General features: G+C 41.4%; 2 protein-coding genes across 6 annotated transcripts; one reads left to right on the plus strand and one right to left on the minus strand.

Moving 5' to 3' along the window:
* Positions 1 to 16720: 16720 nt before the first annotated feature.
* On the plus strand, positions 16721 to 103124 carry TNPO3 (transportin 3). 5 transcript variants are annotated; one of them, XM_087821025.1, is made up of 25 exons: positions 17047 to 17131; positions 33905 to 34065; positions 34746 to 34927; positions 51201 to 51401; positions 52613 to 52686; positions 53826 to 53982; positions 58519 to 58662; positions 61188 to 61363; positions 61871 to 62009; positions 63463 to 63609; positions 65748 to 65855; positions 67687 to 67778; positions 69596 to 69735; positions 70770 to 70961; positions 73335 to 73426; positions 74264 to 74340; positions 77080 to 77140; positions 78055 to 78231; positions 80537 to 80653; positions 81480 to 81574; positions 82907 to 83063; positions 84480 to 84647; positions 89028 to 89140; positions 100545 to 100636; positions 102738 to 103124. In XM_087821025.1, exons 4-24 carry the CDS (start codon positions 51279 to 51281, stop codon positions 100603 to 100605), a joined length of 2610 nt encoding a protein of 869 aa, XP_087677151.1. In that variant the 5' UTR covers positions 17047 to 17131; positions 33905 to 34065; positions 34746 to 34927; positions 51201 to 51278; the 3' UTR covers positions 100606 to 100636; positions 102738 to 103124. The 5 variants fall into 5 exon arrangements, with proteins under 5 accessions (XP_087677149.1, XP_016068846.1, XP_016068847.1 ...); XM_016213362.2 differs by lacking the exon at positions 34746 to 34927; XM_016213360.2 differs by lacking the exons at positions 33905 to 34065; positions 34746 to 34927 and having other exon boundaries at positions 16722 to 17131.
* A 5643-nt stretch (positions 103125 to 108767) lies between these two features.
* On the minus strand, positions 108768 to 115157 carry IRF5 (interferon regulatory factor 5). Its single transcript, XM_016213317.2, has 8 exons — positions 114957 to 115157; positions 112161 to 112350; positions 111684 to 111748; positions 111153 to 111186; positions 110704 to 110970; positions 110071 to 110463; positions 109863 to 109981; positions 108768 to 109580 (listed from the first exon to the last, which is right to left on the minus strand). Exons 1-8 carry the CDS (start codon positions 115149 to 115151, stop codon positions 109350 to 109352), a joined length of 1494 nt encoding a protein of 497 aa, XP_016068803.1. The 5' UTR covers positions 115152 to 115157; the 3' UTR covers positions 108768 to 109349.
* Between the last annotated feature and the right edge of the window lie 20906 nt (positions 115158 to 136063).

Genomic DNA, 136063 nt, shown 5'->3' on the forward strand with positions numbered 1-136063 from the left:
CAGGAGCAGCTGCTTCCCTGCTCCAGGACCATGGCCCCAGGCCTGCCTGATATTGGGTTTTGCACACAAGCCTTAGCGTGACCAGGAAAAATTGTCTGCGGCTGGGAAAGGGTCAAAAGAGAGTAGTGGTCATCCTTCTGGGTGATTGCAAGGTATAGTCTCTCAGACCCTTTGGAGATTATGATTCTATAGGAGTTTGCACTGTTGATGGATAGTCAGGGGAGGTTATCCTGGATTATCCAGGGGGGCGAATATAATCACAAGGACCCTTATAAGCGAAACAGGGAGGCAAGAGAGTGAGAGCCGGAGAAGGAGATGTGGCAGTGAAGTCAGAGAAACTGGGGTGATGTAGGGTGAAAAAGACTAAATGGACCCTTACTGGCTTTGAAGATAGAGGAAGGGGACCACGAGCCAAGGAAAGGGGGTGTGGTTGAGAAGGTGGAAAAAGCAAAGAAAAGATTCTCCCCACAGCCCCCAGAAGGAACGCAGCCCTATGACACTTTCATTTAGGCCAAGTGAGACCCATTTTGGACTTCTGACCTACATCTAACTGTAAGACACTCGAACTGAACTGGAAGATAATAAATGTGTGTTGTTCTAAGCTAGCATGTTTGTGGTAATTTGCTACAGTAGCGATAGGAAACTAATACCAGGTTGTTTGAAAACTTATAGTGATAAAAACCAAATTGCAGAAAATTGACAGCAATATCAACCCTTCTTGTCCATAGTACTGCAAATGGTTTCTGTTCACAGAACTGTGAAAATACATTGTCCAATGTTTGAATAAAATCTTTGACACATGCTAATTTTACATTTGCATAAGCTCATGTTATTAACTTTAAAAACTATGCTTTAGTAGAGTTCATAGTGTTCATGTTATGTTCATATTCTGCACCTTTGAATTTAAGCTTTATTAATACTTTTGCACCCACTGTGATATCACTTACTAATTGGATTTCTATTTTTCAGGCAGTCAATTATCACCAGTTTCAAAACGGCCCATGCTAGCCGGGCTTACGGTTGCGATCCCAAAGGGAAAGTGTCATGCAGGGTGAGGCAAAAGTAGGTTTACGGTTGTTTGTCTGGAAAATAATACAATTATTAGTAAATAATAATATAAGAATAAACTATGTTTTGCAAACTCAGAACTGTAAATCTACTTTTGCCCCACTCTGTATTTACCAAGATTTTGGCCATGATGTGGTAATTCATTCAAGCTTTGGAACGTGTCAAACAATGTATTTTTTTCAATAGCTAAGTCCTGAAGGAGTATTTCACTTATTTATTATTTTAAAAAATATATTTTTATTGATTCCAGAGAGAGGAAGGGAGAGGGAGAGAGAGAGAGAAACATCAATGATGAGAGTCATTGATCGGCTGCCTCCTGCCCACCCTCTGCTGGGGATCGAGCCAAAACTCAGGCATGTGCCCTGACTGGGAATTGAACCACGATCTCCTGGATCCTAGGTCAATGCTCAACCACTGAGACATGCAAGCCAGGCCTGGCGGAGTGTTTTATATGGAGGCAATAAATATATGTTTTGGTACTTCTTTTCTGACAGTTCATACTAATATCTTCCATGCCATCTACTGCTGAACATATTTATCAAGAAGGACTGGGAAGATCAAAAGCCCTTTGTGCAGGAGAAACTGGCCAACTTTGCAAAATGTTGCCAACAGGGGCAGGGAGGAGATACAGTCTGCCATCAGTGCAGGGAGACAGGTTAACTGCTGCTGCTGTGGGATGCGGAGGCCACCTTCATAACTGGAGACACTGAGGCTCAGAGATGGTAAGTGACTTGCTCAGGAACTCACAGAGCAAGTTTGGTTGAGTGCTGAACTCCAGTCTTCCCCCGTGCAAAGCCCAGCTTTATGGTCACATCCCATATTTCAGGCAGGGACTCTGCTGTACGAAGTACGTGGTGTTCTCAGTAGGAGCAATTCTGTCCCAAAGTTTGGGGTTGTCACAGTGATTGGGGGACATTATTGCCATTTAGAGGACATGGGCCAGGCTTGGTACACTGTCCTGCAATGAATGTGACAATCCTCCAAATGAAGAATTGTTCTGCATCCTGTCCAACTTTTTTTTTTTTTTTTAAATATATCTTTACTGATTTCAGAGAGAGAGGAAGGGAGAGGAAGAGTGAGACAGAAACATCAATGATGAGAGTCATTGATCGGCTGCCTCCTGCACAGCCCACACTGGGGATCGAGCTAGAAACCCGGGCATATGCCCTGACCAGGAATCAAACCTAGATCTCCTGGGTCCTAGGTCGATGCTTAACGGCTGAGTCACACTGGCAGGGCCTGTCCAGCTTTTCAATGTATTCTTGGATATTCATGTAGGTGAAGAACAGTCCATAATTATCTGAGCTTAAAATAAAACTCTTTTTTGTATACAAGCACAAAATATTTTTTACGTAGTTTAAAAATACAGTGGCTTTTTTAGGAATACAACTACTGTGTAAGTTAAGAGATGATTTGTTCAGAATTTTACTTAAAGTTGTTTCCAATTTGGAAAATCATGTCAGGAGCAGAAATATGTGGCATTAGAGTTGTCAGTTGACAAACCACTTGTATTTGTCTTTATTTGTGGCCATTTGAATTCATTGTGAGTCTATTTTTAGGGGCAAGCATCTATTATTTCATTACGTTTTTGTGTGTAATTGTACTTAAGTATTTATTATTTTATTTGTAATTATACTATTATTAGATTATGTAATTATTTATTATAAATCACTAGTCTTTTATTTCTCCTTTATGTTGTAGGCATAAAAGAGGGGTGATGCAAAATATTTATTACGTATAAAAGGTGGAGAGATTAAATGGGTTTGAGAACTACTGTAATGGAATGAGCACTTGACCAAGGAACAGCAAAACCTTGATTGAGATCTTGGTTCTGCCACTTATCTTGAGCATATCTAAGTCTCCACAAGACTGCCTGCTTCTCATAAAATGAACAGGTTTACATCTACTTTTCAGAGCACTTGTTGTACTAACCAAATGATATCATGTGAATAATGCACAAGTATAATAAATATTTCTCAGTGTAGAGCATGAATAGAACATGCTTATTTGGGATTAAATTTAATCCTGAACAAGGCTCTTATCATTCATGGTGGGTAAATGCAGGCTTTAAATTGTTTGCCTGAATGCCATGAATTGGCACTTGACAAAAGAAGATATCCAAACCAAATGGCTGATAAGCTTATGAAAAGGTGCTCAGCTTCATTAGTCATCAGGGAAGTGTAAATTGAAACTATAAGGTAATACATTACCCACCCATCAGGATAACTAAAATGAAAACCAATATATAACAAAGCTCTCACACATTGCTGATGGGAATGTAAATTAGTACATTTGAAAATCTGTTTGGCAGCATCAATTGAAGCAATCATATGACCCAGCAATTCCACTCTTAGTTATAAAACCAACCCAAATGTGTACATATATTTTCCAAAAGCTATGCACAAGAGTGTTCACAGAAGCATTCTTATAATAGCCCCAAACTGGAAAATATCCCAAATGCCTACCATTAGTCAAATGGATAAATTGTGGTATATTTCTACAATGGCATACTATAGCAATGAGAATGAACCAACAACAGGTTAATTTCACAGTGTTTGGGAAAAGTCGTATGAAGGAGTACGTATTGTTTAATTCCGTTTAAATGAAATTTTAAAATAGGCAAAATTAATCTATGATGTTAAAATTCAGAGTAGTGGTGACCTTAAGGGTGAGTTGTGACTGGAAGCGGGAATGGGGGGCATTGGGATACTGGTAATGTTTTGTTTCTTGATCTGGATGCTGGTTACACAGGTGTGCTCAATTCTAAAATGAATTTAACTGTACATTTATAATTTGTGCATTTTTCTATTCTTATTATATAATTTGATTAATTTTTGAAAAATTGATGAAACAAAAAACCAATTGTTTATCCAGGCCTGTGCTGCCTTGATCATATGCGTTACTCTATTCTCTCTTATTGACCAAGACCTGACAAGTTGAATGCTCTATTTATGACCTCAGAGCAGAATAAAGTTAATGAGCTCCTAGAGGAGTCAAGGTCATGACCTCAGTTCGAAGGTCCCACAACCCAGGAATAAGAGTGTGGTCAGATCTATCCTTATACAAAATACAAGAAAGGCATTTATATCGGTTGTCATTTTTCAGTTTTTCCTTTTGATTCCGGAAGGGGAAGGGAGGTGATGTGAAAAGGGAATGAGAACGGGTCACGTGAAATGATGTTTGGGAAACACCTTGTGAATGCAGGGTATTAGAAAAGTTATTAATAGAGGGCAGGGCTACATGGGAAGACGGGCTGGGGGAGGTGGAAAGGAACGGTGAAGCAGAAAGAGACGATGAAGAGCGTTCTCTGGCGGTATCTTTTTTCTTCCAGTCTCTTGCCCCTTCCTGGGTCTTTGGGGGCCCCTCCTGCCCGCCCCTGGAGCGTGGGCTCCTCCCCAGGTGGAGTCCCGTCCTCTGCCGCTAGAGGGCGGTATGGCCACGCCGAACTGGGGGCTCCCCGGCCGAACCCAGAGGACTCCGCCTGGAGTTCTGCGGGAGCGCCCCGGGTTTCATCTGAATTTGTGGACAGGACAAATCCCCCTTTGTCCCCTCCTGCTCCAAGCGACCCATGAGAAGCTGTGGGGCAGAAGGGCAGGGAGGCATGCCCGTCGCGTTTCTTCTCCGGCGCCTTCCAACCCGGGGCGGGGAGTGTTCTCGTTGCCTTTGCAAAGCGCTCGGGCACCCGCAGGAATCCGAGTCTCTCGGGACCAGCGTCACGGGGGCTGTCAAAATACAACAGGCTTTCAGAGACACTTTCCATCAACATTTTCCCCGTGGGGCAAACTTTCCCTCCACTTTTCTTCTCCCCGTGCTCCAGCCCTGTCACTTCACCCACCCCCGCTGGATCACAGAGGCCAGAGCCAGAAGAAACCTGAGACAGTTTATTCTTGCGTGTCTCAGGTTATGCACGTGAATCACCAGCATCGAAATCAGTTGTGGGTTTGTTTAAAATGCAGATTTCAGCCCGGCCGGGCGTGGCTCAGCGGTTGTGCATCGACCTAGGATCCAGGCTGGTGGAGGTTCGATTCCCGGTCAGGGCACAGGTCCGGGTTGCGGGCTCGATCCCCAGCAGGGGGCGTGCAGGGGGCAGCCGATCAATGACTCTCATCATTGATGTTTCTCTCTCTCTCTCCCTCTCCCTTCCTCTCTCTGAAGTCACTAAAGATATATTTTTAAAAAATAAAATAAAATGCAGATAAATAAAATAAAAGGGCACGACCTTGGACTTACTGCGTGAGAACCGCAGTGCGGGGCAGAAATGCATTTTTAAACAGGCACACACCACTGCCCCCGCCACTCCACGCTGCTGGGGGTGCAGCTTAATATGGAGAATTTCCCATGCAGTTCAGCTTCCTCAGTTTGCAGAGGAAGAAACAACTCGAAGGTCACGTGACTTGCCCAAGGCTACCCAGCTGGTTGGCAGCATCCCTAACACTTAAATCAAGACCCCGAGCCCTGACCTCACACCAATCAGTTTTTACTCCATGTTTCTGAGAGCCCCAGGCTTCTGAAGAGGTGCTTGAAGTGTTTTGCAAATATTGTACTGGAAGGTAACGGGCTTAAAAGAAAAATGTTAGCATTTGCAATTTCTTATGCTGGGAATTAAGATTTTAAAAAGTACTGTGTCTGAATACCCTCAACAGTGAAAATAAATTCAAAAGATAAATAAAAAATACTGTCTACAGTCCTCAGCCATTATCCTCATATAGTATTGTTGAGGTCACCACAAAGGTCCCACTGTTAGTACTGACTGACTTAAATAAAATAAAACGTTGAAAGCCACTTTTGTTTGTTTTATATACTGGGATTCTGTGTAAATTTTCATTTGACAACAAAACAGTTCTGCTGCTCTATATAAAACGTATTGAGCATCCATTCAACTCCAAGAACACGGTGTTAAGCACCATGGAAATAAACAAAGGTCATTCAAATGAGAAGAAACGAAGCGATTTATTTTGAGCTTTTCTATAGCCAGGGAGTCAGCCACCATCACTTGCATTTGGCAGAGATTTGAGGGCAGACAGGGGAGTGGAAAAGTTTCATAGTGAAAAAAAGGGAAGGCTTCAGGTATGCCCCAATGGGAGGTTGTTGGCATGGGAAAGCTGGAGGTGGGCTGACTAGAAAGGGGGCACCCTATGGGTTTGGGAGCATATTTGGCTTTCTCTGCTTGATCCTGAATTGAAAGTAGAGGCAAAAATTAAGGAAGTTGGCCCTTATTGACTCAGTCAAGTCCTGTCTGTCCTGGGCCAATTGCTTGCAGAAGTTGTGGTTTGGCTTTCTGGACTGTTTGCTTACAAAGGCTGTGGGTCAGAGTTCTATTGTCATATGTGGTCTGGCCATTGTCTGTATTTTCAGTCTCTTAGCATTGTATGTGATTTCATTTAAGCCCCATCACAACCCCGTGATATTGTTACTATTACCTCAGCTTTATGAATGAGAAATGGAGAGGCAGAGATGTTAGGTAACTTGTCCAAACAGCTATGAACAGGTAGAGCTGGGTCTCGAACCTAGGCCGACTGACCTCTGAGCCCTGGATTTTTCATTAATATGTTGTATTTCTGTCTCTTTCTTACAGGAAAAAAAATTGGTAGAAATTGACAAGCTGTCTAAAATTCACACAAAAAGGCAAAAGACCTAGAATAGCCAAAGCAACTTTGAAAGAAAATGCCAAAGTTGGAGGACTAACATTACTAAATTTCAAGGTTTCCTTATAAAACAATAGTAATCAAGATGGGTAGTGTGCTATTGACATCAGGATAGAAAATGGAACAGAATAGAGAGTCCAGGAATATATAGGTATAGATGTATAGATATAAAAAAAATTGATCTTTGAAAAAGATCCAAAAACAATTAAATGAAGTAAGAATTAGTTGCTTCAATAATGAGGCCGAAACAATTGAGTATCTGTATGCAAAAAATACACTTCAATTCATAGTTCATGCCATACACAAAAATTAAGTAAAAATGGATAGAACTAAATGTAAAATCTAAAGCTAAGAAAACATAGGAGAAAATCTTTATGAACTTTGATTAGACAACAACTTCACAGATATGACACCAAAAGCACAAGCAATAAAAAAATTGATAAATTGGGTAAATTAGGACTTCATCAAAATTTAAAACTTCTGTTCTTGACAAGATACTGTGATGGGAGGGGTGGCTGAGTGAAAAAAGGTGAAGGGAGTAAGAGGTACAAATTGGCAGATACAAAACAGTCACTGGGATGTAAAGTACAGCACAGGGAATATAGCCAATAATACTGTAATAACTATATATGGTGTCAGGCGGGTACTAGGTTTATCAGGGGGATTACTTTGTAAGTTATATAAATGTCTAACTGCTATGTTGTACACCTAAAACTAATCTTGAATGTCAACTGTAATTGAAAAAATTTTAATTAAAAATAAAGAAAATTAAAAAGAAAGATATTGTGAGAAGAATGAAAAGACAAGTTACAAACTGGGAGAAAATATTAGCAAAACACATATCTGATAAAGGATTTGTGTCAAAAAATCTCAATAATAAAACAGACTACTCAATTTTTTAAAGATCTGAACAGATATTTCACCAAAGAAGATATATGGATGGCAAATAAGCATTTGGAAAGATGTTAAACATCATTAATCATTAAGAAAGTGAAAATGAAAATCAGAATGAGATATTGCTACTTACCAATTAGAATGTCTGATTAAATAATTGATCATACTAAGAGTTGACAAGGGTGTGGAGAGACTAGAACTCTCATACACTGTTGGTGGAAATGTCAAATGGTATAAACACTTCAGAGAACAGTTTGACAGTTTCTTAAAAAATTAAACACACCTACCATATGATCCAATCATTCCACTCCTGTGTATTTGTCTAAGAGACAAGAAAGCATATGTTTCATACAAGGACTTACATATGAATGTTTATAACAGCTTTATTTTTAATAGCCCCAAACTGGAAAACAAACCAAATGTTCATCAACAGACGATTGGATAAACAAATTATAGTATATTCATATAATGGAATACTAACTACTCATCAACAAAAAGGAATAAACTATTTTTTGGTAATAGTTTTAGTGAGCTATAATTCCCATGCCATAATAGTCACCCACTTAAAGTGTACAAGTCAATGGTTTTGAGCATATTCACAGAGTTGTGCAAGTGTTACAACAATCAATTTGAGGACATTTCCATCACCCCACAAAGAAACCCTGCAGCAGTCACCTTCAGCTTCATTGCCTTTTCAATTTGCATTTCATTGCCTACTAGTGAAGCTAAATCTCATATATTTAGTCAGTTTGTTTTTCTTCAAGTCATTCCATGCCCCTTATAAGAGTTGCTTTTTTTTTTTTTTAAATTCTCACCCAAGGATATGTTTAGAGAAAAGAAGGGAAAGACAGAGAGAAACATGGATGTGAGAGAGAAACACCGATCTGTTGCTTTCCATACTCTCCAAACCCACAACCTAGGTATGTGCCCTGACCGGGAATCAGACCTGAAACCCTATGGCGCATGGGAGGATGCTCCAACCCACTGAGCCACCAGGCCAGGGCTAGAAGAGTTGCTTTTAGCTCTGGCCGGTGTAGCTCAGTGGGTTGGAGCGTTGTCCTGTACATTGAAAAGTTGCGGGTTCAATTCCCAGTCGGGCACATACCCAGGTTGCAGGTTTGATCCCCAGTCCAGGCTCACACGAGAGGCAACCGATCGATGTTTCTCACTCATGTCGCTGTATTGCTCTCTCTCCCTTCCTCTCTCTCTAAAATCGATAAACATATCCTGAGATGAGAATTTTTTTAAAAAGAGTTGCTTTAAAAAGTAAGATAAGACATGGGCAACTATCTTAAGCAAATTATTAAGTTGAAAGAGGCAGAGTCATAGGAAAAAAATAACATCAGATAGCATAAATGTGTTTTTTTTTATTTATTTATTTTTTATTATTTATTTTCGAATTCAGAAACTGTGGTGCAATAAACAGAACTGCCTGGAATTAGCCCTGGAAGCTCACTCAGGGTTACCTGGACTATGAGCCGGGTGAAACTGGGCCTTCTCCTAGTCGAAGAGCTGTACCAAGCTCAGCTCCCGCAGGGTGGGGAGGACCCCTTCTCCAGCAGATGACTATCGCAGGGCCAAGGTCCCTAAGTGCTGGGCTAACTCCTCTGAACACCTGGTACCCCATATCCAGGCCACCCAGCACCCAAGCAATCCATGTGTTCCCCACTCCAGGCTGCTCTCTTATATTTGCTCCATAACAAGGTAGAACACACATGGGGCAACATCCCCTCAGCAGAACAGAGATGAAATCTCCCTTTAATGAAGGAATGTACTCATAATCACAGTCAAGATCCTCTGAATTAATCCAGATTCAGGAATTTCTAAAGCTGCATTTTCTGTACACTGTGCATTTTCTCTGTTATGCATACTGGTAAAATTGAAGGATTTAACTTGGGGGGAAAAAAGATTTCCCTTTCTCCTGTAAAGCCTAATCCTTAACCTATGCAGAGTGATATATTGCAATGCACCCTAAATCCTGGAAGCCAATAGGCAGTGACCCAGGAAGGTCCACCTGACACGACTGAAACACACTGAACGTCATACAGTCTATCCCTTTGTCTCAGTTCCCGTTTATTGTTGGCTTGGGTATTAGGAAGGTTCTCTGAGCAGAGAAGTCCCTGGAGGATAATTAAATGTGACTATATAAACATTTCCATGAATTAACCCAAGGAGGTGTACTCAGCTCTGGCTGAATCTGGATACTAACTGCTTCCTTTGACCAAACCATAAGGCTGTGTGTCTAAAATATTTTTTAATTTCTTAATTATTTATTATTGTCATAAAATGCATGATATAAAGTTGCCCTCTTAACCATTTTTTACTGTAACTTATGTTTAATTTTAAAGAAACTACAAAAGTGGTTTCCTATTTTTTATTTCCATCACAACTGTATGAACATTTCAGTTGCTCCCATCATAAGCATTTTTAAGTGTACAGCTCTGTAGCATTAAGAACATTCACATTGATATGTAACCCGTCTCCAGAACTTTTTCATCTTACAAAACTGAAACTATGCCCGTTAAACAACCCCCAGTTCCTCTCGGCTCCTGGCAACCAACATTCTACTTTCTGTTTTCATGAATTTGACTATCCTAGATATCTCATATAAGCAGAGCCATGCAGTATTTGTTTTTTGTGTGACTTGGCTTATTGCATTTAGCGTAATGTCCTGAAGGTTCATCCATGTTGTAGTATGTTTCAGAATTTTATATCTTTTTTTTTTCCCCCAAAGAGAGTGGAAGGGAAAGAGAGAGAAAAACATTGATGTGAGAGACACACATCCATTGGTTGCCTGCTGCACGTGCCCCGACCTGGGCTGGGATCGAGCCAGCAACCGAGGTGCGTGCCCTTGACCGGAATCGATCCCAGGACCCTTCAGTCCACAGGTTGACACTCTAACAACTGAGCCAAACTGGCTAGGGCTATACCTTTTTAAAATCCTTACTAGAGGATATGTTTTTATTGATTTTCAGAGAAGGAGGAAGGGAGAGAGAGAAACAGAGGCAAAAACACTGATGTTAGAGAGAAAGGTTTCACTCTTGCACGAGGCCCAACTGGGGATCAAACCGGTAACATAGGTATGTGCCCTGACTGGTGTATGGGACGACACTCCAACTGAGTCACTCGGCCAGGGCTGGAGTTTTATTCCTTTTCAAGGCTGAATAATATTCAATTGTGTGTATACACCACATTTTGTTTATCCATTCATCTATTAATTGACATTTGGGCTGCTTTCAACTCTTGGATGTTATGAAAAATGTTGCCATGAGTAGGATGTACAAATACCTTTTCAAGTTCCTGCTTTCAATTATTTTAGATATATATCCAGAAATGGAATTACTGGATCATATGGTAAAAAGCCTCCCTTCTTATATTCAAAACCCATTATTTTAATATTAAAATGAACATGACTCTGTCTTGGAGTATAAAATAAAATTTGCATGGCCAGGCCGGTATGGCTCAGCGGTTAAGCATCGACCTATGAACCAGGATGTCCCTGTTCGATTCCCATTGAGGGCACATGCCCAGGCTGGGGGCTCAATCCCCAGCAAGGGGTGTGCAGGTGTCAAATATCATTGACATTTCTCTGTCTCTGTCTCTCTCTCCCTTCCTCTCTCTGAAATCAATAAAGACATATTTAAAATTTTTTTGCATGAATTTTTGCAATAAAACATAACACTTCAAAATTATTTCGTGTTATCATAGACTGCATAAAACTACTCAAATAGCCCCTTTTCTCTGTCTGTAGGGCAGCTTTGGTGGAAAGTTTGAAAAGCACTATTTCAAGACAAGTGGAGTAAAAGGAAGCTTTCCCCAATATCAGAAATGTAAATTTAGTACTTGCATTAATGCTAAGTTTCCCTAAAAAAACTGAATTAAATTGTAACACAAACTTTGAAAGAACCACATACTATTTATGCACCCAATCCCTAACTAAACTCTTTTGGTTTTTCCTAAACAATACATATATCCAGTGCTGGCCCTTTCCTTCTTTCATTCATATGGGAAATGGGCTCTCCTAGATCCTTACCATTCATTCATTTACATTTGCAGAGGCACCAGAAAAAGAAATAAAAGCATCCAGAGTGTAAATGAAGAGGTAAAACTATCTCTATTTGCAGATGACATGATCTTGTACACAGAAAATCCTGAAGAATACACTAAAAATACTATTAGAACCAGTAAATGAATTCAGCAAGGTTGCAGGACACAAGGCCAATATACAAAATCAATTGTTTTTCTGTACACGTGCAATGAACAATCCAAAAATAGAATTAAGAAAACAATTCCATTTACAATTACATCTAAGAGAATAAAATACTTAGGAATATACAAGTGCAAAACTCATATTCTGAAAGCTATGAAATGTTGTTGAAAGAAAATAGGATATAAATAACTGGAAGAGCCCTGGCCGTTTTGGCTCAGTGGTTAGATCGTCGGCCCTTGGACTGAAGGGTCACAGGTTCGGTTCTGACCAAGGGCAGTACCTCGGTTGCAGGCTCCATCCCTGGCCCTGGTCAGGGCACGTGTGGGAGGCAACCAGTCCATGTGTCTCTCTCACATCTTCCCCCACATCCCACAGTAGTCTTCATGGTAGAAAATGGCCACTAACAATTGCCAACTTTAAATCTCTTTTGGAGACCAGGATTGGGAAGGGCCAGATTCCAAAAAAGAGGTGGGAAAGGCAGAAAAACAATGGGAGGCAATGGAAGAAAATCTATAACCATCGCAGTTTGCCTGGGACTTTCCTAGTGTTAACACTGCAAGTGTCACATGCTGGAAAACACCTTGGGCCTGAGCAAACTAGAACTTGAGTCACCTGAGAACTGAAGGGTGGGTTGGGAAGGGAGAGGCTTTCCCTTTGGTGGGCGGTGCACAAAAGGAAGAGAAGGAGTTGGTGAGATTTTCAAGCAGGAGCATTTGGAGATGCTTGGTGCATTTTGGGTTGTCACCATGGCTGGGGTGTGAAAGTGACATTCCGCAATGTTTGGGTCAGGTCAAATAAGGAAAAGTTGTCCTGCCCCAAATGCCAGTGGCTCTGCTGCTGAGAAACTCTTCTGTAACAACATGAAGGCATGGCCAATATTCTAGTTGCACATTAGAATCAGCTGGAAGCTTTAAAGTACTTAGATTGAGCTCCAAATCAACCCTAGGGCTTTTGTTTAACTGATCTAGGGAGGTACCCAGGCATTGATATTTTATAAAGTTCCTCCCCAAGTGGTTTTGTTTTATTTTTTTTATTATTATTTTTAATCCTCACCTGAGGATATTTTTTCCATTGCTTTTCAGAGAGAGTGGAAGGAAGAGAGAGAGAGAGAAACATTGATGTGAGAGAGATACATCAATTGGTTGCCCCTTGCACGTGCCCCGACCAACACGTTTTCCTGGTTCTCCACCTTCCCCTCAGGCTACTTATTCCTGGCCTCTGCTTCCTCTGCCAGTCCTTTAAATAAATAATGTTTATCTGGAGGAAACTGCCTTGGTCTCTCTTCTCCCTGGCTCATCCCAACCACCCCCTTGTCTTCACCCACCACCTATATATACACTGATGACTCTCAAATCTGTATGTTCAACCCCATCCCTGGCTCCAGTCTCACACACGCCACTGGCCTTGGCTGCCCCGTGGGTGCCTCAGTACTGAACACGTCTAAGTTTAAACACATCCTCTTGGCCTCTGCGCCCCTACCCACTAACATAAAAGCTGTTTCTCCTGGGTTTTATACTCAGAAGCCTGTTTTCTCTTCCCTCTCCTTGTACCCACAGCTCAAACAATCACTGTATCAAAATTCTTCCTAAATTCACCTTAAATATTCTTATCTTTATCTGCACTACCTACGGCTCACTCTAGGCCACCATCACTCCTCACCAGGATTATTATAACAGTTTATTCCTATTCCTGCCACCTGCCCCCCTGCCTAAGCCATTTTGTGTTGCAGCTGGAATGATGTTTCTAAGACCAACGAACTAAGAGGCAGGTCACTTAAAACATGTACTATGCACCCACACACAGACAATGGCTTGAGGATATAAAGATGAGTGAGACACAATATCATTTAAAACTTTTTTATTTATTGATTTATTTTGGGGGGGGGGGAGAGAGATCAATTTGTTTGTTCCACTTATACCAGGGATCGAATCAGAAACCTTGGCATATTGGGATGATGCTCTAACCAACTGAGCTAACTGGCCAGGGCTTACTATGTGTGTGTGTTTTTATCATTGTGTTTTTTTGTTTTGTAATTATTGGTCAAATATCCATGTTGTATTTCAAAAATTCTTAATCACAGAACTTTTTAAAAACAATGGTTTTATTGAAATATAATCCACACACTATAAATCTTATCCTTCTAACCCTTTGCGGTCGTATTAAATTTGGACATGGGTGTCGTACTGGTCGGAATTAATTTCCATTGAAAGAGCAGTGATACATAACATGCAAGATTATGAAGGATAAACAAGATTTATGAACTGATACATGAATGGAGTTAAGATTCGTACGGTTCCTTGCTGTGGTGGCTGAGAGCAGACATACGACCGGAACGGTAAAAAAGCTTTGGTGGCTGAGAGTAGACAAACAACCGCAAAGGGCTAAAGCACACATTAAATGGTTTTTAGTATATTCACAAAGTTGTGCAATCATCACCACTATCTAATTCCAGAACATTTCATCTCTCCCCTCTTCCCCACTCCCCGGCAACCACTAATCTACTTTCTGTCTCTAGAGATTTGCCTATTCTGGACATTTTTGCCTGGCTGCTTTCACTTGCATAATGTTTTCAAGGTTTACTGCAGCGTGTATCAGTACTTCATTCTTTAATACTTAACATTCCATTGTATGGGCAGACCACATTTTGTTTTCCGTTCACCAGTTGATGGACTTGAGGTTGTTTTCACTTTTTAGATATTACAAACTGCTGCTATAGGCATTCATGTACAAGTGTATCTATGGACTTATGTTTTCACTTCTTGCAGGTATATACCTGGGAGTGGAATTGCTGGGTCATATGGTAAATGTTTAAACTTCTGAGGAATTTCCAGACTGTTTTCTAAAGCAGTTTTACCAATTTACAATTCTACTGGCAGTGTATGAGGGTTCCAATGTTTCCAGGTCCTTACCAACACTTGTCTTTCTTATTTTAGTCATTCTAGTGAGTGTGAAATGATATTTCATTATGGTTTGATTTGTATTTCCTTGATGACTAATGATGTTGAGCATATTTTCATATATATTTGTAAATGTTCTTTGGAGAAATATGTGTTCAAACCCTCTGTCTATTTAAAAAGTTGAATTTTTGTTTTTATTCTTGGATTTTAAGAGTTCTTTATATATACTGGATACCAATATTTTATCAGATATATGACTTGAAAATATTTTCTGTTGCTCGGCTTGGCATGGCTCAGTGGTTGAGCACTGACCTAGGATCCAGGAGATCGAGGTTCGATTCCCAGTCAGGGCACATGCCCAGGGTTGTGGGCTTAACCCCCAGTTGGGGGCGTGCAGGAGGCAGCCGATCAGCGACTCTCTCATTCATCGATGTTTCTATCTCTCTCTCTCCCTCTCCCTTCCTCTCTCTGAAATCAATAAAGATATATTTTTAAAATTTTTTTCTCTTGTTTTGTGGGTTGTCATTTCACTTTCTCAAGTGTTCTTAGACACACACAAGTTTTTAGTTTTGATGAAGTCCAACTTATCTATTTTTCCTTTTATTGTTGTGCTTTTGGTGCCATACCTAAGAAAAACATTGCCTAATCCCAGGTCATGAAGATACAGTCCTGTTTTCTTCCAAGAGTTTTAGCATTTACATTTAGGTTCTAGGATTTTTTTGTTTTGTTTTGTATATGGTACAAGGTAAGTCCAACATCATTCTTTTGCTTGTGGATATTCACAGAACTTTTACACTGTATTGAATTGCTTGTCTTTCCTTGCAGCTAGATTGCAGACTCTGCGAGGGCAGACAGCAAAGCGGTCCTACTAAATCTTTTTTTAATGAATAGGTGAATTAACCAAAATATCGTTTCTTTCCTTTCCTGGGATTGTGTCAACTCTGTTCAGTAACACTTTTCATTGTGCTGTTGGCAGTGAAACTCCCTTGAGAGTAACAATTCAGAAACAAACTAAATCACAGTGATAGGGGCTGATCTGGAGTTAAACGCTGCCTCTCATTGAAGAGCTCTGTAACCTTGGGCACTTTACCTCTGTCTTATTCATTAAAATGGGGATTTAACTGGTATAGTGTTAAAGGAATAATTATCTTGTAACTAACGTGCTTCACACATTTGTAAACGCTCATCAACTAGTAGCATTTATTATTGCAAAGGAGTAGAACAATATCGGGAAATCCTTTGACATACTACTGCCTTTTGTCCCAGATTTCTTCGTAGTACAGATTTCAAGATTTTTATTTTCTTTTGTGAATTGAGTATTGGTTTTTTTATTCCGAAAGGAAGTCATACGCATAAATACCATTCGATGTGTGAATGGCCTTAAGATACATGCAGATACTCTGGAGTTCGGAGCGTCCTGAGCAATAGAAATACCCTTTAGGGTGTAAGAACTTTGTGGAAAAGGGGTCTGAACAGGGAGTCTAGGCCTTTTGGATTTATTTCGATGCGGCACATACTTCAGGTTTGCACAGCAGTTAATTTGATTACGTGCCTGTCTCCTGCACTAGTTAGCATAGGAAACCTGTCTTAAGTCCTTGGATTTCCAGTGCAGTGGGCACGACTCTGGTGGCTGAATTGGCGTGTTTTGGCCACTTGGGTCAGAAATGATTCCCTGGAGAGGGGTTGAGAAGTTGGAAGGCAGAGGAAACACCTCGGACCCACCGCCAAGAAGCGGAGAGCGGCGCAGGCGCGGGACGCAAGGCAGCCCTCGGGCTCCAGCTGGTAGCAAGGAACCGAGGGAACCGCCTGCGAGCGCTTCTTTCCGGCTCCCGGCCCAGCAGGGCCACTTCCGGGAGAGGGCGGGGAGACAAGAAGAGGCGTGAGGGGAAGGAGGCCGTTTGCCCAGCACCAGGCGGAAGTGTGCCAAAGGTATCCGTGCCGCTTCCGGTCCGGGTTAACGTGGTTTAGATACACTGCGTGGTTTGTGCGGTGCTGGGACAGACTTCTGAGGGCCGGTCAGCGGGTGAAGAGGCGAGCACCGACTTCAGGACTCAGAAGTCTGGAGTCTGACAGGAGGATCGGAAAAAAGACCAGGAACCTGAATACGATCTCACTTCTGTTTCCGAGGGGGCAACTTCCACAGGGAACCCCTCTGCCCTGGTAACGGCCAAAGAAGAGATGGCGCCAGTTGGGGAGCGGCCGTGGCCGACACAGTAAGGAAGCGCGAAGGCGGAGCAACCGGAGGAGCTTCGGAGGAGAGAGCCAGAGCCGTCACTGCCGCTAACACCGCCAACACCATGGAAGGAGGAAAGCCGACATTGCAGCTCGTGTACCAGGCAGTGCAGGCGCTTTACCACGACCCAGATCCCAGCGGAAAGGAGCGTGCTTCGTTTTGGCTTGGGGAGCTGCAGCGTTCGGTGAGGGGCCCAGAGAGGCCGTTCTGCTCCGCGGGGCAAGGGCGGGATGGGAACTAGGCTCGAGCCGGAGCCCGAACCCGGCGGTTGGCCTCGTGAGGTCCTTCTCGGGGAGGAGCTGCTCCCGCGGGGTGGGGCTGCGAAGCTACTGCTAGCTACGCGGCTTTTTGGAAACTAGTCGCTGCTGGCCGGTCGCTAACTGGCCCTTTCCCCACTCCGTAGAATCTGATTAGTAGGTCCTACACTGGACTGTGGCATCGGTGTGGTCCTCTTTTAAGTTTTACTCTTGCAACTTGCTTCTTAGGCCCGCTTCTCCTTTTTGTCTTCCTTCAACCAAATCCAGCCCCAGTCTTTCTCCATCTTCCACTTCAGGATGTTTTTATCCGCCTCCCCTCGGTATCCAAGTGTTGCATCTGGCAGTTCCTTCCCAGTCGTAGCCCTACACCTCACTGTTCTTGCTGATGTTTCACTCCAGTTTGAGTTCATTATTCTCGAATCTTCTCAGGTTTCTAGATTCTTGTACACGTGAATTTTGCCTATATTTTAGAGTGCAAGGTAATGTAAAGATAAACATCAATTCTGATTTCAAAAAAACCTTTGCAGTTTTCATTTTGCTGTATATTGGTTCTCCAATCTTGTCTTTTTGGTTCTTTATAAGATATAGGTATTGAAGCTGCCTTGATTATTCCATGTAACTGTGTGACTCTCCAGTGAGGGGTTTAATTGCAATCTTTTATGCCTATTGTATTTCTGCATTCTGTGATTCAAGTGTCTTATGTTTCCTTATATAATTTTTGTACTCATCTTTGCTGTGCTTGTGTGTGTGTATATACTTGATCTTGCTGACTTTACCATTCTTATTTTTGCATTTTATAAAAAAAAATTTGCTCCCTCCTCTTTTATTTTAATTTTTTAAAACTAGTAACTGATACTTAAAGGTGCTTTGCTCTTTTAAATCAGTCCCTAGGCTGCAAGTGCATGTTATTTAAAAATTTATAACTTTTAGTATTACACTTAAAGCAACTGGGAACCCAGGTGCTGGATAACCTCATGGGAAGATAAAGAAATTGGACTCGCTGTAGGATACACAAGAAAATCATTCACATATGGTCTTATTTAGTGTTTAGTTTTTGTGATATGGGGACTAAGTCCCTGATCATCGTGTAGTTTTCAAAGTAAATAGGAGAAATGCTACACCATGCCAAAAGTCAGCTCTTTCCTACTAAGCCTGCTTATTGTTGTGTATATTTTAAATCAGTGTTTCAGTGCTCACCACGTACCAGCAACTGTGCAAGGCATTGGTATGTGGAGATGAAACAGACAAAAATCTCTGCTTGCCACATAGGATACTTGTGATAATTAAATGAGTTAATACCTATGAAGAGCTTAAAGTTATTGGAACCTAAGGCTTAAAATATATTAGTAATCATTATTTAAATTGTAGTCACTTTTATTACTTTACAATACTCTGTTACAACCTTACATTATCATCCTCATCCTCATGACTTCATCACACAGGGTCCCAACAGTAACAATTGGCACACTTGAAATAGGATAATTTGAGGAGGGTTTTTTTTTTTTATAAAGGTACTGTTTATGAAGATGTGGTACCTAAAGAGGTAGTTTCATAACCTGTAGCCAGAGTGTTAACATCCGTAGGCTGGAAGGGATAGGAGAGAGAGAAGAGTTTGGAGTTGGCTGCCTTGAGAGGAGTGGTAGTTTTAGATTTTTTGTGTGTTTTTTTAATGAGATATTCTTTTTTAAAAAAATATATTTTTATTGATTTCAGAGAGAGACAGGGAGAGGGAGAGATAGAAACATCAATGATGAGAGTCATTGTTTGACTGCCTCCTGCATGCCCCCTGCTGGGTATCAAGCCCGAAACCCAGGGATGTGCCCTGACCTGGAATCGAACCATGATTTCCTGGATCCTAGGTCAATGCTCAACCGCTAAGCCACGCTGACTGGGCAGAAGAGGTAGTTTTCAATTGAAGGTACACAGCCAGCATGAGGTAACTTTGTAGGGAGGAAGCTGGAGGAGTAAATGTCTTGATCTTATTCTCCTAACCTCCCCCTGGGATTCCCTAGTGGGCAAACCTAACCAGAAGCTAGGAGACATGGGAACCTGTTGATAGAGTCTGTACAGGTCTACATATTGGGGTAGAAAACATGATAGAAAGGGTGGAAAAATGGACCAGGAAAATACCTAGCACAGCTACACATCATCATTTTTAAGCAGCTTTAGCATCTGGATTGACAGTTCAGCTAACTTTGGCCTCTTAATTCCTTTACCTCGTTTTTTCAACCACTGGTCACACACTCACACCCTGGATCTTGTCATTATTAAAAAGTCAACAGGTCCTCAGATCACTAACTCAGACATCCTGCTATGATAGTAACGCATTCTTCCGTTTTGTTGGCTGAAGAATCTTAAGTAACCTCATATAATAGTTTTCATTTTTGAAGTCTTATATAATTTTAATTTTTATCACAATTAAAGTTTTATTCTTTTGTAACTTAAAAAATTCAAAACTAAACTGGAAAAACTTTTAAAAAAAGTTTTAAACGGGAAATTTTACAAGAAAACTGCCTAGGATGAAAAAGCAGTTATGTATAGACTTTCTCCTATGAAAGATGAGAATTTAGGCTCCCTCCAGTTCCTTTCATTCAATCTCTCTAACAATAATTATATCACATTTTTTGTTAAATCAATACTCAATGTGAATTGAATGGTGTAGCATATATACCATGGTGATATTTCCCATTTTGAGCAACTTTTTTTCCCCTCATGATAAGCATTACCCTTTTATTTTTTTTCACTTTTGCTTCCTTTTCTATATGTCTGTGATAATTCATCACAAACTTCAGTAAGTGTAAATATCTTCTCAGTATGTTTAAACTAGTGATGTTTCCTATTGATGGAAAGAAACTTCTCCTGAGAGCCTTCCATCTTCTTGTTCAAATCTGGCCTGGTTGTTCTCCATGTATGTTGCATAATTATTGTCCTGGGATTGCTATTTAACACTCTCCTAGGGTATTCCCTTCACTTCTTCCTTGTGTTGGATGCACTGAGTTCTGGATCCCATGGTCTTTTCTTGGATTACCCCCCTTATTTGATGAGCAGTTTAGAAGGGAACCTTTATGCCTTCTCTTTCACTTTCTTTTGGCCTCTTTTAGCCTAAGAGAAGTGCTCTGATCTGCCTGGGGATTATAAATGAGTTTGCTGGTGGGAGAATGAGCCAGGTGATGGATCTCACCACTCAGTATTTGGCTTTAATTTAATCTCCCATTTTCAGTATGATAGTCCTGTCTGTAAGTGAGTCTATTGTCCAAGAGTCCAGAGTCCCACTACTTCAGTCTCCCCAAAATAAACCTTGAGTCATCTGTGATGGTGGGAGAATAGTAGCCTGGCTGCTCAGAGTCAGGAGGAAAATCTGTGAATCTAACTACTTAAACAGATTTTTGAACCCATTCATTCCTTTGTTTTTATGGTACTTCTGATTTCCAAATAACAGCTTGTAGGTACCTCCAAAGGGTGATTTCTTTACGATTTCATTTAATTTTGCTGCTACTCTCTACCATATCCCTGGGTAATTGAAAATAAACAATATTATTCAGCCTCCTGTGTTGATGTTTTCAGACTTCCATACTTTTTTTTTCTCCCCATACTTCTTCGGTACATAGTACTTCTAATTTCTGAGGCTAATTTTGGATTTTGCTTATGATTCAGTTTTCCCCTTAGTGGCATTCTCATCCCATCCTCCCTCTCTGCCCCGAGACTTATTTCAGGGTTCTCAGACCTGCTAAGACAGTTAACACTCATCCATTATCTTTCTAGTTTCAACAGCAGTTTTGTTAATATCAGTCTTGTTTCCATTCTCTGTGTTCTTGTGGGTTTCCCCCACGCCCCCTTAACCTGCCTTTAAAAAACAAAAATCTCTTTACTCTGATTTTAGTGGATTTTTGAAAGGCACCTGAGGGCAAACCAATGTGTTCAGTCAGTTCAATCGTATTAAACAGAAGTCCCTGCGTTCTTGAATTTCATCAAAACCTTATTCCATTGACCAGGCCCCTACTTTCTTTATTCAGTCTTGTCTTTATCCAGTTTTCGATTCCAGGGTCTGTCATTCTAGTCACTTTCTTAAATATACCATTAACCCTTTACCTCTGATTTGGTAAAATTTCAGCGTGGGTATTTTTTTTTTTTTTTTAAGAAAGTGGAAAGACCTTTTTATATATATATATATATATATATATATATATCTTTTTATTGATTTCAGAGAGAGGAAAGGAAGGAGAGAGAGAGAGATAGAAACATCGATGATGAGAGAGTCATTGATCGGCTGCCTAGCCCGCAACCTGGGCATATGCCCTGACCAGGAATTGAACCCCAATTGCCTGGATCCTAGGTCAATGCTCAACCGCTGAGCCACGCCCGGCCGGGCCAGTGTGGGTATTTTCTTTTTTTTTTTAAATTTATCTTTATTGTTGAAAGTATTCCAGGTGTCCCATTCCCCCCCCCAATTGACCCTCTCCACCTTGCTCCTACCCCCTCCCCAGGCCTTTACCCTGTTATTGACTGTGTCCATGGGTTATGCATATATGCATATAATTTCTTTGGTTAATCTGTTCCCACCCTCTACCCCCCTTCCCTCTGAAATATGATCATCTGTTACATGTGTCAGTGTCTCTGGATCCATTTAGTTCCTCAGATTCTTTTGTTCTTTAGCTTCCTCTTAAAGAAGACCCTTCAACGTTTCCTATAGTGCTGGTCTGGTCGTGATGAACTCCTTTAGTTTTTTCTTATCTGTGAAGCTCTTTATCTGACCTCAGTTCTAAATAATAGCTTTGCTAGGTAGAGCAATCTTGGTTGTAGTTCCTTGTTTTTCATCACTTTGAATATTTCTTGCCACTTCCTTCTGGCCTGCAAACTTTCTGTTAAGAAATCAGCTGACAGTCTTATGGGTGCTCCCTTGTAGGTAACTAATTGCTTTTCTCTTGCAGCTTTTAAGATTCTCTCTTTGTCTTTAACCTTTGGCATTTTAATTATGATGTGTCTTGCTGTGAGCCTCTTTGGGTTCCTCTTGTTTGGAGCCCTCTGTGCTTCCTGGACTTGTAAGTCTATTTCTTTCCCCAGTAGGGGAAATGTTCTGTAATTATTTTTCAAATAGGTTTTCAATTTCTTGGTCTCTTTCTTCCACTTCTGGCACCCCAGTAATACGAATGTTGGGCCTCTTGAAGTTTTCCCATAGGCACCTCATACTATTTTCATATTTCTGGATTCTTTTTTTTTTCTTTCTCTTCTGGTTGGGTGTTTTTTGTTTCCTCATGTTCCAAATTGCTGATTTGATTCTCCTTCCTCTACTGTTGATTCCCTGTAAATTATTCTTCATTTCAGATCGTGTAGCCTTCATTTCAAATTGGTACTTTATTATGTCATTGATTTTCTCAATTATTTTCATCATACTCTTACTAATATCCTTGAGCATGCTTATAACCATTATTCTGAACTCTGTATCTGTTAGCTTGCTTGATTCTGTTTCATTTAGTTCTTCTTATAGAGATTTCTTCTGTTCTTTCCTTTGTGACATGTTTCTTTGCCTCCATATTTTGGCTGCTTCCAGGTGTTTGTTTCTATGTAGGTGGAGCTGCTATGTCTTCTGGAATTTGTAGAGTGGCTTTGTGTAGTAGGTGTCCTGTAGGGTCCAGTGGCTCAGCCTCCCCAGTTACCTGAACTGGGCCTTCTAGGTGCTCCCTTGTGTGGGCTGTGTGCTCTGGCCTGTTGTAGTTGAGCTGTGGTTGCTGTTGGCGTCACTGGGAGGAATTGACCCCCAGGCCAGTCGGCTGTGAGGAGCAGCTGCAACTACAGCCAAAGAGCTGCTGTGCTGGAGACACTCCTATGGAGCAGGATTTACTTCAGTGGGGCTTTGGTGTTCACCACGTGCACCCCTTGAGTGTGTCACTTATGCATGTGGTAGGGTTGTAATCCAGCGTGGTCGAGCCTGACCACCAGGTACACTGTCTCTGGGGCCACCCGGGAGGTGCACAGTCAGCCTTTGCCAGTGCCTTGCCCAGGGCCACCCAGCATGAGCTACATAGCAAACCATAATTGGCTGCTACTTGTGCTGGGCTTAGCGTTGTCCAAGAGAGGCCAAGCTATGAGCCAATGCAGGCTGCCACTAGTGCCAGGCCTGGGGCTATTTATCAAGACGTATGGGCCACACTGCTGCTTGTTTGAGAGATTTTAGGAAAGTCCTGAGCATAAGGCTCGAGAGGCCACTTGCATAGAAAAACCCCTGGAAATTGCCTGTATGAGCCTGCAGGTGGGGGGGCGGGGCCTCTAGGAATCCCAGGATGGGGCTAGAGGTGTGGGTCAGATGCTTGAGATTCAAATATGGCGCCCCACCAAAGGAGCAACGGCCTCCGCCAGCTCTTCAATCTGGGAGAATGCTACCCCTCCAGCTTTTGCCCCAATTTCAGGCAGGTTAGTTCCTCCCCAAGTGTCCCAGGTTCCTTTCAATCTGCTGCTTGGCGCTGGAGCTCAGAGGGAGCGTTTCTGAGTGATTCCCTGCGCGGGCCCTGCAAGGAGAAAGTCTGGGGCTCTTGCAGCCTCTGTGACAGTCCCGGTTGAGTTTTACAGCCCATAGTTGTGGGGATTTCTCTTCCCAGCCCTGAAGCACTGGGCTGGGGGCCTGCTGTGGGGCTGGGACCCCCTCACTCCATGAGACCTCCACTGCTGGAGATAGGCCTCCCGGGTTTAAACCTCTGCGTTGGGCGTGGGCCTGCGGCCTCCTCTCTGGGATTCAGCTCAGATCTGCCTGCGTCTCTGTCCTTCCTACCGGTCTCAATGCCTTTTCAGTTCCCTAGTTGTAGGGTTTCTGTTTAGCCAAATTTCAGGAGATTCTGAGTGACGGTGGTTCTGTATTTTACTTGTAATTTTGATGTGGTTGTAGGAGGCGGTGGGTACAGCTGTTACCTACACTGCCATCTTGTTTCCGCCCATGGGTATTTTCAACTGCTTCTCCCTTTTCCTCCTATGTAATATAGGTGCGCTGCATCTCATTTTCTGAATTCTCAGGAACCTTGATGTCTTAGTTATCCTATGTCTCACTTGCATTTCAGACTTTGTTTCTTTACAGGGTCCTTCCCACCAGCATTCAAATAGCTGTAGTATCTCCCATAGTAATAAAATGATTTTGGGGTGGGGGCAATGTGCCACCTTTGCCAATATTGTGATCTCTTTGATTCTTTTTTACTTACCTCTGTGCTTTTACTATTATTCTTTCCCAATGCTTTCTTCAAATGAAGAAACTAACTCATCTTTTCAAAGCCTAGCCAAATTCCACTTTCTCCTTGAAGTATTAACTGATTCTTTTCAACTAAAAGTCATTTCTGCCTACACTGAACATCTAGAGGACTTTATTTAATTGCTTTTTTTTTTTTTTTTTTTACTTTTTTGAAAATTTGTTTCTTTTGTCTCCCCTAATAGACTTTAGGATTATTTATTTATTTATTCTTAGAGAGAGAGAGAGAGAAAGGGGGAGAGGGAAAAACATTGATTTGCTTCACTTATTTATACATTTGTTGGTTGATTCTTGTATGTGTCCTGACCAGGGAGTGAACCCACAACCTGGCAGATCAGGACTGCACTCTAACCAACTGAGCTACCCAGCCAGGGCAACTAGGATCCTTTTATTTGTTTATATAATCTGATGTTCATAATTGAAGTCATAAACCATGGTTATTAAGAAAGAAACAATCAAGATGCCTGACCCACAGGTTCTCAAAAATATGGGGTGGGCAAATGTAAGTTTACAGTTCATATGGAAAAAGATATGCAGATTATAATTATAATACAGGAATAAACTCTGTTTTGCATACTTACAACTATAAACTTACTTTTGCCCACCCCATTTATTGAATGAATAGTAGCTTGCAGGCACCTCCAAAGGGTGATTTCTTTCTTTATGATTTCATTTAATTTTGCTGCTACTCTCTACCATATCCCTGGGTAATTGAAAATAAATAATATTATTCAGCCTCCTGTATTGATGTTTTCAGTCTTCCATCCTTTTTTTAAAAAAAAACAAACAAACAACCTTTATGTCGGGTAGGGAACCTTTTTTTTGCCAAGGGCCATTTGGATATTTTTAACATTCTCTCGCCATACAAAATTATCAGCTTAAAAATTAGCTATGAAAAACACTCCTAGATTTATTGAATTTCGAGCCCTGCCTGTGGTTGCTTTGGCAGGGCCAGACCAAATAATTTTGATGGCCATAAACGGCCCGAGGGCTGGACGTTCCCCACGCCTGCTTTATGAGATAAGTTTTATATTGCCTTCTTTTTATATTTTGAAAGAATTGGGTACAGAAAGGGAGAGGAACTTTTTGACTTAATAAGGCTTCCTTGAAGTAGTCATTAAGTGACATTTTTAACCAAAAGTCTGTTTTAGTGTAGTAACAAGAATAGTGTTTGAATTTTGAATTTGAAATTGGTATGGAACAGATTTTGCCTGGTTTGTTTAAAAACCATTTGAGCCCTAGCAGCTTTTGCTTAGCGGTTAGAGCGTCAGCCTACGGACTGAAGGGCCCAGGCTCGATTTAGGCCAAGGACATGTGCGGGAGACAACCAGTCATATCGATGTGTTTCTTTCACATTAACGTTTCTCTCTCTCTCTCTCCCCCTCTCCCTTCCGCTCTCTGAAAAGCAATGGAAAAAATATCCTTTGATGAGGATCTAAAAAAAAAAAAAAAAATTACCACTTTGAGTAATACACATTTTGAAAAACTATAATCCTTTGTTCCCTTTACCCTGCACTTTACTAACCTTAGCGTCAACTTAGTGTAGTTCTGATGACCTGGTGACAATAGATATGATATAAAGGTGTAATTTGGATATAGGCTAGCCCATGCTGTGAATTAGATTCTTTTCTCTTTCACTAATATTTATATAAAACAGCCATCTTCTAAAGAATCTGTATTCATTACTCTGGACTTTTTTTCCACCAAAATTCTTATAGACGTCCTACAGCCGTGGTTTTACGTGATAGGCAGATATCACCAGTATCTTCAAAGTATTTTAAAAGAAAGGAATTACTTTGAGACAGATCTTAAAGGAAGCCTATCTGATAGTAGACTGTTCTGAACACCTAATAGTTTCCTTTGTCCACCTTCAGTAGCCAAAATTAGTAGACAATGTAGGAAGCCATGGAAGGAAGGACCATCTTTTTTTTTTTTTGGTAAAGAATAGTTTATTGCTTTTTTTAGAGAGAAAGGAAGTGGAAGAGGGGAGAGAGAGAGAGGGAGGCAGAGAGAAACATTGATGTGAGAGTGCAACATCGATAGACTGCCTTCTTGCGTGCCCCTTACCCGGATTGAGCCTGAAATTGCAGCATGTGCCCTGACCAGGAGTGAAACGGCAACTTTTTGGTGCATGGGACCATGCCCAACCAACGGAGCCACACCAGCCAGGGCAGGACCACCTTTTTATAGGCTGATGATTATGCTACTCATTTTTTCTAAGTTTGTAATTTAGATTTATGGAGGAGACTATGAGACTACTTTTACAGAGATAAATCTCTGGGTTATAGGTAACCTCAAAAGTTTAATAGTTCAGTCTGGATACCAAAAAGGAATGATAAAAAGCATAAATCAAATGAAATCATATCATGCTTTGACAGACTAAGTATTGTCAAGTTTGGTTAATCATATCCTTGGAAATTTGCTTCTAAACATCAGGAAGGTCATGGGTCGTGGAGTATCAGCTTCAGACTTCTTTCCTAGTAATTTTCCTCTTTGGAATTTCATGATTCTTTAGCCTAGCTCTAAAACATAGGGTCTTTGATATTTTTCTAGCAGTTGCAGTCATTGATTTGATTTATTTGAAAATCTAGGATTTTTTTATGCTTATACTCCTCATCCTCCAGTCAAGTGACCCTTAAAACATAACATGTTTTTGGAAGCATAGACTTCTAGAAAATAGAAAATGTTCCAAAACAGCTTCTGTGGATCACTTAGTTTATTGAACATAGGAATACAGTTGACCCTTGAACAGAGCCAGGTGTTGGGGTGTAGTTAAATCTTCATATAACTTGATTCCCCCAAAAACTTAACTAGTAATAGCCTACTGAACAGCGATTAACATATTTTGTTTGTCATATGTCTCATATACTGTATTAAGTAAAGCAAGCTGGGGAAGAAAATGTATTAAAATCATAAAGAAGAGAAAATAAATTTACAATATTTATTGAAAAAAATTTGTGTATAAGTGAACCCGTGCAGTTAAAACCCATGTTGTTAAAGGGTCACCTGTACTGTATGCCTTGCACTGCTGGAAAGTAGGAATATATGAGTAAATGATAAAAACCAAAGACCTTTTTCCCAAAGAGTTTACCAGTCTGGCTGTGTCATCTAATATGATAGCCATTAACCAGATGAATATGGTGGCTATTTAAATTAATTAAAGTTAAGTTAAAATCAGGTTTGGATAGTGCAGATAAAAACATTTTATGTCTTTGTTGTATTGGAGCCTGTGAATGAGAATTTGTGGCGGTATTTCTGTTGGTATGGTAGTGTACTCTCTGGTGGCATCCATTTATATTTGGATTAGTTCATTTCTTGTCTTTCCAGGTCTTGGATAAGAGTTGATGGTTTGATCCTGGATATAAAATTATCAGAGCACTGCTACATTTAGCAGTTATAACACAGTTTTCTTACAAAGCCTTCTAGATATTTCTTAACATTTCTTCCTGTTAATTGTACTGATCTTTATTAGGGAAATGGAAAACAGATTTTATAGACTTTATTGTGGTAAAATATTTATAACAGAATTTACCATTTTAACCATTTTTAGGTATACAGTTTAGTGGCATTAAGTACATTCATATTGTTCTGCAACCATCACCCCCATCCATCTCTAGAATTTTTTTATATCCCTGAACTAAAACTCGACCTATTAAACAATAACTCTTCATTCCCTCCTCTCTTCAGCTTCTGGAAATCACCATTTTACTTTTTTGTCTCTATGAATTTGACTACTCCAGGTACCTTATATAAGTAGAATCAGTCATATAATTTTTGTCCTTTTGTATCTGGCTTATTTCACTTAGCATAATGTTTTCAAGATTCTTCCACATTGCAGCATGCGTGAGAATTCATTCTTTTTAAAAATTGTGGTAAAATATACATAACATAAACCTTATTATTTTAAACCATTTTAAGAGTATAGTTCAATGTTTTTGTTTTGTTTTTTAAATATATCTTTATTGATTTCAGAGAGAGGAAGGGAGAGGGAGAGAGAGAGAGAGAAACATCAATGATGAAAGAGTCATTGATCGGCTGCAGCCCGCAACCCGGGCATGTGCCCTGACCAGGAATCGAACCCTGATCTCCTGGATCCCAGGTCGATGCTTAACCGCTGAGCCATGCCCAGCTGGGCTGTATAGTTCAATGTCTTTAAGTACATTCACATTGTTGTGCAACTATCACCACCAACCATTTCCAGAACTTCTTTCATCTTGTAAAACTGAAACTCCGTACCCTTTATACACAGTTAACTCCCCATTTCTCCCTTTGCCTCCCCCCAGCACAGCAACTACCACCATTATGTTTTCTGTCTTTATGAATTTGACTAGGTACCTCATATAAGTGGAATCATATATTATTTGTTCTTTTGTGATTCCAGGGTTCATCCATGGTATATCATGTGTCAGAATTCTATTCCTTTTTAAGGCTGAATAGTAATGTACGTACCACATTTTGTATATTTGTTCATCTCTCAAGGAACACTTGGGTTGCTTCCACCTTTTGATTGTTTTGAATAATACTACTATGAACACAGGTTCACAAAAATATGTTGGAGTCCTTGCTTTCAATTCTTTTGAGGATATATCCAGAAGGGGAATTGATGGATCATATGGTAATTATTTGCTTGTTTTTGAGGAACTGCCATTCTGTTTTCAAGATTTTATAGATTTTTTTAAGCTCTGTTGAGCTTAAAAACATTTAGTTCATAGGAAGTTGAGATTGCTTAGATTACCTGTATTTCCCTAGCTTGTACCTTGGCACTGAAATATTACCAGGGAGTCTTTTAATGCTGTTTAAGTGAAGCCCAGAGAGTTTTATTTCTCAATTGAAAGTTTACAGTCCTGCTAAAGGGGATAATTTTGTAGTGTTTGGTATGCAGAACCTTTTTTTTGTTAATCCTCACCCAAGGATATTTTTTCCACTGGCTTTTAGAGAGAGTGGGAAGGAGTGGGGGGGAGAGAGAAACATCGATGTGAGAGACCCATATGGATTGGTTGCTTCCTGCACATGGCCCAACCAGGGCCAGGTATTGAACCTACAACTAAGGTATGTGCCCTTGACCAGGAATCAAACCCAAGACCTTTCCATGTGTGGGCCGGTGCTCTAACCACTGAGCAACACCAGCCAGGACCGCAGAACCTTTTAAATGTACTGATATAATTTTCTTCTGGTAGAGTTCCCAAAATAAAAATATTGTGAAACGTAATTTTTTTTCTCTTGATAAGAAATTTTCTAACAAAGTTTACATCGTGGTTTTTACTTATTTTATTTTCAAGCCCAAAGCACAGTTCTTTTCAATTTCTTTCTGTTTATTGTTTCCTTGTTTTCTATCTCAGCCATAATGTAATACCATTTAGACAGCCCCAAAGCAGAATATATCTACCTGAACTAGATTTGAAAATATACATGTTCGTACATAAGCATTCAGAGTTTTCTAACACTTCAGTGCATTTTTTACAATACATTAAGCTAGACATTTCACATTTTTATAAGATTGAAAAACTTGGATCTTCAGCGTAGTGTTAACATATGCTCAGTAGGCCTTAATAATATTCTCATTCCTCTGGTTTATATGAATTGTTATAAAACTTGTTCAGTTAGTCAGCAATAGAGACTAGCAATGAAAGGAAATACATTTTCTATATTTTTGGCTTTCAAGAAGCCCTCACATGGGCTGCTCATTTGCTTTAAATGAAATTATTTTAAGCTTGGCATTTTCTGCTTTTAAAGCAGGACTGCCTAGTATTATTTTAAGGCCCACAGTGAAACTATTACCAAAGAATGCGTGCTTCAGTCATCCCAGCCCAAGTTGATTTTATAGACCCAAATTTATTTCTTTTTTTCTAGGGGCATTCTTGAGGTTAATATTCACATACAAAGGCGACTAAGTTTGGATGCAAACTCTTTATGATTGTTATGAAAAAATTTTGGCAAGTTAGAGTTCTCAGTACCATATTATGTGTGACTGACAGGTGCAGATTTGAGCCAAAATTCATTTGACATTGTTTGAAAACTCTTGTCCCAGAAACACTGGGATTTCATCATTGTGCAGTGCTGTCATTTGGTCTTGATTCCTTTTTTTGAGCTTAAGATAGAACAGTGTATATGGACACTGGTTTTCTAAAGTTAACTTGAAAAGTGTTTGAGTACTTCTCCTGGAATTTCAATAGCTTATGGTGTTTTAAGAATTGTTTTTAGCCAGGAATCTCTTCCTTCTCATACGGGAAATAATATCTTCCTTTTAATTTTTCAGCTATTGAGATGGCTGTGAAAATGTAAGTTGTCTGAGCTTGTCTCTATAAATGAGCTTTTTTTTTGCTTCTAGAAAAGTTATTTATGTATACACAAGGATATTCTGAGAGTCTTGAAGCTTGCTAGTGGCTTGATGATAGTTTTTGTTTATACTCTGCTTTGGGAGGTGGGAGCTGTTTACTCATCACTGCGGTGGTGAAGGTATTAGCTAAGTTTCATTTCATCATGCTTTCTGAATTTCAGACCGTCTTGCAAAACAAGTTATTTTGAAAAATACAATTTTTAGGTAGTGATGGTTATCTTCTGAGCCCCATAACTTTCATTTTTCTTAACATTTCTTCAAACTATTTTCTCTCCCTGCTAAGAAAACCATGAGAGTAATTTGTGACAGATCTAGCAATTTGTAAAACTCTCATAAAAGATTAGATACAAAAACTTAAGATAGTTGACTGACTTAAAAAAATCACTTTCTCTATTTCAAGTAAATTAAACTTATTCTTTCTTTACCTGTCTCATGAAAATGATTTTTTTTCTTGATTTGAGAAATTTTGATTTTCTAGGTCTGTACCACATTGTTACAGGGCATATGTCTAAAATGTTTTACTGATAATTTTTTAAAAACTGTTTTTAAATTGTTTTTTATTTTTCAGTTGCAGTTGACATACAATATTATAGTTTCAGGTGAACACCCCAGTGATTAGACATTACATAACTTATTAAATGATCATCCTGATTATTTCTCGCACCCATATGATACCATACATAGTTATTAGAATATTATTAACCATATTCCCTATGTTGTACTTTACATCCCCGTGACTATTCTCTGACAACCAATTTGTATTCCATCTATCTCACCTCCCATCTGGCAACTGTTAAGATGTTCTCTGTATCTGTGAATCTGTTTCTGTTCTGTTTGTTTGTTTATTTTGATTTTCGATTCACTTGTTGATAGATACATATTTATTGCCATTTTATTCACATTTTTAATCTTTTTTCTCTCTCCTTCTTAAAGAAGATTCTTTAACATTTTATGTAATACTGGTTTGATGGTGATGAACTCCTTTAAGTTTTTCTTGTCTGGGAAGTTCTTTATATGTCTTTCAATTCTAAATGATAGCTTAACTGGGTATAGTAATCGTGGTAGTAGGTCCTTGCTTTTCATCACTTTGAATATTTCTTGCCACTCTGGCGTGCAAAAGTGTCTGTTGAGAAATCAACTGATTGTCTTATGGGAGCTCCCTTGTAGGTAACTAATTGCTTTTCTCTTGATGCTTTTAAGATTCTCTGTCTTTAATATTTTGCATTTTACTTATGTGTCTTGGTGGGGGCTTTGGATTCATCTTGTTTGGAACTCTGCACTTCCTGGGCTTGTATGTCTATGTCATTCATCAGATTGGGGGAAGTTTTCTGTCATTTTTTCAAATAGGTTTTCAATTTCTTGCTGTTTCTCTTTTCCTTTCAGCACCCCCATGATGAAAATGTTGGTAAGCTTGAAGTTGTCCCAGAGGCTCCTTACGCTGTATTCTTTTTTATTTTTTGGATTCTTTTTTCTTTTTGCTCTTCTGGTTGGGTGTTTTTTGCTTCCTTATATTCCAAATTGCTGATTTGATTCTCAGTGTCCTCTACTTTACTATTGCTTCCCTGTAAATTATTCTTCACTTCAATTAGTATATCCTTTATTTCCAACTGGTTATTTTTTATGGTTTTCTTTCTTCATGCTGTTGAAGTTCTCAGTTTCCTGAGCATCCTTATAACCATTGATTTGAATTCTGTATCTGGTAGTTTGGTTGCCTCCATTTCATTTAGTTCTTCTGGAGATTTCTCCTGTTTTTTCATTTGGGACCTGTTTCTTTGTGTCCTCATTTTGCCTGCTTTCCTGTGTATGTTTCTATGTATTAGGTAGAGCTGCTATGTCTCCTGGACTTGGTAGCGTGGCCTTGTATAGTAGGTGTCCTGTAGGGCCCAGTGGCACAGCCTCCCAGTCACCTGAGCTGGGTGCTCCAGGTCCACCCCTCTGTGGGCTGTGTGCATGTCCTGTTGTAGTTGAGCCTTGATTGCTGTTGGCATCACTGGAAGGGATTAAACCCCAGGCCAGTGGGCTGTGAGGACTGGCTGCAACTACAGTGGAAGAGCTGCTGTGTAGGAGTGGCCCCTTTGGAGTAGGACTTGCTTCAGTGGGGCTTTGGTGCTCACCGAGCCCACCCCTTGTGTTTGTTGCTTAAGGAGGTTTTAGGGTTGTAATCCAGCATGGTCTGAGGCTGTCTACTGGGTGCACTGGCTCTGAGGCCCTCTGGGAAGTGCAAGGTCAGCCACTGCCTGTGCCCTCCCTGGGGCCACTGGCACAAGCTACAGAGCGATCTGCAGGTGGCTGCTACTTGTGCTGGAGGTGCCCAGGAAAGGCCAAACTCTGAACCAAGGCCAGCTGCCTCCAGTGCCAGGCCTGGGCCACTTAGCAAGAGATATGGGATATGCAGGGGCCAGGTGCTGCTGCTTTGAGAGATTTTAGGAAAGTCCTAAGCATGAAGCAAGAGAGGCCAGTTGTATTTTTTAGGAATTCTTTTCATTCTGTGCTCTAACCTAGTTCCTTCTCCCCCCTATAATATTATAAATCTTTGAAAATCTTTATTTAATAAGTATATTATATACTAATTGAAATGCTTTAAAAAGTACAATAACCTGGCACTTTTATGTTACTTTTCAATTCTTATTGAAATATTTGTATTTTCAGAGCCTCATTTTCTGTTTGCCAGAGCTCTTCTGTCCTTAGTGAAGTATTTTAAGTAATTCTGCTTAATTTGAGGAGTTTTTGTGTAGGATTAACTAGCAGCCCTAATTTGCTTCTAATTCTTGGCAGCTATGAATCGTTAGGGGCTCCTATCTGGGTGTGTGCTTGCATTGTTGAGGGTCTGCTCAATGATTTCGTTTGATTCTGCAGTTTTAGAACTGTTGGTGTAGAAGTGAATCTTGGAGCAACAGTGCACCCACCATTAAACGAAAAAGGGCAACTACTTTTAGGATTTGCTGTGAAGTATAATAAAAGACTTAGAATAAGTTAGTGAAAGGATTACTGGGCTATAAGCCTGCTTAATATTCATAACATAGTCGTGGAAATATTTTTGAAAAAAAAATTGATATAACGGCCTGTTCTGCTACTGCTTTGTGAAATGGAAGATTGGAATTAGATACTTAAATGGAAAATGTTCTCTTGTTGCAGCCTCATTGAAATGTGCTGTTAGTGGGAGCTGCAGCTTCCTCCTGCTGACTCTGAGCCCCAGGCTTCGGTTGAGATGGTCCTTTCAGAAATGTGGAGCTTAGTCCAAGCCTGGATTTCAGTGGGTAGCACCTGGCATCTGTGGCTAGAAAGTCCTATGAAGTGTAAGTGCTTTATTCTCTCCTTGTAAAGAAACCCCTTTCCTTCCTGCCTTCTCTTCCTTCTTTCTGCAGCTTAGCAGAGGGGAAGAACAGTGAGCACTGTATATAGTGCCTGGGGTATCAGGATTTGGTTACATTTTCTTTATGATTCAGTGACCAAAACAAGATTACTTGTTGTGGGATGCCAACAATTCTTAAACCCTCCTAGAATTTAAAGTAATAAATTATGACCCCTTAATATGTAATACTGGCAGTATCATCCCATGTAATTTTTTATTGACAGTTTACTTAGTAGTTTGTGATATTCAAGTTTGCCGGGTTTCTTTAGAGGTCACTCTTATCTTTTGTTCTAATTCCAAAAGACAAATATTTGAAAAGAGAGGCACATTTGACCATTGGGTATGGTAGCATCAAGACAAATAGGGGTGCTTGAAATGAGAAGACAGCTCTTCTTTCACTTCGATTTTACTTGATACATATGCACAAGGAGCAATTGGGGATGTTTTTCTAAGACCAGTTCCTCATAGAATTGTCCTTGGAAATTCATATAGCTGCCATCTGTATTTTAATTTATTAAAAAATTAAAAAGCTAGATACTAATATAATTAACATTAGAAAATGCAAGTTTTATATTTGATTTAGTTGCCTAGAGCTAAGCGCTGTTTTCTTTTTTCCTTTTTCAGAAATACTGGTAATCTTTTAAAGTAAGCTCATTCCAGAAGAGACTCTTCCTTCACTGAACCTAAAATTTTTCTGAGATTTTTAAATCTTAAGATTTTAGCTAGGAAAATACTGGGCTGCTTCTCATTGCTAAAACAAGATGTATATTTAAAACAAAACAAAACCACGTCTTCACCTGGGCAAGGCAAGTGAAGTTCTACAAATGAGGATTCTGAATGAAAAATGTCTCATCCTCTCAAGGCCTTTTTTTTTTAATCTTAAAGAACTGATTTTCTTGTTCTCTGTTGCCTTTTCTCTCTAAACATTTTGGATTCTGTTCTTACAGCTAACTCCAACCATTGTATCTGAGCTACCTAGTAAAAGAATGGGCTTCACGTGTGGGAAAATAAAGATGTTACAGACTTAGGAGATGATATCTTGTCGCCTTGTTTCATATTTAATAATTTAATATATACTTTATTTTAAAAAATATATACTTTAAGTGCCTCTATGGCCAAAGAATTTGAGAGCTGCAGAGGTAATTAAGCTTTTTCTTTACTTTTGAAGAGCTTACAGTCTATTAGAAAAGATGAACAAAGGCCTAAGTAATTATAATACAAAATTCAAAATGTAAAAGGATTCCTGCCTCCAATATTTTCTCATCTCTAGCATTCAGAAGTTTGAGTATGCTATGTTAATATGTTTGTTTGTTTGTTTGTTTGTTAGTATGGGAGTATGGGGGACAGGAATGTTCTATGTCCTGTTCTCATTGGTGGGACTTTCTCAGTGATCCTGTTCTCTACTATGGCATTCATGCACTGCTCTGCATCTGGCAGGTCTTTGGCAGGATACATTTTTTTGTCCTTCCCTCTTGGTAGAAGACTTCTGTTGGCACTGGTATAGATAGCTAGCAATATCATGGGCTTAAGACTGTTTTATGGGGGAAGAGTTTTTTCTCTTTTTTTGGTTTTGATTTTAGAGAGAGAAGAAGGGAAGGGGGGAGAGAGAGAGAGAGAAACATAGATGTGAAAGAGACACATTGATTGGTTGCCTCCTGTACGTGCCCTGACTGGGGCCAGGGATTGAACCTGTAACCGAGGCACGTGTTCTTGGCTGGGATCAAACCCGGGACCCGTCAGTCTGCAGGCTGATGCTCTAAGCACTGAGGTAAACTGGCTAGGGCGCCTACTGATCTTTTTAAATTGCAGTCTACTTTTTTGTCCATTTAAGTAAAGTTATTTTGTAGTTTATTTGCTTTTGTTTATTGTTAACTTGAAAGCAGTGTTCTTTTCAACTTTCCACATCTTTGGTAGATGTAGAACTCCTCTCAGGTTTTTCGTTCATTTATATATATATATATATATTTTTTTTTTCAATCCTCACCCAAGGATATTTTTTCCATTGCTTTTCAGAGAGAGTGGAAGGGGGAAAGAGAGAGAGAGATAGAAACATCAATGTGAGAGAGACACATTGATTGGTTGCCTCCCGCATGCACCCCAGCTGGGGCCAGGGATTGAGCCTTCATCTGAGAATCAAGACTGGGACCCTCTCATCCACACGCTGATGCTATAACCACTGAGCCAAACTGTCTAGGGCTTGTTCATATATTTTAAACTCCATAATATCTTTTATTGTTTTATATAGTCAGTGTTCATAAGAGATTTACTTACATACTTAGCCTTTCCATTACTCTTTATTTATTCCTGATATCCACATTTCCATCCAGAATTATTTTCCTTCTTCATGAAGAATATCCTTTAGTATTTTTTTTCTTTGTGGGTCTATTGTTAATGAACTCTTTCCTTCTCTTTTATTTTTTTCTTTTTGGTCTTAAAACATCTTAATTTTATTGCATTTTCACAGGATTTTTTTGTTGGGTATAAAATAACTCATTGGCAGTTATTTTCTTTCAGCACTTCGAAGATGCTTGGTTCCTATTGTTTATGTCAGCAAGTCAGCTATCAGTTTAACTGTTGTTTCTTTAAAGATAATACATCTTTTTTCCTCTGGTCTTTAAGATTTCCCTTTTTGTCTTTGGGATTTTTAGTAGTTTATTATAATGTGCCTGGGTCTGTTTTTTCTGTCTTTAGGGTTTGTAGTGCTTCTTATCTGTGACTTGGTGTCTTTTCCCAGTTTGGAGATTTCTCAGCCATTATCTTTAAATAGTCCTTCTGCCCCATTTTTTCTTCTGGTATTTCAGTTATATGTATGTTAGACTTTTTCACTATGTTCTACATCATGTCACTTGTATTATTCCCATCTTTTTTTTTTTTTTTAAATCCTCACTTGAGGATATGCTTATTAATTTTTAGGGGGGGAGATAAACATCACTCTGAGAGAGAACATCGATTGTTTGCCTTCCTTCCATATATACCCGACCTGAGATTGAACCCACAACCTAAGTATGTGCCCTAACCAGAAATCGAACCCACAGCTTTTTAGAATATGGGATGACACTCCAACCACCTGAGCTACACCTGCCAGGGCCTAGATTCTTCCCATCTTTATCTTCTATCCGTTTTTGACTTTGTGCTTTGGTTTTGTTATTTTCTGTTGATCTTTTTTCTAGCCATTGTAGTAAAAATCTAGCAGTAATCTTTTTTCAGTTGTCTGATTTGCTGTTTAAACCTTCCATTTGGTTCTTAATTTAAGCTACTGTGTTTTCCAGTTGTAGATTTTCATTTGATTCTTTTTTATAGATTCCATTTCTTTATGGAAAGTACCCATTTGTCTTCTAATTCATTGACTATATCAATCAACTATTTATTTTTCCCCCAAATGTTCATTTTGAGAAATTTGTAACTTGAAAGAATAGTATAGTGAACACTGATATATCCTTCGCAATTTGACCTTGCCCCATTTGCTTTTTTTCTGTTTCTCTTTTTCTGTCCCTCTTTGTTCTCTGATTGTGTATTTTTTAACCTTTTGGAATAAATTTCAGGCCTAATAATGCTGTATGCTAAACTTTTTCTTTTGTTAATCCTCACCTGAGGATATTTTTTCCACTAAGTTTTAGAGAGAGTGGAAGGGAGGGAGGGGGAGAGAGAGAAAAAAAAGTAGATATGAGAGGCACATTGATTGGTTGCCTTCCGCACAAGCCTGGACCAGGGCTGGAGATCAAAACTGTAGCCCAGGTTCATGCCCTTGACTAGGAATCGAACTTGAGACCCTTCGGTGCACAGGCTGACACTCCAGCGATTGAGCCACACTGGCCAGGGCTGTGTGCCAAACATTTTGACATCTTGTAAGAACAAGGAAATTTTTCTAAACTAAAACTAAACTAAACTAAACTAAACTAAACCAAACCAAACCTAACCAAACCTAACCAAACCTAACCAAACCTAACCTAACCTAACCTAACCTAACCTAACCTAACCTAACCTAACCTAACCTAACCTATTGGCACTCAAGAACTTTAAAATTGATATAATGGTATTATCTAAAATACAGTCCATTTCCAATTTCCTAATTGTTCCAGTTATAGATTTCTAGTTTAAAAAATTTTTATTTTCCCTGATCTCAGATTCAGTCAAGAATAATACCTTGCTTGTAGTTGTTATGTCTCTTTAGTTCAGGGGTATTTTTTTCTTTTTATGATGGTGACATTAAAAAACAATTTCAGGCCCATTTTTTCTTTGTTTTTAATATGTCCCACTGCTTGGATTTGTCTGGTTGTTTTCTTCTGATTGCATTCAGTTTAAACATTGTTTGGAAGAATACTATAAGAATGATAACTTATCATTTTCAGTGAATCACATCAGGAGTCACGTAAAATGTGTCCCATTATTAGTGATGTTAAGACAGCACAGTTATTTTAGTCCTCATCTAATTATTCCATTATTTAGATAGATTATTTTCTATTGTCTGCTCCCCTCACCCCCACTCCTCCTTTTTTTGTTGTTATTGTTATCATTTAGTCTTGATTTTGTTTGATGGATACTGAGTATACTGTTTATGAAAAGTTAAAGAGAGTTTAAAAGATTTATCTTTTCCTGAGATATTATTTTGCTTCACTCAGGTATTTATGATAGGACCAGATTTAATCTAAGAAGGGATTTGAACAGATTCTAAACTATGTTTTTCTCTCTATCTCTCTCCCTTTTTTGGTGGTAAAATATACATAACATAAAATTTACCATTTTAAAGTGTACAATTCAGTGGCATTAAGTATATTCACATTGCTGTACCACCATCACTACAATTTTATCTCCAGAGCCTTTTCTGGAACTGTGTACCCATTAAACAGGTGAAACTGTATACCCATTAAACAGTAACTCCCATTATCCCCTCTCCTCAACCTTTGGCAACCAAAATTCTAACTGTCTCTATGAATTTGACTACTCTAGGTACCTCATATAGTTGGGATCATACAGTATTCGTTTCTGTGTGTGTCTGGCTTATTTTACTTAGCATTAATGTCCTCAAGGTTTATTGATGTTGCAGCATTTAATGGTACTTCCTTACTTTTTAAGGCTGAATAACTATCCATTGTATGTATATACCGCATTTTGTTTATCCATTCATCTCTTAATGTGTATTTGAGTTGTTTTCAACTTTTGGTTATTGTGAATAATGCTGCTATGAATAAGGTGTGCAAATATCTTTTCAAGGTCCTGTTTTCAATTATTTTGAGTATAGACCCAGAAGTGGAGTTGCTGCATCATATGGTAATTCTATTTATAATTTTTTGAGGAAACTTCATACTGTTTTTCATAGTGGCTGTACTGTTTTACATTTCCACCAACAGTGCAAAAGGGTTCCAATGTCTCCTCATCCTCACCAGTACTTATTTTCTGGTGGTTGTTTTTTTTTTAGTGGCCATCATAATAGGCGTGACTTGATACCTCACTGTGGTTTTTGACTTATATTTCCCTGATGACTAGTGATGTTGCGTGCCTTTAGTTGGCCATTTTTGTATTATCTTTAGAGAAATGTCTTTTCAAGTCCTTTGCCCATTTTAAAAATGAGTGACTTGATTTTTTTGTTGCTGAGTTGTAGGAGTTCTTTATATATTCCGGATATTCACCCCTTATCAGATAGATGATTTGCAAATATTTTCTCCCATTCTATAGGTTGCTTTCTACTCTATTGGTTGTTTCCTTTGTCGTGTACAAGTTGTAAAGTTTGATGTAGTCCCATTTGTCTATTACTGCTTTTGTTTCCTGTGCTTTTCGTGTCTGTCATATCTATGAAATCATTATCAAATCTAATGTCATGAATTCCCCCCCACTTATGTTTTCTTTTGGGAGTTATAGTTTCAGGTCTTAAATTTAGGTCTTTAATCCATTTTGAGTTAATTTTTGTATGTGGTCCAACTTCTTTCTTCTGCATAGGGCTATGCACTTTTCCCAACACTGTGTTGAAGAGACTCTCCCCATTGTGTAGTTTTGGCACCCTTGTTGAAGATCATTTGACTATATTTGTGAGGGTTTTCTTGGTTTTGTCCCAGTGGTCTACATAGCTGTCTGTATGCCAGTACCATACTATTTTGATTACTGTGGTTTTATAATACATTTTGAATTTGGGAATGTGAAGCCTCCAAATTTGTTCTTTTTCAAGATTGTTTTGGCTATTTGGGGTTCTTTGAGATTACACAAGGATTTTCTGATTCTGCAAAAAAATGTCATTGGGGTTTTGATAAGGGTTGCATTGAATCTATAGATCACTTTAGGTAGTATTGACAACAATAGTAAGTCTTCCTTCCAGCCCTTGAACACAGGATCTTTCCATTTATTGGTGTCTTTAATTTCTTTCACCAGTGTTTCATAGTTTTCAGTGTAGGACAGTCTTTTTGCCTCCTTGCTTTATTCCTGAGTATTTTGTTCTTTTTGATACTATTATAAATGCAATTGTTTTCTTAGTTTCCTTTTCAAGTTGTTCATTGTTAGTGTATAAAAACAACTGGCTTTGGGGTATTGCTTTTGTATTTTGCAACTTCACTGAATTCATTTATTAGTTCTAACAGGTTTTGGGGGTATCTTTAGGGTTTTCTTGACATAGTATCATGTCATATGTGAGCAGACATCACTTACCTCTTCCAGTCCAATTTGGATGCCTTATATTTTTTTTCTTACTTCATTGGTCTGGGTAGATCTTCCAATACTATGTTGAATAGAAGTGGCAAAATTGGGCATCCCTGCCTTGTTCCTGATCTAATAGTTTTGAAAGGCTGTCAGTCTTTGACCATTGAGTGTGATGGGTTTTTTTTCTTTTTTTGGTTTGTTTCTTTTTGATATATTTTTATTGATTTCAGAGAGAGAGAGAGAGAGAGAGAAACGTCAATGATGAGCGTCATTGATCGGCTGCCTCCTGCATGCCCCCTACCATGAATCGAACCAGGATCTCCTGGATCATAGGTCAGTGCTCAACTGCTGAGCCATGCCGGCAGGGCGAGTATGATGTTTATTGTGGTTTTCATATAAAGTCATGCGCCACTTAACAATGGTGATATGGTCTGAGAAATTCGTTGTTAGGTGATTTTGTTGCTGTGCAAACATCATAGAGTGCACTTACACAAACCTAGATGATATAGCCTACTACACCTAGGCTGTATGGGATAGCTTATTGCTCCTAGGCTACAAATCTGTACAGCCTGTTACTATACTGAATGCTGTGTAGGCAGTTGTAACACATGATAAGTATTTGTGTATCTAAACATATCTAAACATATAAAAGGTCACTGAATTGTACACCTGAAACTAATATAATATTGTATGCCAACTATACTTTAATAAAAAAGTAATAAAAACAGATCTGACTGGTTTGGCCCAGTTGGTTGGGCATTCTCCTGTGTACTGAAAACTTGCTGGTTTGATTCCTGGTCAGAGCACATGCCTGGGTTTTTTGCTCGATCCCCTAGTGGGGGGCATGCAGGAGGCAGCCAATCGATGTATCTGTCTCTCTGTCCCTCTCCCTCTCTCTCTCTCTCTTTCTAAAAATCAATTTAAAAAAAAATCTTAAAACAAGAGAAAAAAAACATAGAAAATGTCCAGCAAAAATATGGTATAAAAGATTTAAAAAATGGTGCACCTCTATAGGGCATTTACCGTGAATGGAGCTTGCAGGACTAAAAGATGCTCTGAGTGAGTCAGTGCGTGAGTAGTGAGTGAATACAAAGGCCTAGGACAGTACTGTACCCTATTGTGGACTTTATAAATGCTAGAATAGGCTATACTAAATTTTTAGTAGTAGGCTATACAAATTTTTTAAACAAAATATTTTTGTTAATCCTCACCTGAGGATATTTTTTCCATTGCTTTTTTAGAGAGAGAGTTGAAGGGGTGGGGGAGAAAGAAAGAAACATTGATGCGAGAGAGACACATTGATTGGTTGCCTTCCAAATGTGCCCTGACTGGGGGCGGGGAGTGAACCCCCAACCCAGGTATGTGCCCTTGACTGGGAATCAAACCCGAGACCCTTCAGTGCGCAGGCCAACGCTCTAACCACTGAGCAACACTGGCCAGGGCAGGCTACACTAAATGTATGAAGCAACATGGTATTAACACAAGCACAAGAGAAAATGGTACAATTAAGAGGCATAGTAAACACAAGATGTATGAGGCTGGTCCCTGTGTAACAGCATACTGTTTTACAGCAAGCATTTTATTTATAAGTTGAAATGATAGTATGGTAAATACATAAACCAGTATCATAGTAGTTTATTATCATTATCAAGTATTATGTACTGTAACTAATTGTGCTATACTTTTATACAACTGGCAGTGCAGTAGGTTTGTTTACACTAGCATCACTAGATATTGTACTGTGTTATGACAGCTACAGCATCACTAGGCAGTAAGAATTTTTGAGCTCCATTATAATTTTATGGGACCACCATTTATATGCTGTCTGTCGTTGAAGTGTCATTATGCAGTTGGTCCGTGACTGAATGGTCTTTATTATGTTGGAACAACTTTCTTCTTTTTTTAATTCATTGAGTGTCTTTATCATGAAAGAAATTTTGTCAAATGACTTTTCAGCATCAGTTGAAATGTTTATGCTTTTTTCATTCTGTTAATGTGGTGTATTACGTTGTTTGATTTTCATATGTTGAACCACCCTTGCATTTCGTGAATAAATTCCACTTAGGGAGAGATTCCAAGATGGCGGCAGATTGAGTGGAAGCTACACTGACATTCTCCCAGGACCAAACTGGAGTTACAACTAAAATATAGAAAAACCATCCTCAATAATCAACGGCAACTGAAGACTAGCTGGAGAGCACCCTCATAACCAAGGACGTAAAGTGGAGACTACATTGAGACTGGTAGGAAGTGCGGAGGCATGAGAGGGCTGGCTGGGATGCCACAGGCAGTAGCTGAAGTTCCAGAGGGTATCTCAGCTGTGAGAGGCTCCCACTGAGAATTCTGGGGCCGGAACCCCAAGCAGCGCTCCCCAGCCCAGAACACCAGAACTGAGAAAGGTGCCCACATAACATCTGGCTGTGAAAAAGAGTTGGGTTTCTGTCTGCCAGGGACAGATGGTTGGAAATGCAGGCACCTTCTTAAAGGGCCAACACACAAAGTTTCATGTGTAGCCACTCACCTTGGGCTCTGGGGGAGGGAGGGCAGAGTGGACTAGAGCTGTGTGAAGAGAATCTAGAGATGCTGGATTAGGGGATAGAGCTCAGAGGGCAGCCATCTGGATTCCTGTGCTGCCATTCCCCCATACGGCAGAGGACATCTTTCTCAGGCAGACATTTACCTTCCAAACAGCTATTACCTGGGGCAGGGGATGGAGTTGCCCCACCCTGTGGAGTTGCTACAGCCTGAGCCTCATTTAGAGACTGAATAACAATCAGCGTCTGGGTGCTTTGAGTCTTTGCCTGATTTGCTTCCAGGGCTTGGAAAAGCAGGCCTTGGTGCACATCTTGGTCCTGTCCAAATACACCCAGCCCCAGCAGAGGGAACCACAAGCTATGGAGTGCGGAAAGCTTCAAACAGGGTACTTAATGCCAGTCACAAACAGCACCTGATGTTGGCCTGCACCAGAGGCTATCCAAAAAGACAGAGTCCTAACAGATCTATCTAATACATAGAAATAAATCCAAACAGGCAGCCAAAAGGGGGAGACAAAACAAGCCCCAAATGAAAGAACTAGAATTCTCCAGAACTGCTACGTGAAATGGAGATAAGCAGTCTATCAGATATAGAGTTCAGAATAGTGATCATAAGGATGCTCAACAGCATGAGAAAAGAAATGGAAACTATAAAGGAAATTAAGAATTACATCGTGGAAATTTTAAAAAAAAACCAAAAACATTGGAAGGGAAAAACAATAGCAGATTAGGGGAAGCTGAGGACTGGATCAGTGAATTAGAAGACAGGTAGAAAAAAAAAATCAACAGAGAACGAAAAAGAGAAAACAAAAAGGACAGTATAAGGGAGCTGTGGGACAACTTGAAATGTAACAATAGTCACATTATAGAGTGCCAGGAGGTGTTGAAAGTAAGCAAGGGTTAGAGAACCTATTTGAAGAAATAATGGCAGAAAACTTCCCTAACCTGCTCAAGGAAAAAGTCACACAAGTTCAGGAGGCACAGAGTCCCAAGCAAGAAGAACCCAAAGAAGCCCACATCCAGACACATCATAATTAAAATGTCAAGAATTCAAGACAAAGAGAATCTCAAAGGCAGCAAGAGAAAAGCAATCTGTTACCTACAAAGGAGCTCACATAAGGCTGCCAGCTGATTTCTCCATAGAAACTACAAGCCAGAAGGGAATGGCATGAAGTATTCAAGGTAATGCAAAACAAGGATCTGAAACCAACAAGGCTATCATTCAAAATAGATGGTGAAGTAAAGAGCTTTCCAGACAAAAAAATGCTAAAGGAGTTTATCACCACCAAATCAGCATTGTAAGAAATGTTAAAGGGACTGCTGAAATAAGTTGAAATAGAATGAGAAACATAGGCATAAAGAAATACAATGGCAGTAGATCAATAATAACCTTAACTGGATTAAATACTCCAATCAAAATACATAGGGTAGCTGAATGAATGAGAAAACATGACCGAAATATATGCTGTCTACAGTAGACCCACCTTAGAACAAAAGGCTCACACAGGCTAAAAAACAAAACAAAAAAACTTCTGGAGAACTTTAAAGGAGGGATTGACAGCCATACAGTCATAGTAGGAGACAACACCCCCACTGACTTTTCTGGATAGATCTTCCAGACAGAAAATCAACAAGGAAACAGTGACTAAACAACACACTAGATCAGATAGATTTCACACAGAACATTTCACCCCAAAGCTGCAGAATATGCATTCTCCTCAAGTGCACATGGGACATTCTCAAAGATAAACCACACGTTAGGACACAGAAGTCTTTACAAGTTCAAGAAGATTGAAATCCTATCAAGCATCGTCTCGGACATTTATATCATAGAATTGCTATGCAGCTGTAAAAAAGAAGGATCCCTTACCCTATGAGACAGCATGGTGGGACCTGGAGAGTATTATGCTAAGCAAAGTAAGCCAGTCAGAGAAAGACACTCATATGTGGAATCTAATGAACAAAATAGATCCAGAGACATAGAAGCATGGAACAGACTGAGGGATCAGAGGGAAGGCGGGGGTAGATGGGTGGGTGGGGAGAGATTAACCTTAGAATTTACGTGCATAAATATGTAACTCATGGACACCGACAGTAGTGTGGTGAAGGCCTGAGGGGAAGGGTGCAGGGAGGATGGCTTCAATGGGGGGAAGAGGGTGACATTTGTAATATTTCCAGCAATAAAGATAAATTTTTTAAAATTCTGCTTTGTCGTGGTGCATAATACTGAATTCGGTTTGCTGGTATTAGGTTTTTTTGTTTGTTTTTTTTTTTGCATCTACAGTCATGAGGGATACTGGTCTGTAGCTCTTACGGTATCTTTGTGCTTTGGTATCACAGTAATGCTGGCCTCAAAATGAATTAGGAAGTGTTCCCACCCCTTCAGTTTTTTTGAAAGAGTGAGGATTGGTGTTAAGTCTTCTTTAAATGTTTGGTAAAATTCACCAGTAAATCCATCTGGTCCTGAGCTTTAATTTGTTGGGAAGTTTTTGATTACTGATTTAATCTCTTGACTAGTTATAGTAATATAGTCTATTCAAATTTTTATTTCTTCTTGATTCAGTCTTGGTATGTTTCTAAGAATTTGTACATTTCATCCAGGTTATCTAATTTCTTGGTGTGTATAGCTGTTCATAGTATTTCTTACAATCTTTTTTATTTCTATAAAATTGGTAGTAATATCCTCACTGTCGTTTCATTTGTCTTTTTTCTTAGTTAATCTAGCTAAAGGTTTGTCAAGTTTGTTGATCTTTTTGAATAATCAAATATTGGATTTTTTCTATCTTTGCTCTAATCTTTATTATTTCCTTCCTTACGCTAGCTTTGGGTTTGTGTGTTCTTTTTCTAGATCCTTAAGGTATAAAGTTAGGTGTTGGTTTGAGATGTGTTTTTTTTTTGTTTTTTTTAATGTAATTGTAAATAGCTATAAATTTCTCTCTTAGAACTGTTTCACTGCATCTGATAAGTTTTGGTATATTGTATTTTCATTTAAGATATTTTCTAATTTATTAGAAAGATATTAAGATATTTTCTAATTTATTTTTTAACCCATTGGTTGCTTTAGAATATATTTAATTTTTACATATTTTGCAGTTTTTCTTCAATTATTTTCATTGTGATTCAAAAAGATACTTTCTGTTATTTCAGACATTTTATATTTATTAAGACTTGTTTTATGGCCTGGCATCTGGTCTGTCCTGAGATGTTTCAGTCTTTTTGAGGTATAGTTCCTATTTCCTTCACTGAATCACAACTGAAAGTCTGGAGTATTACCAGGGTTCCTCTTCCTTGGTAAGTCCTGAATTCATTTTCATCTCCTCAGTCTTATGAGACTGTGCAAGGCTCTTTAACTTCTTAGCTTCTTGTCTTCCACTTTCAAATAGGCAAATGCCTTGCGAGGAAAAGTGGAGCTAAATATTGGGCAGAACTCGCTGCTCTTCTATTCGGTCTCTGGAATTTGGGGCGTCACGTTCTAGCTGTCTTGGTAGTTTTGATGTCTTCAAACAAGTTCTTTTTCATTCATCTTTTGTACTTGTTTTAGGCTGGAAATTGTTGTAATGCCAGCTAGTATATTATAACCAAAGTTGAAACAGCCAATAAATGCTATCAGAGTGATAGCTTCAGGTTGTTTAGGGAGCAGAACTAATTACTGTGTGTTAAAAAGCTTCACTACACTTTCTATACCCTGGCTGGGTAGTTTGGTTAGAGTGTAGTCTGGATATGCCAAGGTTGTGGGTTCGATCCCCGGTCAGGACACATACAAGCATAAATAAGTGAAACAACAAATTGATGTTTCTTTGTCTCTCTCTAAAAATAATTTTAAAAAAACTTTGCTACACTTTCTCAAAAAATTAGTGTAATTTAATTTTTACAAAAAGGATCTTACAAAATCTCTACCTGTGTCTGTTTTTTAATTGTATATCTTAGAGATCTTTCCATATTAGGAATACAAATCCATCTTTATTTTTAAAGACAATTCCAAAGGATATGTTTAAAAAAATATTCAAACATTTTAAAGGTGCTTGGAAAATAAATTATTGCATACCTACCCCCAAGTTTACCAGCTCTCCAGAAGGAAGTAGTGTTTTTGTTTTGTTTTGACTTGTTTCTTCCTTTTATTTTTGAGACCTCTCCTTTTAAGGAAATAGAAATGTTTAAGTCAGAAATGTATATAACCCAGGATGATACAGTTGATATATTTTGCTAGTTTCTGCCAGTCAGATTAAAGCACAAAATAGCACTGCACAATCTATAAACTTTTTCACAAGGGTCTTGATCTGGTGGGTTGACAGATTTCACTTGGGAGAAGGACTTCATACTTCATACTTCAATTTAATAGGCAATATTGGGAGTTTTTTGTTTGCTTTGTTCTTTTGTGTTTTTAAACAGGTATAGAAAACAAATGTATAACTTGGTGAATTATTGTATACAGTGTCCTTACAGCCGCCATCAAGTCAAGAAATAGAACTTCATTGGCTACTCCAGAAGTCTTCCTTGTGCCCTGTTTGAAATAACTGCTTCCTCTCCCTAAAAGTAACCACTATCCTTCCATAGTAATCCCTTCTTTGTTTATCTTTATGGTTTTATCACCCAAGTGGGTATTCTTCCACACTGTTTTCGGTCGGTCTTGCTGTTTGTTTTTAAAATGTCGTTTGAGTGTCTTTTAATCTGCAGGTTCTTTCTGTGTAGATTATTTATCTGTTGAGGAATCTGGGCCATTTGACATGTTGAGTTTCCCTATGTTTGGATTTTGCTGATTGCATAGTTATGATGCAGTTCTACTCCCTTCTGTAATTCCTGCAAATTGCCAGCTGGATCCAGAGGCTTGATGAGACACAGATTGATTTGAACCTATGTCATTGTATCCTGTTCTTTCATCAGGATGCACATACTATCTGATTGTCTTTGTTCTCATGATCTACTGCTGTGAAACAAATTACCTCAAAACATACTGACTCAAAACAAAAACCATTTCATTGTGTCTCATAACTTTGTAGGCCACGAATTCAAGCAGGGCTCTGAGGAAGATTATTCTGCTCCATGAGGCATCCATTTGGTGGAAGGGCTGGTCTGGAGGTTCTGAGATGGCTTTATTTACATGCTTGACATTCTGGTAGGAATGGCTGGAAGGCTGAACTTAGCTGGGCTCCTCTTGCTTTCCATGACTTTCCAGAGACTCCCTGGTCTTTTGACATTGTCTCTCCAGCAGAGTAGTCTGAGTTCTTACATGGTAAGTGTCAAAGAATTTGTGGATACAGAGTAAAACCACCACAGTAACAAATAAATATTTGGGGGAGATACTTTGATATATCATGTTTCTCTTTAAAGTTTTACCCACTAATTTTATCATTTATAGGTGAATCTTGCTAGTATCAGATTATTGCCAGTTATCACCTGTAGTGTTTAACTTTCTATTTTTCTCATTCCTTCTACATTTATTACCTAGCATAGGATATAAGCTGTCTTATATCCTATAAATAACTTCTCAACAGTTATTTATTCATTTGTTATTCACATCAATATATGATGTGAATTTGGACTCATGGATGTTTGTTTTATTTTTGAATTATAATCTAATACTGTCATAATTAATTTTGTTACTCTAGATTTTCTAGCTGTGGCCATTGGGAGCTCTTTCAGATTGACTCATGTCCTTTGGATTTCAGGCTAGTTTTAAAAATGTTTTTCTGGCCTACTTTTCTTGTAGGGATATTATTCTGTTCATTCTTTTCTCCTTCCCCTCACCCCCCATATATGGCATTTGACTTCATTTGCTTAATTTTTTATGAAATTAGTTTTTCTGAACTTTTAGAAGGCATGGTTAAGGATAGTATTTCCAAATTTAAAGAGCTTCCTTTTCTGTTGTTTTCAGGTAGTAGTTACAAATGTGGTGGCTTATTTCTAAGATTTCCTAGCTTTGTTTACCTTCTCCTTTTTCCCCTTTGTATCTATTATATTTGTCCTGTATAATTTTGATTCTCTTTATACCACTTTCTCTTCAGTTTGGAGTCCTGTCCTAGCTCTTCGGTTTCAAGAGTTTATAGAGGCTAGACTTCATCTCCATAGCTCTCATATAGGCCTCTTCCACTAACCTTTTCTACCCCCCAAAACCTCTTCCATTTTTAAATAACAGTCCTCGTATTGGCTCCCTGTGCTTTCTAGTGAATACCTATTGGGTCTTTTGTTGTTTGTGTGCACTTAGATCCATTAACTACCCTGTTGTTTCCTTCTACTTGTACTTTTATTGAAGCCGAAACTATACAAGTCTTATAGATGTCACTGGTTTGTCCCCAGCCACTCATAATTTGGGATTATTGGAGATAACTAAGCAACACCTAGTTTTGTTATTAATGTCCACAGTGCTTTGGATTCCCTGCATAATTGCTCTGTTTTTATGAGGGCATTTATGGAGATTCCAAGGCTTCATAGAATATTTTTGCTATTATTTTTTTAAATATCATTTTCAGCAAAATATATTTTGTTTGCATATTAAGAAACAGATGTGGTTGGGTTACTGGTTGGATAATGAATCACTAAAAACTATGTGGCCCAGCCGGCATGGCTCAGCAGTTGAGCATCACCCTATGATCCAGGAGATTGCAGTTCAATTCTGCAGCAGGGCACATACCCGGGTTGTAGGCTAGATCTCCAGTAGGGGACGTGCGGGAGGCAGACAATCAATGACTCTCATCATTGATGTTTCTCTCCCTCTCCCTTCTCTCTGAAATCAGTAAAGACATATTTTAAAATGAAATAATAAACTATGTGGCTGGAAGATTTTTTGCAGCAGGCTGGGGTACAAATTCCCAAAAAAGTAATAAAACATTTTTTCTAGGAGGAAGTTAATGTTTCATGCTTATAGTCCACCAGCTTACTGATTAAAAGCTAAGTTTTATTTCAGTAAACCTGTGGTGAATTTCTAGTTTATTTTGGAAACTTGTACAGGGCATTTATTCTACCTTTTTCTCTTCCTTGACTTCCTTTGGAAAGATCTTGAATAATCACTGTGTGTTACTCGTGAAGTGCTCTATCTTCATTAAAAAATGTCTTGGTAAATCTGTGTGATCTCTCTTCACAGTTGGCTCTGTTTCTGAATTGAGATTGAAATTTTTTTTCAGTTCATCATTGCCAGTCCATTTTAGCCTCCCATAAAGAGGCAGTTTGGTGTAGAGTTGCTTTAGAATTTATCAGTTATTAATTAGTTGCCTATTGTGTACTAACCAATTTTATTCTCAAAGTTATCTTTCAAAATAGGATTCCTTTTGTCACTATGACTGTTAGAGACCAAATTCTGTGTTTTTGTTCTATTTATTACTTCTATAGATACATTTATTTTCTCCTGTGAAAATTATTTTAATAGCATGTATAGCACTTTGCCGAATATAAATACATAGAAAATAATTGAATTATGTGAGATACTCACTTGGGGTGAGTTTTTCTGAGGTTTTATTCAGGAACTAAAGATTGAAATGTCTCCTGTTTATTGATATATTAAAATAGCTTCCAGACTCAATTCTCAGAGTGAACAAAGCTTTTATATTTTCAATGGAGAAGAGAAGAAAAATTAGGGTTGGAAAGTTACACAGTGACATTTTAGTTTTAGTAGAAACTTTTGGGACATTTTTCTTCATACTCTCCTCCCTACACAATTAATGATCTAACAGCAGGTTTAGATTTATTGATTCAGTTGATAACTCTCATGCCTTCCTAGAATAAGTCAGAAGATTTTAGGTAATATTTTTGTTGAATAGGGCCTATAAATATAAAATTTGAAGTACTGGCTGAATTAGTGAATAATTTAGCTTGTCAGGTTTTTCTTTCATTATACTTTGGTCTGAATGTTTATATGTATTGAGGTTGTATGATATTAAAGTTATTTAGAAAAGTAATCCTTAAGACATTTTGTTTGATCTGCTTTCAGGTTCATGCATGGGAGATTTCAGACCAATTGTTACAGATTCGGCAGGATGTAGAATCATGCTATTTTGCTGCACAGACCATGAAAATGAAGATTCAGACCTCATTTTATGAGCTCCCCACAGACTCTCATGCCTCTTTACGGGACTCATTACTAACTCATATCCAGAACTTGAAAGACTTGTCACCTGTCATTGTAACACAGGTAAATCCAATGCTTCTCATTAGGGAAATTCTTTCAGACCATTTGGATATCAAGTTAATTTTGATTGACATTGCTAGATCATGTGAAGTAATGGTAACAACTTTATTATACATCAATTGCTATATTCTTTTCTTTTGTTTTTTAATCTTCACCCAAGGATATTTTTTCTATTGCTTTTCAGAGGGAGTAGAAGGGAGAGAGAGAGAGAAACATCAATGTGAGAGACACATTGACTAGTTGCCTCCTAAACCTTCCCCGACCAGGGCCGGGGATCGAGCCTGGAACCGAGGTACATGCCGTTGGTTGGAACTGAACCCAGGACCCTTCAGTCCACATGCCGACACTGTAACCACTGAGCCAAACTGGTTAGGGTGCTATATTCTTATAAGTGGATAAAAAGTGAAATTTTAAATTTTTTGTATTAATCTTAGAATTCATTTGATTTTAAACTAATAAATACTGGAACTGGGGGAGATGAGTATAGCTTTTCATAGGCAGCCACATGTGCCACTTCCCCGCCCCCTGGTTAAAATTGCAGATGATAAAAACACTGCACCATTCTGGGCCAGAGGTCTACATAGTTGCCTTTAAAAAAAATCTTTTCTGGACTGATTGGCTAATAAAAGTGTCACGAATGAAATGATGAAGTAGAGCATTTGGCCTTTTCCCCTTAGACAGGGAAATAACCTTAGGAAGGAAAACTGGAAGCTTCAGTGAATACATACTCACATGTGTTCTCTGCCTGGCATAGAAGTGCCCTTGAAGAGGAAGGAGGCTTTTGCATAAGGCTTCAAGATGAGAAATGGAAAGAGAAGGGAAATGACAATCCATTACTTGAGGAGTGAGTCAATGGGCTGACTTTGTCAGTAGCTTTGGCCTATTGACAAAGTATAATTTATCTGTCCATGAAGTTCAATGGTATTGCCAAATAAAAGTAAGTATTGATATGTCCTGAGGAAAATCTGTAGTCTGTTCTTTCTTCTGTTTTTGTTGGTTTTTGTTTTGTTTTTTGTTTTTTACCTTTTAAATCCCAGTAATTTGTAGCTAGCCTAGAAGAGTTTATATAATATAGATAGTTGTGGAGATGGGAGGGAGGGGGTGTCAGTCTTGTCATTGTTTGGAAGAAATTTAGCTTTTCTTTTCAATTAATACAGATGGTAACCCTGTTTCTGTTCACCTGTTCTATTCATTTAATTTCTCTTCTTATTCAGCTGGCTTTAGCAATAGCAGACCTTGCCCTACAGATGCCTTCCTGGAAGGGATGTGTACAAACATTGGTGGAAAAGTAAGTAACTTGTATTGACTGCTAGCATTTAAGATTACTATTAACTTACACAGAGAAATTTATTAGCAATAGTTAGACATTTGTACTATTTCCCCAAACCTTTACCATAGAATTTTTTATTATTAACATTTGTTAGGTTAAAAGAAAATCATTTAAAATTTAAATACTACAAAAATATGTCATATGGAACATAAAAGACCCTCATAATTTACACGCACACACATCACTTGAATTAACTGTAGCAAAGTCTTTCATTGCCTCGTGGATCACTCCCACTGATATATCAGCAATTGTATAAAAATATTTCAGAATATTTAAGATGATATTAAATTATAAATTGTTATGAGTATATGTTCTTACTGATTGGAGTGGGTTTTATGTCTATATAAGGAACAGTATAATTTTTAGGCACAAGGAGCCTGCTACTTTGAATAAAGCGTTTCCTCATGGTCTTAGCAAGATAATCTTGATATTTGTTTGTATTTCGGCATTTGGTTAGGAGATTATTTTTGAACAAAGTGGATGTCCTTTTTACCTCCGACCATAGTGTGTCATTAAAGACTAAATGGATAGTTTACTTTTTGTTTTATTTCAAAGTAAACACTTTTTTCCCCTCCTTATTCCTATATTTCATAGTAACCATTTTTAATGATTGGCTATATAGCCCTCTACATTTTCCTTTAAGCATTTTATAATAAATAAGTGTATACATATTTTAGTATACATATGTCTATATATGTATTTGTTCACTCATATGTAATAAGTTTCATATACTTTTTTCACTTAATACATTGTGGAACATCTTTTCCTGTTGTGACATAGATAGGTATCTCATTATAATGGCTGTGTATGTTCCATTGTATAACTTGGAACCTTTTTTATCCTGTTTAATTATAAGTATTTTTCAATATTTTTGCTATTATAAAAAAGCACTGCAGTGCACATCTTTGTATGTACCTATGGGATTTTTCTGAGAAATACATTTCTGGAAATGGAATTGTTGGGTCAAAGATTATGCAAGTTGAGATAGTGAGAATGCTGCTCTTGTTTTCATAGGTTATTCTGATTGCTATTGTTACCTTATGTGATTGTGTATTTTCTGACTCTAAGTAACTTATGTCTCTCCTTTTCTTTTCTAGATACAGCAATGATGTAACTTCTCTGCCTTTTCTACTGGAGATCCTTACAGTGTTACCTGAAGAAGTACATAGTCGTTCCTTACGAATTGGAGCTAACCGGCGCACAGAAATTATAGAAGATTTGGCCTTCTACTCTAGTACAGTGGTATCTCTATTGGTGAGTAGGTTTGAAATACTAAGTTGCTGCCTAGGGGCAAAAAGCTATGGCGGTTATTTTGTACTTCAGTTTCATTACAGTAAAACCTTGATATAATGGACTAATTTGGGTGACGGGGTATCCGTTAAAGCCAAAAGTCCATTATATAATAAAGTAGGTTTCTGAATGCATATGTTAAAAAATTGACAAATTAGTTTACCTGGTTTTACTTATGTAGAGACATTTGTGTAATTAAAGTTAAGTATGTATGAAAAGTTTAATTTCACAGAAAAATGTTCTATATGTATTACTATAATTTTAAATTTGTACTGAATAAGTATTAAATTCGTGCACTCACCAGTCACCTTGAGTAAACAAATGCACATGGCTGGGGCATGGCTTACCGCATGTCAGAATGTTGGCATTAAAACTGCTGCAGAGCTTGGCTGGCATGGCTCAGTGCTTAAGCATCAGTCTATGAACTAGTATGTCACTGTTTGATTCATGGTCAGGACACATGCCCGGGTTGCGGGCTCTATCCCCAGCAGGGGGCATGCAGGAGGCAGCCGATCAGTGACTCTCTCTCATCATTGATGTTTCTATCTCTCTCTCCCTCTCCCTTTCTCTCTCTGAAATCAATAAAGATATATTTTTTTAAAAAAAGGAAACATCAAAACTGTAATTATTTTTGTGTTTTCTGGTAGACGTACTACTTCCTTGGGGACCAAGACCTCCAAATCAACAGAGCTCAGAGTTGCCCATTACTGTACTTTCTTTATTCTGATATGGGGTACTTGATTAGATGATGCCTTGATTCATGGGTATGGTATTCTGTGAGTCCATGAATGGTAGTACTTATAGAAGCATTGTAATCATGGAAGGCACATTCATATCCGGAATATGTGTCTCTTCCTGTAAACACAAATCTCTGCTTCCTGCTGATAGAAGTCCAGTGCATTCATCAACCTAGTTTTCATGGGGAATAGTGCCATAGTAGGGACTCAGTGTTGGTCCCTGCTGTTGTTAGATTTGACACACGTTAGTAGTATTAACTAGTTAAGTGTTGGTAACTGGATATCCATGTTAATCCCATGCATAGCCCTAATCCCTGATACTTTGGCTACTTTGTGAGCCCATTGAGCAAGCACTAGGTGACTGGGGAAAGGGGCTGACATCATAGTTTATCATTTTGTCCACCTGTCATTGAAAGAATCCTTTCTAGTGGATACTCTGGTGGGTGTTCACATAGAACAGAAATACCTCCACAGTCTGCGCATTCATATTCTATTCATATACCTTGGCCTCAGACTTCCTTGTCACTGAACTTTCAATACTGTTTCTTCCAAATCCCTGATTATTCATCCAAACCATTGAAAATTGTTCATGAATAAGTATAGATTCATAGATCTAGTCATCTCTCACTCCAGACATGGTGAACATCCAAATACACTGCTTAAAGTTCTGTCTGCTAGGAGGGTTTTCTTTGAACCACTGTCCTTCACTAAGGCCCCTGTGTGGGCCTGTAATGCAGCAGCTGTCCACCTTCAGGTGGTGTGAGCATTTTGTGCAGACCCGTCTATAATCCAGGTTTGAGTTTTCTTCTTCAGTTATCTGGTTGTAAGGAACACTTCAGGATGCCATAGGCATGGATTGAGGGTAATGAACCAATGCAAGAAGAGCTGGTGTCAAGGGAATCTGAGCCACTTGCTCATATAGCTTGTACCTTCCAGACCTTTCTGAACTTAGTCTCTTACATACCATTTCCATTTGATGACAGGCTGCTGCTACTCATGCCCAACCTTATGGCTAGGTAGTTCAGACAGTACTCCCAGGCTCCATGATCACCTGATGTCCCATCATTAGATACTCAGTCTCTACCAAGGCTCAGTAGCAAGCTAGAAATTGCTTCTCAAAAGGAAAATAGTTACTTGCAGAAGAGGGCATACATAGACTTGCTCCAAAATCTTAGATATTTATACTATGATTTTCCTATTGTTGTTTCTCAGAGGTTCCATATACTCATTAAATCTATAATCTCTAGGAAGTACACTCATATGAATGAGTTTGGTTTAGCCTGGTGTTATATTCCAGCCTCTCTTGGCCTAATACCCTTAGAGTTCACTCCCACATATGTTCTTCAGATTTCCTCAGATACATATTAGCAAAGTTTTAGAATTCTCTTGTTACGTAAGTTATTTCCTCCTGTGCGTCCCTGTACCCCTGGGACATGTTGAGATATGACTTTAGTTATGGGTGATACGGGATGGTTGTGGTAGGTCTTGAAGAGAATGGGCATCCCCTTTCAAGATATCCATTATTAGAGGGCTTTCAAGCTGAGGAAGGCTAGTCTTCTTGGAGATGGGAAGGCAGGCTTCTTCCACTGGTAAGGGAGAGTCAGTGACCTGGGGTTTCAAGATAATCAGTTTCCTTAGGGCCAACCAGATGTCTACATTCCACGCTTCAGAATCCCATTCTTTTTCAATTTCCTAACTTTCATATGAGAAACTTGGAGCGATTGTAAATTCAGCTGTTGTTTGTAATTCACCAAGCCACAAAATTAAATTTTGTGTATGAGTTTCAGCAATGTCAGCCCTATAACTACAACAAATAAGAGCTGTCAGAGAAATTCTCTGGTTCTCAGACTGTGACTTGAGCTGAGGGTTAATGGACCTATGCTTGTTATTTTCTTTTTCTAAGTGCTCAAGTGAAGTCAAAGAATCCAGTCGACACTGCTGTCCTTAGAGCCATCATTATTGCCACAAGTGGTCAAGTGAAGCAGCCACTTGGGCTCTCAAGGCATGTACTTTATTTAGTTAGCACTTCCTCATAATTGGCACAGGTGATAAATTGATTTGTTGTGATGGAATCTGAAAAATATATCCCTGTGGTACCTAATAAGTTCTATAATTCTGTTATGTAGCTTGTCATGTTACAGAACCCAGAGGATGAAATTAGTACAAAATTGCCAAGGAAAACAAATGTTTGGCGATAATACCAGGTACCAAAGGCCTCTTAAAAACTTTTCATTCAGTTTCCCCCAAATTGTCTTTAATGGTTCTATTCTAGCCTAGCCGGGCGTTGCTCAGCGGTTGAGCATTGACCTAGGATCCAGGCGATTGGGGTTCGATTCCCGGTCAGGGCACATGCCTGGGTTGCGGGCTAGGCAGCCGATCAATGACTCTCTCATCATTTATGTTTCTATCTCTCTCTCTCTCCCTCCTTTCCTCTCTCTGAAATCAATAAAGGTATGTTTTGGGGAAAAAAAGAGTGGTGTGTGTGTGTGTGTGTGTGGTTGCCATGAATTTATTTGAATCATTTCTTTTTTTCTTCCTTCATTTCATTTCAGTTCAGTGCAGTTCAGACTAACTAATAAATATGTAATCATTATTGCCTGATACTGCAAGCATAGGGGGAGCATGGCTACCTAGAAGTATAAGTGTCAGCACTTAGATCACTATGGGATTGTGTATCCCCCATGCCTCCCAAACTCCATGGCAGTAATGATGTATCTAACCCATTGCCTGTAAGAGTTATTTTTAAACACCCTTTTTTGGGGTTATTAGATTGTTTATTGTATTGCATTTACAAAGAAAACAGGCAGTACATCCAGTAGAAAGAGTAAAAATGTACTCAGGATTTTATTTTTAACTGATAGCATATAGAAATTCTTTAGTGAGATCATGACAATTTGACAGTGTTATAGTTAAGTTCAGTAATGGTACATGGTGAACTTGGAAGATCAGATTCTACAGCTGCCTCTTTCTACAGCTTCTAATTCATCTGGATCCTTAAATGATGGGGAAAGCCCTTATTTTATAAGAAACGGTTTCAAAATGAAGTTATAGGTTTTTCTACTAAAAGTTCATGTCAGTTGTTAAAATGGGGTCTTCTATTTTGTGTTTTGGTTATTTCACCTTAATATCATCACCAGAATTCCTGTAATTCCACTGTTATGATTTAAACGCTTTCCAGAAAAAGTTACATTATACTTCACTTTGGAAAATTATACATCACACACACAGTTTGCAAAGAGAAACAGTGATGAGTTTTAGTCTAATTTTTTAATCTCTTTTATAAACTATCACATTTATAGTGCTGTCACATGCTGTGTAATGGCATATTTGCTTGAGTATTCAAGTGCTGAAGCTGAAACATCAGCTTTTCATGTGGGAATATACAGAAGTAGTATGACTAGCTTATTTCTATTCTATAAAATCAGCCATAGATGAGTATTACTTTAAGGAGAGTTCTGTTAAGAATGCATTAATGCAGAAGTGGGATCTAAGAAACGGTTGTTTCTGAAACATATCTATCTTTGGGCAAGTGTATAACCTCTTTGTATCTCAGCTTCTCAAATGAGATAATAATAGTATATACCTATAGAGTTTTAGTGGAGATTAAATGAAGTAAAAGTGTTGAGAACAAAGTCTTCTACTTACAAAGCACTTCTGTTAGCTGTTACTATTTTCATCCTTTTCATTATTACATCTGTAAGGTGATTGTAATAATGGCGTAAATATAAAGATTCACATTAATTTTTTTTTTCCTTCTTTTCAGATGACCTGTGTAGAAAAAGCAGGAACAGATGAGAAAATGCTTATGAAGGTCTTTCGCTGTTTGGGAAGTTGGTTTAACCTAGGTGTTTTGGACAGTAACTTCATGGCTAACAATAAGTTGCTAGCACTCCTTTTTGAAGTTTTGGTAAGTAATGGCTTTGTTTATGAAAGTATTTCTGCCATATAGCCACAGTAACTAACCTTTTGGGACATAACAGTGTTTTCATATTTCTGAACAGTGATTGGAAGATGTATAGCAGGAAAACAGCAGTGTCCCTGTGTTGCCACGTACCAAATTTAGGTTAGTTTTAATATTCAGAACAGAATATAGTTAGGTTTAATAGGAAAGAAGTCTTATGTGTAGATCAGTCATTTACATATTAAAATTCAAGTAACAGAAAACCATTGGTCTCAGGATAAAGTTGTATGTTTCTAATAATGTTCACGGGGTCTTTGAGACACTAATAGAATATTATCTTTGTAGTTGAGATAGTTAAACATCAGAGTATGTATAGTAAAGCTTTTGAGTTTTTGAGATTAGTAGAATAAGAAGTAATGTATTTTTATGTGCTTGTGTGTTTCTTCCTTAAACTTTGAAAGCAATAGTGCCTAGTAATACATTCTTCTATCTTGGTAGATAGGAGTAAGTGAAGAGCAAGAAATATCGCAATATTTCAAGCACAAATATTGAACAGGTCTTTGCAGATGGGAGTGACTGTCTCCTTTTACTGATGGTTTCCTTCCATGAAGACATATTAGTATGGAAGCTCTGTGTTTTAATGGTTGTGAGCTGGCGCACTATCCTTTAGAAGATGGTAACATGATAATAGATTGATATCACCGAATTAAAGAAGAAAAGCACATTCTTTAAGGAGATATTTTTGGTGTTTCGTCGTTATTAGTGTATTTCTGTGGTCATGCTTGCATCAGAAGCTAAGACTCGGGATGCCAGTAATTGGTTTGCTAGTCATTGTCTTTGTTTCCATGTCTGTTGATGACCTACCTCAATAGTGGTAATTTTGATTTTCCTCTCACCAAATTGTGTGAAGAATAATTAGCATAAATAAGTATAAATCCCACGTTTGCTTAAAATTTTATAAACCTGGTAATACATGAATGGAGAACAGTCTAGAATATACTTTAAACTTAAAACGGTGACTTCTGGGAATTGAGATTGGGGTGAGGAACAAGCTATGTAGTGTGCCAGGATTATATTACCTTTTCTACTGATCCAGTGTGAGACCCCTCTGTTACTTACAAGAAGAGTTTTTCTAGAATCAGGGTCGAATATATTTTTGTTCTTACTATATTTTAGTTTGCTTTGTTTTTGGACCACAACTTTCTTACATAGCTTTTTCTCCTATAGGTCTTATTTTTAAAACTTTAAAAAAATATGCTTGATATATATATATAAAAGACTAAATCTGAACATTTATATTTAACTTTTAAAACATAGTAATACAATGAATATTTTTGAATCCACCACTCAATCTAAGAATAACCTAAGAATAATTTGCATCTGTGTGCTCTCCTACTTGGATAGTTCTCCCCATCCCCCTTGGGTATTCTAAATGTCTTTGTGTTTTATTATTTACAAAAGACTAATCTGCTTTTACTAAATTTATCCCACCTCTCAATTGTACTCTCCTAGTAGAAACCCAGAGGCCTCCCTCCTAGAACTTTCTAATCTGCTCTAATTTGTATCAATGCTCTTTAGATCGGCTCCCCAGCTGCCACCCTGGGCCTTCTCTTTACTATGCTTCTGGATTGGATTAACTGTTTGGGGGGCCTCCTCAAATGTCTTCTTCAGAAGGATATGTGGGAATTAAACATTTTCTTGCATGCCTGAGAATTTTTATTTTGCTTTCATTCTTAATTGATGGTTTAGCTGGGCATAGAGTTCAGTATTTTTTTCCTTCAAATTTTTCAAGGCCTCTTGTATACTGGCAGACATCATTGCTAATGAGAAGCTGGATAACTGTCTGATTTTTGCTCCTTTCTAAGTTACCTTCTCCTCTCCTCCCCAGAAGCTTTGAGAACTTCTTTAACCTTGAAATTCTGAAATGTCCCATTGATGTGTTGTGTATGGGTCCGTGATACTTGTTGGACCCTTTCATTTTAGATAGTACTTGAATGTCAGGAAAAGGTTGGAAAATTTTTTGAGGCTAAAATAGGGCAGAGGCCCGGCCTGGCATGGCTCGGCGGTTGAGCATCAACCTGGGATCCAGGCAATCGGGGTTCGATTCCCAGTCAGGGCACATGCCCGGGAATTGTGGGCTCGATCAGTGACTCTCTCATCATTGATGTTTCTATCTCTCTCTCTCTCCCTCTCCTTTCCTCTCTCTGAAATCAATAAAGATATATTTTAAAAAATAATAAAAATAAAATAGGGCAGAGAACACATGGTATTCCAGTCAGAGGTACTGATATGGAAAAACATGGATTTTAGAAGTCATGTGATCGTGATTGAGTTACAGAAAGGCTGATTTGGTTGGCATATAGGGAAATAGAAATAGCACTGGGAAGATTGATAAATATTGTCTCATTGAAGGCCATGGCTATTAGGCTTTAGGCGTGTAAATTACATGTTCAGAAACAGGCTATAATTGTTTACATATTACTTGGATTGCAGCTTAATGATAATGCTTCTCTATTCCTCCTATTTCCCAGCAACAGGATAAGACCTCATCCAACCTACATGAAGCTGCTTCAGACTGTGTGTGCTCAGCTCTCTATGCCATTGAGAATGTGGAGACTAACTTGCCATTAGCCATGCAACTGTTTCAAGGAGTCCTGACATTGGAGACTGCCTATCATATGGCTGTGGCCCGTGAAGATTTAGACAAGTGAGTATTTAAGGCAGTAGCACTGGGTTCAGACACAGTCTGGTGTTCTTTTAGTTACTTTTTATTATTTATCTATTCTTTGTGACTATAAATATACATACTGCATCCTAAAGATGCTCTGCTATTCTCATCTAAACCTGGTGTGGCAAATTGGATGCAGAAGGAAAGGTAATCATGGAAAATAGTAATTTTTTTACATTTAAAAGTGGTAAGGCTCTAAGGATTAGGGATGAACTTTGAAGTATCAAGTGTGATTTGATGGAATTTTATTCAGATGTTTAGTAATTGAGAATTTGAACTGACTTGGGAGTCATTTGCTTATATGTATAAAAGTATATGATGTAAGGAATGGTGGATGTCATAGAGATTGGAGTACAGCATAGGAAATAATCACTGCATGTCCCTTGGGCTGAGGATCTTTTTCTTTATTTGATTAACTGTTGGTGAATATGTATATAAAATACTGAGATTTCTGACTTGGTGCTCTCATTCCTCTTTCATCTACAGAGTTCTGAATTACTGCCGGATTTTCACTGAACTATGTGAAACTTTTCTTGAAAAAATTGTTTGTACTCCAGGCCAAGGCCTTGGGGACCTGCGAACTCTAGAACTGCTCCTTATCTGTGCAGGGCATCCTCAATATGAGGTACTATTTATACTTTGCTAAAGCCATTATTCTCCAAGTTTTATGTTGCATATTATTTATATTCATGGGAAATTATAGTCTTATTTTTTATTGATCTGATGTGGGGGTTGCCCCTGTATTGGATTTAAAAAAAAAAAAATTATACTTGGGCTTCTGCTTTGAATCCTTTTCTATTTTTTACCTGGTTAGCTGGGCTGACTGGTATATATACCTCAATGAGTCAGTTAAAAAGAAAGCCTACTACCTTTCTACTGAGCCCCCTATTTATCTCTAGTTATTCTTTAGAGCTTTACAGCTAAAAAGAGCCCCACACCAAATCTTAACAGCACCTCCACAAATCTTAACATCCAAAATATGTCTCCCAGTTATGGGTGGGAATGAGAAACGGATTAAAAGGACTTAAAGAGTCTCCTTCTCTCCAAAATTTGGTGTAAGATACCCTGCCTCTTTTAAGCTTGCTAGACTTTTTTTTTAAATTTCTTCATTTATTCAAGTAGCTTTATCTTCCCTTAATAGTATAAGAAGTGACAAAGAACTCCCAAGTTGAGTATTGTTTTAAATAGCTTTATTTTGGATCCTTGATGGGAAAGGATGATATAGGGCCCCTCTCAGGGAGGGCACAATAGTCCTGTGGTTCTCAACCCCTTTTCTATTATCATATAAAAGATAATGTTTATTTGCTTGATATAACCTCATGACGATATCTAGATTTGGATGAAACTCAAAACATGTTGACCTGGCCGGGTAGCTCAGTTGGTTGGAGTGTTGTCCCAATACACCAAGGTTGCCAGTTCAATCCCCAGTCAGGGCATGTACAGGAAACAACCAATGAATGCATACATATATAAGTGGAACAACAAGTCGATGTTTCTCTCTCCCTTCCCCTCCCTCTCTTTCTCTAAAAATCAGTTTTATAAAAACCACTTAAAACATTTTTGGAAGGAAGTATAGCACTACTTAATTATCACTCCTTTAAACAGTGCTGTAAGTAAGATAAGCTGTGGATAAAGTCTGTTTTCCTTTCTCTCCCATTCAAGAAGTCAAGTGAATAAAAGTGACATGAGGTTGGTATGTTCAGGAACTTAAAGATGGTTTGTCTGGTTAGAGGTGCTCTAATCTCAAAACGTAAAATGAAATGATTACAGAATTTGAGAAAAAATACTTGAAGAGACTTTTATTTTTCTGTCTGCTTCTCTAAATTCAGAATCTAATATACTGTTGGAGAAGTTATCTCAGGGTAAATAGGGAATGTAAAGCCAGTCATCCTAAATGGAGTTTTGGACCTAACATGGGAAGATAATTTGGGAGGAGGATAATAAACCTACTAGAAAAAAGGTGATTTCTTGATTGGTTCCACTCATATTACTTAAACATATATCTTGTTTTCTACACCGTCCTAATAGTAATAAAACTCATTCCGTTCCATTTTCCCTTTCTCTCTCTTATTTAACAGGTAGTAGAAATTTCCTTTAACTTTTGGTATCGACTAGGGGAGCATTTGTACAAAACTAACGATGAAGTTATTCATGGCATCTTCAAAGCTTACATTCAGAGGCTACTTCATGCCTTGGCTCGACACTGCCAGCTGGAACCAGACCATGTAAGTTCTCTTCTCTACTTCTTTAAATCTTAATTTCCTCCTCTTTTCAGTGCTGTTTTGAAGAAGAACTTTTGAGAATAAAGCTAATGGAAACTGCAGGTTTCCTGTCACTGTAGCTTAAACGGAGGAAGTCAATACCAGTGTAATGAAGAATATTAGGTCTGTGTACAAAGAAATTAAGTCTGCTGAACCAGTAATTCTCCTGGGAATTTACCTTAAATAATTTTGCAGAAGAAAAAAGTAGCTACTTTATATACAAAGTATTATCTATAAAAATTTTTTAAAATGGTAAACCCATGTACAACAGTGTAAGAAGAGTTATATCAGTTATGATGTAACACCTTGATGTACTGTTATGCAGCAGTTAAAAATAATGACTATTGAAATTGATGGTTGTATGCTAAATGAGAAATCAGAATGTGTGGTTGGATTAAAACTAACACAAAAGTTAAATATGTATGTGAGGATGTGGAGAATAACGTGATTTCCCTCCCACATAAATAGACGTTTTTCTTTATATTATTTATATGACTTTAAAAGAAAATACAGAAGTAATTTATTTGCTTAGAAGAAAATATACTAGGAATATTATGAAATTGGCTGTTCAAAAGTACTTCAACTTCCATTCTTTGCATAGTCTCTTCAAATTTTGCAGCATTTATTTCATCCGTTTGGTTGGTTGGTTTAATCCTTGTCCTTTAACTTAGGACCTAGAGTGAGGGTTTTTTTCTATTGCTTACAGTTAAATCTGACATGAAAACTGTCTGTTCTATTCATTTTAATTTTAACGTTGTTTGAGTCATGGTATTTTGTGTCTCTGCAGAACCTTAGTGATGATCTAGTCCAGTGGTTTTCAATGCTTTTTTAAACTGATGAATCCTATATTTAACTATGTCTTACTTAGAAGCCTGATGGTGTAAATAAAAGCAGTCCACTCTGGTTTAAATAGCTCTACTTGCTTTATTCCTTTCTTCCCTTTGCTGGTTCCTTGGCACCCTTTCCCTTGTGGGTAATTTCCTACACTTGCTGGTGTATAGTGCTTTATCATTCATTATCTCATCTGAGACAACCATTTCCTTTCTTCCTTACTCCTTCACTTTAATTTCTTCATCTTAAAGTAAGGAGGCTGAACTAAATCAGCAATTCTCAGTAGTACTAAGGGCTTTTTTCAGATTTCATGGTCCAAGATTCTTATACATGCCCTTAATCATCTCACAATTGGTAAGCCTGTGTTTACTCATAGGGGTGTGTTGGAATAATAAATATTTAAGAAGCATTGAAATGTAAATAATCTCTATTATTTAATGAAAAATTTCAAATATGCAGAAAAGGTAAAATGATTTTATTAGTGAATATCTGTATACTTACTACCCAAATTCTACCATTAATATTTTACTCTTATTTTACTCATTATGTCTGTTCACCTATATGCAATTCTTTTTAAATAATTTTATTGTGCATCTAGTTATTGTGATAATGGTTGATTTTAACTTTTTTTTTTTAACATATTTTTATTGATTTCAGAGAGAGGAAAGGAGAGGGGGAGAGAGAGATAGAAACATCAATGATGAGAGAGTCATTGATCGGCTGCCTCCTGCATATCCCCCACTGGGGATCGAGCCCAAAACTTGGGCATGTGCCCTGACCCGGAATTGAACCCCGATTGCCTGGATCCTAGGTCAATGTTCAACCGCTGAGCCACACCCGCCTGGCCGGGCGATTAATGGTTGATTTTAGTAGATCTTGAACCATAAAGCTTCAGAGGTTTAAGTACTAAAAAGCTAGATTTTATCTAAATGAACTTATAAACTCTTAAATGACCACCTCTTCCAGGTCACTTCCCAACTCCACCACTTCAAAATTTTCTAACAATAGAGCAAGATGTAGCTTGGAAACAAAAAAATAAAGCAGTAGAAGAAGAAGTTTCTCACAGTAAATGTGGTAGAGGATAGGTTTTATTGACTTGAAATACCTAAAATTTGGGAGACACTCCATAGTAAAACATCCTTGTGACTGAGGTGATTTATCTTTTGTCCAATGAGAATGGACTACTTAAGGGCCTTTTTTTTCTTGATTTTGTAGTGGTCATGAAAGCCTTAGTGAGTTTTAAAAAAATGTTACCTGATTTGATATTTCAGGAGGGGGTTCCTGAGGAGACTGATGATTTTGGGGAGTTTCGAATGAGGGTATCAGACCTGGTGAAAGACTTGATTTTCCTGATTGGGTCTATGGAATGTTTTGCTCAGGTAAGCTCATTCAGAGATTCTTGCCAGTTTTAATGATCACTTTAATTGTATTCACTTCTGTGTCTTCTATAAATGTTCCAGTTTTTTCTTCAATCTCAATGGCTGAGTAGGACAATAGATAAACAGGTGCCTAGCACACTGCCTGGCATATAGTAGCTATGGTTATTTACTATCTTACATGCCAATTACAGTCTGTGGATGGTTCAGTTATAGTTTGCTCTATGACTTGCTAATGAGAGCTGTTCCACTTGTCTAGCTAGAGTGAAAGATTAGATAAACCATAAAGCCCCCAAGATGCTTATGGGGAATTTGGACCTACCAAGGAAAAATAGCAAGTTTGTTTGCTTTAATAATTATGTACCAACTCCTGGCAACTCTTAGTTATTTGGCATTGTCTTTGTCCACACGTATGGTTAGATTCCTGTGCAGTTTCATCCCAGAGGTGACTATACTAGAGTAGAAGAATCATAGTCCTGTGGTTTTCCTGACAATCAGTAACACTTTACCTTATAAGGCTGCTTTCATCACCATTCCATATCACTTAACATTAGCATAATTTCAGGTGGTTTTCATGTTGCTCAATCATACTCTAAGCTCTGAAATACTGGTTTTGATGCTTTGTCAACAATACTGAAACTAACCTAATATTTTTGTAGCCCAGACATTTTGTGTATTTACCTGCATAATCTGATCTAGGAAGTGTTAATAAAACTATTTTTCTTTATATTAAGCAAAGTGTGTTTATTGACCTAACTACAAAGGGTTGAGAGTTCTTAGGAAAGAGTGAGATCCCCATTATCAACAGGCAGATGACCTGTGTTCAGATTTCAGTTCTCTCACTGGTTCCATGGCTTTGAGCAAGTTACTTATTCTTTTTTTTAATTCTCACTTGAGGACATGTTCATTGATTTGGGAGAAGGGAGGGGGGCAGAGAGAGAGAACATTGATTGGTTGCCTCCCATACACGCCCTGACCAGAGATTGAACCTGAAACCAAGCTAAAACCTTTTGTTGTACAGGTCCATGCTCCAACTGAGCCACTTGGCTGGGACAGCCAGTTACTTACTCTTCTCTAGACCTCAGTTCACAGATTTACATAAATCATCAGTGTGGTTCAAGATATGTTCTGTGGAACACCAGTCCCATAAGATAAATGATATTAAAGGCCCTGTGAAGTCCTGTAACAGAATTATTTAATTTTCTCTTACCTAGCAGTGTCTATTATTGGACTACAGAAATCTTATTTAGACTAACACCTAGTCACATTCTACAGATGGATATTCCCTGGGAAATTTCAGGACACCTCTGAATTCTTCTTGGTCTCCCCCACCACCCCTGTGTTTGGCTATGGTATTGTGATAGGTGCTTTTAAACAGCCACTTTTTAGGAATTTAATCTGTACTACTAATTTGATGCAGACACTAGAAATGTAAAGCCAATGCATATATAGAGAATTTACATTGTATCTCAATTTTAAGTGTGTTTGTGTATTTGTCAGTTGTTACCAGGACCAGGAAAAGACCACTCATGTAATATGTTGGGTTTTTTTTCCATAATACTCATTTTGTAGGGGCAGACAGTAATCTTGGTAATACCCTTGGGGACCTAAATGGGGTTTATTTCAAATATTAAATTAGTAGTTACTTATAGATTAATAATTTGTGAGGTTGTGAAAAATGAAAATAATATTCTCCCCTGGCTCTGAGAGACAATTAATTAGATTTAGAAACAAGGGGCTGGATTTCTTTTAACAGGATTTTTTCTTTTGTTTGTTTTGGAATTCTATTCTGTTTTCCTTTTAATGGATCCATAACTCACCTCTTCTTCTCTAGTTATATTCTACTCTGAAAGAAGGCAACCCACCCTGGGAGGTGACAGAAGCGGTTCTCTTTATCATGGCTGCTATAGCAAAGAGTGTTGATCCGTGAGTGTCTAATAAGTCTTTTGCTGCGAACTCTAAATATCAAAGGAAGGAAAATTACACCATTTTTGTTATATGTTTGAAACTCTTTTATAATTGCTGTCTAGTCTCCTGACTTCTTGTGTATTGTCCAGAAGAGAATGCCTTGCTGATTTCTGTGTTTTAACTATATTTCCTTGAGTTAAAATGATTTTGTTCTTGATGCTAAAATGCTGATTTATTTTTTTAACCGAGGTTCCTTTGTGAAAGTTGGTATAATAAAAAATATTGTTCTCCTTTTTTTGTGTCTTAGAGAGTCATTTGTGATTTTCAGAGAGGCAAGGCATAGTCACCATTTTACCTAAAAGAGTAGCAAAATCTAAAGTGCAATTATTTTTGTTACTACCATTGGAAATTTTTTAATTTATTAGAGTTTGATTTCTAATTGCTTAGCATAGAAATTCTATTTATGATTTTAACCTGAATTCCTAAGAACAGAGTTTGCTTCGTGCTGTGAGTTATAAATTGATGCTATTATCTGTCAGGTTTTCTTGTACTAAGATCAAATACCTCTACAGTCAAGTTCTCTATCCAGGGCTTTGATTGGAGAGATGGTTAAAGCATGTATTTGTAAAAAGTACAGTGCTTCTTTCTTATCTGCCTTACAGGGCCTAGTAAACTAAATTTTAGATTGTTTCTAATTCAGTAAATATTCAAGGACACAGAATAGGTTTGTTTTTCTCTCTTAAGAAGTTCTGGTCTTGAATTACATACTGTCTTATTTGCTCTTAAACCTGTTTTTGGTGTCTTTTGGATCCTTGAGTGACAGTCTGAAGATTAAAATCACTAATATTTTAACGTATCTGTTGTTGTGAAAAAAGATAGGTTGAGTATCAGTAATTAGCTTTAGTGTCCCTGGGAAACTAAAGGCATAAATGAGATGAGTTTATTTTGTATTTTTTTATCCACATCTCAAGCCATGTGCAGGAGTGTAATTTTTTAGTTTATATAAAGGACTTAGTAGACTTAGTTTATCAGCAGGGAGCGCTCTTGTTCTAATTCATTATATTATTTACATTTTAAACATCTTTTATTTTTGGATTATGTTCTACCACTTTGAGGGGCATCCTCACTCTGCTTGAATAACTTTAGCTAGCATTCTTGAGGGGTAGGAAAAAAAGAGAAGGAAAAGGAAAAAGTTAATTCATGGAGCTGTGGAAAGTATTTGGTTAACTTTAATTTTCCTTCATGTTCCAAGCCAGGATAATATTCCTGCAGCTTGTGTTCTTGTTCCTTTAGTTAGTGTACGGGCCCGCCCATACTTACCTGGTCTTAAAATGTCTAGTATTTAGCTATAAGAAATCTTTCGGAGAAGAACACCTCATAAAAAGTGGTCTATGAGAAATATTCATTCATTTACTTAGCCATTCAGCAATACTTATCGAGTGCCCACTATGTGCCAGGCACTGTTCTAGGTGCTGCAGATACAGGAATAAATAAAACGGATTCTTTAAAAGAAGACATTCATCCATATTAAATGCCTGTCTCTCCAGTTTGAAGAGCCTTATTTGGTAGCAGAATATGTTTAGACACTTCCCTGGCATTCAAAAGATTAAGGAGCAGTATGTTTCTCCTGAAACAATGATATCTTCCATTTCTTTCTTTTCCTCCTTTTTTAGGATTTAAAAAACTTTCATATCAAGTATTAAATACTTTTACCCATATGGTTATTTATTTAGAAAGAAGCCCTTTAGCAATGATTTGTGTCATTGCAGTTTGTTACTTGGCCAAAACCTAATCTCTGAAATCGGTAACTCTGAGTGCTTGCCTTCCATACTCAGGGAGAACAATCCAACGCTTGTGGAGGTCCTAGAAGGAGTTGTCCGTCTCCCAGAGACTGTACATACAGCCGTGCGGTACACCAGCATTGAGTTGGTTGGAGAGATGAGTGAAGTGGTTGATCGAAATCCCCATTTCCTTGGTATGTGTGAATTCTCCCCTCAGCCGCTGCTGCTTCTGATTTTTCTGATTTCTTCTTCCTTTCTCTTGCTTTTGCTCTTGTTTTCCTACTCTCTCTTTTATTGTTAGGTGGAATGTTTCTAGACACTAAAAGTAAATATATTATGAGTTATTGCTTAGTTGATTTGCTTTATAGAAATTCACCTTTATAATCAGTTTTCTTGGAAAACATATTTTGTAAAAAATAAAACATAATGAATTCTAGAAGTGCTAAAGATCCATCTGCATGTTTTAAAGCCCTTTATAACTATAAAGAAGCAAGTATAAAAGTGTCAGTTTTAAATATGTCATTGTTCTGATTAATGTGGGCTGTCTTTACAGTGATTCACCTGTGAGTGTAATGGTAGCTCTCTGAGCTTTACATTCTTTCTTATATTTCCCTATTCTTAATACTTGGATGGCTTTATCCACCAGTGGTTTTTCAAACTGTGCTTTGTGAAGCCCTAACAACAAGCAGCAGTTGACTGCCCATGAGGAGAGATGGGAAGATGAATAAGACGAGATCAGCTTTGTTTTTATGTTTTATATATTTATATATTTTTATGTTTTATATGTTTTATAAACATTTCTATGTTTTATATATAAATGCATTATACATATAACACATTTCATTTTTAAAAATGGTTCTTTTGCTTTAAAAGGAAAGAGAATGCCCTGGCCGGTTTGGCTCAATGGTTAGACTGTCGCCCTCGGACTGGAGGGTCCCGGGCTTGATTCTGGCCAAGGGCACATACTTCGGTTGCAGGCTCGATCCCTGGCCCCAAAGAGGCCACGTATGGGAGGCAGGCAATCCATGTGTCTTTCTTGTATTGATGTTTGTCTCTCTCTTTCTCTCTCCTTCCATTTTCTCTGAAAAGCAATGGAAAAAATATCCTTGGTGAGAATTTAAAAAAAAAAAAAAAAGGGAAAGGGAATGTAAGCATCTATTCTAATAAATGAGAAGTTTTCCTTGAGCTTCAAATATCTGATCTCTACTGTATGGCTTTTTCTCCTTAGACCCTGTATTGGGCTATTTGATGAAAGGCCTGTGTGAAAAGCCTCTGGCTTCTGCTGCAGCCAAAGCCATTCATAACATTTGTTCTGTCTGCCGAGACCACATGGCTCAGCATTTTAATGGACTCCTGGAGATTGCCCGTTCCCTTGATTCCTTCATGTTGTCTCCAGAAGCTGCTGTGGGCTTGCTGAAAGGTAATTACTTAAGATATTAAACAGAAATAGTCTCCTCTAAGCCACTTCTGGGAGTTCTCTTACATAGTCGTACCCCAGTTTTTCAGTAGCAATTTGCTTAGTGATGGGTAAGGTAGCTTTTCCATTTAGAGAGAAGGGTGTTGATTATGTGTACATACATTCTTAGAATATTTTAAAGCTATATGACTAATTTAAACTGCTTACAGTATGTATAGCACAGACCTAATTTTGAGTGGAGACAGCACATTCAGACTAAATAGTTCCTTTTTGAGTTGGGTGAAGAATACAAAGGGAGACCAAATAAATATTGAATAAAAAGAAAAAAGGGAGACCCACTCAGGCGGCGTGGCTCAGTTGTTGAGTGTCGACCTATGAACCAGTAGGTCATAGTTCTATTCTCTGTCAGGGCACAGGCCTGGGTTTCGGGCTTGATCCCCAGTAGGGGGACATGCAGGAGGCAGCCAATCAGTGACTCTCATCATTGATGTTTCTATCTCTCCCTCTCCCTTCCTCCGAAATTAGTAAAAACAATTAATTAATGTAAAATGAATTTTTTTAAAAAAGGGAGACCAAATAAGCATTGCCACATCAAAGAGGTGAGGTGAATGGAAATTTAGTGTGCCTGTGTCAGTCCTACAAGTAGAAGCCAAGGGTCCTGGTCTCCTAATGTTCTTTAACCATTTCTGATCAGCTTATACTGAGTGATTGCCTATCCAGAGGCAGGCAGACAGAGTGATGGTGAAGCTCAGAGTAATAGAACTAGAGACGTTTATGGCTAAGAAAAAAAGACTTAGAAGAGACTTTAAACATGATGGCTATTTTTAAATATTTGGAAGATTATGTTATAAAAGAGGGAATAGATTTATTCTCTGAGTGATCAACTGTTGACAATTTATTGGCTCTTAGAAAGAAAAATGCTTTCTAACTAAACTTTCTGAAAACAGATTGAGGTATCCTTTCAGCTGGTAGTTGAGAGGGGATGGGAGTATATCAAATAAAATATTGGGTAATATGACCTGTGCAGCATCTTTTAAGCCTGTGTGAGTGGCAAACAGTTAGCCTGGGCAAGGCTGGATGACTTTATGTGTGAACTAGCTCTGTCCTTTCTCACTTGTATGACCAGGTTGTTTACCAGCCAGTGTAACTACATTTTTTAAAGACAGATTTTCTTTTTGTAGCATGAGTTTTTGTTGTTTCCCTTTATAGGCATAGATAGTAAAGCACTAAATCAGAGTTAGATATTCTTCGTAACTACTACTGTGGTTATTGCTGCCATCTTGTCATTTTCTAGTGAAACTTAACCTTGATGCTGAAGTGATGTCTAACCTGTAATAGAATGTGGCATCCCAGTTTTCAGTGGTATCCTCTAGACAGAGAAAACTGTTTTTAGTTACAGTCTTCTCTGTAGGAATGAATTTAAAGAAACAATTATATTTAAGTTAGATTTTAACTTAAAAATCTAGTTTTAGACAAAAGTCTATACAACCATGGCTAATAGGCTGTCAGGAAAAATTACTCAGTTTTTTTACTCACATTTGAAGATTTATGGATTGATTACTGTTTTATTGAATGAAATTTTATGAGATGAGAGATAATAAAGGGATTTGGGGCCTAGAAGGGACTTTGTCTAATACATCATCCTTTGAGTTTGGGGGAAGATGCTTCAGCAGTTGATGGGGACTGTGAAAAGAGGGAGGCCAAGTCTCCAATTTAAACTAACTACCTCCTTTTTTTTTAAACCTATCTTATTAGAGTTCCAAGTTAAGATTTTATTTTGTGAAAAAGTAAGAAGGGACGCTTTTGCAACTTTAAATTTTAAAAAAAAGGGCAAACTTAACTATTACTTTTCTGTTCAGAGCACTCATTTTATAGATAAACTGATGCCCAGAGAGAATGCTTTAACCCAGTTCATAGATTCTGTTATGGTAGAACTAGAATTAAATCTCTAATTTCAGTCCATCCTTTAAAAAAAAAATTATGTTTGTATTTCTCCAGTATCTCTGATGATAAGAATTGCCTGTGGTACTTACCAAAAATAAAGGCTCTCCTTGACTCACTAAGTCAGAATCTCTGGGAAGTTTGAGAGCTATTGTACTATGCTCTATAAAAAAAGCTTTAGTATTGGCTTTGTGGAGGAGATTTTAAGTCTTTGAAGAACTGGAAGAGGAGATATATTTAAACATCTTTAAACCAGTAGGCTGCTATAAAGCAAAAACAACAATCAATAACAAAATATTGCAATTTAAAAAACAGTGCTGATCTTTTTGAAAGAATGGGACCAGTGAGCCTTTTCTGTTAACCACATGATGTAGACCAATGAATAACCTCAATTCAACTTTTATTTTCTCATCTGTATCTTCCATTGTCTTTCAGGGACAGCACTTGTTCTAGCCAGATTACCGCTGGATAAGATTACTGAATGTCTTAGTGAACTGTGTTCTGTTCAGGTTATGGCATTGAAAAAGGTGAGTTTGGTTAAGTGAGGGGGTATGAAACAAATTAAGATGTTTACATGTTAGAAAGAAAAAGACAAAAATTATTTACATACGATTTTTTATCTACCTAGAAAAGCCAAGAGAATGAACTGAAAATTTATTAAAATTAACAAGTCTATTAAAGTAGCATACACAGAAGTATTTAAAAATCAGTAAGTTTTCACTATATCAGTAATACCATTTAGAAGATATAATGGGAAAAATGTCATTCAAATTAGCAACCAAAACCATAACCTACCAAATTTCCTTGAAGAATATATAAAGATGACAGTTCTCAAATTACACCTGTAGTGCAATAACAGTGAACACACCAATAAGATTTTTAGGAGAACATGACAAAATGATTCTAAAGTTCATCTCTAATAATATACTGTTGGAAATTTTGGTCAAGAACAATAAGGGGCAACTTGCCTAATCTCTTAAAATATAAAGCTAAACTAGAATGTGAATATGTTATAGATTATATAATACATAGTAATGTATTATACATAGTAATGTATTATATAATCTATGTTTTAATAATATAATTTTGATAATGTCACAACCATAATAAAAGTAAATGGGAAAAAATTAAATTATGTTTTCCACTCCACAATGATTATATATTAAAATGTTAGTTAATATATAGTCCAGTCAGGATGCAGTAAGATGGAGGACAGGAATTTGACAATATGAATTAAAAGTTTACACCATATGAGTAACTTTCAAGAAATAGATTGAGACAGGTTGATGTGTAAGGGTGTATGTTGCAATGTTTGCTGTAGGTTTGTATGTGTAATGACTGGGTGTTAATGTCTGTCTCTTCAGCTGTTGTCTCAGGAGCCCAGCAATGGTATATCCTCAGATCCCACTGTGTTCTTAGATCGCCTTGCAGTAATATTTAGGTAAGAAGGGAGACTCCAGATGCCTGTCTTGGGTTAAAAGTGCAAATGAGACCCTTATGTATTAAAGTAAGCAAGTGGTTTTGTTCCTTAAACTTCCCACTATGTCCTATAATCTCCTCTGTCAGAAGACTTAAGGTCATTGCCTGAAGTCTTGGGCAAAGGCAAATTCTAAGAACTTGTTCTTGGTAGACCTTTATCAAAAGACTCTTTTTTTAATTTTTTTATTGTATGGATGGATGTGCTTTATTGAACCAGTCACCTACTGATGGACATTAAAGTTGTTTTCAACCTAATCTACAAACGACCTTTACACGGATCATTATATGTGTGCAAGAGTATTTATGAAGGATAAATTCATAAAAATCACAGTTAAAGGATATCTGCATTTATAATTTTGGTGAACTTATCCAAAATGCCCCCAATAGAACTTGTACCTGTCCTGCACTCTCACCCAAGATGTCAGGGCTAATTTTAGATCAGAGAGATAAGATGTGAAAGGTGGAGACACTATGTAAAACTAGGTTGCTATCCACTCGCCTGTGGTTTCATTATCCCTATGGAATCAAAGGTCCCATGGAGGAAAAGAACCTCATTCCCTTCTGAGCCACTAAGATAAATGTACCCAAATCAGTTAGAAGCAAAATTCCCAAACTGAACGCTCAACACCCAGGAGCTCATGACATCACCCACAGAGCAGAGGCGATGAGGACCAAGGCTTCCAACTTGCAGTGACCTTGTCTGATGGCAGGCCCCATTGTGATGCATGGATTGCTGAAGTCAGGGTTCCATGCAAGAGTCCCCCAGAAAGGCCACTGTGGACAATGGCCTGCGAGGAACTAGGAGCCTCCATGGATTTTCTCAATGGGAGAGGGTTCCTGAGTCCCTGGAAAGGAAGACAGGGTTCCCTGGTGTCCTCCATCTGCGGGGCCTCGTGTGGCTTGGGGAAACTCATAGTCCGCCCTTCCCACCTAACCTTCCCCGGTCTGCTCACTCTTGAGTCCATAGGTCATGTGACATGGGCCGGGGAAGGAAGGGTTGTCAAAAGACCCTTTAAAATGTATATTGCCTGGTGGGCGTGGCTCAGCGGTTGAGTGTTGACCTAGGATCCAGGTGATCAGGGTTCGATTCCTGATTGGGGTTCGATTCCCTATTGGGACACATGCCCGGGTTGTGGGCTCGATCCCCAGTCGGGGACATGCAGGAGGCGGCTGATCAGTGATGTTTCTATCTCTCTCTCTCCTTCTCCTTTCCTCTCTGAAATCAATAAAGATATATTTTTAAAAAATAAAAAATAAAAAAATAAAATGTATATTAATTCTTCTGGTCTCTGGATTAGTAATTTTCAAACTTGAACATGCATCAGAGTTACTTGTAGGGCCTACCAAACACAGATTGCAAGTTTTCAGGTGCTGCTGCTGCTGCTGCTTCTCTTCCTAGAACTACATACACTTTCAGATACATTTTGTGGTGTATGGGTACAAAACAATAATGTAGTCTCTTCAGTAACCAGGTGAAATGAATCCTTCTTTGAAGTCAAGAGGAGCCTAATGATTAAAAAAGCATTTGACAATGTTCCAAGAGTGATCCTTACTGAGTTACATAATTTATAATTTGTGAGGCCCATAGGTATAACTGGAATATCAGAGTAATAGTTGCATATAAGCCTATGTGGAATAAGTTAAAATAGGCATTTTTAGCTTATTAGTTTTTGTTAACAGCTATCTATCTGAGTTGGTGCAATGCTTTCTTTGTATAATAAGGTGAGAGTCCTGTTATATGCCATTCTGAGAGCCTGTTAACAATAACCCTTATTTCACAATAAATGAAAGAAAATCTGCAATAGGTGGAAATGCCCAGATTTAAAGAAAATTAGATTTTAATTAAATTGCTGTTGAACATTTTTATTTATTTATTTATTTTTTAAAAAATATATCTTTATTGATTTCAGAGAGAGGAAAGGAGAGGGAGAGAGAGAGAGAGAGAGAAACATCAATGATGAGAGAGTCATTGATCGAGCCCGCAACCCGGGCATGTGCCCTGACCAGGAATCGAACCCTGATCGCCTGGATCCTACCTAGGTCAATGCTCAACCGTTGAGCCACGCCCAGCCGGGCTGTTGAACATTTTTAAATAAAAGAATTTTTTTTTCCTTTGAAGAGGTTGATAGTTAATTGTATAGTTTTTCTTTTTCCTGCTTCAAATGGATGGATTTTAGAACTAGACAAATAATTGGATTTGGCATTGTGTGTGGGCCCGTGTGTTGTGTTACCACTGGGTTCATACTAGAATCATGAGAAACATCTTTGGTAGACTAGAGTTCCTAAAACTTTTGATTTTTAATGCTAAGAATGGAGCAGTACTTGATTTCTCATAGTGGATTCAGACAACCTGTATATATTTTTTATTAATTTGGAAGAGACTATATATTTAGGTTTATATAGGGCAGAAGGAAAAGGATAATTCATTGTCCCACATCCATAGCCCATGTACCCAGATTTAGATTGAATTGACATGTTTAGTGGAAGTGGCTTAAAGGTGCCAATAAGCGATAGGATGATTTAAAACTATTGTGTTTGTTTTAATGCAGTAGGAGGAAAAGGTGTTGTGTTTTAAAAATAACTTTAGTTTCTGATTTTTTTATTTGGTGAGATGGTACTAAGTAAACTAAGAGGGTCAGGGCTCTGGATCCTCAGTGAAATTGCTCTTCTTTCATTAATTTGGGCCGTTGTCTTTCCGCAGACACACCAATCCCATTGTGGAAAATGGACAGACTCATCCGTGCCAAAAAGTCATACAGGAAGTAAGTGTTAACAGATGGCTGTGGTACAAGACTATCTTCCTTTTTCCTTGCAATGCTGTGGGTAACTAGAGTGAGAAGGTACTTTCTTCTAGGTTCATAGGAAGAGTTAATTTGTTGAGTTAATATAGTTTAAATACCAATGAAAAGAGAAATGGAACTATCCAAATAATTTTGATTTTAGATTTTTTAAGAAAACAGGCTGTGGGAAAATTTATTGAAAGGCCAAAGAAGTAGGGAGAGATTAATTGTGTGAATCCTAGAGTTGCTGGGAGGCCTGATTAATACTAGCAACATTTTTTGACAAAGCCTATTAGCCTTTATGGCTTTAGTTTTCCTATTGATAGCATACTTCCCTTATGCTTTTTTCACTGAGGGTAATGCGAAGATCAGAAGACATGTTTTGAGAAGTGCTTTTCTGTCTACGGCCATACCATGTCTGATCTCAGAAGCTAAGCCGGGCCAGGCCAGGACGGGAGAAGTGCTTTTCAGTCTACAGGGCATGGGGCATACCAAACATTTTTAAGTGTTCAACGGTATCAAATAATGCCATTTCCTTTACTGTAGTTCTTTTGTTCAAGGTCTTCCAACTTCTTGGAACTGCCTTTAAACATTTCTTCCTCTATAACTCATACTAATTCTTTCCATCCTGAATCAGGAAGCTCAAAGTTTAGGAAAATGGATATCTTTGTCTTCTAGTAAAGTTAGACATGCTCCCCTTCCTGTTCTAAAGAGTCACTGTGCTTGTCTTAAGAAGTGGTTGTGTTTTAGTGATGGATAGTGTGTTGAATCTCTGCGCATATACTCGCATATACTGCCAGAATCAGGCCATGTGTGTTTCTATAATGAAAGCTTTTTCCAAATTATATGAAAGCCAAATCAAATGTTACCAACTTGGAAGCTTTTTTTTTTTTCAGCTCTTTCTTTCTTGTGCTTTTTCACTTTTGACTCAGATATGGCCAGTTTTATCTGAGACTCTAAATAAGCATCGGGCTGATAATCGGATTGTAGAGCGTTGTTGCAGATGCCTCCGCTTCGCTGTTCGCTGTGTAGGCAAAGGATCTGCAGCCCTGCTGCAGCCACTAGTCACACAGGTAAGTTCTCCACAAAAGGGAAAATGTGAAATATACAGAATTTGAAATAGGAGCTTTTGGAACAAAAAACTATGGATGAAGCACTTTTGTGTTAATTAAATATGAACAAAAAAATAGTTTGAAAGAGGGGAGTAGTGCCTGTGGTAGGTATGTTGTCTTATAAGGGAAATAGCCTATAATCTAATCTGTATAGTGATAGTTTAAATAGTAATACATTCCAGTGTGAAATTAGGAAAATAAAATGACTATAATGCTGAGCTCTTGTATACCTATGCGAAGTATTTTTACATTAATTTCCTTTTTCAAAACGTGGTAAGTCAAATTTTGCTATTTCTTGGCCCAAAGGGATTTTTTTTCTGTCTTGAACATAGTTCACATAAGTTTCTTATTTGTCAAGATGCAAATTTCACTCTTTTAATCACCAAGATTGATAAGTAATTAAGATGGTCGGATGAAGGTCTCAAAGATACCAAAAACTACTCTATATGAGACACGTATGATTACTGACTTAGTTCAGAGACATCTGTGACTAGTGACTTAGTTCACTAAGTAATTTGTGTTGATGTTAATCTCATAGCAAGGCCAGAACTAGATTGAGGCAAGGGAGGTGCCATGTTCACAAAATTGAGGGAGGCAAGGCCAATCGCCAATACTTGTGTTTGCAGGACTCTAAGCAAGTGCCTTCTTAAATTTTAGCACTCATGCTGTGAGGAAAACTGTTAGACTACACCCACCCAACCTAAAGTGACTCTTCTCCACCTGGACAGGGTACCAACAGTGCAGATTTTAGGGAGGCACACACTGTTAGGAGCTGACTGTGACAGTGAGTGCCATCTTAAATTCTGCACCCTGGTGCTTCACTCTTAAGAGGTAGGGTTATTGCTCTTGCAGTGTCAGTTGACACTTGCATGACCTTGCCTCCTTAAATTGCAGGTTTGATTAAAGTTTGTATAGGTACATATTTTAATAGAATTTTAATTATTAGTGGTTTTCTATACTTTAAGTACAACATATATGTTTGCATTTAGGTTGTGTCCACCTCTAGTTAAGGGTCCCCTTTGGTGCAATACATTCTAGGTCCAGTATAACTTGATTTAATGCCCCTTTTATTGCTGTTGGAGGTTATCTCATTACTTTGATGTTATTTTTTTATTTCTGCTAATTAAGTGTATGACCAACCCAATAGCGAAGGGCAGCACCTTACATAGGAAGTGTGTTCTAAAGTCAGTACATATGACAAAAAGGAAATTTATTCTTAAAAGTCCCATAAATATGAGGTAAGTAAACTGCAGCCAATGGTCCTATAGTTTGTAAACAACGTTTTACTGAGTGATTGCCATGGTTACTCATTTAAGTATTATTTAGTGGCCATTTTTGTGCTACAGTGGCAAAGTTGAGTAATCAGAAGATTGTATGGCTGACAAAGCTAAATTATTTACTATCTGGCCCTTTAAGAACATTTGCCAACCCCTGCCTTAAATCATTATTAAGTAGAGCATATGTTTTTTGAGTATACAACACAACAGATTCATAATTCTCATCTCATGCTCAGTCCATGGTATATATGCTGATAAGAGTCAGTTACTCTATCCTTCAGCCCCCCACTATAAGTTTATAGAGTTGAATTTATATAAGATCAATGCATGTGTGTTGTGATGGCATTTTAAATAGATGAATATATAGATGCCTCTTAATTTTTGGAGGATAGTAGGGTAAAAATCCTGAACAAATCATTTACTTTAAATGTGTATATTGTATTAAAATTTCTATTCTTTTGAGACTAATATCTTGATTAGAAACACTGTCTTTTACTTAGAAGATGAAATAAAGGGGTTTAAGAGCAACTCAGAATTGAAACAATGCTTTCACAGTCTCCAAGATGAGAGCATTTGGTATATTTGTGCCTGCTATGGCTCTACTAATTAAAAAAAAAAAATTATTTTTAATGCAAATAAGAGCAACCATTAGATGTTAGAAAATTTGAGTATACTGTGCTCTGGTTTTACAAATACTACACAAGCCTTGGATAAAATAGTTCTTTAATGGCTTCCAGCTCGAAGTATTATACAACTCTCTTACAACATTGTTTTGGGAAGATAAAAGTCAAAGGCTTGAAATAAGTCTAAATAGAGTACTTGAAAATTATTGAGGAATTGAGCCCTGTTTCAAAAAGAGTTGGCAACAGGCTTTCCTATGTTGTCTAAAAGAGACCAGCCTGTGTCTAAATTTCTTCCTCCAGACAGCTTTCTAAGTTGGTACTTTTTGAGGGGTAAAGAGTTGAACTAATTGGTTTTTCCCTTGGCAGATGGTGAATGTGTACCATGCACATCAGCATTCCTGTTTCCTGTACCTTGGCAGTATCCTCGTGGATGAGTATGGCATGGAAGAGGGCTGTCGGCAGGGACTACTAGACATGCTCCAGGTAGGTTTTCTTTGGAGAGTATAGATGTGTTGGCCTTGGATGGTCTAAAGGCCTAGTGATGTGTTCTTTACTGTGTCTTTATTTCTGTTGCTTCCTTATGTTTCCACCCCAGGCATGTTGATTTCCTAATAAAAGGGAGATAGAAACTTCCTAGTTCTCTGCACAGGCCTGCTTGGGAGAAAAAGAATTGACTACACAAATGTAATAATCATTACTGCCTAATTTATACACTCCAGATACAGGGTTTTTTGTGGTGTGGGGAGGTGGGCAAATGGATTTAAATTCTTGCTTGGAACAGCCAGTAAACTAGTTTACTCAGCAGGGATGGTCTTAGGGTAAATAGCAGACACTGGGAAAGGCTCCTGATATATACTGCTTTTTCCCCCCTCCTAGTCATGGGGGGTGGGAATATATTAGGCAGTTAAATTATGATGCTCCTTTTCCTCCAGTTGTCTTTCCCTTTAAAATTTCATCTATTGTTTCATATATTACTGTTACAGCTTCATCTACCCTCTTAATGGACTGACCATGTCTAGGACATAAGCAGTCTTTACTCTCAGAAACTTCTAAAGCTTTGAAATGACATCTATCCACCTTCATCAACTAAAATCTGTACCATCAATCCTTTCTGAAATGTGGATGTCATGTGAAAACTATTTATGTCGAGATAGATTTCTGTTTTCCTTTTCATGATCTTATTCTTGTCACTTTCTTTTTTTGTCTGGCTTCCCCTCTTTGTTCCTTTTGTATATATTGTGATATTAGCAAGTCTGAATGCTGTGGCATTTATATACAAGTATTTGTTTTAAAATCACTTCTGTTTTAGGCACTGTGCATCCCCACCTTTCAGCTTCTAGAACAGCAGAATGGGCTCCAGAATCACCCTGATACCGTGGATGACCTGTTCAGGCTAGCCACCAGGTCAGTTCTTCCAAACAGCAACCCTTTCTTTTATTGTTCATCCCCATCACTGCTTAGTCTTGTCACCTAACACTTGACTGTTTCCTTCTCTGTGAAATAAGGTAAGTGGAGTAGGTAGGTTAATGAATGATTCCTAACCCAAAGTTAAATTTTGAGCCAGAATATCCCCATAAGTGAGGAAGAGGAATTGGATGGGAGCATGGGAAAGTAGTTGAGTTCCTATCACAAAGGAGGAAAAACACACACAAGACAGTAAAATAGAGCTTGATAAAAACATTTGACTAGATAATCTCTAAAATCCCCTGTAGTTTTAACTTTGTATGCTGCTAAGATATCACACTTCACTTCAGCTTTTTCCTTGAGTAGCTTAGCATCCTTTAGATAGAATTATATTTCAGAAAGAAAATTCTTAGGATTTTAAGGTACCTTAGAAGTTATCTGGTGCTACACTTCCTAGCTCTGCCCCTAGCCTTCTACCTCACCTAGTGCTTAAATTCCTTTTACCAGTAACACTGATGTTATTGCCAAACCTTTGAATTCCTTCTTAGTTCCTAGCTAAGGAATATTAAAACAGTTAGTAAACAAAGAAGCATTTTTTAAAAATTAAACCTTTATTAAATGTATATAATTATATTTGTAATATATATATTATCATTTAAAAATGTAAAGTAGTGACTTGACTATTTCATCTCAGGATTGAACACTTTTTGTTAGTTTTTTGGACAAGTTAGAAAAAACTTTTTCCCCCCATTTGATATGGGTGAGTTGTCAACCTGTTTACCCAGGCCATATTCCTTGAAAAACTAATCCCTAGAGATGTTCTTTGTATAAATGGTTACCTGGTGGAAAAAACTTGGGAAAATATTGTATGTTTTTCTTGGAGATTCTCCATGTACATTAAAGGATCTGAGAAACCTTGTGGAAAATTCACTGGAAAGTAATAAGAGTTTCCATGTATCTCCTGCTTCCCCCACCCCCATTATCTCCCTCCCCATCAGCATCCCTCACCATAGTGGTTTATTTGTTAGAATTAATTAACCTACATTGACACATTATCACCTAAAGTCTGTAGCTTACGTTAGGTTTTATTCTTGGTGGTGTACTTTCTATGGGTTTGGACAAATGTATAATGACAGTATCCACCATTATAGTATTATACAGAATAGTTTTACTACCCTAAAAATTCCCTGTGCTCCACCTGTTAATCCCTTCTTCCCCCTCAAATCCTAGCAACCACTGATCTTTTTCCTTTCTCTGTAGTTTTGCCTTTTCCCCTGGCTGCCTTTATAGCCTTTTCCTGTCATTTATACCTAGCCTGTCTTTCCATACCAGGTTTATTCAGCGTAGCCCTGTTACCTTGCTGAGGAGCCAGGTGGTCATCCCTATCTTACAGTGGGCCATTGCCTCTACTACCCTGGACCACCGGGATGCCAACTGTAGTGTCATGAGGTTTCTACGAGACCTCATCCATACCGGGGTAGCCAATGATGTAAGTATAAATGTTGTACCTTTTCTGCTTTGCAGCTCATTGTCTTCTCATTTTGCTTCCTCGTTTCTTTAGGGGTATCTGTCTCCTTATTTGATCTGTATTGGTTGGGCCTATCTATACCATAGTGGACCAATCAATCACTAACCAAAATGCCAACTATTAGATTTAAGACAACTTGTACTAAGTGCTGTAAACGATTTAAAAGTCTAAAATTATATTTGCCCCCACTTGTTGTCTAGTTAAAGTGATAAACAGGTATAAAGACAACAAGAAGGCGGTAGTTGGTTGTCATATGGTTTATAAAAGTTATGATTGCTCCAAGATCAGAAGAGGAAACATTCTTTGGAAAGAAATAGGTTGGAAATATCTTTCTGGAGGAGGGGCCATAAGCTACAAGTAGAATTTGGATGGATTGGAGTGGGTAGGATATAACAGTGTATAAATCATGATCAGAGAAAGTCCGAATAGCAATAACTGTGTTAGTAGACAATTAAGGGACCTGTTTGGCTTGAGTAATAAAGTGGTTCACAAAGTTTTCAAAGGTAGATTTGGCTAGATGTGGACTAGAATTGAAGATAAGGACAGCAATAAAGAAGTAAGTATGTGAATAAGCTAATTATTATTAAGAAGTTTGGCAGTAAACGGAGAGAGAAAAAAAGAACGAACTGAAAGGCAGTTTTAAAATAGTTATTTTTTTCAAGATGTTAGAAATATATTTGTATTCAAAGACTGTAAGAAAGAATTTTTTTTATAGAAAAGGTTATATATGATAGAAGTCTTTGATTCTTATTTCAGTTGGTTTTTAAAAAGGAACTAAGAATACTTTGTTATTTTTCACAGAAAAAAGATTTAAAAAATTGCTGCCCTTAATCTTTAACCATTGTTTCTCTTTTGCCTTCTATTCATGAAAAATCTAAGGGTTAATCTCAGCTGAAACCCAGGCCCATTTCCTTGATACTAAACTCAATATTTTCTCCCTAATGACAAAACATTTGGTGGACCCTTTGAATACACCTGCTTTATAATATTATATACTTTCTCCCCTGGGAAAGAAAATTGCTAGACTAGCGATTTTCAAACTTTTCATCTCATGGCACACATAAACTAATTACTAAAATTCTGTAGCACACCAAAAAATATTTTTTTTTTTTTTGCTGACCTAACAAATAAAAAAAAGCATGATTTTGATTGATTCACACTGGACCACTATTGTTATGTTGGCTGTTGTCATTTTTTTTACTTCACAATCTAAGGGAAAAGAGGTCAGTGTCCCTGACTGAATAGTCAGGTATTGCATGTTTTAAAAATTCTTGTAGCACACTGGTTGAAAATGCTGTGCTAGATTAAAGGGGAAAGAGTACTTGGCCTTTGGAAAGATAAAATTAGAACTTATCCATTGCTCCTGTTTTCTTACAGCATGAAGAGGACTTTGAATTACGGAAAGAACTGATTGGACAGGTGATGAACCAGCTTGGACAGCAACTTGTAAGCCAGCTGCTCCACACATGCTGCTTTTGTCTCCCTCCCTACACCTTACCAGATGTGGCCGAAGTACTCTGGGAGATCATGCAGGTTGACAGACCGGTAAGAGTGTTTTCATAAAGGACCCATTTCTCCCAGTCCTAAACTTTGGTTCCTTGTGGCCAACTATAACTTTGAAACCAGCCCTGTTGTACTTTCATGGAACCTAATTTAGGCAAATTGCTAAGTTTAATTGTTAGATAAAGAGGCCTGTATGAGGCCATTCATCCTTCACTGGGTTCTCAAAAGCATATTTGTGTCACTGTCATAGGGTTTATATATCACCAGGAGTGAATACTAAGCATTGAATTCAGCTGTGTGTCCATCCAGTGAGAAATTTGTTCACTTGTGGGAAATGCCCATGTATCACTTGTATAGTGTTACAGGTTCAGGAAGTGTTAGTTCACTTTAAGCTCCTTAGATAGCACTGTATGGTTCCCTGGTAATAAATCTAGTCAGAGCATCTAGAGGCATATGGGTATGAAACTAGTCCACAATACATACTTAATATGTTTCCCTGTTGGATTTATTCGCTTCCTGTTTTAGTTCTTCGAGCAAGTTCTTTATCACCTGAACATGGAGATTTTTTTTTAGGCTATCCACTAATGTCTAAGAAATTTCACTACTGGGCCACATGATCATAAATCAGGTTATATGTGCTGCATGAAAGTTTTGAGCATAGTGAAGTGTAACATAACCTGTAAATTATTTTAGAATAGGATTTATAATTTTTAATATTAATATAAAAGCAGTTCCAAAAAGTACACAGTTGGACCTAGTTAAAGGGAGCTGTCTTCCAGAAGATTCAGATATATAAATATCTTACAACTTTGAAGTACATGTATATCTTAACACTGTCTCCTGCTTTATATCATTGATGGCAGTTCTTTTTTTAAATTTTTTTTTTATCTTTATTGATTTCAGAGAGAAGAAGGGAGAGGGAGAGAGAGAGATAGAAACATCAATGATGAGAGAGTTGTCACTGATTGGCTGCCTCCTGCACGCCCCTGACTGGGGAATTGAGCCCACCACCCAAGCATGTACCCTGTACAGGAACCAAACCACGAACTCCTAGATCCTAGGTCAGTGCTCAACTAGCTGAGCCATGCCCGCCTGGGCTCAAAGGCAGTTCTTAGCCTCAATTTCAGCAGTTTCACAAAAGAGTGTACTTTTACTGTTAGACTCTAATGTAACTGAGCCAGAAGTTCTGCCTGATCCAGTGTGTTCATCTCCAAAATTCAGTGATTAGTGTATATTGTCTTAGTGGGCATATGCTTTACTTGATCTTAGGCTCAAACAAAAAGCATTCACATGGACAACAGATGCTTAATAGATTTCTAACATTTTTTTTTTTAGTTTATACTTCAGAAACAGCCACATTAACTTAATTCTTATCAAACCCCGAGGCTCCTGTGTGACTGGTTTTATCAAATAACTCTTCAGTTCTTCCATATAAGTTCAGGTGCTTCAGGAATGAATAGTACCAACAGTTACCATTGCTGGTTGTTCAAAACATATGTTCTTTTTCAATCTAATACAGTAGTATTTTTGTGTTTTCCTGAAGAAAGTACTCTGTGAGCCTGGGAACCAACAACTTGAATTCTAAAAGTCCTTGACATGAGAAATAAAATTTCCATACTTTTCCACTTTTTTACAAATATACTTGGTTTCCAAGTAACAAAAGACTTATTATATAAATTTGATTTTACAAAAACATTCTTGATTTGTAAACATGTAGTTAAATGCTAACAGAAGAAGAAAATGAGAATAGCAAGTTTGGACATGAACAGAAACCACATAGCCAGGTGCTCTTAAGAGTTTGCAGTAGACCCAGGAGTTGTCAAGCAATTTAAAGTGATTGTTTTTGCCTGGCCGGGCGTGGCTCGGTGGTTGAGCATTGACCTAGGATCCAGGAGATCGTGGTTCAATCCCAGTCAGGGCACATGCCCGGGTTGTGGGTTCGATCCCCAGTTGGGGGCATGCAGGAGGCAGCCGATCAATGACGACTCTCATCATTGATGTTTCTATCTCTCTCTCTCCCTCTCCTTTCCTCTCTCTGAAATCAATAAAGATATATTTTTAAAAATCAAGTGATTGTTTTCTGTAAACATCAACTACAACTGAGTTTCTGTAAAGGAACTCTTACATAAATTTGGGTTGTCTATACCCTATAAATAAACTGAAATTGTAACTAAGGATTTAAGTCCAAAGAACATTTACATTCTTGCATACTTTCTTAATCATAACCATTTTCAAAGTTCAACACAAATTTTTCAATGGAAGATGACATACCAGTTGTCTCTTGACTTGAGTGAACTATTAAAGCCCTTTCCTGTGTTCTCCCCTTTCTTTCTTGGATACCCACCTGTGACAAATTTATTCAGTATTTTTTACCTAATTTCTCACATTCCTTTACTGGAAGATGACAAGGCTCATTATATGCAAGCTAGTTAGTCTTTGCTTTTTAGTTTAGTTTCTTACTGTTTTTATTTTGGGGGATACTATAGTTAACTCTTGAGCGGTTTTTGGATACCAAAACTTTGTCAGTTAAGGATTCTTCCTGAATCTTTTGCTCTTGCTTGTTTTTTGTTTGAGTAGAGTGTTGTCTTCCTTGAAGGCAGCATTTGGAAAATTATGCCAAACTTTTTTGGAAAGGTTTTTTTGGTGGAGAAGGTGCCAACCAAGAAGGTGGGAGGCTTTAGTGGTGATTCAAATCCATCTTAAGAAAGTACGGAGTTCAAGCTTTTATGTCAAGTGAAGGATAAATGGGAGGGGCAAGAGGTGATTGACAACCACAGACATCTGGGCACCAGCAGGGGTCGGAAGACCAGCAGGGAGTCCAAGGAAGTTGTTAAACTTTTTTGTCCTTCGTCTGTTCACTCTAGTTGATGTAAGTCTGTTTACTAGCTTCCTGCAAATAGTTTTGAATTTCCTATACATGAGGGTTTACTGCACTTGTTTCCCATATAATCCAGTTCAGTGGTACAGATTCTAAGGGCCTCATCACATCCTCATTGATGATAACACTGTTGGTGACCGAAAAACGGCACCAGGTGTGTTAGACTGGTAGAGTCAGACCAGACCTCAGTTGAGCAACCTCGGTACTTGAGGTCTGGCTAAGAAAGAATTCTGAGCCAAGACTCAAACTATAAGAGAAAGTTTATTTACAAAGTCACAGATGTAGAAGTGAGCTGTAGAAGAAATAGGCTCAGGATACAAGTTATAGAGGCCCTTCTTTAGGGCCCTTGGAGCTTAGGAGAGAGAAAGGTAAAGGGAAGAAGAGAGAGAAGGGAAAGGGACGGGCTTGCTCCTGGAAGGGAGAGAGTTCCATGCAGTACTTTTTTTTTTTAACATGTTTTTATTGATTTTTTAGAGAGATAGGAACATCGATGAGAGAGAAACATCATCGAACGATCGACTGCCTCCTTTATGCCCCCTACTGGGGATCAAGCCCACAACTGGGGCATGTCCCCTGACCAGGAATTGAACTGGTGACCTCTTGTTTCCTGGGTCAACACTCAACCACTAAGCCACACCAGCTGAGCCATGCAGTACTTTTTAAGCATTTGTAGTGGAATATTTACTTTTGCTCTGGTCTGTTATCATAAATTAACCTAATGGGAAAACATATAATGTAAAAAATTTAGCTGGAAACTAACCAAAGTGTACATCCTACTTAAGAAAGACATGAAGAAAATTTAGAACTGACCCAAAGAACAATAATTTAACTGAAAATAAGAACCCAGAGGAAGTCTCTAGAATTTTGATTTTTAGCTTGAAGAGGAAGGAAGTAAGGGGTGTGAGAATAAGCAGTTTTTGTGCAAATGAAAGGTATAAAGAGACCTTTTTGGACATAAGTAAATTCTTTTAAATAGCAACAAAAGTAAACAACAAAAGAACTTTCTAACCCCAAAACAGCGAGTATCACAAAGGAACGTTTATTGACATGGCTTCTAATGAGAGAGATAAACCAAAAATCCTGAAATTTCTGAATTTATATTACATATATACTTTTTTGACATGTTTACTTATTATACTTTTTGTCCCTGCTCTTTCTGGTACCTGAGCCTTTGCTTTTGATTTTTATGCTCAGAAGGTTTCTGGCAGCTATTTAATATTTTAAATACTAGATATGTTTAATGACAGGAACAGAACAATAGCCTCATCTAGTAGAGACTTCCGTTCCAAGGAAGAGGCTCTTTCTGAAATGATGTCAGCTACCCCTTTGAAGGGAAGTCTAGGCTTGCCTTTGTATCTCATTCCAACCCCCACAGGGTTGGAAGACCTAACGATAGTATTTTCGTTAATTCTTTTACTTGATTCCAAGACTGGGAGCACTAATGCTACTAAGGAAAACCTGTAGGTTTTTGTTATTACCTATAGAGTCCTAGTTGAGTTAAACCCTGCCTCCTTTAAAAACTCTTATTCCTCTTCTTGGTACAGACTTTTTGTCGATGGTTAGAGAATTCCTTGAAAGGTTTGCCAAAGGAAACAACTGTGGGAGCTGTCACAGTGACACACAAACAACTAACAGATTTCCACAAACAAGTCACTAGGTGAGTGATGCTGGGTGTGGTTTTTGTTTTTTTTTTAAAGGAATATGAACAGCTGCTGGGGTGTGTAGAAAAATATATCTCTGTTTCTTATACTATCTTAGTTACAGATCTGCCCAGGAGTATGTTTCTTGCGTGCCTTTGTATATTCACAGTTTAGTGTCCATGTAGTCTTGAATTGCACATATTGGCATTGGAAACCAGTCTTGGGGAAAATATCACCATGGAGTATATGTGTGTATCAGTTTTATTGTACATATATATTAACTGTTATAAGATCTTAATGAGTAAGTGGAAGCATTATTTCTTCTAAAAGAAAAATGTACTGAGCAGGTGTGTGAATAGTTGAAGCATTGGTTGTAAAACATAGAGTGACATAGACTGCAGTAAATTGGAAAATTTTTGTCGTGCCTAAAGATACTAAAATTCTAATTCCATGCAGACCAAACAAAACATCTATCTGGGATGCATTAGGCCCATGAGCTACTTGCTTACAGCTCAGTTAAAATGTTAAGTGTACATAAATGTATGTTTTTTACTGTGAACATTATAATCATTTTATATAGCTACACAGTCTAATTACTGTTTTATAGCTGTACAGGTATTGCTTGATTTCCTTACAGTACCTCTATTAGTAGACATTTGATTTTGTTGTTGTTGTTGTTTTCAGTGTTATAGATAATATGGAAAATCTAGCCTTTTCCCTCTTTTGACCATTTTCATTAAAATCACTGAATCAAAGGTTATGGAACTTTTATGGTCCATGATAATAATAATGAAAGCAACTTAAAGTGGATGTTATAACTGTGTGCTACCTTGCCCTGATATTCCTTTAGAATTTTGACTAAATTTTAGGCAGTGGCTTATATTCATACAGTTGTGGAATGACTTATAGGTCCAAGAATGAGTGTTGCAACAAGGTTGATAATAGTGAAAAAAACTGGAAATATTTCAATTGCCCACCAATAGACAATGCTTATATAATTAACAGTATGACTATAGTAAGTAGGCAATTTTAAAAAAAGGAAAAATGCATATATGACACAGAAAAATAAGTATAAGGGGAGGGGATAACAATATCATATAACCCAGCTTGCACTTAAATTTTTTTTCATTTTTAATTGTGATAAAATGCACACAGAATTGATCATCTTAGCCATTTTGAGTGTACTGTTCAGTAGTGTAAGTGCATTAACATTGTTGTGACTCTCTAGAACTTTTTCATCTTGCAGAACTGAAGCTATGCCTATTCTCTGCTCCCCCCCTGCTGCCCCTGGCAACCATCATTCTACTTTCTGTTTTGTTTTGTTTTTTAATTTGGATTATGTGGCAGTTCTATTTAATTTTTTGGGAAGCCTCCATATTGTTTTCCATAATGGCCATTTTATATTCCCACCAACAGTACATAGGGTTCTGATTTCTCCATATCTATTTTTACTTTTGTTGCCTGTGCTTTTGGTATCATAAATCTTAATGTCATGAAGCTTTTCCCCTATGTTTTCTTCTAAGAGTTTTATATTTTTAGTCTTTGATCCACTTTGAGTTAGTTTTTTTTATATGAAGGATGTTAAGGGTCCAACTTTATTTTTTTTGCATTTTTATTGAAAATCATATATGCAAGGGATTTCTTTCTGGGTTATTTATTCTATTCCATTGGACTGTGTGTCTGTCTTTATGTTAGTACCATGCCATTTTGATTACCGTGACTTAAGTCCTAAACGTGGGCAGTGTGAGAGACCTCCAGCTTTGTTCTTTTTCAAAATTATTTTGGCTATTCAGGTCCCTTGAGATTCCACATTTTCTATTTTCACACACAAAAAGAAGTAGTTGGGATTTTTATAGAGATTGCAAATCTGTAGATCGATTTGGATAGTATTGACATTTTAACAATATTAAGTCTTTCATACCATAAGCACAAGACACAAGATGTCTTCCCATTTATTGATGTCTTTAATTTCTTGCAGCAACATTTTGTAGTTTAAGCATTTATTCTTTTTGATACTATTATAAATGAACTAATTTGTACTTTTTTTTTTTAATGTATCTTTGATTTCAGAGAGAGGAAGGGAGAGGGAGAGAGAGAGATAGAAACATCAGTGATGAGAGAGTCATTGATCAGCTGCCTTCTGCACACCCCCGACTGGGGATCAAGCCCGCAACCCAGGCATGTGCGCTGACCGGGAATCTAACCCCGATCGCCTGGATCCTAGGTTGATGCTCAGCTGCTAAGCCATGCCCGGCCGGGCTAACTTGTACTTTTTAAAGCTGTTTTATTTTCCATATATGTGTGTGTATATATATGTATATATGGTACCTTATGCATAGTAAGTTATTTCTGGAAAGACACAGCTAGGATCAGGAATTGGGGGAGGAGGGAGACTTTCACTTCATAACCTCTGTACTATTTGCATTTATTTCATGACCATGTGATATACTGTTATAATTAAAACCAGACTCAGTTTTTATAAGTGAAAAAAAAATACTATAAATTTTAGGCAATGGAATTAGAGCTAATCTTCTTTTCTGAGAATTGATTTCTTAATGTCATTTTATTATTTTTATTTTTATTTTTTTATTTTTTTTTAAAGTTATCTTTATTGTTGAAAGTATTATAGATATGCTTTTTTTTCCCCTCATTGATTCACTTCACCCTGCACCCACTCTCCCCTCCAGACCTTCACCACACTATTGTTTGTGTCCATGGGTTATGCATATAAGTTCTTAGATTACTCTCTCCCACTTTCCCTCCGAGATTCGTCAGACTGTTCCATGCTTCTATGTCTCTGTATCTATTTTGTTCATCGATTTGTTTTGTTCATTAGATTCCACATATGAGTAAGATCATGTGATACTTGTCCTTTTTTGACTGGCTTATTTCGCTTAGCATAATATTCTCCTTGTTCCTCTATGCTGTCTCAACGGGTAAGAGATCCTTCTTTTTTATAGCTGCATAGTATTCCATAGTGAAAATGTACAGATTTTTTACCCACTCATCTGCTGTTGGGCACTTAGGCTGTTTCTACATCTTAGCTATTGTAAATTGTGCTGCTATGAACATACGGGTGCATAAATTCTTTCTGGTTGGTGTTTTGGGTTTTTCAGGATTTATTCCTAGATGTGGGGTCAATCACTGGATCAAATGGCAGTTCCATATTTAATTTTTTGAGGAAACTCCCTACTATTTTCCTTCCATAGTGGCTGCACCAGTCTGCATTCCCACCAGCAGTGTATCTGAGAAAATGTTTGATAGGATTTCAATCTTCTTGAACTTGTAGAATTGTTTTGTGTCCTAACATGTGGTCTATCTTTGAGAATGCCCCATGTGCACTTGAGAAGAATGCATATTCTGCAGCTTTGGAGTGAAATGTTCTGTAAATGTCAGTTAAATCCACCTGATCTAGTGTGTTGTTTAGAGTCACTGTTTCCATGTTGATTTTTTTGTCTGGAAGATCTATCCAGTGAAGTCAGTGGGGTGTTAAAGTCCCCTACTGTGACTGTATTGCTGTTGTTCTCTCCCTTAAAGTCCTCCAGAAGTTTTATTTACTTATTTAGGTGCTCCTATATTGGTTGCATATATGTTTACCATGGTTATATCCTCTTGTTGGATCGATCCCTTTAGTATTACATAGTGACGTTTATTGTCTCTTGTTATTGCCTTCATTTTGAAGTCTTATTTTGTCAGATATGAATATTGATACCCCAGCTTTTTTTTTTTTTTTCATTTCCATTTGCATGGAAATTTTTTTCCATCTCTTCACTCTCAGCGTGTGTAAGTCTTTTGTTCTGAGGTGGGTCTCTAGTAGACATCATATGTTTGGGTCATGTTTGCTTATCCATTCAGCTACCCTATATCTTTTGATTGGAGCATTTAATCCAGTTACATTTAAGGTTATTATGGATAGGTACTTATCTATTGCCATTTTAATTCTTTATGCCTATGTTCCTCTCTTTCTCTATTCCTACTTCTTATTACAGCAGTCCCTTTAACATTTCTTACAATGCTGTTTTGGTGGTAATAAACTCCTTTAGCTGTTTCTTTGTCTGGAAAGCTCTTTATTTCACCATCTATTTTGAATGATAGCCTTGCTGGATAGAGTAGTCTTGGTTTCAGATCCTTGCTTTTCATTACCTTGAATACTTCATGCCATTCCCTTCTGGCTTGTAGAGTTTCTGATGAGAAATCAGCTGGCAGCCTTATGGGAGCTCCTTTGTAGGTAACAAGTTGCTTTTCTCTTGCTGTCTTTGAGATTCTCTCTTTGTCTTTAATTTTTGGCACTTCAATTATGCTGTGTCTGGGCGTGGGCCTCTTTGGGTCCTTTTTGCTTGGGACTCTCTGTGCCTCCTGAACTTGTGTGACTTTTTCCTTGACCAGGCTAGGGAAGTTTTCTACCATTATTTCTTCAAACAGGTTCTCCAACCCTTGCTTACTTTCTACATCATCTGGCATTCTGTGATGCGAATATTGTTACATTTCCAGGTGTCCCACAGCTCCCTTATACTGTCCTGCTTTTTCATTGTTTTTTCTTTTTGGTTCTCTGTTGAATGATTTTTTTTCTACTCTTGTCTTCTCATTCACTGATCCAGTCCTCAGCTTCCCCTTATCTGTTTATTCCTTCTTGATTACCTTCATAGTTTCCATATCCTTACTCATATTGTTGAGCCTCCTAACAATCACTATTCTGAACTTTGTATCTAATAGATTGCTTATCTCCATTTCATTTATCTCCTCTTCTGTAGAATTCTGTTGTTCTTTCATTTGGGGCCTATTTTTTTGTCTTCCCATTTTGGCTGCCTGTTTGGGTTTGTTTCTATCTATTAAGTAGATCTGCTAGGACTTCCAGTCTTTTTGGATGGTCTCTGAAGCAGGCCAATGTCAGACATTGTTTGTGACTGGCCTTCAGTACCCTGATTGGAGCTGTCAGTGCTCCACAGTTTGTGGCTCCCTCTGCTGGGACTAGGTGCGTTTGGAAACGACCAAGACGTTCACCAAGGTTTGCTTTTCCAAGCCCTGGGTCCAGAAGCAGATAAGACAAAGACTCAAAGCACCCAGAGAACCACTACTGCCTGCAGGCTGATTGTTAGTCTCTTAATGAGCCTCAGGCTGTAGACTACAACAAAGCATAAACTCCACAGGGTAGGGCAAGAGGTATTCCAACAGGGTGGGGCAGTTGCTCTGTGTGTTCCACCCCCGGGGCAACAGTTGCCTAGATGATAAAGGCCTGCCTGAGAAAGGTGTCCTCTTGGGGGAATGACTCAGCACAGGAATCCAGATAGCTACCCTCTGAGCTGTATCCCCAAGCTTGCAACCCTGGCTTCTCCTCACACAGCTCTAGTCCACTCTGCCCTTTCTCTGCCAAAGCCCAAGGTGAGTGACTGCACACGAAATTTTGTGCGTTGGTCCTTTAAGAGGGTGCCTGCATTTCCAGCTGTCTCTCCTTGGCAGACAGAAACCTTGCTGCTTTTCACAGTCAGCTGTCATGTGGGCACCTTTCTCAGTTCTGGTGTTCTGGGCTGGGGAGCCCAACATGGGGTTTGCGCCCCAGAGTTCCCAGTAGGAGCCCCTTGTAGCTGAGATATCCCTCTGGAACTTCAGTTGCTGCCTATTGCATCCCAGCTAGCCCTCTTGCGCCTCTACACTTCCTGCCAGTCTCTATGTTGTCTCCACTTTACGTCCCTATTTATAAAGGTTCTCTCCAGCTAGCCTTCAGTTGATTATTCAGGATGGTTTTTCTATATTTTATCCTCTTAATCTGCCACCATCATGGAATTTTTCTTTATTTTCAATTTTTTTTAATGATTTTTATTTTTCAGTTACAGTTGACATACAATATTATATGAGTTTCAGGTGTATACCTTAGTGATTAGACATTATATAACTTACTAAGTGATCATCCTGATAAATCTCGTACCCATCTGACACCATACATAGTTATTAGGATATTATTGACTCTATTCCTTATGCTGTACTTTACATCAGCGACTCTTCTGTGACAACCAATTTGTACTTCTTAATCCCTTCACCTTTTTTACCTATCCTCCCAAACCCATCTGGCAGCCTTCAAAATGTTCTCTGTATCTGTGAGTCTCTGTTCTGCTTGTTTGTTTATTTTGTTTTTATATATTCAGTTGTTGATAGATGTATTTATTGCCATTTTGTGGTTCATATTTTTTATCTTTTTATCTTCTTAAAAAGACTGTTTAACATGTCATGCAATACTGGTTTGGTGGTGATTAATTCCTTTAGTTTTTTATTGTCTTGGAAGCTGTTTATATGTCCTTCCATTCTAATTGATAGCTTTGTATCACTTTGAATATTTCTTGCCGCTTCCTTCTGGCCTGCAAAGTTTCTATTGAGAAATCAGCTGACAGTCTTATGGGAGCTCCCTTCTATGTAACTAACTGCTTTTCTCTTGCTGTTTTTAAGATTCTCTGTCTTTAACCTTCTGCATTTTAATTATAATATTTTTTGGTGGGGGTGTCTTTGGGTTCATCTTGCTTGGGATTATCTGCTCTTCCTGGACTAGTATGTTTCTTTCCTTCACCAGGTTAGGGAAGTTTTCTGTCATATTTTAAATAGGTTTTTGATTTCTTGCTGTTTCTCTTCTTCCAGCATCCCCCATGAGGCGAATGTTCTCACTCTTAATGTTGTCCCAGAAGGTTCCTTACAGTATCTTCATATTTTGGGATTTCTTTTTGATGTTCTGATTGGGTGTTTCTTTGCTTCCTCATATTCCAAATCACAGATTTGATTCTCAGTTTCATCTACTTTACTGTTGATTCCCTGTAAATTGTTCTTCGTTTCAGTTAGTATATTCTTTATTTCGGACTGGTTATTTTTTATGATTTTCTTTTTTTATGCTGTTGAAATTCTCAGTAAGTTTCTTGAGAGTCCTTATAGCCATTGTTTTGAACTCTGTATCTGGTAGTTTGCTTGCCTCCATTTTATTTAGTACTTTTTTTGTAGATTTCTCTTGTTCTTTCATTTGGGACCTGTTTCTTTGTGTCCACATTTTGGCTGCTTTCCTATGTTTGTTTCTATGTATTAGGTAGAGCTGCTATGTCTCCCCGACTTGGTAGCATGGCCTTGTATAATAGGTGTCATGTAGGGCCCAGTGGCACAGCCTTCCAGTCACCTGATCTGAGCACTCCAGGTACGCCCTTATGTGGGCTGTGTGCACTGTCCTGTTGTAATTTAGCCTGGATTGCTATTGGCATCACTGGGAGGGATTGAACCCCAGGCCAATGGGCTGTGAGGACTGGCTGTGACTACAGTGGAAGAACTGTGTTGGAGAGGACCCTATGGAGCAGGACTTGCTTCAGTGGGGCTTTGGTGCTCACCGAGTCCACCCCTTGTGTGTGTTGCTCATGGAGATTTTAGGGTTATAATCTAGCATGGTCTGAAGTTGTCCACTGCATACTAGTCCAGACATACTTGTCCAGGGTGCACTGGCACAAGCTACAGAACGATCTGCAGTTGGCTGCTCCTTGTGCTGGGCTTGGAGGTGCCCAGGAAAGGCCAAACTGTGAACCAAGGCTGGCTGCCTCTAATGCTGGGCTTGGGGCCTTTTAGCAAGAGACATAGAGGCCAGATGCTACTTGTTTTAGAGATTTTAAGAAAGTCCTAAGAATGAGGCAAGAGAGGCCATTTGTATGGAAAAGCCCCTTGAAACGGCTTGAGTGGGCCCAGAAGTTGATAGGTGCTGGGTCTCGGGGAATCACTAGGACAAAGTAAACAGTGTGAGCCAGATTGATGGAGACTCAGATGTGACTCCTGCCTACTGGCTCTGTGGGGGGAGGGCTCAGAAAAGGAACAATGGCCTCTGCCAACACTTATGTCCGACAGAAAGCTGCCCCTCCAGCTCTCACCCTGATGCCAGACAATTCTGTTCCTTCTTCTATGTCCTTGTTCCTTTCAAGCTGCACTGGAGCTCAGGTGGAATGAGTCAGTTAAGTCCATGAGCAGGCCCTTTAAGAGGAACTGCATGGGACTCCAGCAGCCCTGTATCACTCAGCCATAATCCCCACTGGTTTTTACAGCCAAAAGTTATGGGGACTTCTCTTCCTGCCTCTGGAATCCTGGACTGGGTGGCCTGGTGTGTGGCTGGGACCTCTCTCTCCTCAGAGAGGACCTCTGCAACCAAGAAATCCCTCCCAATTTGAAACCGCCACGTGTGGGTATGGGACCAGCCAGTTCTGCGTTTCCACCCCCCTACCAATCTCAGTATGTCTTCTTCTTTAAATCCTTAGTTAAGGACTTCCATTCAGCTAGACTTCAGGTGGTATTGAATGATGGTGGTTCTGTAGTTGTAGTTTTGATGTGGTTGTGGTAGGATTTGAGTACCACATTTACCTACACTGCTATCTTGATCAGAAGTTTTAATGTCATTTTTCAAAATGGTTTACTTTTTCATCTCCCAGAGTATCTCCAATAATTTTGTTAAGGTTAAAATTCAAAACCTTTGAGTCCTATTTTGTAGTTTACCAAGTGGGTTAACTTCGTGCCCCAGAAGTAACTGACTTTTGGCCATAGATCAAGTGACATGCATGACTGGAAAATAACGTGACTGCCTGCCTTCGTGACATATTTTGCCAGAAAAGGGGATTTCCCCTCTACTAAGGAGGTATATATTGACTGGGATGATCTTACAAAATTATTTTACTTCTTTTTACTATGAATCTTCCCAATTAAACTAGTATTCCACTTACAAGCTCTCAGGAGGGGGGGCAGTGTAACAGTTGGCTTCTCTGCTTTTGTTTTGATCTGTTCCAACTAATGTTGGTCAGTAGAAAGGCAGAATCATATTGACTCTGATTTCCTTAGAACAACTGGGAGACTGGGGAGAACCCACAAAGGACTGGGCTTAAAGTCAAGGATGTTGGTTTGAATCTTGCCACTTACTGGCTGTTACTTTGAATTTCAGCTTAGTCATCTGTAAAATAGGTTTAGTGATACTTATTTGATAGGGTTATTAGGAGATACCAAGTGGAAATCTAGAGATCTGGCACATAGTAGGTGATCAGTGAATGTTAACTTTCTCCTTGGAAAAGAATCTGCCAGAATGTCATTATGTACTTACAAAACTAGCTGGAGCATGTTTCCTGCCAGCTCTAAGACAACCACCCACACATTCTGGAATAAGACTCCACCAAGTCCATATTCCTTCATCTTGGCTAACATATAACAGGTAGAACAATAGAGTAAGTCTGAAATAAAAGTTACAGACATTCCCTAATTCAATTAAAATCTTGGGGCAAGGAAAAGGAACCCCAATAATGCAGTGCTGTGAGCAAAAATTATCTGTGATCTTTGCCCTGTCTATGGGAAAATAAGGTGCACTACCAACCTGGCCTACTGGATCTCGTTGCTAAACAAGTTTTGCAGCTCCTCTTATAGTAGGCTGTGACATAATGGTGGCGAATGAACAGAAGAGGTAATGTTGAGGTACTAGAGAAAGGGTTTGAGATTGCTCACCTCCTCTTAGTAATTCATTCTTTAGTATGCATTTTGCCCTTGAACCTTCTATTCCATGCATGACTCAGTCTCCCTTTTGGTTTTAAGATCTGTAACTCCTGCCTCAGCATGCTGCTTTGTTTGCCATCCTAGCAGGGAGGGTGAACTGGTTCAGTGTCATTTCAGCAAGTCCAAGCCTGTTTTTCAAATGGTACTTATCAAAGTATGGTGGACAGATTGGGGTTGTAGGACTAGAAGCCAGAAAATAAAACCTAGAAAAATAGTGGCAGCTTTATGTAGATGGGTGGATGGAGAAGAGAGAGAGGACTAAGGCAGAAAACAGAAAATAGCTCTAGCTTTTAGGTTTTTAAAAATTCAGTTCTTTGGGCTTAATCACCAAGGACACTTAGGTTAAACATTTGGCTGAAACTCTTAACACCAAAGCAGTTGTTGATAGGATTGGGAGCAGAAACTGAGCTGATTTGAGACACTGTGGCCTGTCCTTCATTCAACCCTGTCTCACCATAGTTCTATACTTGCATTTTGGAACTTTTTCTCATGTGCCACAAAAGAGGCTAAGGATAGAGTTATCATTTTTCTTCCAGATTAAATCAAGATCTCTGGTTAAAGAAGGATAGAATTTAAAACATGTAAGGCATCAGGATAGCAAAAAATTCTTGAGCCTCCAGCAAGTTTAACTATTTCCTATTGTCTTATTCCCTTACAGCACACCACACAGTGGCTTCTCTTGGGTTATGTATCTTCCTCCTTCATGACATTGGGAACATGAGTGATATGGGCACTCACCCCAGCTGCCTCCTTAAAAGTCAGTATTGATTTGGAAATAGACTGAGAAATGTTATGCCCTTATTGAAGCATGTTAAATTCACAAAGAACAAATGGCAAAATTCTGATAAAACCAGAAGACCTTCCTCACTTTCATTACATTTTTAGGATGGAGAGAGACTGAAAGAAAGTTTCTAGGATATTCTGTCGAATCAAGTCCTGGAGTCTAAATCAAGTTTCTTAATGTTTCAGACCTTATAGTAGGTGAGGAAGTCCAGATGTGGGCACTTAAGGGGATAGCTGTCATTGTTCCTTTCCTTTTGGATCACTGTTAGCAGTTTCTTCCCTGGTGTTTGACCATTATGAGAAGAAGGAGCTTTCTTCTCACATTGAATCCTCCCTGAGTTTTTCTGAACCAAAGAGAGGGCCACAGAAAGGTGAGCATATTAGGAAGCACTTCCTTTTCCACAGTTTGGACAAAGGAGGCCTTTTGAGAATATAGGGTCAGATGATATTGGGCTATTCATACCACCTTAGCATCTCAGTGCTTGCCTAAGGACCTGCTTCCTCCTCCCACAGGAGGAAACCCTGAACAGCCTGTTCAACTAGAAAATCGATGACTGATAGAATCTTAGTTGCTGAACTGGGCTTTGTAAACAAAATCTGCCTTTGGAAGAGAATGAGGAAACCAGGGTACTTAAGTTAGCTCAGGTCTAGAATGAAAATAATTGGCCTTAGGTGAATATGCTTGCTTTTTTTACTTTGGGGTTTCTGGTTTTTTTATATTTTTGTCAAGGACTTTAACCAGGTTTTGTTGTAGGCAGCCTACAATTGTGGAATACTATTCTGTTCACTACTCTGCTGTTAGTGCTTTACATTTATGAACTGATTTAATTCTCAAAACATTCTGAGGCAGATAATAGATGAAGAAACTGAGGCAGATTGGTAACTTGCCCAAGGACACAGTGGTGCCAAGGTTCAAACCTAGGCAATTTTTCTCCAAAATCCATTCTTTAAGGACCACAAAGCTTATAATTATTCTCATACACAATAGTTAATATTAACCCTTGAGTTACAGAAAAATTGGAAGCAGAGTCAGTGTTGCAGTTATTTTTCAGAGCATTATATCTTTGTTATCAGTTAGGGATCAACCTACCTTTTCTTTTCTAGTGCTGAGGAATGTAAACAAGTTTGCTGGGCCTTGAGGGACTTCACCAGGTTGTTTCGATAGCTCACACTCCTGCACTGTGCCTGTCACCCAGGTGAGTGGTATATTGTTCTCAGGCTTCCTCTGGCTGTCAGAATGCTTGGGGTGGACATAGGTATTTTTTGTTTGTTTGTTTGTTTGTTTAAATCCTCACCTGAGGATATGCTTTTATTGATTTTAGAGATAGTGTGGGGGGGGGGCGGGGAGAGAAACATTAATGTGAGAGAGAAACATCAATGCCGCCTCTTGCACCCACCCTGACCGGGGATTGAACCTGCAACCTGGAGATGTGCTGTGACTGGGAATCGAACCCATGACCCTTAGGTGTATGGGATGATGCTTCAACCAATTGAGCCACACTGACCAAGGCTGGACATAGATTTTAATGCCCATCATGGGACTCGTATGATAGCTAGAGTCAGGAAAAGACCTAACAGTTTAACACTTCTGAATAGCTGGGAAATGCAGGGCCCTGATTTCCTTGGCCCAAGGCAACTAGCTTCTTTCGGATGCTTTCGGATGCCATTTCACCCCCATAAGAAAGTTACTACTGAAGAGTATCTCAAAAAAATTTCCTCCCCTCTTCCCCTTACGGACACTCCTAGGACTGTCAGTATGTGTGGTTAACAAACAAGTATTTTTTAACCTGGCACTTTGAGGAAAACAGTGCCAACCTAAAGTTTACCATGCTACATGATACCACTCTCCTAAAACTGACCTTTCAGATTGAAAGAGCAAAGATGCTTATTTTTATCACTTACAATTTAAACACTGAAATGCCAGGTTTTGATCATGGCAGGAGGTCTAGGAGAGGAGCTGACATCTCTGTCTAGCTCCTGCTCATCAGCTTTGTCCATATGCTTTCTGTCTCCTGATACTGAAGCAAATCAAGACGCTGAGCTGAGGAAAGAAAGGAAAGGACTGGGTAGTGGGAGGAGGGTACCCATTTCTTGACTGAGAAAAAAGGGAACTCTCCTCTAAGCCCATGCTTTGACGTCTTAAGCAGAATTTATTCTGTTAGGAGCCAGTCCTCCATGCATGTATAGCACTCTCGCTGGAGGTTTCTGTGGTTAAATGCATTCGTAGGTACTTTAGCCGGTTTTGCTCAGTGGTTAGAGCATTGGCCCATGGACTGAAGGGTCCCAGGTTCAGTTCCATCCATGGACACATACTTCGGTTGCATGTTTGATCCCTGGCCCCGGTCGGGGTGCATGCAGGAGGCAACCAGTTGATGTATCTCTCACATTGATTTTTCCTCCCCCCCCCCCCTCTACTCTCTCTGAAAAGCATTAGAAGAAATATCCTCGGGTGAGGATTAAAAAAACCAAAAACAAGCATTAGTGGGTGAAGGTGCTGTTCCACATGCCTCACCACACCAGAAATCATTTCTGCACTCTGTAAGGAATAGTGATATCATTTGGGATTCTTAGGTTTTGCAGTGTCTATAAAAGCTAACATTGATACACACTGTATGGACGGCTGTGAATGTTCATAGCTAACATTCATGGATCCCTTACTATGTGTCAGGTAGTGTTAAGTGCTTTATATGTATTGACTAAGATAATCCCCATACAGTGCCCTGGCTTATTTACTATTATTATTTCCATTTCACAAATGAGGAAATTGAAGTTGCAAGGTGCTAAACAGTTTGCTTGATGTCACAGTAACTGATAGTGCCACAATTCAAATAGATACTCTGCTGCCAGAGTCCTCACTTTTAACCACTCTACTTAATACTTTTACAGTAGCATCCTTTTCAGGGAGTCCAAATCACTGTTTTTTAAACTTATTTTACCAGGCAAAGCCTTGTTTTAAAATAAAATCTTATATGAAACCCCAATATTTAATAGACTGAAATGGAGATTTTCTGGTTGGTTTGGAGTGGGCATCCTGGACCTACTGGCTTACCCCCCCACATATGGTCCCCAGTTCCCACAGCACCCTCAGGGTCAGAAAAGCACTGAAGGCAGTATTTCACTAAAACAGTAGCTCACTTGAGATCACAAGTAAAAAAAATCCAACTTCCTTTTTTTAATGAGTTCTTATGACAGGCCGGAATGAGGTGCCTGAGCAAGTATAGACACTTCTGCCTTGACTGAATAAAATGCTCACTATCTTCTGGACTACAGATATTGACTGTCTTTTCTCTCTTGTAGGAATGTCTTTTTTAATTAGAAGACAGGAAGAAAACAAAAACCAGACTGTGTCCCACAATCAGAAACCTCCATTGTGGCAGAGGGGCCTTCACCGCCACCAGGGCGTCCCACCAGACAGGGAGAGACTCCAGCCTTCCGAGGCGTCCTGAGGAGTTCCTGTTTGGGGATGTGAGGGAGATCAGCACCGTTTTTAAAAAGATGGCTGCAGCCTGTCTGGCGTGGTGGGAGGGGAGCTGGTTTCCTGGTGAACTTGTTTCTAAAAGGAAAAATAATTTTTAAGGAAATAAAAAAGGAAAACTAAACTGAAACCAGAACTAAAACATCTGCCTGGTAGCAAATGACACACACGCATACATACGCGTACCTACACACACATGCTAACACGCATGTGCATACGCAGAAAAATAAAAGTACCAGCTTTCTGTGAAACAAAAAGGTTACTTAGGGAAAATGGCAATTCAAGTGAATTAATTAGCTGCAGTCGGAAGAAGAAAGGGTCGGGATCGTCTCAAGGTTGGTTATTGTTTTGCCCCCTTTCTCTCCCATCCTCCCTTCTTTCCCGCTTCCCCTTCTCTTTTACGAAAGTGAGGAGGAATTTTTCCCGTCCGCCCCAGCCATTGCTTATCGCCTTTGGAGTTGTTTGGCCAGGGAGGAATAAACAGGGAGCCTTTTCTGTTTTATATCATGGTCGCGTCTGTGATACTAGGGCCTGCTAGGGCCACATTCATGTATGTCCCAACTCTGACTACCGTATTGAATCTCAATCCACTTCCAGTCCACGGTGGGTTATCATCAGCCATGAAGAGAAGAACCAAAATTGGGGTGAGTGGGATATAAATGTATATTCTAAGTTTTAGTTTAAGATTTTTTTATGTTTCACCCACAGACATGAGCGAACAAGAGAGGGTGGGAATATGGAAAAAAGTGTTTACAGGGCTAAACTGTATTTTACTAAAAAATGGGGAAATTATTTGACTTCATAGGGATGAGGTGGGAGCGGGAAGCCCAAAGCAGATCTTAATGTTTTAAAGGAGTTGCAGCCCTGCACAGGCATTACATATGAGGGCCCTGTTCTGTCTGGTGGTGTAGCCATCTCAAGAACAAAACAACAACAGAAAAAAAAAGAAAAAGAAAAGAAAATAAATTTTTAAAATTTAATTAGTGTTTGTTTTTACTTTCTTTCACTGCCCCATAGTTCTGAAATGGTACAGCTGGACCACTTAAGTAAACAGTCTTAGTTGTTATCTGATAGTCTGGGTCTGGAGTTTAAAAGGCAGGCTTCTGTCCTCGGTGCCACAGACCCTTCATATTTCAGGAGAGTGGCTCATCCTGCATCTTCTATTCGAGTTCAGCCTAAAACTCTTCATGCTACATTTTATCTTTTTGTACAGCCTCAGTGGAAAAGAGAATGGGTCCCTCAGCATGTTACTCAGAAATGTGGTATAGTCTTTCCACAATGGCCACCCAAGTAGATTGATTGTTTCCTAACCTACTGAGTATTTGATCTTTAAAAAAAAAAAGATACCTGTAGTGAAGTGTAATTGACATATAGAAAGCTGCACATGTTTAAGGTGCACAGTTGATAAGCTTTCACATAGGATACACCCATGAAGTCATTAACAGTCACAATAGTCAACCTATTCTTTGCTCCCAAAAGTTTCCTCATGCCTCTCATCTTCCCACATGCCCAAGTAGCCACTGATCTGCTTTCTGTCATTGTAGATTAGTTTGCATTTTCTTGAGTTTTTATATAAATGGGATCATACAGTGTGTTACAGTAATTGGGCTTTAAGCTATTAACCTTGACTGCAGAGCTGCGTCTAATATTTGAAATCGGTGAAACTTTCCTATATAACATCGATGGGACTCACAGTTTTACTCTCTAAAGAGGCATTATTGGAAGGGGGGGAAACGTGAATGTTCTGGAAATCAGCACAGTACCCCAGCCATTCCTCTCATATTCTGGGTAAACAGTAAAACTTTTGAAGCCTGGTCCAATCCTAGGTCTTTGCAACAGCCAGTTGACTTTTGTTTAAGGAATTTGGCTTTTATGACAGAAAGTTGTATCTGGGACTGGGAAAAAAAAACACATGTGGAAGGCAACTCTCTAGCTACTCAAAAGTAGCTAGTTAATCCTAGTTAATGTAAAGAACATCACAGATACAGCTTTGAAAACCAGAACTCTCATCTTACTGGGTCAAGGCCTCACTGTGTACTGTCTCATAGATTGTTTCAGACTAGTTCTTAAAATAGCCATTACTTTTTAGCTTGGCAAAGATATCTAAATTTTAATTTAAAAAGGAACTGTTTGGGATCAGGTGCCCTAATGTAGATACTGTGTTTCTATATAACATTGACTAGTGGAAGAAGAACAAGAGTCTTGCACCTGAACTTAAGTCAAAAAGTCCCCACATGTTCCCTCATTTCCATGATTGGCTTAGCCAAGAAATTTTAGTCATGATTATGTGAAACACAGATCATCCATTGGGGCTATTCCTAGCAAGGTTATACTAAAGAAAAGTAACTTCTTTTATGTACCTGTTCTATAAAGTTCAATAACTGAGAATATAGGGTAAATAAGACATAGAGGCACTTGAACTTTTGAATGGCATCAACATCTCATGAATGCAACATACGCGTCCACCTTGTGTAGCCCTGGTTTAACGGAATCGTTCTACAAAAATGAAAGCGAGCCCAGCCAGGCATGGCTCAGCGCTTGAGCGTCGACCTAGGATCCAGGCGATCGGGGTTCGATTCCCAGTCAGGGCACATGCCTGGGTTGCGGGCTCGATCAATGACTCTCATCATTGATGTTTCTGTCTCTCTCTCCCTCTCCTTTCCTCTCTCCAAAATCAATAAAGATATATATATTTTTAAAAAAAAGTGAAAGCGAAAATTCAGAGAAGTTAGAAATCCAAGATTATGTAACAAGGTTTGCCTGATTTTTTTGATACATTATCAGCAAATAAAGTTGCTTCCAAGAACAATCCTCTGACAAAAATTGGAAAAGCCATCAGTATCCTCTCCTATTCTGAATACTGAGAAGTTCTTTATGTTGATGAAAAGCTTTATTAGAAGCAGGAGTCGTGAATTGAAAGGGAATGTTTAGTTGGATACAGGGATGAACTTTGTCAGGGAAACTACTAGGTGCTAGAGGGATGTGTTCATCCCCGGGGCCATGAGCATCGGTATTCTGTGGGTTCCAACTTCAACACTAGCAGAGGCCACCAGCACAGTCAAAGGCCACTACTAAGCTGAACTCTAGCATAGCCAGGGAGCAGCAAAATCCAACCTGCATTGTCCTGCCTTTAACTCCTGGAATGGGTTATGTCTGTCACTTCTTTTCGGTAGTATTCAGCCGCAACTGGCTACTACAAAACAGATGTATATTAAATGACAGCCTGGTGTGCTATTTCTGTTTTTTGTTTCTATTTTATTTTTTAAGAAGTCAAAAAGTAAGTAATCCAGGGAAGATTTTCAGCAACCACGAGCTGCCTGCGGTATTGAAGTCCGTCCACAAATGGTTGCCTAGTGCACATCTTCCTTCCAAGCTTCCATAAGTCAGCTATTCTTGGTCTCCCTGCTCCACAGTTTATCAAGGGTTGCAAACTCAAAGGCCTTCCAGGACAAGGCAGTGAAAGGAGTGAAGCAGGCTCGGAGAGGACTGTTGAACTGGGGGACATTCCCATGTAAAGTTCCAGCTGATTCTTGCCATTGGAGAGTGTGAGACAATCTTTCTAAATTTGCCAATTTTCTGAGAAGCTGGAAATCAGATCTGTGACATCTAATTTTAAAGCGTTGACAACTAATTTCAACCTAAAGAGGAAACAGCTGCACAGGCCAGTGAGGAGAAAGGTGCCTGAAAAATAAGACTAAAGACAGAAGGAACGGTATGTTAGCACTGTAGTTGGTAAAGTTTCTTAAAGGGGTTTGGGTTAACAATCCTGAAACCTCTGTACATATGAGCAGTATGGAAAAGGGGGTAAGAGAAGTCGCTTTGTAGTGGAGAAACCTGACAAGCGTTACCAGGTGACCAAGGTCAAAATCAGCAGTGAAAAGTCAAGGTGATAGTATGCACCCTCAATATGATGTGGTGAGGATGACACTTCACCTCTGAGGTGTTTCTTACAAAAACCATGATAAACACATCAGATAAGTCCCAAAAAAGGGACATTCTGAGACATACCCCCCAAAACAAGGAAATCCAGAGAAACGGTCGGACCGGTGGAGGCTAAAGGAACAATGACTAAATGTAATGTGATAACTTGGATGGGATCCTGGAACAGAACAAGGATATTAGATAAAAACTAAATCTGAATAAAGAATGGAATTTACTTAATAGTGTATTCATATTGTTTCATTAGTTGTGATAAATATACCGTAGTAGTGTAAGGTTAACAATTGGGGAAACCGGGTGTGGGATGTATAGGAACTATTAGCAACTTTTCCATAAATCTGAGTGTAAAACTATTCTAAAATTGTTTAAGGACAAAAGTCTGGCCCTGGCCAGTTTGGCTCGGTGGTTAGAGCATCGGCCTGAGGACTAAAGCGTCCCAGGTTCGATTCTGGCCAAGGGCATGTACCTCAGTTGCAGGCTCCATCCCCGACCCCAGTCACATGCCAGAGGCAACTAGTCGATGTATCTCTCTCACATCGATGTTCCTCTCCCCCTCTATCTCGCTCGCTCTCCCTTCCACTCTCTGAAAAGCAATGGAAAAAATATCCTCGGGTGAGGGGGGAAAAAAGTCTACACAGGCCACGTAACCGTATGTAGATGCTCAGCCTTGCTCATAAGTGGAGAAGTGGCACTGAGATACTATTTCTCACTTGTCAGATTGGCAAAAATCCAAAAAGGTGATACAGTCTGTTGGCAAGACTGGGCAAACAGGCACACTGAGGTTTATCAGGATTTTGCCAATATCCAGCAAAATTATACACATTTGTGCTTTGGCCCAGAAATTCCATTTCTGGGGCCCCATCTGAAAGATACACTGGTAAAAATATGCAAAGGTGCAAGTATGTACAAGCCTAGTAACTGTAGCATGATGTATAATAACTAAAGATGGAAACAACTCAAATACCCACTAATAGGAAGTCAAAACAAAAACCTGCATCCAGTTGAGCCTCTAGAATCCAGAGTCTAGGTCAAAGTACCAGTTTACAGGAAGCACGGGAGGCCAAATATAATATGCCAGCAATGCAACAGAGATGCAGTCAGTGGCAGCTAGGCAAAGGCAAAGGACAGAACAACGCAGTTTCTTCCACAATTAAGTGGCAAGAGAAGAAAATTTCTCTAATGTCTTACATTTTAAACAAGATATTTGATTTAAAAAATTAATTTTCTCATATATTTTTGTTTTTTAGAATGTCTTTGTGTTTAAGAAATATATTCTGACTACTTACTTGAAATGTTATGTATATAGGATTTGCCTCAAAATAATCTGGGTGGAGGTGTGGATGGGAGTTTAGGTGAGAAAGACTATGAATTGAGCATTGTTGAAGCTACTACATGAGGATTTCATACAATTCTCCCTATTTTCACAAATGTTTAAAATCTTCCATAACAAAAAGGTAAACAATAACAAAGTTGTTCAGGCCAGAGAATTACATCTATGAGCCAGATTCAAACAATGAGCTGCCAGTTTGCATGCATTGTCCTAATCTATTTAATAGCATATGAATATACCTGAGCATGTCATAATGGTCCTACAGGGAGTTGAAATACCAGCCCTTTTCACCATTTCTTACGGGAAAGTTTCTTTGGACACGATTTTAGATTCTGCACACACTTAAAAATGCACACCCTTGCTTTAGCCAGCTTCCTCCTGGAAAGCAGCCAGCCAGGTGAGTGTTTATGAAGGCCCAAGTGACTCATCACCCTGGAAGGCAGGCCCTCCCTGTGTCAATGGCCCCAGAGACGAGGGCAGGTGCTGGGGGAAAGGGCCAGCTGGCAACAGAAAGAGGGTCTGTTAAAACAGCATGGAAGCAAGTGGTACTGAAAAAAGTAAAGAAATAGCTGAGTCTGTTTTTAATATTTATTAATCCAAAAATACATAAAATTCCACTTTCTACCCCAGGTTCTTGTACTCTCAAGAAGGAGGTAGCTGCCAGCCTTAAGTATCTAGCATAATACCTAAGTGCTCATATCTGTCTCAGGAAGGAGAAAGGTGAGGCTCAAACTAGGGAACTCCCAAATCAGGCCCATGCTCTGCTGAGGCCCTGCCGGGGACCTGGCACAGAGCACTAGGCTTTCTGTCGGAGGAAATTCAGTCACTCTGGGGCAATTTCCTCTGTACAATTAGGCCCTGGCATCGGGAGAGGTCATTTCCTGCTCACTGGTGTTGATGACTGAATTCATCCAGAGCCAGCAGAGGAGAGGGATGTCCATAAGACAGAGCCCCCAAAGCAAAACTGGCTTCGGCTGCCCTCAGCTTCTACACGGAGAACCTGGAACTCCAGCCTCTCTTCCCTCCCCTTGGCCCAAATCCACTTCCAAGAAACCCAGAGATAGGACCCTGCAGCCAGGCAGGTGCCCACTGAGGCGGTCACACCTCCATGCCAGTCCACACAGCCTCCTAGGAAGGAAGCCTGTTTCAGTCACTATCTGCAGCCTCATTGCATGCCAACTGGGTGCATTGGCCAGGGCTCCTGGTCAGCAGGAGGGGCCTGGGCCACAGGCTGCAGCTGCTGCTGAGACTGCCAGATGTGATGAAGCTCCTTGAACTGTTCCACCATGTGGTCCTTGAGGTCTGGGTTTGAGATCTGTAGCCGGATACTATCAGCTGACCAGGAAAGCTCCCCTGAGAACATCTCCAGCAACAAACGAGCTGCTACAGGCACCACCTAGGAAGCAAAGAGAACAGGGACAACCCAATAGGTCTGTCAAATCCAGCTGTGCACAAGGACAACCACCAGGGGGCAGGTGGTGGGCTGCGTCCACCAGGAAGAAGGGGCACCAATTTCTACTTCGTTCCTATAGATAGCCCTGGGCCTTGATTACCTCTGGTCGCCAAGTTCCCACTGCCCAGAGAGCCCTCAGCCTCCACCGTGGGGCAAGGGCTTGTCTCAGGATTCCCCAGTATTCAAGCCAAAGCAGAGTTGGGGGCTTGAGAGACAGTTGTATACCTGTACAGTAATGAGCTTCTTCTCCCGGGGTTTGAGGTCAGGCCACTCCTCCCCAAAGCAGAAGAAGATTTCGAATGGTGGAGGGCTATTGGTCTGACCCTTCTGGAACAGGATGAGCTCTGCAGTGAGAACAAGACCCTTAGTAAGAGGCGAGAACCGTGCCCCTGGAGGAGAGGAGGCCAGGAGGAACACCATGTGGGGCACTCACCGTTGAGAAAATGCTCCAGGCTGAAGAGCTTGGTCTTGACCTCCCGCTGGATGGGGTTGGGGTGTGAGCCGTGAGCCGAGGCGCAGGGCCCTGTCCAGAACACCTTGCACTGGCACAGGCGGATGGCATACAGATCCTGGCCTTGTAGCTGGAGGATGAGCCCGCGGTCCAGGACATCCAGCAGCTGGTTCGTGTAGAAGCGCTGCTTGTCGCTGGGGATGTCCTCAGGGCTGGGGAAGCGCACTTGCTCCAGGCTCACGGGGCCAAAGAGCTCCACCTGCTCCTGGGTGGCCTCCAGCTGGCTGTAGAAGAGCCGGCAGCCATGTGGGTTGCTGATGGTGAGGGCACGGGGTGGCCGCCCCCGGTACTGGAACTTGATCTCCAGGTCGGTAACTGTGGGGCAGAGGGGCAGGACCACGCGGTCTGTGAGCCCCTCCCCTCCCCATTCTGCTGCCGCGAACTGACTTTCTGCTCAGCTGCTAGTCATCTTGTCATCTCCTTCACTCACTCCCCCCACCCAAGGAGGGATTGGCATGGGCATCTGTTCTTTTCTTCACCGTCTTCCAACCTCTTGGCAAGCCAACCCCCAGCACCGCATTACCCAGCCCAGGCCACCCGTCCTTGGGTCCTTACGAGGCAGCATGTGGGGGCTGATCAGCAGATCCGGCAAGAGTTGTTCGCCTGCGGGTGGCAGGCTAGCAGCCAGGGGCCCAGGCTGCAGGCTCGGCAGGACCTCTGGCAGGACCCCAAAGGCAGCGGGGTCGCCAGGGGCAGGGCCCAGGAGTCTGGGGTCTGGAACAGGGGGGCCTAGCACCCCAGGCGGCTGGAGAGTGGGTGGCCACTTGACATCCTCTTTGGGTAAAGAATAGGGTGCCATGGGAGGGCCAGGCTGCACTGCTTCTACAGAGGGTGGGGATGGACAGAGCTCTAATGTCACTTCTAGGAACTGCCTCCCAGGCCCACCTACCCCCAGCCCTGGCCTCCCCCCATCCCAGCTTCCCATCATCCCCCTCCCAGGTACCAAGGGTACCTGCAGCTTCTCCTTATACTAGGCCCCCAACCATACCACCTCCCGGCCCCACCTGTGAGGCTCAGGCTTGGTAACATCCTCTGGAGCTGAAGTGAAGACACAGGCAAAAGAGGAGGGAAAAGGCCAGAGAGAGAAGGGAGGACAGGTTATTAAATTGATCTGATGCTAAAGAAATAACATGAGAACCACAAGGCAATTCCCCAGGCTTCAGCTTAGCCAAGGCCAGACCCTGCCTCCAGTCCCAGTTCTGCTGCCCCAGGCAGGCCATTGAGTCCTCAGTGCCTCGGTTTCCACATCTGCCTTCTGAACAGGTATAGTACCTACTAAGCCCCAACTGCTGTGAGGGTCAGTCAGACAACGTGTGAGCACATTTTGTACCAACAAAGCCCCGGGGGGTTTGAGGTGGTGACTTTGTTTCTATGCTCAGAATCCCAGAGAAGAAACTGAGAGTAGAGCTGCAGGAAAAGCAACAGGCTCCAGAGGAAGGGGGCTGCTGGGTCATGGAGCAGAGGAGCACAGCAGAGCGCCCCCACCAGGCCCCCCACAGCAGGGCAGGCACACACTGGGGGGATGACAGGCTCACCTCTTCCTCTTCCTCCTCTTCCTCCTCTCCTGCACCACAAATGTAATCGTCACTGGGCTGTGACTCTGCAGATGGAGGGAGAGAAGAGAAAGACAGGAAGGGAGTCCGTGGGGGAGGAGGAAGGCCATTGGGGTCCCATGTGGCAGCTCCTGCTGTGACTTCTCCCCTGCCCAGAGCTGCCCAAACAGTGAGGTGAAGGGCAGCACAGACATCAGGAACCAGTAGGGGCCTCCCTGACCCCATGGCACACAGCTCCCTGGGCCACCAAGAGCCAAGAACAAGGGCTGGCTGAGGAAGACAGACTGGGGATCTGATCCATGCCAAGCCGTTCCTGGCCCCACAAATGGCCCATCCCAGGTGACTCCTGGAAGCCTTGTGTTATGACCTAGCAGCATGTGCCTGACCACAGCACCATGAAAGGCTCTGGGCCTTCGTGCATAGCCTCCTAGGTGGCCCGCACAGGGCCAGGCACGATACCTGCGGGAGTGGGGCCATTGGAGCAGACCTCGTAGATCTTGTAGGGCTGAGGTGGCATGTCCCGGGGCCCGTCATAGATGAGGCGGAAGTCACGGCTCTTGTTAAGGGCACAGCGCAGGTTGGCCTTCCACTTGGCCGGATCAGCCTCGTCCACCCCCTCCGTGTACTTCCCCGTCTCCCTGGCCCAGGCCTGGGACAGGAAGAGAAGACAGGCGGTCATAGAGAACCTCACCCCTCACCAAAGCCTGGCCCCTCCCAGCTGGTGGGAGTTGTGGTTGTGCGAGGAGACCTTTAGTAACACACTGAGTGCCCTCTGCAGGGTGGGAGATAAGACACCAGGGCTCCAACAAGCTCAAGGAAATCAGGCGCTTTGAAAGGCATTGCATTCACTGCTCCTGGAGGGTAAGCAGGTGCAGTCTCTAAGGAAGGACCACATGACATGGTGGACAAGGGCATGGGGTCTGGAGTGGGACTGGGTTTGAGTGCAAAAACTGCCACCCACCAGTTGTATGCCAGGGGCATGTCACTTGGTCTTTTTTGCTTTGGTTTCTCCATCATAGTGCCCAGCTCACAGGGTGGCTGTGAAGACTCAAGGGCCCATAAAGCTCTCTGAACTAACTGTCTGTGCTTAGGATAGGCTTTATACACTTGAATTGTTGGTATCATTATTTTAGAGAGCAATTTGGTTGATATCAGGCTTACAAATGTTTCTACCTTTAACCCAGCCATTCAAATACTGGGAATTTATCCTACAGATACACAAGTGTCCACACAAAATTCTGCACATGCAAGGTTATGCATTGCAGCACTGTTTGTAAAAGTGAAAGACCCAAAATAGCCTAAATGTCCATCAATGGGGGTCTGGGTAAATTAATTATGGAATATTGGGCAGTAGGGGGGAAAAGAGGAGGAAGCTTCCCCCCCTCCCCCCAGCCCTGCTCAGGTCTCCTTTTTTTTTAATGTGTGGTTTTTTGGGTTTTTAAAATTGATTTCAGAGAGAGGGAGGGAGAGGGAGAGAGAGATAGAAACATCAATGATGAGAGAGTCATTGATCAGCTGCCTCCTGCACGCCCCCTACTGGGGATTGAGCCCCCAACCCAGGAATGTGCCCTGACCCAAACTGAACCATGACCTCCTGGTTCATGGGTCGAAGCTCAACCACTGAGCCACGCCAGCAGGGCAGGAGGAAGCTTTTGATATACTGACATGTTGTGATCTTCAGGAAATATGAGGTGCAGGAGAGTATGCATATACCTCTATCATTTTGCAAAAAGTTGGGGAAAAGATAAATACATGCACAAAAATTTTGTATATGTACAAAACTCTCTCAGAAAGGATAAACAAGAAACTGATAATACTAATTGCCTCTAGGGAGGGAGTGGGTAGTTGGGGACTGGGGTGGGAGGGCGACTTTTCGATGTAAACCATTTTGCAGTTTTTTACACTATTCAAAATATGAAATGGATTTGAAAAGAACCTTGAAAAGGCCCTGGTCAGTGTGGTTCAGTTGGTTGGGCATTGTCCGGTACACCAAAAGGTCTCGAGTTCCATTCCTGGTCAGGGCACATGCCTGGGTTGAGGGCTTGATCCTGGTAGGGGGAATGCAGGAGGCAGCCAATTCAATGTTTCAGTCTCACATAGATGTTTTTCTCTCTCGCTCTCCCTCTCCCTTCCGCTCTAAAAATAAAAAAATAAAAATAAAAAGGTTCCCAGGCCTTCCATCCAGAGTTGCTGATACATTTGGTCAGGGGCAGAGCCTGAGATTTAAAAAAAAAAAAAGAATCTTGAAAAGGTAAATATCAAGTGAAAGACTAAGAAATATATATCCAAAGCTTTAAAAATAAGCACTCTCGACCTAGCCAATTTGGCTCAGTGGTTAGAGTGTTGGCCTGGGTTCGATTCTGGCTGAGGGCACACACCTTGGTTGCAGGCTCAATCCCCAGGCCCAGTTGGGGCGTGTGTGGGAGGCAACCAATCAATGTGTGTCTCTCACATCAATGTTTCTCTCTCTCTCCCTTCCACTCCCTCTGAAAAGCAATGGAAAAAATATCCTTGGGTGAAGATTAAAAATAAGTAAAAAATAAGCACTCTCTTTGATCCAGCATTTTTTGACTCTAGGAAGTAACTCCAAAGAAAATCATTTTAGATGTGCAACGGGTAGGAGTTTAGAGGATGTACCTGGCAATGTGGTGTTCAACACTGAAACACTAAAAGCAACCTGAAGTGTCCAAAAACTGGGACTGGGTGATTAAACTGTGCTAGGCCCTCCAATGGAACCTTCGGCGGTCCCTGAGAATGACGAGGCATATGTTGGAGAGAAAAGCTGGTCCTGATGCTGAGTGAAAAAATGCAGGTTATAAAACAGAATATATAGTGTGATTCTACATTTGCATTTCATATATGCACTTGTGCAGAAAACTGGAAATATAAGCAAAAAACAGACATAGCAGTCACCTCATGGTGTTACAATGACACTGCTGTCTGCTGTCTTAGGGTATGTGTACATAGAACAAGCACACTGCACATGTACTCATGTGGAATGAGAACGAGACAAGAACAAGGGGGAGGTAGAAGAATTACAGGAAGGTCTTCTGGGGGCCCATCAATCCCCACCTTGCTCTGGGGATCAGGTTAGAAAAGCTATACCCTGTAGTTATGCCTGTGTCCCCTTAGTCCAGGCCCAGGGTCACCTGCAGCAAGGCAGCTGGGTGAGTGGCCAGTCCTCTGGAGAGGGGGTCCTCTTCTGGGAGAGGGGGTTGCCTCAGAGGCCCAGGTGGTCCCCCATCCAAGGCTTACCTTGAAGATGGTGTTATCTCCGTCCTGGCTGGGGCCATGCCTAGTGGCATGGCGCCAGGGGATGGAGAAGAGTTTCCTTTCTCCATTGACCCACCGAAGGCCTGGGTACTGGCAACTGTTCACCTGGGCTACCAGCCAGGGCTTCAGCCGCACCCGGCGGGGCGGAGGGAGGGCCCCGAGGGCAGGTTGGTTCATGGCAAAGGGGTCTGCAGGAGAAAGCCAGAGGGGGAGCATCAGCAGATATGCCACTAACCGCTCCTTTGGCGGAGGGGCGTGGGGGCACTCGGACCCAGCCATGATGTTAGGACTTTCCCTTCCTCCCAGCACTGGGGGCTAGAGTCTCTCTAGTCCATCCAGTTGCTCAAAGCCAATTCCCTTTCCATCAGCTCTCTTGTCACAGGGTCCCTGCATCTGTGCTGTTTTGGGGGGAAGGAAAGAGGGGGTTACACGGTAGTGGATGTCTCACTCAAGCGCCCTTTACCAGACAGGGCATCACTTCCCCAGCTGCCAGGACGCTGGCACAGCAGAGGCACAGGAACTGCTCATCTCCAAACCTGCCCTCCTTGTCTCACTCCAGGCTAGGCCCAGCCATCCCCTTGGGAGACAGCTCACAGCCAGTGAGTGACTGACACACATACAGGGACCAAAGTCTTGTCCCCTTGCTTTAGATGGAGCAAACTGTGCTGCAGACCTCCCCAGGGTGAGGCTGAAGCCAGCCTCCAGCTGATTCCACATCCTCTCTTAGCGCTTAGCTTCTCCCTGCCCCACCCTGCTCCCTTCCCTTCCCTCCTTCCCCTCCCTCCCCTCCTCCCACGATAAACCTCCTTCTAGGAAACCTGGCTCAAGAACAAGGTAGACCTACGAATGGAGGGAGGGTTTCCACATCCAGTCCTCAGGGCTTCCTTTCTCCAGGTGCTGGTTTCCCTTAGGGATCAAGCTTCCCCCACCTGAATATCTTTTTTTTTTTTTCCAAAATGTGGTGTGTTTATTTTATTTATTTTTATTTTATTTATTTTTAATAATATATCTTTATTGATTTCAGAGAGAGGAAGGGAGAGAGAGAGAAACATCAATGATGAGAGTCATTGATAGGCTGCCTCCTGAACACCCCCCCACTGGGGATTAAGCCCCCAACAGGGACTTGTGCCCTGAGATTGACGGGGAATTGAGCTGTGACCTCCTGGTTCATAGGTCAATGTTCAACCGCTGAGCCACACTGCCCGGGCCACCTGGACATCTTGAGAGAAATCCCATCAGCCTACTCAGTCTACCTCCTCCATCCCCAGGACAGGGGTCACCAGACTTAGATCTTATCTTTGTAAAGCCATCAGCTTCCTAGGCTGGCTCCTCCCCTAAAAACCATGCATTCTTTTTTTTTTTTAATATATCCTTACTGATTTCAGAGAGAGGAAGGGAGAGGGAGAGGGAGAAAGAGAAACATCAATGATGAGAGAGTCATTGATCGGCTGCCTCCTGCATGAGCCCAACTGGAGATCGAGCCCGCAACCCAGGCATGTGCCTTGACCGGGAATCCAACTGTGATCTCCTGGGCCATGCTGGGCCATGCATTCTTTCAACAATTAGTAACCACCTGGTGTTTACCAGGCCGCGTGCTGCCCAGAGCTGTGGGAACTACAGAGGTGAGGTCTGACAGCTGACCATGGGGAGCCAGTGCCACCTCTCTAGGCCAGTCTCTGCCTCCCTAGTCAAGGACAGCTGGCACATGGAACCGTGTCCCCTCCCCTCCATCTGCCAGCCCCTCTCCAGATCCAGGACCAGAAACTTTTCTTCACTGTCCTGAGCCCCCTCCTGTCCCACTCTATCTACCCTGGCCCTTGCCCTTAACCTGGGAGCCCAGAATCAGAGGCAGAAAGGACTGAACCACTTCTGAGCCACTTATGAGACTCATCAAGTAAGGAAGAAAGGCCTGAGCAGGATGAAAAATCAGGCCACCTCCCGCTGGGGCTCTAGTTTCTGAGCACACCTGGGTAGGTGGGTGTGCATGTGTATGTAAGAGGGCACACACTATCCCCTGGACCATGCTTCTCTCCCAGGTCCTTGGTACCTCCCTCCCCTCAGAAGACCCTCCACAAGTAAGGAGAGGGGTGGTGGTGATGAGGGTGGCACAGGGATGGGTGTGGTGAGGGGCATTCCCAGAGGCCATGTTGCCTAGAAAAAGGGTGACAAAGGGCAGACAGGTTGGGCATGCCAGCTCTCACACTCCACTCTCTGTAGCACCATGGGTGGCCCTGAACTCCGCTTGTTGAGGTGAGTGGTTTGGGGTCCTTACTCAGCCTTGCACTGCCCACCCCTCATCTTGTTTACCTTCCAGGTGGGTGCGCAGCCTCCTCAAGGCCAGGACTGTCTCCCACTTCTTCCTTCTTTCCCCCAGCCCAGGATCCTGCCATTTGCTGGACCAAGGTAGGTCTTAAGAAATACCAGCTGGTGTGGTCCAGTTGGTTGGAGCATCATCCCATGCACTAAAAAGTTGTGGGTTTGATTCCTGGTCAGGGCACATGCCTAAGTTGCAGGTTGGACCCCGGTGGGTCGGGGAAGGCAACTAACTGGTCAAACTTTCTTTCTCACATTGATGTTTCTCTCTCTCTCTCTCTCCCTCTCTCTCTCTCTCTCCCTCTCTCTCTCCTTCTCTCCCTCCCTCCCTTCTCCTCTCTCTAAAATCAATGGGCATGTCCTCCTGTGAGGATTTAAAGAGTTAAAAAAAAAAAGTACCAGCCATCTGACACACACCTGAGATGCTGAAAGCATTCTCTCCTCCAGCTGGCCCCTGCACCAGCCCTGCTCTCTCCAAGATCCCCTCTGATCAAAGAGAGGGAGACCAGACCCCAGAGGAAGGCTGCCTGGGCTGTGATGTAGGCTAGGTTGGGAGGTGAGTGGCCTGACAGGCAAGAAATGGTGGAAGGAAACGGGGTACCCATGGGTGGGGATAAGAGCTATCCTTAGTATCTGAGGTAACGCTGAGCACAGAGGGATTAGGGTTTGAGTCAATGCCAGAACAGCCTTGGGTTGAAGAATTTTCTAACAACTGAAGCTATCCAACTGAGGCTGAGGCCGGGCAGCTGCCTGGGGGTACTCAAGCCCTAGTAAGCTTCCTGGCCTGCCTGCCTGGAAGGCTGACCACCCTCTGTTGTTCCAGGTCTGCTTTGGCCTTGAAGCCCTGAGCCTCAGTTTCCCCTGAAATTCCCTGGCCCGTAGTAGCTTTTTGGGCAGTAGCTGCTAAGTGCCACCTCTTGCTAAGATGTGTCCGTCTGCAGGCCTCTCCTCAGAGCAGTGCCCAGCTCCAGGCTGGGCCAGGGAGGGTGGGAGAGCTTCTAGCCCTGCCCCCAGGCCTCAGAAGATGGGTGGCTCAGTTCCCCTTTCTGTACCAGCCTCCACCCAGCACCAGGGGAAATGAAAGTGGCCAGACGGGACACCTCGGAAACCTGACTCATTGGGAGCTGAGGGAGAAAAGGATGTGGGGAGATTCTCATCTGGGTCCCTCAGACCCAACTCTCGGTCTCTTACCCCACAGCCCACCCCCCAACCCCCAAGTCTGCTGCGGTAGGTGGTTGTACATTTAGTGCGGTTCACAGCACTGGGTCACCTCCCCCCAGAGGCCTGGGTCCTAGAATAGAGGAGCCGCTGGCAGGCAATTTTGGCTACGTAGAGGTGGACAGAGGAGAGCTCTGTTGACACGGAGGGAAGGCAGTCTCCCCCCATGACCCCCACATTAGGCTGTCCTGCAGCTGTGCCAGGGGTGGTGCAGCTGGGAGAGCAGAAAGGGTAAGAAGGAAGTCGGGGTGAGTCTCACTCCTGGCCCTGCCCGGCACTGCTGTTCAATACAAAGGTTTGGAAATAATAACTCAGACCTCATGTTGGAAAGGCCTCATCAGTGTCAGCTTCCCAAGGAGGCTTCCTCCTGCTGAGGCAGACTTAGGTCTCATTCAGACCATCCTAACGCCAGGAGTTCTGAATTTCAATGTCTTTAGGCTCCTTCCCTACTTTTCCTTCAGATAGAAGCAGTTGCCCAGATTTTCCAGGGAACCCCAGAAGCTCTAGGGTAGCCTTCAGAAAGTCCACCCCAGGGCTGCGGGGAGGACTTGACTTTCCATCAGAGGGCAGCTCCGCCAGGGCTCTGCCTGACTCCCTGACAGCTGCAAAGTGGGGAAAGACACAGGCCTGCATCAGCTTCCCTGGAAACGTCAAGAGGTGTGGGCTGCTCAGGACCTAAGCGAGCCCCCATAAGTGAAGCAGGTCAGCCAGGAGTCCCTCTGGGGTAAGGCTCACACCAGGGCCCTGAAGTCCCAGGAGCGAGCGACTTGAGGCGCCTGGAACACTGTGGGCACCAGGGACCCCTAGGGGAGAAAGCACCTCAGCCTCGGACAGTGGGCAGAGCAGCAAGCCCCTAGCCACATGCAAACCCCACACCATGCTCAGGGAGAAACGGCGAAGGGGGCGGGGGTCCCCGCACCAGTGAGACCCTAAATCCTGACCCCTCCAGGTGAGTTGACCACACCCTGAAACGGGGGGGGGGGGGGCGCAGCCGGTGCCGCAGGAAGAAGCCTCTCTCGGCCTCCTCCCAGGGGCACTGTGGGGGAAGGCCGAGGCGCAGGGGGAAACCCCAAAAGTCGGGCCTTTAGATAAGAAAGGGTGTTTTCCCAGTGCCACCCTAGATTTGCTGGGAGCCCCAGCGCCCCGGGCCAATAGTTCAGCGCAGGTTGGGAACTCGGCCCCCCCGCAGGACCACCAGCTTCCTCCATCGCCCCGCCAGCGCCCTTACGGCTCCGGGTCATTTTCTGGGCGCGCAGGAGCCCCGGGCAGGCCGGCGTGAGGGGCGGCCCCAGGCTCCGCCCCGGGGAGCTGGCTCAGGGTCCCTCTCGGACCGCTCCCCGGGGCTGGCGACCCGACCCCTCCGGCCCGGCCGCGCCCGGTGGCCGCGAGCCTGGGAAAGTCCCTGCAGCCCCGCCCCGGCCGGGGGTCCCGGAAACCGCCGCGCGGGGCCGCGCAGGTATTCGCCACATCCCCGGCCGCATCGCCGCACCCGTCTCTTTCCTCCACTGAGGCTCTGAATTACTTGGTTTTTAAGTTCCAGGGAAGAACGTAAAGTAACCAGCCCAAGAAGTTTTGCGCTCGGTGGTTCCCCTCCGGCAGGAGGGTCAGCGCCTCCTTTTCTCGGCCACGAGTCCAAAGACGGCGCCTCGACCTGACACCATCTTCCCACTCACTCTGCCCGAAGCCCTGCCACTGGCCTTAAGATCCCGGGGGGATGAACCCTTTAAATCTCCTCCTCTTACCCGAAAGAGCGAGGGGTACCCGGGAGGGAGCACAGAAAGCGGGAATCGGGGCTCCCCCTCCACGGTCCAGGCCAGACTCCCGCCCGGCGCCCGGCGGCTCCCCATCCATCCTTCGCCGGTCGGAGCAGAGGCCCGCGGAGCAGGCGCCTCTGGCCGCGGTGCCGCCGCCGCGCGGGGCTCCCGGGGCGCCTGCAGGACCACGGCTGCCGGTGAGGGGCACCCTCCGCTGACCCGGACCTGGGAGGCACCGTGGAGGCCGCCGGGCTGGCGGGGCGCGCCCTGCACTAGGTGCCCACGGGGCTCGGGCGCCCAGGCAGCTGGACGCGGACCCCTCCCGCGCCCGCCCCGCTCCAGTCCCCCGTCGCCCGGCAGGTGCCCCGCGGGCGCGGAGGGGAGCGCGCGGCGCCCGCACCTACCTGTCAGCGGCGCGCCCGCGTGGCTGCGCGCGGGAGCCGGGGCCGGGCGGCGGGGCCGACTGCGCGCTCCCGGAGCCGCGCCTCCCGCCCGCCCGGCACTTCCGCATCGCCCGCCCCCGCCCCTGGGCCGCGGCCGCCGAGCCCCGGCGCGGGCAGCGCCCCGCCCCGCCCCGCCCCGCGGAGCCGCCCTGGGGCCCCGCACTGACCCGGGGACCGCGGGCCGCGCCTAGGAATCGGGCCGCGCCCGGCTCCCCGCCGGCTCAGAGCCCCCGGGAGACGCCGCGCGGCGCGTGGCCTGGGCCGCCGACGGGCTCCGTGGCCGCCAGGAACCGCAGCCCTGACCCACCCCCGGTCGCGGTGCTCAGTGGCGTCTGGGAGCTGTCCCAGCCGCGTCCTCCGAGAGGGCGCCCAAGATCCGTGCGGACACAGGCCATCGGCCCACCCACCCACGCACGCGGGTGCGGCGGGGCGACCGAGAGAGTCCCGGGCCCTCGCGCCACCCGCCCGATCCGCTTTTAAGCGTCGTCTCAGCCCCAGTAGCCGGCGCCGGGACCCCGACACTCCCTCCTAGACGTGCCTTCGGACAGGGACCCTCAGGCTGCTCTGCCCTTTCCAATTCTGAACCCCCACATCTGCCTCCCCAGCGCCCCCTTCCCGGTCCCCTTTGGGGCGTCTGGGGGCCAGCGCCGCAGTCGCCAGTCCCCTCTTTCACTCACCGCCCGGCTGACCGATCACCTGCCATCCTGACCGCTTTCGGGTCCCACAGACGGGCCTCGCTCGCCGGCCTCAGCCTTCACATGTCCTGTTCCTTCTCCGCTTCAGATTCTGCTTGGGCATCGCCCCTTCTGAAAAGCTGCCCCTCCCGGGTCGGGGTCGGAGCTCCGGAGCTCGTCCAGGCTGGTTGCGTTCGTGGGTTTAATGTCCGGTTCCACTGGAATCCGCTTTCTCAGGAACCACTCCGGTTTTCACTGTTTTCTATAGTAATTTTCAAGAAAAACATTTTCAAAAGAAGATTTTCAAGTTAGCCAACTAAATTTTAGATAGCAAATAAAATGTATAAGTTCCAGAAAGTGCTATTTGCCCTTTAAAGTTGAGTGCCCGCGTTTTTAACAAATAGGGTATTTAGTCAGTTGAATCAGAACTTTGACCGTCCCTCCCCTCTCCTTCCCTCTAGGAAAACCTGTGCTGTTGGTCTTTACCGGTGATCTCTTTCATCACTCATTATGTGTTGTTTTTCCCCTCTCTTCTGTCTCTTCCTCTCTCTCCCCCACTCCCTGTAGCCCTAATATAAAATGGAAATACAATTATACGCAAATATTTTACTATTTGTATCTGCTGAGTATTTCCCTATTTCGTATTTTTAAAATTTAATGTGTGGAAGGGAAAAAAAGTGGATAGGTAGATTGTTTTGTATTATTTTCTTTAAAAATGAAATATTTAATTGAAAGTGGACTTTCACAAAAGGGGAACCTTTTCCACTGGAGGCCAGTAATGCTTAATGGAAAATGTTATTTGTTGGACTAGAAAAAATACATGGAGCAATCATAAGAAGAGCATTCTTTTATTGTCAAATGCTCCACACACATTCTGAGGGACCATGAGACTAGGATTCTGCACCCTGCCCCCCCCACACACACTGTCCCCCTTGTTCAGATGAGGTCCCCACTCTTAGAAACTCTGAACTTCATCAAGATCCATGCAGGGGCTATGTGTAGAGGAAGGGGCACGGCACTTGAGCTTCCATCCAGCTCTGTTGTGTTCAAGTTAAGTGACCTTTAGCAGGCCCTGTGAATCTCATTGTCTGTCTGTAAAGAGTCGGGATGATGTTACTGAGTTTACAGCTCTGGTGTGAGGCTCCAGGGATGAGGGTTATACAGGAGCTCAGCTCAGCTCAGGACCTACCTTGCCAGGACCAGGGGAACCTGAGTTAAAAAACACTCTGGGTCAGACACATGGCATAGGGAGGAAGGGGCAGGGGCAGAGAGCAGCACTCAGGCTCTTGAAAACTGAAGGGCCCCTTGCCTCCAGATGCTGCTTTATAGTGAAGGACAAGCAAAGGGGAAGTGAGGTTCCGCCAACCCCCATGCAATCACTCCTAGTTCCCCCCCAGGGGCACATGAGGAACAGGGAAATATGGCCTCCAATTCCCTAGGAGCCTCCACAGAGATGTGTGTCCAGGTCCCTCACTCCCAATGGTGAGATGACCCCTGCCCCGACTTCCCCTGGCTGGGGCATGAGATGAACATGTGGTGAGAGGCCTGGTTCGGGTAGAAGCTAGTGTGTGTGTGTGGGGGGGGGGGGGGGTGAGGAAGCTGTGTCATCAAAGGGAACTGAAAGAAGCCCAGTGTGAGTGTTACAGAGAGAAGACAGAGGTCCACGGGGCAGCTGGACAAGACACCCCACCCAACTCTGGACCTTCAGTGCAGGCCTGGGCAGATGCCAGCTGCCTTTTCCGAAACCTCCTTTCTAGAACACCCACCCTCTCAGGCCTGGCTCTCTAGATTCCCGTTCCTCAGAAACCCCCAAATTCTGGGAACTTGTTGGCTGGACACTGGACTCTGGAGTCCAGCAGGGCTGAGTCACACCATGCTCCACCACCCTGTCATTGTGTGACCTTGTGCAAACCACAGGCTCTCTTGGAACCCCGTTTCCCACCTGTGAAGCTAATGATAACACCACTGTCACAGATTGGCTGTGACGCCTAAATTCAACACGCAACACATGCTCAGTGAGTACCTCTACATGCCAGAACAAAGTGGCAAACAAAAAGTCTATTTTGTCATCCTGGCTGGGTAGCTCAGTTGGTTAGAATGTCGTTCCAATATGCCAAGGTTTTGGGTTCAATCCCTGGTCAGGGCACATACAAGAATCAACCAATGAATGCGTAAATAAGTGGAACAACAAATCGATGTTTCTCTCTCCCCTTTCCTTTCTCTCTAAAGTCAATAAAAAAAAATAAGTTCTAATTTCAAAAAAAGTCTATTTTGTCTAAACTCCCTGCCCTCCTGGAGCTTCCATTCTGTGGAGTGAGGTAGAGAGTAACTGTTTAAGTAACAAAATTGGCAGGTGCCTCATGGGTCGTTGTGTAGGCTGAGCAGAAGCGTGACAGGATCTGAGGCAGGTTCATCTCTGCCATTCTGGTTCCTATAAAGTACATACTGTTTCTGACACACACAAGTGGTAGCTCTATTATTATCAATGCCCAGGACACCACAACTGGGGCTTCCTCCCCCTTTCTTACTAACTGCTGCCCCCTCAGAACTTTCGGGGGCACAATCTGGAAGTCCCCCACTTTGCCAGTACTGTCACATGGTCTCTAGATCTCATGTCCCCACCTCCTCCAATGTGCAGCTCTTTCTCTCTCCTCTCATGGCCTGAGGCCTAGTAAGCTGTGCAGATGCCCTCATCTGCCCCAGGCCCCGACCCTCTGATCCTCTGGCCCTGTTAAGAACAAATACTCCTTCCTTTTCCTTCCTGGTCAGCACCCTTCCTCTCCCTGATCCTTTGCAACCAGGCTCCCACCCCTTTTCCATAGATTCGGCTCTGGGCCTTGGACCCACAACTCAAGCAGGCCTCGAAACTCTCAGAACTGCTCAGAAATTCCAGTCTCTTGTGTGTCTTTTTCTCATTTCAACTCCTGGATCCTGGGATTTCATGGTTGCCGGGGTTTCTTATGGTCTGTCCCTTTTACGTAACTGTGATGACTGCTCATTTTGCCATGGGATTCTGCTCTTAGCTCAGCTCAGCACCTTAGCACCCTCCCCACACCCCTCGCTGCCTCACCCCTGCCCTGCCCCGCATCAATCATCGTAGGTCCTGCTGATTCTCCCCCCACTCACATCCTCCATCTAAACATCTCCTTACCACCCTGCCCCCACCAGCTGCACTTGGCTGACTCAAACACTCCCCATATCTGCTTAGCTCAGCGTTTCACTCAAACCACTTCCCTCCCCACTACTGGGCTCTGTTATGGAAGGGGTCAGGGCCTCTGTCCTTCCTGCTTATCTGAAGGACCTGCTGTAGAACACGAGACACCTGGACAAAGAGGAAAAGAAAGGAGGAAGTCTGCCCTGGAAGCCCCAGCTTTCCCTGGACTCCTGTAGTCAGAATGGATGAGCCCCTGCTTTGTGGGGACAGAGGTCATCCTGTCCCCAGGAGACCCTGCTGTGGGCCTCAGTGTCTTCTCTTGTCCCAAACAGACCTGGTTGAAGCCCAGGGTTCATGGGTGTCACTACCAAGGGGAGGGTCCCATCCAGGTGCATGAGGCCCACCCATCATTGATGTGGGGTGTAGGGGGCCACCGGCTCTGGAGTGCTTATCAGCCAGACCTATCTTAAGCCCCTGCAGCTTAGAACCAGGGATCAGGATCCTCCTTGGGACAGGACTGTTGTCACCCTGAGTGGGGAAAGAAGGGGAATTAAATTCCGTCCAGGATGTCAGGGTCAGCCCAAGAGCACAGGGGGCTCGCCTCAGCTCACATCTGGACCTCAGAGTGGTAGAGAGATGACAGAGCCACCTTGGATGGGAGGGGACTGCAGGAGTGGCTCTGGGACTCTGGAGGAAGCTGGCCTGGAGTAGGTGAGACATGAGGTCATGGGAGGGGGAAAGGGGGCATGACAATTGTCCCATGTGGCTTCTCAACAATTCATTGTGGGAAGAGGGTGTCCTAGCTGTTCAGCTCTGACTTCCTAAGGGGCGAGCTGGGTGGGGGTCGTGGGTTGAGTGTGTGTGTGTGTATGTGCGCTGTGGAAGGAGAGGAAGGAGCTCTTGGGGTGGGCAGCCAAACAGCTGTGGAAACAGGTGTTTGGTTCTTGCCAGCCAGTCCCGCAGGGCCAATGTTACAACCCTGTGGGGGTCAGGCCTGAGAGCCCTGGCTGGGGCATCTCCCAGGCTGCTCTGCACTCCTGTAGCCTCTGATGCTGGGGGCAGAAAGTCAAGAAAGCAGAGGTCCCTGGGGGCTAAAAAACTCTGGGAGGCCCAGAGGGCAGGGCCCACTCTGCTCTCTTGGGCCCTCTCAGGGAAGAGGGTTGTCAGATCTCAACTGAGGAGAGTCTGGAGGGAGTTCTTACCAGGCCAAACAGCGTCCTGGAACCTGAGGGTTTCCCAGGTGTCCGAGCCAGGAGCCGGCTGGAACTCAGATGCTGGGCAGACTGGGCCATGCTGGTGCTGGTGGGCATGTGAGATTCAGGGGTCTCTGATGATCTTTGAGGACCAGGTCTCCCCTATTTCTCTCAGCCTATCCTCTGCTCTCCTGAGGCAGCACTTCCAAAGCCACAGAGAGGTTACATGGCCTGGCAGCTTGTCCGGGAGCATCATGGGGTTGGAGGCCGGGGCAAGACAAGAAAAAGAAAGAGGTACCTACTCAGGCAGGAAAGAGTTTATGGGGCTTTCTCACTGGCCCCCAACTCACTAAGAAGACTGCTGTGCAGGAGTCACAGGAGTGCCTGAAAGGACTGGGCAAGGGGACAGTGAGCCCAGGGGTTCTGGGTCCCTCCTGGAACTCAGCTGTCTAGAGAGCAAGTGTGCTCAATCCTGTGTAATCCCTGCAGTGTGGGGTGCAGGGAAGAGAAGGTAGGGCAGGGGGCCCCGTACAGCCCAGGCCAGCCCAGCTGTAAAGAGCCAGGAGCGGTCACTGCCAGGTGGCAACTCAAGGCCGAGGGGCCACACTGGTTAAGGTCTTGTTGGAAATGGGTGTGGTGTTCTGGAGGGGGCAGGCCACATGCTGGACTGACTGACCATGCAAATATGGCCAGATGATACTAATGAGGCCTTAAGGTATCTAGACACCGCTAAGCACTTTTCATATGCTATTGCATTTAATTGCCACAACCAGCTGCTATTAGGCATTATTAGTATCTCCATTTACAAAGAAGCAAGCTGAGTAACTCCCTGACCTCTTGAACAAGTCAGCCAGCTTCCATCTTTGTAATCTTAGTATTATCTTTGGTGTTCCTTGGCTTATAGAGGCATCACCTGATCTCTGCCTTCAATTTCACACGGGGCTTTCCCTGTGTCGTAGTGCTGTCCAAATTTCCTCTTTTTATAAAGACTTTAGTCATATTGGATTAGGGCCCACCCTAATGATGTCATCTTAATTCATTACATCTGCAATGACCCTATTTCCAAACGAGGTAACATTCTGAAGTAAGGGGGGTTAGGACCTCATCATATGAATTTGGGGGGGGGGGAGAGGACACAATTCAACGCATAATACTATAACATGTAACCTACTATGCACCAAATACTAGGGTCCATTTAATTCTCATGACAATTGCACAAGGCAGGAGTATATATTACCTTCATTTTATAGATGGAGACACTAAAGTTCAGAAAGGTTAGGCAGTTCACCCAAAGCACACAGCAAACTAGTGAAATGAAGCACTGGTATTTGAACCAGACTAAGCCGTGAGTGACAAGTGATCACTTTGGAGTCAGACAGACCTGTGCTCAGGTCCTAGCTGAATAACCTTAGGTGAGGCATTCAGCCTCAGTGTCCTCATTTATAAATAGTGCGGTTCATACTGGACTGTCAACAGCACAGAACTGCTGTTCAGCAGTGAGGAAGGGGCCTAGCTCAGAGCTGGGAGTGCAGTAGAAGTGATAATAATAGAAAAAGCAGTCGCTGCTCCATAGAGCACACCGTCTTCTGCGGGTTCTGGGTGGCTGCCTCACTAAGACCAGCTGTCCTCTCTGAGTCCCTGGGGCAGACCGAGCCAGGGGGCACACAGATCCCTGCACGCTGGCAGCCCAGAACTCCCTGGGGCTCAAGCTGCACACCCACCCTGACACGCCCCCACTCTTTCCCTTCATTGGGAGGGTAGGGGGAGTTGCCTGCTGGCGATCTCCTTCCTTGTGCTCAGCCCCAGGGGTATTGTCTGTGTAGAAAAGGTGGCCCGTGTGCCCAGGGAATGAACGTGGTCCCTGAGAGAGGCTGCCCTCTCTCCATCTGCCTCACCCTTAGGGACAGGCCCATGAGAAACTACAGGATCAAAGGGCTGGGGTGTGGGGAGGGGTTCACCACAAAGGGCAGCATTTGCCAAAACTCAGGCCTACACACTAAAAAGAGTGCATTTTATTGTATGTAAATTAAAAATAAATAAAAAGTTTAAAAGTCATTCAGAAGATCCAAATTCTAAATGTCAAGAAATTTTGGGAATAACTTCTCAAGTTTAGTTTGTAGTTTCCTGTTTGTGTAAGCAAATGACTGATACTGTATATGTCTTAAAGAACTCTTTAAGTAAGCCTAACATAAAACTTTTAAGTAATTAGAAAAAGAAAAAACAAGAAAGATCAGGCCCTTCACGAAAAGGCAGGTACATTGCTCTTACCCTCCCTGTTTCTCCCTCCTACCTGGCGCTCCTGGGCCGATTCCTGGTTGTCCTGCTGGCCCCTCTCCTAACTTCCTCCCAGCCCTCAGGGCTGAGCATTGTCTCTGGGAGCTTGGTGATTTCTATCAGCTTCCCCGGCTGCCCCAAGGACCCAGACAAAAGGCCCACCCTCAGGGTGGGCTGTTTCAGGTTAGAGGTATATGATTGGTTCCTGGCAGAACAGTGACATTAAATGGAGGCAAGTTTAGGACATTTGCAGAGGTGTGAACAGGGTTATAATAGCCACTGGGGAACTTCCAGGCATCTGGGGCCTAGCATCAGCCAAGAATCATTACCCCCCTCAGAAGGGGCCCCTCTCCAGGATGGGTGGCCATGGCAAGCTCGGGGACACTGTCTGTTTCACCCTCTCACCCTCCTATCTTTTGCCAATGCCTCACATTAGCCAAATCCACCCAGAATCCAGAGGCCAAGAAGCCCAGGTCATGCAGGCCAAGGAAGTCAGCTGCTTCGGGGCCTGGAGTCAGGCAGAAAAAAGACAGAGGATGGATGGGGAGGGGATGGCAAGAAGCCAGGGCCACTGGGAAGGGAGGGATCTCCTGGGGAAATGGGGGGCAGACCCTGGGCCCAAGGCTACCTCAACCTTCTCCCCAGGGACAGCCAAGTATCCCAGCTCCTCTTTGGGGCTGGGTGTTCCTGAATGAATGAATGAATGAATGAATGAATGAATGAATGAATGATGAATTTGAAAAGGGAAGAGTGACAGAATGAATGGGAAGGGGTTGGTTTCTACTGACTCTAAGAACAAGGTGGATGGTTTTCTCCAGGATTTCCACCCTTCTAGGCCTTCCGGGACTACTTTCTAAGCACCCACTTCAGGACCCAACATGGGACCCTGAACAAGAGAAGCAGAGGCTACGGGGCAGGTAGGATGGGGCAGGCACTGGGGAGCCTGTGCGGACCTGCAGGGCAAGAGGCCTTGTTCCTGCTTCTCCCTCTTCCTGGAAACTTATACAGGTGGGGGCTGGCCTTCAACCCTCCAGGACCCACCCTCTTCATCTGGGACACAGGCTGGGTTCACAGAGTTCAGTCAGGCTTTGGTGCTGCAGGGCAAGGGGAGGCACAGCAGGGTGGAGACCGAGGGACCTGTCACCCTGCTTAGTGTAGTGCACATCTGCAGAGCAGCTGCCATGCTCCCCAGTGCAGGCCTCCTGCTGGGAGGAGCAGAGCTTGGCCTGGGGACAGTGTTTGCTGTCCGAGTGCCCTGGGAGGTAAGGCTGATGGCAGCTGATGGAACCCGAGAGGCTTTTCTCTCAGCCCCTGGCAGGCTTAGGAGGGGCCTGGCACTGTGCTGGGCACACGTGCCCTTGTGTGTGCATTCTCTGTCCTGCATGCTTCACCCTCAGGGTTCCAGCCCGGCTGTAAACCACCCTCCTCACCCTGCACACCTCCCAGCAGGGCTGGGTTTTGATGAAAGCTGTTTCGGGTCCAAGGATGAGAGACAGAAAGGTGGGAGGCCCAAATATCATGGAGAAGAGTTCTTGAGGGGTTCAGAGTTTCTGACATCTGAGAACTAGCACTGTTGGGATGAGGGCCAGGGTGGCAGGCCAGGAGGCCTAGGACAGGTCCCCTCCTTAGAGGTGTCTCTTGGAGGTCCTCAGACATCACACTGCCATCTCTACCTTGGACCAGAACTTGATAAGCAACAAATCTTGCTACTGGGCATCAGCCGGGATGAGGGGCAGGGGCCTGGGGTAAAGGTTAAAGGGCAGAGTGCCCCTCATTACGCTTCACCCCTACCAACCAGGGGCTGAACTCTGACCCCCCCAAAGCTCCCGTCTGGGCCCCAGGAAGTTTGGGTGAGTAGTGTGAGGCCCTGTCCACAGTGAGTGAACTGATCCTTGGTGTGTAGGGGACTCTAGGTCTTCACCTTGTCCCATGCCCTACCTCTTCTTGCTCTCAGGTTTATTCCTGAAGATTTCCAAATGCACTCACAGTAGGATTCCAATAGGGACCCTCTGCTTTCTCAGCAGGGCCACCGGCTGAGCCAGGAAGGCACAAGCCTTCAGCATCCTTCTACTCTCAAAGCTTTCTCACCTTCGGATCCCCCCTCATTCCACCCTTCACCCGTTTGTCTGCCCTCCAGCCAGTCCCACACCAGGCCTTGAGTTTTAAGATGCTCTAGGGAAGGGGAGATGGGTGGCCACCATTCCCACTGGGCCCTGCTCCCACAGTCTGTTGGTCCTGAGGGCAGAGGACCAGCTCTGGGGGCCACATTGGGAGGTATTCAAGGTGCAGGATGGAGCAACGGGGCAGTTGCCAAAGGAGTCTGACCACAGGGCTACCAAGACGTTGTAATAAGATATGTGTTTTCGTAGACCTGGACATCTTTCCTGCCTCATAAAATCTGAAGTGATCCTGAGGCATGTGCAACCCTACAAGCTCGGCCAGAGCTGCGGCCTCTATACCGCTGCTCACTGGGGCCACCATGTGGCCAGTTCAGTGCCTCAGTTCTCCCTGTGGCCCCCTTGTCCAAGGCCAGGTCCTTTTCTGGGGACAGCTTACCTGAATGGAACAAGAAGGCAGTATGGTAAGCTGTCCCCAGTAAACCCTAGAGCAGTCACTAATAAAATAGTAAAAAATATATCATTAATGGAATAATTTAAATGTTATACTAGAAAATATTCACTTAATGCATGAAAAGGTAGTTTAGGAGAAATAGTGGAACAAAATGACATGATATAATTAAAAAAACAAGTTAAATGACAAATGCAGATACAACTCTATCAATAATGTGAATAGATTAGATAGTCCAATCAAAAGGCAGAGATCATCATACTGGATTAAAAAACAAGATCCAACAATGTACTGTCCATAGGAGACACATTTTAGATTTAAAGATACAAATAGCCCTGGCTGGTGTAGCTTAGTTGGTTGGAGCGTCATCTCACACAGAAAGTTGCAGGTTCGATTCTGGGCCAGGGCACATACCCAGGTTCGATCCCCAGTTGGGGCACATGCAGGAGGCAACTGATCGATGTTTCTTTCCCACATCGATGCTACTCTCTCCCTTCCTCTCTCTAGGATCAATAAAAAATAAAGATACAAACAGATCTAAAGTAAAAAGACAGAAAAAGATATATCATGCAAGCAGCAACTCTAAGAAAACAGGAGGGCCCGGCCAGGTGTGGCCCAGAGGTTGAGCATCAACCTAGGATACAGGAGATGGCTGTTCAATCCCTGGTCAGGGCACATACCTGGGTTGCCAGCTCGATCCCCAGCAGGAGGCGTGCAGGAGGCAGCCCATCAATGACTGTCTCATCATTGATGTCTCTATCTCTTTCTCTACCTCTCCCTTCCTCTCCCTGAAATCAATGAAGACATATTTTAAAAAAACAAAAAGTTTAAAAAAAGAAAAGAAAAGAGGAAGAATTAGATTATTATCAAACAAAAAAGATTTTAAAACAAAGGTACTAAAGATTAAGAGAGATATTTTATAATAATAAAAGGGTAATCCATAAGAAAGGTGACAATTATAAGCATATGCATTTAACAACAGAGCCATACCTCACACCGTATACAAAAATTAGCTCAAAATGGATTCTTAAAGACCTAGATGTAAGAGCTAATACTACAAAACCCTAATAAGAAAACACAGAGATAAATCTTCCTAATGTTAAGTTAGGCAATGGTTCCTTAAATATGATACCAAAACTATAAAGAACAAAAGAAAAAAAAAGATAAATTGGGCTTTATCAAAATTTTTAACTTTTGTTCTACAAAGGACACTATCAAAAGAGTGAAAAGATGACCCACTGAATGGGAGAAAATACTGGCTAGCCATACACATGATAAATGACTTGTATCTAGAATATATAAAGAACTCTTACAACTGAATGATAAGAAGACAACTCAGAACACATAACCCATTAAAAAATGAACCAAGGACTTGAATAGACATTTCTCCAGAGAAAATATATAAATGATTAGTAAGCATGTGGAAAGATGTTCAATATCATGAGTCATTAGGGAAACATAAGTCAAAACGACAAGGAGATACCACTTCCCATCCACTAGGATGGCTATGATAAAAAAGTCAGAAAGTACATGTCGTTGAGGATGTGGAGAAATTGGAACCTCATACATTGCTGGTGGGAATGTAAAATGGTGCAGCCACTTTGGAAAACAATTTGGTTTGGCAGTTCCCCAAAAGGTTAAAGATAGAGTTACCATATGACCCAGCAACTCCACTCCTGGTGATATGCCCAAGAGACATTAAAGCATATATCCACACAAAAACCTGCACATGAATGTTTATAACATCCAAAAAGTAGAAACAACCCAAATGCCCATCAATGGACGAATGGATAAATAACCAGGATCAGAGAAGCCAAAGAAACCTCTGAGACTCAGTACCAACCACCCATCCTTGGATTTTGCAATGGGATTGAGTCAGTGGGAGGAAAGATCCCTGAGTGTGCCCATCTCCTGACACCTGCCAAACAACCCCCATGGCCATACCCTGGGATTAAAAAAAAAGGAAGGGACAGAGCTGGCAAAGTGGACCTGCCCTCAGGGCACTGCCATCTCTGAGAGTAAACCTGAATCCAGTAACTGATCGAAGGCTCAGTGCTGCTGGACGAGGGCCTGGAGAAGCAGTTCTCTTTGTGCAGAAAATTCGTGGGTGAGGGGAGAGGAGCAGGCAGAGCTCCCCACAGTGATTAGGAATGGGGTAGAGAGCCAGTTCCACTACTCCCCAGCTCAGTGACCTTGGGTGAGCTGCTTAAACTCTCCAAGACCCAGTTTCCTTACCTGTTAAATGGGGACCATCATAGTGCCTAATTCCTAGGGTTGTTGTCAGCATGAATTCCAATAACCCATGTACTCACCTGGCCCGTGCCTGGCTCCCACCGAGCACAGTAGTCATTATCACTACCATTCGAGGGCAGGGCCTGGAGCCGGGGCTGTGCACTGCACAACTCTAGGGGTCGCCATTCACATGGCAGCCACTGTGGATCTATTACAAAACTCTCCCAGACAATGGAAGGAAGAAAGCTGTCTTGAGAAGCTGCACTTTTCATTAATTTGCACAAATTTGACATGGTCTAAATGTGCACTGTCCAGTACAGTAGCCACTAGCTGCATGTGGCTATTTCTATTAAAATAAATTAGAATTAGAATTAAAAACTCAGCCTTAGTCTGTTTGGCTCAGTGGCTAGAGCATCAGCCTGTGGACCGAAGGGTCCTGGGTTCGATTCCAGCCAAGGGCACGTACCTCAGTTGCATGTTGGATCCCTGGATCCTGTCGGGGCTTGTGCAGGAGGCAACCAATCGATGTGTCTCTCTCACATCGAAGTTTTTTTTCTCTCTCTCCCTTCCACTCTCTCTGAAAAAAAAAAAAAAGACAAAAACTTTTTAAAAAGTAAAAAATTCAGATACTCAATTGCATTAGCCATATTACAGGTGCTCGGTAGCCTCTCAGGGCTACTGCATTGGCCAGTGCAGATACAGAATATTTCTGTCATCACAGAAAGTTCTATTAGACTGTGCTGGTCTAAGTGGTAGTACTGCCTGGAACCGCCAGAGGAAGCTTTGTTGAAACTTGTGAGCAAGCTTGAGAACAGGGCCAGGAGGAATAGGAAGAAGAGAAATGGGTGAGAAGAAGAGGGAATTGCAGGCAGGAAGTCACTTAGCTCCTCCTCTCTTAGCTTCTTTAAGCCCAAATGGGATCCTCCAGGAGTCAGTCTTTGAGCAAAGAAAGTCAGAAAAGAGATTGGAGAAGCCAGGGCAGGAATAGGCACAGGGGTGACTGGCAATCTCCCCTCCAGGCTGGAGAACCTCAAGGGGGGAGATCCCTGGCTGAGTGCCTGGAAACCTGCCTACCCCCAAGTCCTGGCTCTGTCTTGGGGTTTAGATATGCAATATGATTGCATTGGTCTCTTTATGCAAAAACAAAAACAAAAAATGCACACAAGCTTTGAAAATCCCAGCAGGTTCAGTCCAATAAGGAAGTATTTGGTTCCAACTGTGAGTATTAACTTGTGAGCAGTGACGGTCAAATGTGTGGACTGACAATGGTACTTGAACAGGCATCCTGCAGCTTGAAGCAGTGCCTGGAACATAGAGAGGTGGACCCCTGTGGGCATTTTAAGGACTGAAAAGAAAGACCCTTCCTGGAAAGGGTGGGCTACTTACTTTGACTTTGGGGGAGAGGTACCTGGGCTGTGGGATATGGTTGTGAAGTTAGATTCTCAGATGTACGTTAAACAGCACATCCCCCACCAGCTGCAGCTGCTCAGCTGCTTGGTTGGGATGGCCTTTGCCTGGGGTAAACATGATGTTTTGAGTGAGAGAATTGGGGTGTTGAGATGGAGACACTGAGAAAGGTGACTCTGGGGCAAATTGGCAGGATTGTGGGGTGGGGTGGGGATGGGGGCCAGGATCCTACACAGCCTATTCCAAAATGCCACTGCAAATGAAATCATATGGTGTACACATGCTTGTGTATGGTTGTGTGGAAGAACATGCCCTTGTTACCATTGGTCCCATCAGGGTGGGAATGGGTGAGCAAGGAAAGGTTTTAGAGCGGGTGCAATGATGGGCTTCGTCTTTGTAGCACCTTATTTCATTTGTTACAACTGGCAATTTGAAAAATATCAAATGCAGTACAAAAATTTAATCATTTACTGATCCTTTCTCTCCTTCTCTTTCATAGTATTTTGTTGGAATATGTGGTAAGGGTAGCATATTGGCTAAGAACCCAGGAGAAAATAGAATTCCCTTAAAAAGGGTTGCCAGCCTCCAAATTCAGACAAAAAAAAAACCCATTCTGCTGCAATTGAAGGAGGTAAGGAACAGGCAGTAACTTACATCAGGGTCTTCTGTGAGGCAGACGACATGTGCGTCAGGCACACATCCTGGGTTCACTCCCTCATTGGATTAGCCCAGCCTAAGGGTGGGATTATTATTTCATTTTACAGAGGAAAGATTTTGGTTTAGGAAGTAACTTAATGGAATATGTGGTCAGGGTAGCATATTGGCTAAGAACCCAGGAGAAAATAGAATTCCCCTAAAAGGGGTTTAGCTAAAGAGAACTTAAAGAAGGGACCATTTACAGATCTGCAGGCGTTGTTAAGAGAATCAACAAGGGATGTTGAGGACCAGGGTCTAACAATAGCAGGAAGCCACTGTCACCCTCTGGGCTGAGGGGATGAGGGGAGAAATAGTGTTACCATAGGAGCCCTGGTAAGCAGGAAGAGGCCAGGGAAGAAATACCCCCAGCAATCCCTTCTCCTGCCCTCCAGCCCTGCCAGTGCCTCTCATTGGCTGACCCAACAGAAAGTTAGAGGACAGGAAAGCCAGAGTGATGCTGTCTGTAGGAGGAGAATGAATGGGAGGGGGCAGAAACGGAGAACCCGCAGCACAGACAGGAAGTGCTGGAGCAGGAGCTGACCTCAGAATCCACTGACTTAAACCCTTCAGCCTTTCTGCTGCTATGTGGCACCAGGAACCACTGTACCCACACACCCCTTGGGTCCTACACATGACTCCATAGGTGGGGCCATCCTGCAAAGTAAGCAGTCAAGCCTGGCCTGAGTCATTTCTTCTTTCTCCAGCCAAAATATTCCTTTTCTAAAGAAAGGGCTGGATTTTGATAGGATGGCTGCATCTGGTTCCAGTAGCTCAGCAGGGAAATGTGAGCCCTTTATTCCGAGCCTGACCTTAGTGGGCACCTACTGTCCTGTGCTCATGCCCTTCCCTCTTCCAGGACCCCCATACCCCCTTCCCTTGGCCTGCTTGGGGCATTCTGGCCAGGACCATGTTTCATTCACCGCTATGTCGCTGGACCTGGCTCAATGCCTAGCACAAAAGAGGCTCACAGTGATCACTCACAGTGGAACTCAAATGCCTCTCCAAATAGCACCCTTCCCTCAGGGTCCTTTCTTAAAGCAGCTCTTTCTATCTGAATTCCTTTAGGCAGGTAAAGGGGGAGGTTCAAAGGTTCTTTCTGAGTTTTTTGTTTTTTATTTTTTTTATTTTTATTTTTAATTAATTAATTAATTATTTTAAAAGAG

This window comes from Miniopterus natalensis, chromosome 10 (genome assembly GCF_054644295.1).
Source record: "Miniopterus natalensis isolate mMinNat1 chromosome 10, mMinNat1.hap1, whole genome shotgun sequence".
Taxonomy (NCBI): domain Eukaryota; kingdom Metazoa; phylum Chordata; class Mammalia; order Chiroptera; family Miniopteridae; genus Miniopterus; species Miniopterus natalensis.

Bases quoted from the DNA above. Each gene is read 5' to 3' on its own strand.
- TNPO3 (XM_016213360.2), top strand. From the start codon at position 17,012: ATGGAAGGAGGAAAGCCGACATTGCAGCTCGTGTACCAGGCAGTGCAG. The intron at 65,856-67,686 runs GTAAGCTCATTC...CTTCTTCTCTAG, and splicing joins CTATGGAATGTTTTGCTCAG to TTATATTCTACTCTGAAAGA. The intron at 81,575-82,906 runs GTCAGTTCTTCC...TTTCCATACCAG, and splicing joins CTGTTCAGGCTAGCCACCAG to GTTTATTCAGCGTAGCCCTG.
- IRF5 (XM_016213317.2), bottom strand. From the start codon at position 115,151: ATGAACCAACCTGCCCTCGGGGCCCTCCCTCCGCCCCGCCGGGTGCGG. The intron at 111,749-112,160 runs GTATCGTGCCTG...CTCCATCTGCAG, and splicing joins CAATGGCCCCACTCCCGCAG to AGTCACAGCCCAGTGACGAT. The intron at 111,187-111,683 runs GTGAGCCTGTCA...TCTTCACTTCAG, and splicing joins AAGAGGAGGAAGAGGAAGAG to CTCCAGAGGATGTTACCAAG.